The 131,962-nt window shown below is 42.5% G+C and overlaps 4 protein-coding genes across 6 annotated transcripts in view; 3 read left to right on the top strand and 1 right to left on the bottom strand.

Annotated features, from left to right (window-relative positions):
- Window positions 1-27,165: 27,165 nt before the first annotated feature.
- LOC120320180 (gamma-aminobutyric acid receptor subunit beta-1-like) lies at window positions 27,166-52,804 on the bottom strand. The gene is made up of 4 exons (XM_039369697.1): window positions 52,651-52,804; window positions 52,406-52,558; window positions 38,836-39,077; window positions 27,166-27,513 (listed from the first exon to the last, which is right to left on the bottom strand). Exons 1-4 carry the CDS (start codon window positions 52,802-52,804, stop codon window positions 27,166-27,168), a joined length of 897 nt encoding a protein of 298 aa, XP_039225631.1.
- A 17,898-nt stretch (window positions 52,805-70,702) lies between these two features.
- On the top strand, window positions 70,703-90,120 carry TOP1MT (DNA topoisomerase I mitochondrial). Of its 3 annotated transcripts, none has more exons than XM_039369698.1 (14): window positions 70,703-70,840; window positions 71,006-71,124; window positions 71,297-71,414; window positions 73,580-73,702; window positions 75,002-75,213; window positions 76,454-76,598; window positions 78,529-78,672; window positions 80,615-80,800; window positions 81,816-81,884; window positions 83,643-83,757; window positions 85,265-85,392; window positions 86,529-86,623; window positions 88,090-88,239; window positions 89,143-90,120. In XM_039369698.1, the coding sequence occupies exons 2-14, from the start codon at window positions 71,042-71,044 to the stop codon at window positions 89,243-89,245; spliced, it is 1,671 nt and encodes a 556-aa protein (XP_039225632.1). In that variant the 5' UTR covers window positions 70,703-70,840; window positions 71,006-71,041; the 3' UTR covers window positions 89,246-90,120. The 3 variants fall into 3 exon arrangements, with proteins under 3 accessions (XP_039225632.1, XP_039225633.1, XP_039225634.1); XM_039369699.1 differs by having other exon boundaries at window positions 70,704-70,840; window positions 75,002-75,189; XM_039369700.1 differs by lacking the exon at window positions 70,703-70,840 and having other exon boundaries at window positions 71,007-71,124; window positions 71,293-71,414; window positions 75,002-75,189.
- A 6,151-nt stretch (window positions 90,121-96,271) lies between these two features.
- LOC120320178 (lymphocyte antigen 6E-like) lies at window positions 96,272-105,195 on the top strand. Its single transcript, XM_039369695.1, has 3 exons — window positions 96,272-96,479; window positions 100,135-100,254; window positions 104,497-105,195. The coding sequence occupies exons 1-3, from the start codon at window positions 96,428-96,430 to the stop codon at window positions 104,652-104,654; spliced, it is 330 nt and encodes a 109-aa protein (XP_039225629.1). The 5' UTR covers window positions 96,272-96,427; the 3' UTR covers window positions 104,655-105,195.
- A 10,702-nt stretch (window positions 105,196-115,897) lies between these two features.
- The window catches only part of LOC120320177 (lymphocyte antigen 6E-like), a 19,524-nt gene continuing 3,459 nt past the window's right edge, over window positions 115,898-131,962 (top strand). Inside the window, exon 1 of the mRNA XM_039369694.1 lies at window positions 115,898-116,082. Within this exon, the coding sequence (XP_039225628.1) occupies window positions 116,031-116,082 (52 nt within the window). The 5' untranslated portion in view covers window positions 115,898-116,030. The remainder of the gene's footprint in view (window positions 116,083-131,962) is intronic.

Raw genomic sequence — 131,962 nt, 5'->3', positions numbered from 1 at the left:
CCCCCTTAAAAATAAGAGAGATTCACCTGAAAGAAAACAAAACAGGTATAAAAGTTAGTCAGGCTTGTTAGGATACTCTGTGTGAAACTTCTTCAATAGCTTCGGGGCTCTGACATGACGTTTATGGACCCACTCGTTTTGGGAGGGAGGGAGGTGTTTCCAGGCAACTAGGTACTGAGTTGCTCCATGATATCTCCTAGAGTCAAGGATTTCCTTTATTTCGAAGTGTTGTTCACCCTCCACCATGATTGGAGGTGGTGGTGGGGGGATTTTTGGCCGTAGATGTGACTGATGCTCTCTTTTCAGCAAGCTGCAATGAAAAATTGGGTGTATTTGCCTGAGGTTTTTGGGTAATTCTACTTCTACTGTTACTGGATTTATGATTCTTTTAATTGGAAAAGGTCCTATACATTTTGGTCCAAGTTTTTTACAGGGTTGTAGGGACTTTAGGTATTTTGTAGATAAGTACACCATTTCTCCTATAATGAATGGTGTAGGCTCAACCCTTTTTTTATTGGCTTGTGCTTTGTATGCCTGCATAGCTTCATCTAGTGCTTTTCTAACTATTGGCCAGGTGTTTTGTAGTTTTTCCATCCATTCTTTCAGTGAAGGGATCGTTGGTTCATTTGGGGTTAACTCTGGCATGGGGTTGAAACTTTGACTTTTAGTAAGTTAGTGAGGGGCAAGGCTATCTGGGCAAATGAGGGGATGAATTGGCGGTAAAAGTTTGCAAAGCCCAGGAAACTTTGTAGTTGCTTTCTTGTGCGGGGTGGTGCCCAATCTAATACTGCTTTGACCTTCTCTGGGTCCATTTCAATGCCCTGGGGGATATGCAATAACCTAGGTAGTCTATCCTTTCCTGGTGGAATTCGCATTTTGAGAGTTTGGCATATAGGTGGGCGGCTCGCAGCTTCTTTAACACCGCTCTGACAAGGTTGACGTGTTCCTCTTTTGTTTCAGTAAAGATAAGAATGTCGTCCAAGTAAACAAGGACCCCCTTAAACAGGTGCTCCCTTAGAACGTCATTGATTAATTGCATAAAGACTGCAGGGCCCCATTGTAATCCAAATGGCAAGACTTTGAATTGATAGCACCCCATGGGGCAGTTAAATGCAGTCTTCCATTCATCCCCTTTCTTAATTCTCACGCGATAGAAAGCTTCCCTTAGGTCTAGTTTAGAAAATTTGTTCCCTTTCGATAGGTGTGATAGCATATCTTTCATGAGGGGTAGAGGGTATAGGTTGCTTTCACTGATTGTATTCAGGGCCCTATAATCCACGCATAAACGTAAAGAGCCATCCTTCTTCTCTCTAAAAAGGACCGGGGCAGCCACTTTAGGCTTGGCTGGCTCAATGAAACCTCTCTCTAGGTTTTTTTTATGAATCTTTCCATTTCCTCCTTCTCCTTTGGGCTCATGGAGTATAATCTGGGCTTCGGGAGTTTTCCCCAGGCTTGAATTCAATGGTACAGTCTGTGGGTTGGTGGGGGGGGGAGAGCTCATTTGCCCTGTCCTCACTGAAAACATAGCACCCCCCTCCTATGGATCCATCTAACTGGCCAAATGAGATTGGTTGTTTCAGTCTCCTCGATGGGATGCCCAGATTCCCCACTAGTGTTGGGCTAATGAGGCAGCGGGTGCAGCCAGAGTCTATTAAGGCTTCCACCTTCACAGCTTCGGGCATGGGGGGATTAATATAGTCACTGTCTTGAGGATGGGTATGTTGTGTCCACTTACCAGGGGTTCGCCCTCCGAGCTGTCATCTGAGGCATCCACTGGCCCTGTGGTGTAGGCTGGAGTTCTTTCCCCTTGGTGAGCAGAAGTGGGGGGTTCTTCAATTTTCATCATTCTCATGGCAGTTTCTTTTGGCTTAGCTGAAGACTTTCCGGATTTGTTGATTGGGGATCTGTCTGGGTTGTGCTGGGGGGTTTTGGAGCAGCATTCTACAGCTCGATGCCCTTCTCTTCCGCACTTGAAACACCCCATTTGCTTCTTGGTTGTAGCCAATGATTTCACCGGTTCGTGTGTCAGCTCAGTCAGGGGGCGGCTCCATTGTTTTCCTCGGCGGTGTCTCTTCAATATGTTGATCTCTGCTTCCTCTGCCAAGACGTACCATTCCTCAAGTTGGTGTGGGTCCCCTCGGGGCAGGCAAGCATCATATAGGTCATAATTTAGTCCGTCTTTGAAATGGCTAAGGAAGATGTCTTCTGGCCAATTCAGTTTGTTGGCAATGGCCTGGAATTCTTGTGTATATTCAGCCACCGGGCGTTTGCCTTGCCTCATCATTTTTATCCTTTCACGGGCTTTGCAATCAGCCAGGGGGTCTTCAAATCGTCTTCTCAAAGAGGACATGAAATGGTTGAAGTTACTGAGTTCTGGGGCATTGGAGTCATCCAAGTTCACCACCCAATCTGCAGCCGGTCCATCCAGGGCAGATTGCACGATCCGGATGCGGGCTTTGTTGCTGGGAATGTCCTGCCCGTATTCCTCCATGTCGCTGAAGACTTGGGTTAGGAAAAACCCCAAGCGTGTTGGCTCCCCTTTGAATTTCACCTCCAACGGTGGACGTCTTGGAATGGATCGGTGCCTCCGTTGTTGGTGGTAGTGTCTTCTGTCCAGATTGCCATCTGTGGTCCAGTAGGGGGTGGGGACTACTGGATCAGTAGATGTCCCCGGGGTTGCAGGTTCCACGTCCCCCTCAGTGTGTCTCCCTTTGCGGCTGCAGGAGCTGGGGCGGCTTTAGGGCTCAGGATTCTCCTCTCTTAGGGAGCTGAGAGTTCTTTTCATCAGGTCAATAGCTTTCTCTAGGATCCAGTCTGAGTACGGTGCCCAGCTTTCTCCCTCTTCACTTGCGTGCAGGGATTTCTCCATCTCCTGCTTCCATTTTGGTTGCTTGGGCCCCCGTCTCAGGGTCACCTTTCTTGATTCCTTTCCCCACTCACTTTTCTTTCCAACGCCCATTGACCAGAGTTGGTCCCGTGTCTCCACCACTTCTTCTCCTGAGGAATCTGACCTCTCGGATTCCAACATCTGGCAAGGTTCCAATTTGGTCAGCGGCTCTCTTTCCAGGGAGTTTTCCCCCTTTCTTGCTCCATTGTCTGACATGGTAATTTTTTGCAAAATCCCCCGGCAAGGGTCTCCCTTCCAGGTGGATTAATTTTGCAAGTCCTGTCTAATGTAAGGAACCACCCCACTTTGCATCTTAAGAAGACAGAACTCTTGGAATAATTCTTCCAACAGGAATCCTTTATTAAGAGAAAATGGTTGCAGGCGTTCTAGACAGGACTTGGGGTTCAAGCTCTCCCATTCGAGGTTTTCAGGGGTTCCCCAGTAGTCCCACCCAATCACCCCCTTCTTCCAGTGACAGTTTCAGGCATCACAATCCCACCCCTTTTTTCCTTTCTTCCAGCTGGATGGAGACTTCAGATAAACTACATGAAAGGTAAATAACCTCCTTTGTTATGATAAGGCCTTTTGGTGCTAACCACATTCAAACTCTTTGAAGTTGTACTGAAGGAAGTGAGGGCCATAAAGCCCCTTTGTTCACCCCCCCCTCTCTTTCTTTATGACAGAATCCAGAGAGGGCAGAAATGGGGTTTTTTATAATTGATAACTGGAGATGAAGTATAATTGGATTCTGACAAAATGTCTAGATACATGAACCTGGTGACATCCAACTGGAGAGGGGGGCCTTCTAATGCAGCTCTCTTGGCTTCTTTGTCTGCCTTCCTTTTGCCCTGGTTAATAAGGCTTGAGTCTTTTTGATGTCCAGGACAATGGATTATTGCAACTTTGGATGGCAATTGAGCTGCCTTAATAAGTCTTTTAATCAAAGTTGCATATTGGATAATCTTGCCTGTGGAGTCCAAATATCCTCTCTCTTTGTAGATTGCTGCATGTGTGTGAATTGTCAAAAATGCATATTTACTTTCTGTATATACTTTTAAAATCATTCCTGCAGCTATGTCTAATGCTCGGGGTAAGGCATATAATTCTGCAAATTGTGCACTTGCTTGGCTAGGCAACTGTGCTGACTCTATAGTTGCAGTTTGAGAAACAATTGCATAACCAGAGTATCTAATTCCTTGATCCATAAAGCTGGATCCATCAGTAAACCACTGAAAGTCTGGATTATGCAATGGTTGGTCCATAAGGTCAGGTCTGCAAGAATATTGTAGTTCTGTTGTTTGCATGCAGTTATGCACAGGCATAGTTGAATCTGGTATTGGCATGAGAGTGGCTGGATTGAGAATTGAGCACTGTTGTAGTGTAACTTGTGGATTTTCTAATAAAAAGGCCTGTATCTTATGCATCCTTTGATTGCTGATCCATAAATGTCCCTTACTGTCAATAATTGTCTGCAGGGCATGACTAGTACAAACAGCCACTGGTGCTGAAAAGGTTAACTTATTTGCCTCCTGTAGTAACAGTACAACTGCTGCTAGAATTTTTAAACATTTTGGCCAATCCTGTGAGACCATATCCAGTTGTTTTGACAGATAAGCGACTGGGTGGTTCCAATTTTCCTGCTTCTGGGTAAGGACTCCTAAAGCCACATTCTGTCTCACATCGACATAAAGTGAGAACGGCCTAGATATATCAGGTAGTCCTAAAGCTGGTGCTGTAGTAAGTACCTGTTGAAGTTGCTCCATTGCTAGGGTCTGTTCTTGTTGCCACAAAAGAGGTTCCTTTTCTGGTCCCCTTAAAACTTGGTATAATAGTTTAGCTGTGAGAGCGAAGTTAGGAATCCAAATTCTACAGAAGCCTGTAATTCCCAAAAAGGCTCTAACTTCTTGTTTTGTTTGGGGTATGGGAATCTGTAACACAGCTTGCTTTCTCTGGGGGCCCAAAGTTCTTTGTCCTTGTGAAAGTTCATAGCCTAAATACATTACAGTCATTTGAACTAATTGTGCTTTCTTTCTGGATGCTCTGTAGCCACAGTCTTGTAACATTTGAAGCAGTCTGGATGTGTTTTCAAAGCAATCCTCTCTGCTTTGTCCAGTTATCAGAAGGCAACAATCCTCTTGTCTGACTAACTTCAAATATGCAAGATCTTGGGCTAAAGCTTGACCAAAACACATAGGTGAATTTTTAAAGCCTTGTGGTAGTCTAGTCCAGGTATATTGAGTCTTAACTTGTGTCTTTGGATTAGCCCATTCAAATGCAAAGATTGGCTGACAATTCTCAGCTAAAGGTATGGTGAAAAATGCATCCTTTAAGTCCACAACTGAAAACCATTTAGCAGATGCAGGTATTGTACTCAAAAGAATATATGGATTAGGAACAGTTGCTGTAAGGACCCACCCCACTTTGCATCTTAAGAAGACAGAACTCTTGGAATAATTCTTCCAACAGGAATCCTTTATTAAGAAGAAGTGGTTGCAGGCATGCTAGACAGGACTTGGGGTCCAAACTCTCCCATTCAAGGTTTAAGGGGTTCCCCAGCAGTCCCACCCAATCACCCCCCCTTCCAGTGATAGTTTCAGGCATCACAATTCCACCCCCTTGCTCCTTTCTTTCGTCTGTATGGAGACTTCAGATAAACTACATGAAAGGTAAATAGCTCTCTTTTGTCATGGTAAGGTTCTTTGATGCTAGTTACATTCAAAGTCTTTCTTTGATGTCGCAATAAACACATTCAATTCTTTAGAAGTATACTGAAGGAAGTGAGGGCCATAAAGCCCCTTTGTTCTCCCCCTTCTCTCCCTCTTATGGCAGAATCCAGAGAAGGCAGAATTGGGGTTTTCTATATTTGATGATTAAAGATGAAATATAATTGGATTCTGACAGTTGCGTTAGGGTTAGGGTCAGCTTATTAACAGGGCAGAGATCTTGTGTCGGTCTCTACTGTCCATCAGGCTTATGAACAGGTAGAATTGCAGTATTCCAGGGTGACTGAATTTTTCTAATGATTTTTGCTATCAAGTATTTTTGAATTAATTCTTGAATGGCAATTGCAGCCTCTGAAGTACAATATCGTTGGGGTATTCTAACAGGATATGCCCGGGGTTTTAGTTCCACCGTAACGGGTGTGGCATATTTCGCAAATCCAGGGGGATTATCCTCCGCCCACAGGAGAGGGACATTAAACTGCTGCCACGTATTACCTTCTACTTTCTCTTTTTCTGTCACTATCATTAAATGCCATATTTCTTCCACTGGGTGGTGCACTTGCATTAATTGCTTTCCCATGGTCTGGTTTGATTGCTTGCCAATAGATTTATTTAGGACAACTAACATTGGGACAATCTGTCCTCCCACCTGTATTTTAATAATGGGTTCCAGGGATGGGACCATAGAACCCTGTCCTCTTCAGTCTCCCCATTCCATGTCAGCTAAGCTGATCATGTTTTCTTCTCTTTCTTCTGTCTGACTGGGATAGGCTGGATGCCCTCTTCCCCTGAAGCTTCCCCTGTAACTTCTCTGGAAAGTCCCTCTAAATCCTCTTCCTCATCCTCTTCCATGCTGGCAAGATTGTCCCCTAGGTTGGCCATTCCTCTGGGGGCACTTCATTTGCCAGTGTCCTTCCTGTTTACAGATGGCACATTGGTTGGGTCCAATATGCATTCCCCCCAATGCCACTGCTAACATTTCAACTTTCTTTTTCTCTTTCTGATCTGATTTATGCTCCTCTTCTTTTTCACAGTTACAGAACACCTTCTGTGCTATTTCCATAATCTCTGCTACATTCTTGCCTAATGCCCCTTCTGTGTGCTGTAACTTTTTTCTTATGTCTGGGGCACTTTGGGTGATATATCTTTCAATTAGGAGGGGGCGATTTTGAGCCATTTCCATATCAAGACCTGTGTTTATTTTATAAGCCTCTATCAGTCTGCTGAGAAAAGCGGTTGGTGACTCATGTTTTTGTTGCCAAATACTAGCTACTGCAGCATAATTAACTGGACGGATTGCTGCTTTTCTCAGGACTTCTAAACACAAAAGCCAATAATTGTGTCACAAAGTTTGGTGCTGTGCATCGTTAGCATTCCAGTTTGGTCTTTCTTCTACTGCTTCGGCATTTCTGCTTGCCTGAGAATTCGCTTCTCCCTCGGGGTGTTGGCAGGCAAGTACTTTTAATTTCCCTAATCTATATTTTTCTCTTCCTTCCATATCCAATAAAGTAGAAATAAGTTGTTGCATATCATCCCAGGTGGGATTATGCGTCTGAATAATGGTGGAGAATAGGTCTATTATTTCTTGAGATTTTTCTGAAAATGGTCCAAATTGCTGACGCCAATTAAATAGATCAGTGGTTGTAAAGAGAACATACTGAAGCATTGGAATACTGGTATTGTTTGGTCCAGGGACCAAAGCTTCTCTTAGAGGGGCTATCATTTCTTCTGTTTTGACCCCTGTTTTACTTCTAGTTCAACTAGAAACTGATGTTTTGCTTTCATCACTATCCAAGTCCTGTTCTTTTTTCTGAACGGTTTTATCTTCTTTTATCTTTCTTTCCACACCGGCTTCTGGTTGAAGATGGACTTTATTTCTTTCAACTAAAGGGGGTGGAATTTGCTGATGTATTCTCCCTTCTTCTCTTCTAGGAACATAGGGAGGGGGTCTGGCAATTTCCTCCCTGTCTTCCTGGCTGAAAATCTTAGCTTTTGTCTGAGGCTTGGCTTTTTGGTTTGCCAAATATATTTTAGCACATTCTATCTGACACTTTGCTAACCATCGAGGCTTTTCTGCAATATTAACCTGCCATTGGTCTATATAAGGATATTGATCCCAATGACCACTTCCAGTCACAATTTGATGAACCTGTGCCATGAGTTCGGGATTTGCCGATCCCTCTTTGGGCCACCCTACACCAAAGGTGGTCCATTCAGGTTCACATAATCTTTTTAACATGGCTGGATTTGGTCTTGGGTCCCCATAATCCCTAGAAAAACCCTTTTTAAAATTTCCTAACATGCACTGGAGTGGCGTCTGACCAACGCCCTTCTTTGTCTGGTTCCCCCCCTTTTCTCTCTAACACACTACCACCGACCTGAAGTGTGGGACGTTCCAACAGTCACTCTGCAGGAAATGCGATGGTTTAACCACCCACACCTTTTGAAGACTTAAGGACGCCGCCTTGTCTTCTGGGGGGTGATCAGTCCCCTCTTCTAATCCAAAAGGGATCAGGTTTCCCCTTTTACAATACTTGTCTGCAGGTGTTCCAGACCCTTCCCAGGATTAAAGACCCGTCTGCTACCCTTGGTGGATCCTTGACTGAAATGCTTCGCTGGTGGGTGAGTTCCCCTCCCTTCCCGTCAAGGTCTCCCCGTAGACAAAGGCCACGGAGCTGGCTTGGAGGAGTCATCGTTAGGAGAGGGGCTCTCCACCAGGGCAGTCCGTCTGGAACGTTAATGGCCTCTTCCTAAAAGTCCCATCTGGAGTCCCAGAATTCTTGTAGAAGAACGTAAGAGACTTTTACGAATTCCAGAGGGTTTAGCAGAGAGATTTATTGCGCAAGGTTCAGAAGCAGTAACAACAAGCAATTCTGAACACTGAGGGCAGGTTTAAACTACAGTTTTATACTTTCCCTTTCTCAGGAACAAAGGAGCACACATAGAAATCTACATTGTAATACATCAGATTCATTTCTCATGTATTAGATTCATTTCTCATGGGCATACAATGGAGAATCTGCTACATACATTGTTTCCAAGTGCAATGCACATTTGGTTAGTCACAGATTGCTAACACAGCTTTATTCCAGTAATTATGCAGACACATCATACCTATCGAGTCCTTACCCAGGACCTGGGATAGGCAGATGTGGATGTTTGATGGTATTACAGGTATCGTCGCAGGATGGAAGCAGTTCTTAGCAAGGGCGCCTTTTGCAATTGACTAATAGTGAATTTGTCAATGCCAATTGTGTTCAAATGGTGCTCCAGTTGTTTTGGGATTGCACCCAAGGAGCCTATCACTATTGGTACTACCCTTGCTTGCTTTTGCCACAGTCTTTCTATTTCTATTTGTAGGTCTTTGTATTTTGTTATCTTCTCCAGTTCTTTCTCGTCTATTCTTCTGTCTCCAGGCACTGCCCCATCCACTATCCAGACTTTTTTGTCTTTCTTATCGACAATTGTTAAGTCTGGGGTGTTATGTTGCAGGTGCTTGTCTGTTTGAATTCTGAAGTCCCAGAGCAGTTTAATTTTATCATTTTCTATGACTTTCTCTATTTTATGATCCCACCAGTTTTTGCTTACAGGCAAATGATATTTTTTGCAGATCTTCCAATGCACCATTGTTGCTAGTTTTTCATGCCGCTGCTTGTAGTCAGTCTGTGCAATCTTCTTGCAGCAGCTTACCAGGTGGTCCACTGTTTCTTCAGCTTCTTTGCACAGGCGGCACTTACTGTCTGTTGCTGTCTTCTCAATTTTGACTTTATATGCATTTGTCCTTAAGGCTTGGTCTTGTGCAGCCAGAATTAGTCCCTCGGTCTCTTTCTTCAATTTTCCTGCTCTTAGCCATTGCCAGATCTTGTTATTATTTGCTTTCCCAGCTATTTTTTAATGTATTGGCCATGTAGTGCTTTGTCTTCCCATGCCTCTATTCTGTTCTTCATTTGGTCTTTCTTGTAGGCCAGTTTGGTCTCTCCAGTAGTCAGTAAGCCTTCCTGATATACTAATTTCAATTCATCTTCATCATTGTTCTTCAGATATTCTTCCAAAGCCATTTTTTCTTCTTCAACCATCTGATGTACTTGTAGCATTCCACGCCCACCTATTTGCCTTGGTAGATAAAGTCTGTCAATGTCACTGCGTGGATGAAGGGCATGATTCATTGTCATTATTTTTCTGGTCTTCCTATCCATTGCTTTTAGTTCTGCTTGAGTCCAGTCCACTATTCCAGCTGTGTACCTAATGACTGGGATTGCCCAGGTGTTGATTGCCTTTATGGTATTTCCTCCATTGAGTTTGGACTTTAAGATCTTCTTCACTCTCTTGATGTATTCACCTCTAATCTTTTTCTTGACTTCAGTGTGCTTGATGTTGTCAGCTTGAAGGATACCCAAGTATTTGTAGTACTCTTCCTCATCCAGACTCTTAATGTTATTTTCGTGGGGCATCTTGATTCCTTCAGTTTTCACTATTTTTCCTTGTTTGATAGTAAGTGTGGCACATTTGTCCAAGCCAAACTCCATTACAATATCTTGGCTATATATACGGACAGTGTTGAGCAGCGATTCTATTTCAGATGATGTTTTTCCATACAGCTTCAGATCATCCATATAAAGGAGGTGGGATAGTCTGGCAGATGTTTTTGATGTTTGACAGCCATGTCCTGAGTTATTCAGTATTGTTGACAGAGGAAACAGTGCAATAACAAATAGTAATGGTGATAATGAATCTCCTTGAAATATTCCTCTCTTGATATTAACCTCTCCCAGTCTCTCACCATTGATCTGCAACTGTGTCTTCCATTGTGCCATCGATCTTTGCACAAATTTTCTGATGTTTCTACTGACTCCTGTTATTTCTAGGCACTTGATTATCCAGTCATGTGGCAGAGAGTCAAATGCCTTTTTGTAGTCAATCCATGCCACATTCAGGTTGGTCTTCCTTCTCTTGCAGTTTTCCAAGATCATTTTGTCTATTAGAGTTGATCTTTTGTTCCTCTGCTATTGGGGCGGTTTCCTTTCTGCTCAGGTGGAAAGAGATTGTTTTCAACTAGATGCTGTTGCACTGCATCAGCTACTACACCAGTTAGTAATTTGAAAGTTGTTGGTAAGCAGGTAATTGGCCTGTAGTTACCTGGTGTTGCCCCTTTTGCTGGATTTTTCATTATTAGGTAGGTTTTCCCAGTTGTTAGCCACTTTTCAATTTCTCCTCCTTGTAGTATATTGTTGAACTGCTTGGCAATGAGTGGGTGTATAACAGTTAGATGTTTCAACCAAAACCCATGCAGTTCATCTTCACCTGGTGCTGACCAATTTTTGATTTTCTTTGCTCTTTTTTCTACCATTTTTGTTGTTATTACTAGTTCTTTCATTTCAACTTCTGTTTTATTTGCATCCACCTCTTTTAACCAAGCTGCATCCTTGTTGTATTTCTTTGGGTTATCCCATATCTGCTTCCAGAACTGCACTGTTTCTTCCTTGTCAGGTACTGACTGATTCCTTGCAGTTTCTCCATTGATGGATTGGTAGAAACGTTTCTGATTGGATTGAAATTGGAGGTTCTGCCTATAGTTTGCAATTCGAGCTTCATATCTACTGATTTTCCTGGCTATAGCTGTTATTTGTTGCTTTATTATTTCCAGTGCTTCCTTGATCTTCCTTGTTTCTAAGTGGTATTTCTTGATTAGGTATTCTTTGGTCTTCTTGTTCTTCAGCTTCTTTTCTTTCATCTGTTCTAGCTTGCTTGCATGTGATCTTAACTTGCTGATCTTATTTTCTAGTCTAACCTTCCATTTTTCTGGTGCACTGTTTGTTTGTTTTTCTTCTTTGTTGATTTTGCATCCCAGGTATTCTGTTATAACTGCAGCTGTGCTGTACATTAGTTGGTTTGTTTCTTGCAGTGAATTGGTGCTTATACTTGCTATTGCAGTATTTGCATCTTTTAATGCTTGTGCTAGCTGTTTCTTTGAAACAAGCTTCAATGCAGGCAGCCTTATTCTGTTGTTTTTGTGCTGTTCTAGATGCTCAGTTATTCTTTGTTTCAATTCTTTTATTTCTTTAGTTAGAGGGTTTTGTTCTTCCTGAGGAAGAGGTCTTTCTTCTTCTTCTCTTCTTCTTCTTCTTCTTCTTCTTCTTCTTCTTCTTCTTCTTCTTCTTCTTCTTCTTCTTCTTATTCTTCTTCTTCTTCTTCTTCTTCTTCTTCTTCTTCTTCTTCTTCTTCTTCTTCTTCTTCTTCTTCTTCTTCTTCTTCTTCTTCTTCTTCTTCTTCTTCCTATTATTATTATTATTATTATTATTATTATTATTATTATTATTATTATTATTATTATTATTATTTCACATTATTCTATATTATTCTACCTTAACACCAATTGGCATACATCAAAATGAAATTTCATTACATACAGCTCTCAAACGATCACCACCTCCGATATACACTCCTTGTTTGTGGCCAGCTTAAGTTTCAAATCTTCCATTTTAGTCTCTAGGGAGCGAACGATGGCAAACAGGACAGATGGAAATGGAGCTCCATGTGGATTATCCCTCAAATTAGCTTGTATTCCTGCATGACAACCTTGCCTCCTTTTCTTTTTCTGATCTTGTCTCTTCCACCTTTTCCTTAAAGAGGCCTCACTCCTTTTCGCCCCTGGAGAATGCTGCCGCTGCCACCAACTCCTCTAAAAGCCTCTCTCCCATCTTTTGGGCCTGCCGACAGCCTCATTCAGTTCCTTCGCTCCATAAGCCCCGGGACCTCTCCTCCTCTGCCTCCTTTGGAAACAGCCCTTATTTGCAATAGAATCCGTCACTGGGCCAGCAGTCAGATCTTGCTGCTGGCAGAACAATTTCAAACAGCACCAACGACTTTTAACAGTCTCACCAACAGTTCCGAAACAGCTAGAAACTCGCCATGCCAGCAAAGATTGTCAGTCGTATGTTGTATGTTACCTTAGCTCCACCACATTGCTCAAACAATGGCTTATTTGCTAATGGCTACATTGCATCAACTAAACTGAGGTTTTCTATCTTTTTTAATAAAAGATTTATTAAAAACATATTATATTTAGACATCCATCATTTTTAGGAGGATCATCCCAATGAACAAATGCTCTGGGAGACAAGTAATAGAACACAATAGTCATATTCATTGCTTATTTTATTTCTTAAGGACAATTTGTTTGGACTTTTCACCCATTCCCATAAATATTACACAGTAGAAAATCCTGTTGTATTCTGAATGACATTATAGCCTCAGTTAAACAAAAGCTGGCAACTGTTGACTATGATCACATCTTTTAATAGGTAGATGACAGCCCTAGTAGAACAATACTGCCCACCCACAATTTGCAAATGTAAAATTGCTTTTTTGTATTAAGTGATAACTCTGCTGAGATTCCCAAAGCTTTATTAGTGTTCTATATGCTCAATGCATATATGTTGTGTTGTGTGTGTACTGTCATCCGTGATCATTGTCATTCTTGAGGTACAGAACCTCGACATGTGAATGTTGTATGAGCAATAACAATGGCTGGTTTTATATTCAGTGACAAATGCATCAGATTCTAGCTAGGATAACATTTGTGGATTTATCATAAAGTGGGAAAGAAATAGAATAACATAGAATAAAGAAGAATAAAGTAAAATAATAATAATAATAATGAAAAAATCACTAAAAGCAAAAATCATGTGTCTGCATAATCTCTGAAAGAGAGCTGTGTTAGCCAAAAGCTGTATTAACAGTACGTGAATGACCTAATGCATATTTAGAAACATTGTATAAAAATAAAAACTTCCTTCATTGTATTCCCATGAGAAATGGAGCTAACGTGTGAGAAACTATCTGAATGTTACACAAAGTAGATTCCATATACAATGTAAGATTCCATCTATGCTTCCTTTGTTCCTGAGAAAAAGAAACCTATAAAGTTTTAGTTTAGACCCTCCCCCTTGTTCAGAAATTTGTTGATTGTTAAATCACTTCTGAACCTTTTGCGCAAAAATAAAAAACTCTCTTTCACCCTCGGAATTTCGTAAAAGTTCTTTATTTTTTTAAGGCTTTATTTTTCCACAAGATTTATGGCAACTCTGCAGGGATATTTTTAAGGGCTTTTAAGAAAAAGGATTTAACCTTCCAAGACGGATTGCCCTGGTGGGGCCCCCTCTCCTAAATGACGACAGCTCCAAAGCCGGCTCCGTAGCTCTTGACTACAGGGAGAACTCGACGGGAGGAAAGGGAATTAACCCATCAGCGAAGCATTCCTGTCTAAGGATCCATGAGGGTGACAGACAGGTCTTAAATCAACAAAGGAGTCTGAAAAACGCCTGCAGGCAAGTATTGTAAAACAAGGAAAAAACCTGATCCCTTTTGGATTGGGAGAAGGGATTAATCACCCCTTAGAAGGCAAAGGTGTCGTCCTTAAGCCTTCAATAGCAGGATTGTGTGGGAGGTTAAACAATTGTAGCTCATGCTTGAGTGATCGATGGTAGTGTATTAGAGAGATGGGTGGAAAAAAAGTCAAAGGAGAGCGTTGACCAGACGCCATTCCAGTGCATGTTAAAGAATTTCAAAAAGGGTTTTTCTAGGGATTATGGAGATCCAAAACCAAATCCAGCCATGTTAAAAAGATTCTGTGAATCTGAGTGGACTGCCCTGGGCGTAGGGTAGCCCAAAATGGGATCGGCGAATCCCGAACTCGTTGCACGGGTTCATCAAATTGTGACTGGAAATGGTTATTGGGACCAGTACCCCTACATTGACCAATGCAAAATCAACATTGCAGAAAGACCGAGATGGTTAACAAAATGTCAGATAGAATGTGCAAAGATATATTTGGCAAGCCAAAAAGCCAAGCCTCAAACAAAAGCTAAGATTTTCAGCCAGGAAGATAGGGAGGAAATTGCCAGACCACCCCCCTACGTTCCTAGAAGAGAAGAAGGGAGAATAAATCAGGAAATTCCACCCCCTCTGCCTGAAAGAGAAGCCCAATTTCAGCCAGAAGCCGGTGAGGAAGGAAAATTAGCAACAGCTGGATCCCTTCAAGAAACAGATAAAAGCTTGAATAACTTTGAAGAAAACAAAACTGTTTCTAGCCGAACCAGAAGCAAGTTAGAAATGAAAACAGAAGAAAATATAGCCCCTCTAAGAGAAGTGTTGGTTCCTGGACCAGATAACACTAATATTTCAATGCTACAATATGTTCCGTAACTGTGACAGGGAGGAGAAACACAAATCAGATCAAAAAGAAAGAAAAAAAGAAAGTTGAAATGTTAGCCGTGGCATTGGGAGGAACATGCCTAGGACCCAATCAGTGTGCCATCTGTAAACAAGGACGACACTGGCAAAGGGAGTGCCCCCCAGAGGAATGGCCAACCCAGGGGACAATCTCACCAGTATGGAAAAGGGAGAGGAAGAGGATTTAGAGGGACTTTCCAGAGAGGTTTCAGAAAGAGCTTTAAAGAAAGAGGGCATCCAGTTTATCCCAATCAGACAGAGGAAAGAAAAGAAAACATGATTGGCTTAGCTGACATGGAATGAGAAGACTGAAGAGGACAGGGTTCTATCGCCCCACCCCCAGAGCCCATTGTTAAAATACAGGTGGGAGGACAGGTTGTCCCGATGCTAGTTGACACGGGAGCCACCAGATCTGTCCTAAATAAATCTATTGGCAAGCAATCAAAGCAGACTATTCAAATTCAGGGAGTATCTGGAGAAACTCAAATAAGACTCAAAGCCTTGTGGTAGCCGTATATTTAAAAATTCGCCAACTTGCTTTAGTCAAGCCCTAGCCCAAGATCTTGCTTATCTGAAGTTAGTCAGACAAGAGGATTGTTGCCTTCAATATGTCGATGATGTTTTAGTAATTGGCCAAAGCAGGGAGGATTGCTTTGAAAACACATCCAGACTGCTCCAATTGTTACAAGACTGTGGTTATAGAGCATCCAAAAAGAAAGCAAAATTAGTTCAAGAGACTGTAATGTATTTAGGTTATGAACTTTCACAAGGACAAAGAACTTTGGGCCCCCAGAGAAAGCAAGCTGTGTTACAGATTCCCATCCCACAAACAAAACAGGAAGTTAGAGCCTTTTGGGGAATTACAGGCTTCTGTAGAATTTGGATTCCTAACTTCGCTCTCACAGCTAAACCATTGTACCAAGCTTTAAGGGGACCAGAAAAAGAACCTCTTTTGTGGCAAGAGGAACAAACCCAAGCAATGAGACAATTGCAACAGGCTCTCACCACAGCCCCCGCCCTAGGACTACCTGATATATCTAAGCCATTTTCACTTTATGTGGATGTAAGACAAAATGTAGCTTTAGGGGTCCTTACCCAAAAACAGGGAAGTTGGAACCACCCTGTCGCTTATCTGTCAAAACACCTGGACATTTCTTCACAAGGCTGGCCCCAATGTTTAAAAATTCTAGCAGCAGTTATGCTATTACTGCAGGAGGCAAACAAGTTAACCTTTTCAGCTCCAGTGACTGTTTATACTAGTCATGCCTTGCAGACAATCATTGACAATAAAGGACATTTATGGATAAGTAATCAACGAATGCATAAAATACAGGCCTTTTTATTAGAAAATCCACAAGTTACACTGCAACAATGCTCAACTTTAAACCCAGCAACTCTAATGCCAATTCCTGATTCAACCAAACCTGTTCATAACTGCATGCAAACAATAGAACTACAATATTCTTGCAGACCTGACCTTACAGACCAACCCTTGCATAATCCAGACTATCAATGGTTTACTGATGGTTCTAGCTTTATGGATAAAGGATGTAGATACTCTGGTTACGCAATAGTTTCTCAAACTTCTACTGTTGAGTCAGCACAGTTACCTAGTTAAGCCAGGAGATAGAGTGTGGGTAAAGAACTGGAAATCAGATCCCTTGAGACCAAGATGGAAAGGACTGTATACTGTTGTCATGTGTTCTCCTTTGGCAGTGAAAACCTTGGAAGGAAAGTCTTGGATCCATTGGAGTAGAGTGAAAGCAGCAGCACCTGCAGATTCGGTGACCTACAAGATGGACAAGACTGACAAGCCTTTGGTGTTGAAATTTACAAGAAATACACAAACGGGTTCCCAAGACACGGTGTGATCAACAACCTTGCTGAGACACCCCAGGAAGCTGTCTCTCTACGCATGGTGGAAGATATGAGGATTCATTTGTTAATTATTTAATATACACACATTCCTACACAAATCAGTACAATGGCTACACAAGAGGTCATAATGCAGAAACCCTCTAATAAAGAATTATTGAGTAGCACACACCAAGAAAGAGCAGAAACACAGGGAAACCAAGGTTGTCAAAACTACAAAACAAGGAAACTAGATAACCAAGACTTTGATTTACCATACAGTTAAACCAGAAGGGTGCCAAGATAGTTCTCCTGACTCTTGTACACACAATAGAACTACATATAAATTTTCTAGAAAAGGTGTCCAATATCAGTGTTATAACCCGAAGTCTGATCCTGATCGTTGGGCCTTACAAATCAAAACACATAGAACAAGAACTAGCTATAAGGACCAGGCACTCTTAGGGATCTCCCAATGGAAATCCAATCCACACTCCAGTTTTAGCGTCACCTTTGATGTTTGCAAAGCAGCTAATTATTGGACTCCAACATATGGTTGTGGAGGGATCAGTAATATTCACAACTTTATCCCAAAACATAAGTACTTGTGCCCACCAGATGGATGTGCGGTCAAATGTAAGTGGTGGTCATGTATTAAGTGGCATACCCAAGACCAAAAAGAGATAGACCACATTTTGTTTGAAAAGAATGAAACAAAAGCAAATTCCTGTGGAACAGATAACTGTAATTTGGTGACTCTCACAGTCAAGAATGGCAGTTGGTTCCTAGAACAGAATAGGTGGGAAAGTAAGAAATGGATGTTTGGGATAGGAATAGATACAAATGGCTATGACCCAATGTCAGAAATAGAAGTCAAAATTATAACTGCAACCAAAAGACCAGAACAAAAATCATTATTTTGGTCATATTATGAGGAAATGGAGAACCTATATATTCCTGAAGTACCTAGACATGTAACCAATACCTTTGTTAAGTTAGCAGAAGACATTGCCCATACTTTAGGCGTGTCTAACTGTTTTGTGTGTGGTGGAACAAACATGGGAGAAAAGTGGCCGTGGGAAGCATAAGAGTTAAATTATACCAAGGTACTAGAAATGTCTAAAAATAATAATTTAACCTATACAAGTGGGAAAGATGGTGATTGGGGTCCCACTTCCAACTTGGTAGGACATGTATGTTACTCAAGAAACAAAACAGAATCTTGTGTAGCAGTAGGTGACCTCCTATGCAAAAGGACATGGGAAAATGGTAAATGGTGGTCTAGAACCAATGAGACCACTGCTATGGATCCTGGAATTAACAATGCTGCTATAACTATGAAGGTTTGTAGGCCTGAAAGTCTTGTTAATTCTAGGATGTATTTTAATTCCTTGCTTGCTCCCATGTCTTATAGCCATGATTCGGAGGATCTCAGAAAGTACAGCCCAATTAACAGCAAAACATGAAACAATGTTAGTGTAAGGACCCACCCCACTTTGCATCTTAAGAAGACAGAACTCTTGGAATAATTCTTCCAACAGGAATCCTTTATTAAGAAGAAGTGGTTGCAGGCGTGCTAGACAGGACTTGGGGTCCAAGCCCTCCCATTCAAGGTTTTAAGGGGTTCCCCAGTAGTCCCACCCAATCAACCCCCCCTTCCAGTGATAGTTTCAGGCATCACAATTCCACCCCCTTTTTTCTTTCTTCCGTCTGGATGGAGACTTCAGATAAACTACATGAAAGGCAAATAACCTTCTTTGTTATGGTAAGGTTCTTTGGTGCTAACGCTTTGAGGTTACAATAAACACACATTCAGCATTCAGCTCCTTAGAAGTATACTGAAGGAAGTGAGGGCCATAAAGCCCCTTTGTTCTCCCCCTTCTCTCCCTCTTATGGCAGAATCCAGAGAAGGCAGAATTGTGAGTTTCTATATTTGATAATTAAAGATGAAATATATTGGATTCTGACATCCGGCCCCTCTTAAAAATAAGAGAGATCCACCTGAAAGAAAACAAAAGTATATAAATTTAGTCAGGCTTGTTAGGATACTCTGTGTGAAACTTCTTCAATAGCTTCGGGGCTCTGACATGACGTTTATGGACCCACTCGTTTTGTGAGGGAGGGAGGTGTTTCCAGGCAACTAGGTACTGAGTTGCTCCATGATATCTCCTAGAATCAAGGATTTCCTTTATTTCGAAGTGTTGTTCGCCCTCTACCATGATTGGAGTGGTGGTGGGGGGATTTTTGGCCGTAGAGGTGACTGATGCTCTCTTTTCAGCAAGCTGCAATGAAAAATTGGGTGTATTTGCCTGAGATTTTTGGGTAATTCTAATTCTACTGTTACTGGATTTATGATTCTTTTAATTGGAAAAGGTCCTATATATTTTGGTCCAAGTTTTTTACAGGGCTGTAGGGACTTTAGGTATTTTGTAGATAAGTACACCATTTCTCCTATAATGAATGGTGTAGGCTCAACCCTTTTTTTATTGGCTTGTGCTTTGTATGCCTGCCTAGCTTCATCTAGTGCTTTTCTAACTATTGGCCAAGTGTTTTGTAATTTTTTCATCCATTCTTTCAGTGAAGGGATCGCTGGTTCGTTTGGGGTTAACTCTGGCATGGGGTTGAAACTTTGACCGGTGGCTACTTGAAAAGGAGTGTAACCTGTGCTGGAGTGGACTGCATTATTGTAGGCAACTTCTGCAAAAGGGAGTAAGTCTGCCCACTCGGTTTGCTGGAAACTAAGAAAACATCTTAAATATTGCTTAAGTACGGAGTTCATTTTTTCAGTGGCCCCATTTCCTTGTGGGTGGTGGCTAGATGTCAGTCCCTGAGTGGTTCCTAAGAGGGACAAAAATTCCTTCCAAAATGCAGACGTAAATTGCACCCCCCTGTCAGAGATGATGTGTTGGGGTGCCCCATGCAATCTGTAAATGTGCTGGATGAAAAGTTTTGCTAAGGCTTTTGCAGTGGGAATCATTTGGCAAGGGATAAAGTGCACCTGTTTGGAAAACAAGTCCGTGACCGTCCAGACCACAGTATTCCCATTGCTTTCTGGCAATTCCACTATAAAATCCATGGCTATTTCTCTCCAGGGGGCTGAGGGACTTGCCACTGTTTGCAATAGTCCTGGCAATTTCCCTTGCAACCTCTTTGCCGTGGCACATTTTGGACAACTGGCTACATAACTTTCTATGTCCTTTTTCATGGATGGCCACCAAAATTGTCGTTTAATTAAATGTAAAGTTTTTAATGGGAATATAAAATGGTACCTTCAGGAGATCCAGAATCAGAGGTAGAATAATGGAAGTTTAAGCTGGAAAACTTCCAAAAGGGGGGAGTAAAGTGGGAAAGAAATAGAATAACATAGAATAAAGAAGAATAAAGTAAAATAATAATAATAATAATAATGAAAAAATCACTAAAAGCAAAAATCATGTGTCTGCATAATCTCTGAAAGAGAGCTGTGTTAGCCAAAAGCTGTATTAACAGTACGTGAATGACCTAATGCATATTTAGAAACATTGTATAAAAATAAAAACTTCCTTCATTGTATTCCCATGAGAAATGGAGCTAACGTGTGAGAAACTATCTGAATGTTACACAAAAGTAGATTCCATATACAATGTAAGATTCCATCTATGCTTCCTTTGTTCCTGAGAAAAAGAAACCTATAAAGCTTTAGTTTAGACCCTCCCCCTTGTTCAGAAATTTGTTGATTGTTAAATCACTTCTGAACCTTTTTGCGCAAAAATAATAATCTCTCTTTCACCCATGGAATTTCGTAAAAGCCCTTTATTTTTTTAAGGCTTTATTTTTCCACAAGAATCATGGAATATGTGATACTAAACTCATACTCAAATAGGAGTAAGTTTTAAAAGCCTAAACATACAATATTGAAACACACATAACAGCAGGAGAAATGGCAAGCTATTTGGCTGTTGCTGTATCATTTTTTTGAGCTTAGACCATTGAGGGATGTTTCTGTATAATTGCCAGTTAAATTATAAACTTTATTTTATCAATACATGCCCCTTTCTAGCTAAATTATTTTAATAGCCAACAGAAGTCTGGCTTCCTTTGAAAAAGATACCACTCATGGTATACCACTTCATTGATAAGAGAATTTTGAGCTAACATTTAATAGTATGATTATTTCCTTTTCATATTGCTTGTTTTCTGAACAAGGAAAACAGAGCTTATACACACACACATGCACACCATATATTTAGGATGAGCACCACGCCATGCTGTTTAAAGTATATTAAAAAATGTTAGGAAAGAGATAAAAGGTCTCCTATACTAATATGCTCTCTACTGTAATTGCTTCTCTCTTTATCTTTTAACTCTACATATTTTTTCATTGCTTGATTTAATATTACCAGTGTCTCTGTGTTATTCATACCTTCTAGAGCAGTGGTTCTCAACCTGTGGGTCGGGACCCCATTTGGGGTCAAACGACCATTTCACAGGGGTCGCCAAACAACACAGTCCGCCATTTTTTCCCCTTTTCCTTAGCTGTGCTACTCCCTTTTATTTTATTGGCTTTTGAAAGCCAATAGAATAGACTTTCTTGAATAGAGTCTAATTCTATTGGCTTTCAAAAGCCAATAGGAATTGTCCAGGCTGTCTCTGCCCTGCTGAGCCTGCCAAAAGTCCCATTCTGCAAACGGTGCTGCGCCAGTTGAGTAGTCCTCGACTTACGACCGGTTGAGTAGTCCTCGACTTATGACTGGTTGGGGGTCGTTGCATTAAAAAGGCTGAGAACCACTGTTCTAGAGCAATGTTAGTCTCAACAACTGTAAGGTATGTGACCTTCAGTTCTCAGAATTCCCCAGCCAGAATGCTTTAAATATATCTGCTCTATCTCCTAGTCTGATGCTTTAAATGAAGACTGAGTAGCAAATTTAACAGGGTTTGAATATTACTTAGTGCAAAATATCTTGGCAAGGAGTTGCAGCATAAAATTAGCTTGGGATGAAACTTTTATTTCACATGAACTTTCTTGATATTTCAGTCAACAATTTCACTTTAGCACACTTAGTAATAGGGTGATCTATATGAGAATCAGCAATCCAATTACTCCTTTTCTGGACTGATAATTGTTTATTGGGAGCCATTATAAGAAATAATGGGAGCAAGTTTGACATAGTCAGTAGGGCATAGCAATAGCACTTAGACGTATATATTGCTTCATAGTGCTTTACAGCCCTCTCTAAGTGGTTTACAGAGTCAGCATATCGTCCCCAATAATCTGGGTTCTCATTTTACCAACCTCGGAAGGATGGAAGGCTGAGTCAACCTTGAGTCAGTCAGGATTGAGCTCCTGGCAATGAGCAGTGAATTAGCCTGCAATACTACATTCTAACCATTGTGTCACCATGGCTCTTGAGGATAAAAATTGAAAGATTGTGAATTCTAGATCTGCCTTGGGCACAAATACAACTGAGCGACCTAGGCCAGTCACTCCTTTCCTCTGTCCTAGGAAGCAGACAATGGAAAAACATTTCTAAAATATTGCCAAGAAAACATAAGGGACTAACCCAGGCAGTTATCATGAATTAACAATGATTTAAAGACAACAAACAAATAAATGAAAACCCATGAGTTCAACTGTGTCATATCAAGTTTTGCAACAGATGCTTTGAAGGTAATTTTCAGCAAATAATTATATGCTAAAGTTTCTATTTTCAGTTATGTAAATACTATAGATTTACAGATTAAATCAAAGCACTGTATTGTTCTGTATCCTGAGTTTTCAGTGATATGATAAACGCAAGCTTTCACACTAAGAGCACTTTGGGATAATAAACTCACTGTATGTAACTGAATTGGTAGGTGACATTATCAAAAGTGTGAACTGAATCTTTTTTTTTTTTTTTATTAAAAGTTTTATGAATTTTACAAAAAAGAAAAAAGAATACAAAACAAGAGACAACATATACAAAAAAATAAAACTAAACAATACATATATAAGAAACCCCCCCCATCCCCCACCCCTCCCCCCCCCAAAAAAAAACCCTCCCTTCCCCCCCCTGAGCTTCCCAGAGCAGAATATAGGCTTAAGAAATAAAAATAAAAATTAAATTAAGAACTTTATATTAATATATATAAAAAGCTTATCTATAATATATATGAAAATAAAACTTATGAAAAAACTATATAATATTTTTGTATACCCAATCTAAATTGTATAAATTTTATCCATTTATCCCAAACAGCAAAAAACTTCTCTTGCGTTTGTTGCTTTAAGAAAGCCGAAATCTTTGCCATTTCCGCCAAATGAGCTACTTTAAGAAACCATTCCTGCAATGTAGGCAAAGATTCCTTCTTCCAATATTGTCCTACTAACAGCCTGGCGGCTGTAATCAAATTTAACATCAATACAACCTCCTTTGTATCACAATCTATAACAATACCTAACAAAAATAATTGCGGAGTAAATTTTACCCTCCTTCTAAAAATTCTCTGGATATTCCACCATATTTTGATCCAAAATGCTTTTATCTCTCTGCATGACCACCAAATATGATAATAGGAAGCCTCCTTATAACCACATCTCCAACATTTGGGTTGCACGTCAGGGTACATATAAGACATTTTTTGTGGATCAAGGTGCCATCTATAAAACATTTTATAAAAATTCTCCCTTAAGTTCTGTGCTTGTGTAAATTTGACATTTCTCACCCAAATATTTTCCCAGGTGTCGAATGAGACTGGCTCACCAAAATTCTGCGCCCATCTAATCATACAGTCTTTAATTAGTTCCGTTTCTGAATCCAATTCAACTAAAACCGCATAAATTCTCTTAATGTGGGTTTGTCTTGAATCCTTCACTTGCTTAATAAGATTTTCATCTTCTCTAAGAAAACCCACCTTACAATCCATCTTCCATCTGTCTAGTAATTGCCTATATTGGAACCAAGAATAAATAAAGTTTTCTTGTGCTAACTCTTCCCGTGATTTTAATTGCCAGTTTTGTCCATCCCATTTAAGTAACTGTCTGTAAGACACCATATCCATTTTAACCCCTCTTTTTATTGCTTCTATCGCATGCCAAGGTATAGCCCATAATGGTACTTTGAAATCACTTTTATAATATTTTCTCCAAATCCTAAGTAAAGAAATTCTTAAGATATGAGATTTAAAAGCCCAATCCATTTTTTTATTGAATGTTAAATAGGCATGCCACCCATAAAGTAAATCCCATCGTGTGAACTGAATCTTGAGGAGATGGTACACACCTCCATTACACCCACCCTCTCACATTTGATTAGTTATGATCATCCCTCACTGCACAGAAAAAGTTAGATCTATTCATGCATCCCTCCTTAAAAATGAAAGCCTGGGATTTGAGCTATGAAGAAGTTTGCTACCAAACTATTTAATAAAGAAACCAGATTGTTTCTACAGCTTCTAGGAAATCAATTATACTTCACTAATAATATATACATTTGGATTGTTTCATGTTATATCAAGCTTATATATGTATGTACTCACACATATATACATATATGTGAATACATGCTTTGGATCTCACTGAGTACAGCATCTCTCTGCTATTCTTGAAAGCAGTTATTGTCAATGATTGGACTCTTAAAGTTGCCCCTCTTTTTACAGTGTTGTGTAATAATCTAAAAAAGTGGCATTGCTTTCATTAATAGCAAAGGGAGGAAGTGTGTGTTTACATTTGGTCCAAGGATATTCCAAATTATTTTCAAAGGATGCACTGACAAGGGAGAAAGACACAGAAAAAGAGAAAATCTGATGGTATATAATGAATATGACTTAAGGCTTTTTGTCTGTGGCCACACATCAGTGTAACTAAATTAAAAAGGGTTGTTATCCTCAGGAAAATTTTTTAAAACATGATCTCTAAGATACAGTCAATAAAATATTGTGCCATTCTAATGCTACTCTCAATGGGGGACACTCTAAGACAGAGGTCCCCACCCTTTTGGGCACCAGGGACTGGTTATGCGGAGAGAGATTTTTCTGTGGACCGGAGGTGGTTTTGTGTGCTGCCTGAATCCAGCGAATGGGCTTTGCTTGTTTGTGCAGACCGGTTGCTGGCATGCCATGGCCTAGTACCAGTCCACATACTGGGGGTTGGGAATCCCTGCTCTAAGATGATGTAATCGAAATATATCCCTATGAACTGGGTCATTCATCCAAATTGGGGTGGGAGGGAGGAGGTCCAAATTGTACTTGATCATGTTCTTCTCATAAAATAATTATTAATTGCTTTACTAATACATAAAATAAATAGCCTTCTACTCTATAAAATAATAAAATAAGAACACACCTTGAATTATTTATGACACCAGTAGATGGCAACAAAGAGATAATAATAATAATAGTAAAGTTGGAAGGGACCTTGGAGGTCATCTAGTCCAACCCCCTGCTCAGGCAGGAAACCCTATACCATTTCGGACAAATGGCTGTCCAGTCATTCTCTGCCATCCAGGAATTTTGCTGATGTTTGCAGGCCAGATCTGATGGTCCTATTCTGGAGTATGGCTATAAAAGGATTATAATTACCATACTATTTATTACTTAACTCTGGCATGCTTTCACCCCCCTAACTCAAAAACAGAGGCTGTTATCTGAAGGTGGAGTATCAAAGGGAGGCTTTTATTATTTACGTTCCATCTTGATTTCAGTTTGGATTATTTTTCTTATGTCTGCTATTTTCATTAAGAAGAAACCATTATGAATACTAAAATCAGCTTTCCTGAAAATAGTAGCTGTAGGATAGAATGCTATTTATTTGGATTGGAATTGCAAGAAGAAAAATATTAAAGATCCCCTTTTCTCACTCTATCTCCTACCATAGTAGTGAGCCAAATTTTGGTGGCCAAGATATGCTGCCAATATTTAAAATTTTGTAATGAAGTCTGAAGACCATGAAATGATATTGCCCAAATCATACCTATATAGTAGCCAGGTTTGGAGGAATTTGGAAGCCCTCCCCAATTTTTTTTAAAGGGGGAGCCCATTTTAAGGCTTATTGTCAGATTTTAACTTTTTCCACCTCAAAATAAAAGAAAATCTGTGCCACTGATTTTTGTTTTTTAGCAATAATAGTCAGAGAGGGGCTTTGAAGGTTGAATGATCTTGGGCTGGTGACCTTAAGGTTGTTCCCTGCTAAAGAAAAAACATAAAAGAACCAATAATGTGACTAGAGATACATTCACCTTGACATTTAAAATAAGTTTATGCCATAGCCATAGCTTTCCCCGTGGAATGTAAATTTCTATTATCTGGCAAAAATAACCCATACAGAATTCTTAATGTCTTTCCCTCTTCTCCCAACAATAATTCCCAGGATTCCTGGGATAGAGGGATGATAGTTAACGTTTAAACCTGATACAGGTTTAAAGTAGCCTTTAATGGAAGTGAAGGGAGTTATTTCTTATTCCAGCAAAACGTAATGTATTATGTTACATCAATATGCTACAGTAAAGGTTTGCAACTATTGTAGACTTCTACTGGCATATATATTTTCTAGCACTGTCACTTCATAAAGGTATCCTTATTGACTGAATGTATGAATTGTAGTCAAATATTAATGAAAGCTGCATAAATGTATATATGAATAAAGGAATAATTCTGAAGAAAATAATTATTTTTGTTTAAAGAAATTCCATTAATTCATCACAGCAGTACTACTTTTCAAGAGATGAACTTTTATTGTGTGAGAGAAAAACCATGTTCTTTCTAAGCTATTTCTTACTATCTCCAATATTAAAAGATCTGTATTAAAAGCATTAATCGTTTGAAAAATATATGTGCCTGTTTCAGCAGGAGCATATTTTAATTTACAAAAATGTTTGAAAATTACAAATTAATAAATTATTTAACAATGCAGCTCTATCTCCCATCAATATTTGTAGACCTCTGTCTATCTGTATACTTTTTCACACTGTAAAATTATATATTGTTCTGGTAGCTTATTCATAATAAAAGACATGCACAGAAAACCAATGTGTAATTTGTCAGGAGTTGTGCAGCTGGGTCTCCTTCTCAGTAAATGTACATATGACTGAAGCTATCATCGGTCTTGTTTTGCAAACAGATGTTTTAACTTTGTTTGGCAAACACTGTTGTGATGCCATTAGACACTGATTTTTGGAGGGGGTGGGATTAGACATAATTTAATTTCACATTTTAAATGTTAAGAAAAAAAGGAAAGATTACCAGAAATAGTATTAAACAAAACAGGAGAAAAGCATTTGTGTCTTCAACATAACTGCTCTTTGAAAGCAAATCTAAAAAAACGATAAGATATTAAAAGAGATGCTTTTGTTTTTGGGAGTATACAAGGTTTAAACTGGGGGATATGAGTAAAAGGACACTCTAGCCCACCGAATAGCTGGACTCTGTACTGTGAATCTTCATTAAGGTTGACAGAAAGTGAACAAAGGAAGAAATGGTGTCTGGGATGACTTGATGGAGGGATCACAGCATAATTCAGTGCACATAATAAAGCCAATAGACAACATTAAAAAGAATAAAAGTGATAGGAAAGACCATTCTGGACCACTTGTCTATGGAATTAACATCAGTCAAATCTGGAATTTTGACTTTGAGCTGTGATGCTCTTCTCCATAGTCGTCCCTTTTGGTGGGTGGTACGTTTCTCCAAGGTGCTTCTGCTGTTGAGGTCTTTCATAGTAGGTGGTCTCCGGTAATGGATGCTGGCACTGTTATAAGAGTACATTGTGGCTCTTGGATCATTCAAACTCTCAAGCACATCGGAGCTGCTGACTTCATTTCTCATTTCCAAGGTAGTAAGAAGGATATTCCCACAAGTGTCAATCTAAAGGAGGGGTACACTTTAGAGAGAGTCTCTAAATCACTATTGCTCTTTACATTTCTGCAGGTTACCTGAAACAATGGACCACTCGAGATTCAATGACACCCCCTCTAAAAAGAATAGGAAAGTCCATTCTTTTAAAAGACATTTTAAAAACTATGTTATTTATTTGTGAATAGTCTTTTGCTTTCAGTGAAGTTCAGATTAATCAAAACTAGCTTCAGCACAATATATCTGAAGTTCTATACTGTAAGAAGCACCAAGTCTGGATTTTTTCTAGATTGTGTCAGCTTGTTCAGGGAACATTGCGAGAATTTGCCGAAATAGAATCTTGGTCTGTTTTCCTAAACATGTTGTCATTTTATTTCAGTTTATTCTTTCATTTCTGGTATTGGCAACATTCTTTATTGTCTATTTTACACTAATTTTGCAGCATTAAGAGATGTACACCATAAAGTTAAGCTTATTTAATAACCACAGTTGTGACTGGAATCTTAGTAGTTAAGCGAAACAGTCACTAAGAAAAACTGCAGTGCTTACAATTCATTTCAGCCTTCTTTTGCTTTACCAATCTATAAAGGTTGTGAATGTGAGGACTGATGTAAAGTTACTTTTCATCATCATTGTGAATGATTGCTCAATGAGGCAGTCACTAAATGAGTATTCCCTTAAAATCTAAGAAACTAACATAGCACTTTTTACCCTGATAATTTCTAGAATAGAAGCTATTATTTGAGCAAAATCAAGAAGAGAAACAGGGACAGTCTGTGATATGTTTTACTAGGGGTAGTTTCCCGCAAGACATTGTCACTGAGGAATAAGTGCTCTCTGTTGAAATGGGGCAATGATGCCATCCAGTAAGGTTGGGACATACTTAGTGGCATCTACAAGGTGGCTGGGATGGGGACGTGGACTAGCAAATGACAAGAGAGTGCCACCCTGATACCATGTAAGGTTCCCTTCTTTTGTTCATGCTTTATGTCAGACCACTGGGACAAAGCTCGTGTTATGCCGTGCTATGTCAATTTGACAAATGCAATGGTTCCCACACCTGCCTCTGGCAGTGACCCACAAGACCAGACTTTATGTCCTGAAATGTTTCATCAAATGTTTTTCAGTAAACAGATGAAAATCTGATTAAGAAAGTTTATAAATTCCTGCTAAACTGGAAGATGGAAGAAGAAAAAGGGAAAGAAACAATGATAGTGTGGGCAAAGAATTTGGTTATTCTATAGATTTAGAAGATTGGCAAAAACTATGGGACCGAAATATTAAATTTACTAAAGCAGCTGCATATAAGGAAAACTTATATAAAATGTTTGATAGATGGCACATGACACCAGTTAGATTAGAGAAAATGTTTAAAAATGTATCAAATATGTGTTGGAAATGTAAACAACAACCAGGCACTTATTACCATCTCTGGTGGATATGTCCTAATGTTAAAAAAAATTGGTTTAAGATCTATATGTGGCTAGAAGAGATGATTAAAATACAGATAGAATTTAAACCAAAACTCTGTTTGTTAGGAATATTAGGTTTGAATTATGGAAAAGAGAATGAGTATTTAATATTGCATGTGCTGACAACTGCAAGAATAATATTTTGCCCAATTTTGGAAAAATGAAAATTTACCATCTGACCAGGCTATAATAACAAAAATACTCGAATGTGCAGAAATGGATAGACTGACTTTAGAAATGAAAGAGAAAGAAGACACAATTTACTTTAAAACATGGGGAAAATTTTATTATTGGTTAGAAACATGCTAGAGTGAGAAAAGGTTATGAAATTTAAAGAGATAATTGATAATTTGTATTTATATTCCATGATTATTTGTATGAACTTGTTCTTATTTCTTCTTCTTCTTCTTCTTCTTCTTCCTCTTTGTATATTTGTGATCTTAAATAATATGGTAAACTATAATTAATATGTAGTATATTATTATTTTAAAGTGATTATAATTAATTAATATTAAACATTATTAAGTAGTGAAATGAATGAGATTTATTGACTAATTTGTTATTTACGGGATTATATGGAAAGTTGTTTAATAATAGAGTAATTATTAAGATTTAATCTGTAAACCCAGACTGGTAGACTTGCTGAAGCAATGTTATTTTGTGGGATTAATCCCACTTTTGTGTTATCCCTTTTCCCTGGTCTAACCTTTTTGTATGTTTCCCATTGTCTTACCCTTTTTGACCCTATCCCCTTATTATCTTTATAAAACTCAATAAAAATATTTATAAAAAAATGTTTTTCAGTAAACCTATGGCAGAGAAATCAGTTAAGTAGGAATTTCCTGAATGGAGAAATAGACAGAAGTCCACAGTCACAAAACAGAGACAAATAATCTCAAACTTTTAAAAATTGTGAGGTGGGTTAACAAATGTTAGGCTGTTTATGAGAACTAAATGGAATTTCCATATCCAGTGGCAATGAATATTGCAAGGAAGGGATGCTTTTACCTAAAATAAATATCAATGTTTCATGAGGCTAGAATGCATATGCTGTTTTAGATATTTGAGTGATATCTAGAACAGTATCTCTCTTTCTGCCTACCCTATAAGATCTAACAGATCATCTTCCTGAAGATTCAGATCTTGAAAGCCTTTAAACATTTTTTTAAAAAACTTAGCTTTTTCACCAAGCTCTGGGATAGCTTAGCAGTGTGTCTATTTGATTATACTGTTGGTTTTGGTGGTATTATATATTTCTCTCTATTATATGAGGCTCTTTCTGGATTTCTATTGTTTTCTATATATTACATTAATTAAGATCATATATTGTTCAGAACTGGCCTGAAGCAGCCTTAAAATTAGAATTGTAAACAAACAAATCAACAAAGTATTAATTACCAAGCATTCAAAGAAATTAAATACTTCCAAATGTTGTTATACAGTCACTTGCATTGACAACATAAAGATCATTAATATTGTTTCTTTTCTCTGTTGTAAAGGCAAATAACCATGAGCACTAATGGCTTAAATTGGTGATTCATAGGGCCCCTTCACTTAAAGGACTTGTATGCCCCACAGCTTATTACAAGGCAAGAACGGATGAATTACTGCTTTAAATTAAAGCATTACAAACAAGAGTACTCCATTTTCAAATGTGTTTTTAAATCATTTCAAACCACCTGATTGTGTAAATCATTGGGCTATTCAGAGCTTGTAGTGATCACCTACAAATGAACTCATTTCTTCTAACAGAAGGAGAGAGTGATCATTTGTGTCTTGGCTTACTTTAGTCCTTGTCCTAGTCTACACTTCCTCAATTCCATGTCAATAAGAGTTAATTGACAAGGCAATCTGGGCTTCTGCATTACCAATCAACAATGCAAAATGTCCTAAAATGAGGACATATTTGCTAAATAAAAAGCTTAATTACTAAATAATAATTATTCTAGTGACCCGAATGACCCCAAAGGATAGCTTCTGTTCTTTGAAGAGCAATCACCTTCCTATTTAGGCCAATCAGTCAAGACATATCATGTGAAAATAAAATCTAAGAAGTTCTATTCTATGGAAGATTTGGGTCAGTTATTGCTTCTGTCCTTGGAACCCACAGAGCCAACCTCAGAGCTATTTTCCCTACTCAAATAGCAGGTACTTTAAATTAATTAGGAAAGAAAAAAGAAGGATAAAGAGAGACAAAAGCAGGTAAGGATTATTGAAAGGTATCTATGCATAACTGAAAAGTGCTTCCAAGATCACATTCCTATCACCTACACATTTCATTTGTATTAAAATTTATGTGGATGCACATAGAACACAGAACACATAAAACTGGTTTGGAAGGGATCTTGAAGGTCTTCTAGTAGGTCTTCAAAAACAGTAACTGTGAGAGGGACCTTGGAGTCCTAGTGGATGATCGCTTGAATATGAGCCAGCAATGTGCAGCCAAAAAAGCTAATACAGTCCTGGGTTGCATAAACAGAGGCATAGAATCAAGATCATGTGAAGTATTAGTACCACTTTATAAAACCCTAGTGAGACCACACCTGGAATACTGCAACCTATTTTGGTCACCATACTACAAAAAAGATGTTGAGACCTTGGAAAAAATTCAGAGAAAAGCAACTAAACTGACCAAAGACCTGGAAACTAAAACATATGAAGAATAGCTGCAGGACTTGGGTTTGGTTAGTCTAAAGAAAAGAAGAAATAGGGGTGACATGATAGCAGTATTCCAGTATTTGAGAGGCTGCCACAAAGAAGAGAGGGTCAAATTATTCTCCAAAGCACCAGAGGGCAGGACAAGAAACAATAGTTGGAAACTGATCAAAGAGAGAAGCAACTTGGAATTAAGTTCCTATCAGTGAGGACAAGTAACCAGTGGAACAGCTTGCCTCCAGATATCATGGGTGTTGTGTCCTGAGCCTGCAAAAGCAGGCTCGGGACATTGCAATGGTCCCGGGCTGTTGCAAGCTGCCCGGGATCAGACTGAGTGGTGCCAGCCTGCGCGCATGCGCAAGGCGCGGAAGCGTGCCAGTTTGTTACCTTTTTCCCCGGGGGTTCTATTAAAGGAGGCAGAGAGGCCTGCTCTCCTCTCTCGGAGTTCAGCTCCGAGAGAGCTGAAGAGAATAAAAGCTGTTAGAACCATCAGAATGTGTGCTCTTTTTTCGCCGTTGACTCAAGGACTCAACACTGGCGACGAAGGTGGGATAGCTTACAAGATAAAGAAAGAAGACTTGTAAGGCTTACCCAAGAGTCCTGGAGAGAGGAAGACAGCATTAAACTCAGCATCTGGCCTGCCAATACAGCGTCGCTGGAGGTAAGCTGGCTGATAGAAGCAAGGATGGCGAAGATAGGGAGATTGTCTGAATTCGATGTTACTCACCCAGAAAGATGGGAGTCTTATGTCACTAGAGTAGAAAATTACTTTAGAGTGAATCAAGCTTGAAGGCTGCTACTTTGCTGTGTGTCTGTGGTCAAGATGCATTTGAAATTGCAGAAAATTTGGCAGCCCCTGCTCCTCTTGAGTCTGTCACTTATAAAGACTTAAAGAAGTTATTGAAGGAACATTTCCAGCCCAAGTTGTCTGTTATTGCATGGAGACACACGTTTGAACAGAGGGATCAAAGAGCTGGTGAATCAGCCAAAGAATACATTGCAGCCTTGAGAAGAGCAGCTAAGCCCTGTGACTTTAAAGATTTAGAAGAAAGGCTGAGAGACCGTTTTGTATGCGGGCTAAGGAACAGAGACTTGCAACAGAGGCTCTTTGCAAAAGAAGATATTTCCTTCCAAGATGCCTTGAGAGAGGTCACTGCAGAGGAGGCAGCAGGTGGGGCGGTCAAGAATATGAGGCCTATCAGGAACAACCCAGAAGCAGTTTCCGTGCACCATGAGGGAGTCCAAGAGAGCTCAGAGGAAGATCCTGAAGATGAGGTGGATCATCTCTACCCATCCAAAGAAAGGAAGCAGAAGGAAGGCAAAGAAAAGGCTCCAGCTGTGTCCAAGTGCTTCGGGTGTGGAGGTCACCACAAGAGGGCTGACTGCAGGTTCCGTTCTGCAATCTGTAGAGCATGTGGCAGGCAAGGCCACATAGCATCTGTTTGTCTGGGCTGTCAGAAGGCACAACCTCGAGAAGAATTGCGCCTGAAAGGTACCAGGGTCCCCAGCCAAAACAGGGTGGGTTTCTGTGCATCACGCAGAAGTATTTATAGAACAGGCACACACAAGCCACTTAAAAAGAAACTGTCACTTAAGGTGAGGTTGCAAGGAGTTCCATTGGTTATGGAGCTGGACACTGGATATGCTCTTTCAATCATTTCTATCCACACTTTCAGGAAGATTTGCAATAGCAGCAGGTTCCAGGCCAAACTTAGGCCATCCAATATAATCTTAACAGATTTTCAAAATTTCAAGGTGTGTGTAAAGGGGGAGGCCACCCTTACAGTACAGTACAAGGAGTTTGAAGGTCCATTAGATGTATTGGTAGTTGGGGGTGAACGAATGAGTCTTATTGGACTCGATTGGTTTGAGGCCTTGGGAATCCAAGTTACAGGGCTACACAATTTGCAAACGTTAGGCCTAGCAGAGGTCTGCAAAGAGTTTGCAGATGTCTTCAGTCCACAGCTTGGATCTTACAAAGGCCCCCCAGTTTCTTTGAAACTGACCCCACTGTCACTCCCATTAGGGTGAAAGCAAGGAGAGTACCCTTTGCTCTTAAAGGGAAAATTGATGCTGAACTGGATAAATTGATCCAGCAAGGTATTTTAGAACCTGTTGATTCAAGTCTATGGGAAACCCCCATAGTTACGCCTCTCAAGGCTAATGGGGACATTCGTATTTGTGCAGACTACAAATGCACATTAAACAAGGCATTGCAACAGCATGCATATCCTGTACCTGTAGTCAGCCATATTTTGGCTTCCCTCAAAGGGGGGCGTGTTTTTGCAAAGTTAGATCTGGCACAGGCTTATCAACAGTTACCTGTTGATGAAGCTGCTGCTGAAGCACAGACTATTGTAACCCATAGGGGGGCATTCAAAGTCAAGAGACTACAATTTGGAGTAAATGTAGCTCCTGGAATTTTCCAAAGTGTTATGGAAAACACCCTGAGAGGTATCCCAGGGGTTTGCCCCTATTTTGATGATGTCCTTATTGCTGGAGAATGCACTCAGAATTTAGCTGAGAGGTTAAGGGCTGTTTTGCTTCACTTCAGAAAAACAGGCCTAAAACTTAAAAAAGACAAATGCAAGATAGGAGTTTCTTCTACAGATTCCCTGGGATTCAGAATAGATGCCAGGGGTATTCACCTTGCTGAATCTAAATTAAAAGCCATACAGCAGGCTCCTAGGCCTATGTCTAAAGCTGAGTTACAAGCATTCCTAGGCCTCTTGAATTTTTACAGTGCTTTCATACCTAACAAGGCTAATGTAGCAGAACCACTTCATAGGCTTTTAGACAAGCAGGCAGTGTGGCAGTGGTCCCAAGTACGTGAAAAAAGTTTCAATGAGGTCAAGGCCTTACTTACATCAAATGATATGCTTGGACATTTTAATGAAACCCTTCCTGTCTGCATTGCTTGTGATGCTTTCCCTTATGGGGTGGGGGCTGTACTTAGCCATTTAAGAACTGATAGAACTCAGGTTCCTGTTGCATATTACTCCAGAACTTTGTCCTCTGCTGAGCGAAACTATGCTCAGATAGATAGAGAAGCCTTGGCCATTGTCGCTGGAATTAAAAAATTCCATGATTTTCTATATGGCAGACATTTCACAGTCTATACTGACCATAAGCCTCTGTTGGGGTTATTTACCACCAACAAACAAACTCCCCATATCATCTCTCCTAGAATGCTGAGATGGTCTATCTTTTTGTCAGCCTATGATTTTTCATTGATTCAAAAATCTGGCAAGGACATGGGCCACGCTGATGGCCTAAGTAGATTACCTCTGCAAATGGTAGAGGCTGACCCTGCCCCTGCCATCAATATTCTCTCCATTCGGGCGCTGCCTGAGTCTCCCCTAATTGCCAGGGATGTGGCTGCTGAATTAGCTACAGATCTCACACTTACTCGTGTGCTGTCATGGGTTTTGTCTGGCTGGCCTGAGAGTTGTCCAGGTACTGAGTTCCAGAGCTTCTGGCTCAAGAAGCATGAGTTATCCACTTCTCAGGGTTGCCTGTTGTGGGGCAGCAGAGTAGTTATTCCTACCTCATTAAGACCTAGAGTCTTAGCTTCCCTCCATGAGGCTCATCCTGGCATTGTCAGGATGAAAGCGCTTGCGCGCAGCCATTTATGGTGGCCGGGATTAGACAGGGAAATAGAGGCCCAAGTGCATGGATGCCATTTGTGCCAGCGTTCACGCCCTGAAATGCCTCAGGCTACTGTGCATAGATGGGAGGAGACACAGTCACCTTGGTCTAGGGTGCATGTGGATTATGCTGGGCCCTTTCAGGGACAATTCTTCTGGTCCTTGTTGACAGCCATTCAAAGTGGCTTGAGGTTGTTCCTGTCTCTTCCACTACTGCTGCCAAGACCATTCAAGTACTGAGAGGGATTTTTGCTGCACATGGCCTTCCAGATGTTCTGGTTTCTGACAACGGTCCTCAATTCATTTCTTCCGAGTTTCAAGCTTTCTTGCAGGCCAACATGATTTGTCATGCAACTTCGGCACCATTCCACCCTTCCATTAATGGTATGGCTAAACGGATGGTTCGCATCACCAAGGATGCTCTCAAGAAACTGACCTACAGGGACTGGCACCACAGGTTGGCAGATTTTCTTCTTGCTTACCGCACCACACCTTCTACTTCCACTGGGAAGAGCCCGGCAGAACTTCACTGGGGGCGCAGACTGATCACCAAACTTGACAGGCTGCATCTGGACAGGGTGGCTCCTCGAGTTGCCCAACCAAGGGCACCAAGGTGTCTGCAAGTAGGCGCCCCGGTATGGACCCGGAACTATGGGCCCAGTCACCTGTGAGTTCTGGCGGTAGTATGCAAGGTCACTGGTCCATTGTCCTATGGGGTTTCCCTGAACAACAGTCGTGTCCTTCAGCGGCATATTGATCAGCTGTGTACGAGACTGGAGTCTCCCTCTGCAACTCCTGGGTTTTCTCCGGGGGGGAGGGGGACCACTGTGGGCAAAGGGAAGGGTGTTGGCAAGAATCAGGGCCAAACGGAGAGTTGGAGGAAGGCCCTTCCCAAGGTTCCGCAAGTGTCCCTAACAGGAATTCAGGGGAACAAGGAACAATACAGGCACCAGTACTTACTCCAGCCAGGGAGTCACCCAGGGGGCATACTCATTATTCACAAGCCCAATACAGCACTCCAAGCTGGGAGAATAACCAGGAGCATCCAAACAACCCAAATAACATAAGAGAACTGGCATACAAACAAATAAGCTGGCCCAATGCTGCTACTGCTTCCAAAAGGAAGTCTACACACAGGGAGGTAGTCAGAGAGGCAAATCCTGATTCTGGTACCTCTGGCATAGAATGGGGGGCAACTGAGTACTGGGGCACTGCAGAAACCCCAGACAACCCAGTTACGGGGCTTGGGAGTGAAGGGATGCATTCCCTTGATAGGTCCATTGTGGACTTGGAGAGTATCACAAAAACGCCAAATACTGGCGAGAACATAGTGAGGCCCGAGAGCCTACAGTTAGGCAGATCAACCATGTACAGTAGGGAGCAAAGTCCTGGTCTGTCGAGCCCGGTGGGCAAGCAAGCAGACCAGGTAACAGAACCCAGGTCACGGGGACCATCAGGGCTTAAAAGAGGGGGCAACTCCACTACAATCTCTGCACAGGATGATCAAGGGAGCTCTCAAAATCTGAGGAGGTCACAGAGGGTTAAAAGATCTCACAAATACTTGGAAGATTTTGTGACATTGCTGTCAAAACAAGGGAGGTGAAGAGGGTGCCTGCTGTTGGGGAACTTGGAAGTGCGAGTCTTGGGCATTTAATTCCAAAACAATAGCATGGTACCATGTTATAGTGTGGCTAGTAAGTAGCTGCAACAGATGTGCGGTTCCATAGGGATAGCACACCATGCTCGTGTTGAGGTCACGTATATCTATCAATATAGTTTAATTAAGTTTCATCTGGGGGGGAAAGGGTTGTGTCCCGAGCCTGCAAAAGCAGGCTTGGGACATTGCAATGGTCCCGGGCTGTTGCAAGCTGCCCGGGACCATACTGAGTGGTGCCAGCCTGCACGCATGCGCAAGGCGCGGAAGTGCGCCAGTTTGTTATCTTTTTGCCCAGGGATTCTATTAAAGGAGGCAGAGAGGCCTGTGAGCCTCCAAGTTGTGTCGGAGAGAGCTGAAGAGAATAAAAGCTGTTAGAACCATCAGAATGTGTGCTCTTTTTTCACCGTTGACTCAAGGACTCAACAATGGGTGCTCCATCACTGGAGATTTTTAAGAAGAGACTGGACAATCACTTGACTGAGATGGTACAGGTTCTCCTGCTTGAGCAGGGGGTGGACTAGAAGACCTCCAAGGTCCCTTCCAGCTCTATTCTATTCTATTCTATTCTATTCTATTCTATTCTATTCTATTCTATTCTATTCTATTCTATTCTATTCTACTCTACTCTACTCTACTCTACTCTATTCCATCCCATCCCATCCCATCCCATCCCATCCCATCCTATCCAATGCTCTGCTCAAGGAGACACTATACTATTTGAGACAAATGGCTGTCCAACCTCTCCTTGAAAACATCCAGTAAAGGGGCACCCACAGCTTATGGAGGTAAGCCGTTCCATTGATAAATTGCTCTCTTTAGTTTTGCTTGGATCTCTTTTTAATGATCTTCTGCTTCTACTTCCTGTCCTGTCCTCAGGTGCTTTGGAAAATAGGTGGACTGCCTCTTCTCTGTGACAGTCCTTCAAGTATTATAAGGCTGCTATCATGTCATCCCCTAGTCGTTCTCTTCATTAGACATACCTGGTTCATGTAATCATTCATCTAACAATTTAGTTTCCAGAACTCTTATCGTCTATGTTGCTTTTCTCTGCACTTTTTCTAGAATCTTTTTCTGGATGCTTTTTTTTTTAGCATTTTTTGTATTATGGTGACCAGAATTGGATACAATATTTCAAATGTGGCCTCACTATCACAGTATAGAGCGGTATTATTACTTCTTGTGATCTTGATGTTATCCCTATTGCTGCAGCCCAGGACCACATTGGTTTTTTGGGCAGCTGTAGCACAGTGCTGGCTAATACTTAAGCTATTGTCCACTAGAACCCCCTACATCGCTCTCACAGTTACTATTGTTGAGCCAGGTACTGTCTATTTTATACCTGTGCATTTGATTTTTCCTGTCTATGTGCAGTACCTTACTTTTTTCACCATTGAAGTGCATGCATCTTCTTGGATTCTTTATTTACTTTACTTTGATATTTCTTGTATCTCTCAAAAAGTAAAGTTTCATAGCAAGGTCCATAATACAATAAAAACAGATAATCAGTATAAGTTGATCAATAGATTTTCCACACTAATTTTAAAGTTTTTGCTTTATACATATATTTATGGATGTATGGAATGCACAGATATATTTGTAGGCTAATTTTGAGAGAAATATTTAAACAATAAATACTGGTATTAAAATCACTGACTATCGAATATCATATACTAATTAATGACATGATGAACTATTGAATATTCTGAATCCTTTCATATTATCTAAATCAAAAATTGTTTTTCCAAAAATTATTTTCCAACCAAGAGGATTAGGCCACTTTATAAAGCATATTTACATTTGTAATATGTATTCACTAACAAATTATCTTGTTAGGAGTGTTATGATCTTCTGCTTCAACCATGCTTGTCCAGGAAATTATATCAACTTTCAGAAAATTGGTTACCTGAACTTTATTCATCTCCATTTTCTTCCTCTCATTCGTGGCTTTTTCTGCTGCTTTCTTCTGATGTTGAGGGCCTTTACCAAAGAATGTGTAGTTGACAAATGCATATTCCAGTAAAGCAAGGAACACAAAGACAAAGCAGCCCATAAGGTAGATGTCAATTGCCTTCACATATGGGATTTTGGGAAGGGTTTCCCTGAGGTGAGTGCTAATGGTGGTCATTGTCAGCACAGTGGTTATTCCTACAGAGAAGGAAAGAGTTACCTTTCTAAAGACATACTTCATTTCTGAAGATATCACTTCATAAAGAATTCCTAGCATCCACCTTGCTGTCTGAGTCATTTCTATATTGCTCTAGTTTTCTATGCATTGTATCAATGTATCAATCAGATTACAACTCTCAAGTCTTGCCACAGTGAGTAACTGAGACCTTTAAGACTTTGGGACAATGGGAAAGAATATGAATTTGTTTCTCTCTAAGGGCAGACAAAGCTTAAGTACCATGTTCTGAATAATATATATATATAATGTTGTATATTTTATTGCCTCATAAATTGAAGAATATGTGCCAATTCTTAAGTTACAGGAAAATCTCAACAACTACATTTCACCAAGTTAAAATAGTTGACTTGGATGTTTGATCTAGGAGCACATGTTCCTAGGAAAGTCTTACATGCATAAGTCAAAGATTTTGTATAGATGTTTTTGAGTTAAATATATATAATTCTGACAGATATACATTATTGTTGAAAAATCTCTAGCATTTTAGGATAAATTTGCTTCACCATGTTTTCTTCCCACCTGCAGGATTTGATTACTTGATTATGTGCCATCAAATTGCTTTTCATTCTTAGTGACTACATTGACAGATTTTCTTCAGGATGATCTGTCCCCAACCAGGCCCTTTGAGTGTTCTAATGGTATACCATTTGCCATATAATCAAGCCTATCCATCTGGCTATTGGACATCCTCTTTTCTTTCCTTCTTTGTTTTTCACATAATATTTTCAAAATTTGATAATTTGAGCCTAGGTGTTTATGCCTCGAGTGAGAATTTTGGATTGATTTTATGATCCACTTCTTTGCTTTTTTGGCTGTCTATGGTATTCTCATGAGTCTTTTTCAACACCAAACTAAAGTTCAAAAGCATCAATAGTCTTCCTATCCTGCTTCTTCAACTTTTGCTTCCATAGAATGTCATAAGGAAAACCACTGCCTGCATAGCCTGGTTGCTATATATAGAAAATATCTTTTATGGTATATTGGATGTGACACTTTTCTATACAGAATTTCATCTTTGTGTGATCTTCTTTGAATTAGTTTGGCTACACAAACTACTACTAGACTTCATTCATTTTGTCATCAGCCTCTCAGTAATGTCTGACCCATGACCACTCTTTGGATCAGCACTTTCCAAGCCCCTCTGTCTCGCACCATCTCTTTCAGATACACTATGGTCATACTGGTGTCATCCTTATAGTGTTCACCAATGAGTACTAGGATCACTTGTCAGGGCAATGTCAGGGCCCACTTCAAAACTGCATCCTAAGAAAGCAGGACTCTTGGAACAGTTTCTTTCCAAAAGGAACTTTTATTAAGAGAAGCTGATAGCAGGCATAATAGGCAGGATATGAGGGTTTCCCACTCAGATCAATAGGTTAAAAGAGTCCCAAGAAAACCCCACCCCAATAGTTAATCTGGTCAGTTTGAATGGTGTTAAGTGGGAAAGGAACTGATAACAGGGTCCGTTCCCATGCCTGTGATGATGTTGTTGGGTCTTCACACCTTCCCTTCTGCAGCAAAAGATAGGCCAGATGGCTGGAGGCACATTCCTTTCTCCCCCCAAGATAACATCAAGGGAGAGACAGTTCAAAGACTAAGTTTGCGGAATTAGTGGAAAGGGTACATTGTAGCAAAGCAGAGAAATATACCACAGAGCCTTCCCCCCTCCCCCTCAGGAGAATGGCAGAACCCTCTGTAAGCTAGAATAAAGAGATGAAATAGATTTCCCCCTCCCAGGAAAAAGAATGGATTCTGACATCCTGCCCCCCTTAAAAGAAAGAGAGATCCACCTGTAGAAAACAAAACAGAAAAAAGGGAGACAAGGATTAATCCTGTTTATCCGGGTACACAGTATGACATTTCTAAGGAGTTGGTAGGTCCTAATATGATGTTTCTGGACCCACTTGTTCTGGGAAGGTGGCAGGTGTTTCCACACTACCACATATTGGATGGAACCATGATGTTTTCTGGAGTCTAGGATTTCTTTAATTTCAAAATGTTGTTCACCTTCTACCATAATTGAAGGAGGGGTAGGAGCTGCAGCTGTCCTTAAGGGCAACTGCAGTTCACATTTTAAAAGACTGCAGTGGAAAATTGGGTGAACCTGTCTGAGTGTCTTTGGGAGGTCTAATTCCACTGTGACAGGATTAATGTTCTTTTAATGGGAAAAGATCCCAAAAATTTTGGTCTTAGCTTTTTTTGAGGGTTGTAGGGATTTTAGGTATTTTGTTAACAGATAAACTTTCTCCCCTACTGTAAATGGTTTGGATTCACTGTTTTTTATCTGCTTGGATTTTATATGCTTCCCTAGCTTTGTCTAATGCCCTCCTCACAACTGGCCAGGTATTTTGCAATTGTGCTGGAATGTAGTCCATGCTGGAATGTACTGCATTTTTATAAGTGACTTCTGCGAACGGGAGCAGGTTGATCCAGCTGTCTTGTTGGTAATTAATGAAACATCTTAAGTACTGCTCCAGTACTGAGTTCAACCGTTCAGTCTCACCATATGTCTGCAGATGATGACTAGACGACAACTCCTGGGTTGTCCCCAACAGTCCTAAGAATGTTCTCAAAAACTCTGATGTGGACTGTACTCCTCTATCTGATATGATTTGTTGTGGGGCTCCATGAAGTCAATAGATATGTTGGACGAATAGCTTTGCAAGTGTCTTTGCACTGGGGATTTTTTGGCATGGGATAAAATGTACTTGTGTAGAGAACAAGTCCGTTACCCCCAAATGACTGTGTTCACCCAAATGACTGAGTTCCAGTAACTCCACAATAAAATCCATAGAAATTTACCTTCAAGGCACTGATGGGGTTTCTACTGGTTGCAATAAGCCTGGGGGTCTTTTCTTATTATCTTAGTGGCAGCATAGATTGGACAACTTGCCACGTAACTTTCAATGTCCTTTTTTATTGATGGCCACCAAAATTATCTTTTCACCAGGTATAAAGTTTTTACGAATCTGAAATGACCAGCTGATTTAGAGTCATGGCATAGTCGCATGAATGTCAGTCTCTGGTTTTTTGGGATGTATAGCTTCCCTCCCACCCATGGTAAGCTATCAATCATTGTGCATAGGTTCTTGTGGCTTAGAAACCATTCGTCGGTTTCTAGTGGTTTTTTTAATTCAATCCCTGCTTGGCTCGCTAGAGGCTTCTGGAGTTTGGCTTGTGCTCGGTTGGTGACTTGAGCTGCTAATTGCTTTGATGGCATAAGTGGGTCTGTTATCTCTATTCTGTTGCTATTGTATTGGGCAGTCTGGACAATGCATCCACTAACAAATTCTTTCCTCCTGGCAAATGTTTTAAAGTGAAGTTAAACTGGTGGAAATGCTGCAACCATCTCGCTTGTTTATAGGGTTAGTTTCCTGGGTGTTTTTAATCCTTCCAGGTTCTTGTGGTCAGTCCACACCTGGAAAGGAATTTTGCTCCCCTCCAGGAAATGCCTCCAGGTAAGAAGAGCCCATCGCACCACATATGCTTCCTTCTCCCAAACTGCCCTTCTTTGCTTTGTTTCCATGAGTTTCCTTGATGTATATGTTCAAAGCTGCAAATTCCCTTCATCATTTTCCTGTAATAGTACTGCCCTCACAGCCACATTGCTAGCATTGGCCTGGATCATGAAAGGTTTCTCAGTGTCAGGGTGCCTTAAAACTGGTTCTGAGGAAAATAGTTTTTTAAACCTTTCAAATGTGGTTTGACATTCTACCGTCCATTTCAATGTCTGGCTTGATTTCAGCTTTTCCTCCCCCTTGGTCTTAAGCAAGTTAGTAATTGGCAGCACGATCTGTGCAAAGGAGGGGATGAATTGCCGGTAAAAATTAGCAAATCCAAGGAAGCTTTGCAATTGCAGGGCGGAGCTCATTCTAGTACCGCTTGGACTTTCCCAGGGTCCATTTCTACGCCATTTGGCAAGATACAATACCCCATATAGTCAATTTTTTCCTTGGGGAACTCACATTTAGATAGTTTGGCATACAAGTGAGCTGCCTGGAGTTTTTTCAGTACAGCTCTGACTAACTTCACATGTTCTTCCATTGTTTCAGTGAATGTCAGGATATCGCCCAGGTAAACAAGCACCCCTTTAAACAGGTGTTCCCGGAGCACATCATTTATTAATTGCATGAATACTGTGGGTGCCCCTTGAAGGCTGAAAGACAAAACCCTGAATTGGTAACATCCTAAGGGGCAATTGAAAGCTGTCTTCCATTTGTCTCCCTCTTTAATCCTAATCCTGTAATATGCCTCCCTTAAGTCCAGTTTCAAAAAGATTTTTCCTTTCGACAGGTGGGCTAGCATTCTTTCATGAGAGGGAGGGGATATAGGTTGCTCTCACTCATTGGGTTCAGAGATCTATATCCACGCAGAGGTGAAGAGGCCCGTCCTTCTTTTCTCGAAATAATAAGGGGGCTGCAGTCTTTGGCTTTGCCAATTGGATAAAACTCCTTTCCAGGTTTTTGTCTATGAATTTCTGCATTTCCTCTAGCTCCTGTGAGCTCATAGAATACAGTTGCAGCTTGGGTAACTTCGCCACTGGGAGGCTTTTGATAGAGCTGTCTGTGGGCCACTGGGGGGGCAGTTCATCAGATTTCTCCTCACAATACTTCAGCTAAGTCCATGTATTCCTCTGGGATGTCTTGTAACTCCTTTTCTCCCCACACCACTGCTCTTTTGGAGGGGCTTCTTCTGTTTCGGGGCTAAGTCGGGGTTCTTGCTGCATTTGTGTCTGGGAATCTGAGCTTTCCTGTCCTCCAGTCCACCTGCGGGTTCCACTTGGTTAGTCATGCCATGCCCAGAATAAGGGGGCACTCCATGCCAGGGGTCACTACAAACGTTATAGTCTCTACGTGATCCCCTATAGTGAGCTGGATGGGCAGTGTGGCAATTGTGGCTGGCATCCCCTCTGCAATGGACCCATCTAATTGACCGAATGAGATCAGTTTCTCCAGCCTCCTCACTGGAATTCCTAAATTCCTCACTAACATTGGGCTTATGAGGCAGTGGGTGCAGCCAGAGTCTATTAATGCTCTGAGTGCCACCCTCTCAGGCATTCTGGGACTAAACAGTTCTATAGTCCTTGTAAGAGGCGCAATGGGTCCACTTACCAGGGGTTCATCCTCCAAGTCATCATCTGATGAGTTGGGTGGCTCTCCTGGTGGTGTTGGAGTTTACTTCCCTTGTTTTGACGGAGTGGGGAACTCAATGACCTCCACGCTTTTCAGCTTCATTGGGGTCTTCCCCAATTTCCCAAATGGGACTTGTTCAGGCTTACGGGTGTGTGTGTGTGAGGGGCACTCAGCAGCATGGTGTCTTCTTTTCTGCATTTGAAGCATCCTGTCATTCTTGGTGTGGTTGGTGCTTGCTTCATTGATTCATGGGAAGGCTCCGCTGGTGACTTCTCCCAAGATCTCCATCCATGTCATTTCCTTCTGGCCCAATTGATCTCCATTTCCTCGGCCAGGATGTATCAGTCTTGGATTCGGTCTGGGTCCCCTCGAGGGATCCAGGCATTGTATAGGTCATAGTTCAGGCCATCTTTGAAATTTCTGATCAAGATATCTTCTGGCCAGTTCAGCTTACTGGCCAGGGTTTGGAATTCTTGGGTATATTCTACCATGAGTTGCTGGCCTTGCTTGATGGTTTTGATACATTCCCATGCTTTCCGATCAGCCAAGGGCTCTTCAAATCTGCATCTGAGGGCTGCCATGAATTGGTTGAAATTCTGCAGTTCTGGGACATCGGCATCATAGAGATCCACCACCCAGTCTGCTGCAGTGTCATCTAGGGCTGCTTGTGCAATCTATTCAGCCACGATCACTTGGTATGTCACAGCTGTAGTCCTTCATGTAGTTCAACACCTGGGTTAGGAAAAACCCCAGTGCGGCTCCCCGAGGTACTTTACTCCTAGTCGTGGGAACTTTTGGATGGACCGATGTCCCTTCTTCCATCTGTGTTGGTGGCCATCTCCATCAGCTGGTGCAGCTCACCCAGGGATGGCAGTGGCAGTAGTGATGGCTGCTGCTTTTGCGGCACTGGTAGAAGGGCCTGGGACTGCTGGTTCACTTCCCCCTTCGTCCATTCCTTCATCTGAGCCCGGATTGGCAGTTCCCTGGCACAGATCGACTTTCTCTTCCTTCATGGAATCAAAAGTGATTCTCAGCATGTCAATGGCTTGCCCCAGGGTAGTTGTCCTCATCTTCATTAAGATGAAGTGACCTCTCCATCTTGACTTTCCAACCTGGCTGGTGACTGCTGCATCTGAGCATCACTTTCCTGGATTTCTTCTCTCAGACCTCCTTCTCCCTGACACCCATCAACCACCTGGGCTTGTGACAGTGTTCCATGACCACTACTTTGACCGATGAGCTTGAGGATTGAGAACTGAATCGGTTGGGGTCTGCTAGGTAGGAGATCTCCTCTCCAATGGCAGGTTCTTCCCTTTCTGTTCTGGTATCTGACATCATTTGCTTAGCCCCTGGCAAGGGTCTTCCTTCCAGGCTGACTGTTACTTCATATACTGCCTAATATCAGGGCTCACTTCAAAACCGCATCCTAAGAAAGCAGGACTGTTGAAACAATTCTTTCCAAAAGGAACTTTTATTAGGAGAAGCTGATAGCAGGCATAATAGGCAGGATATGTGGATTTCCCACTCAGATCAATAGGTTAAAGAGTCCCAAGTAAACCCCATCCCAATAGTTCATCTGGTCAGTTTGAAGGGCCAATCCTCAGGTATTAAGTGGGAAAGGAGCTGATAACAGGGTCCATTCCCATGCCTGTGATGATGTTGTTGGGTCTTTGCAGCTTCCCTTCCACAGCAAGAGATAAGCCAGATGGCTGGAGGCACATTCCTTTCTTCCCCCAAGGTAACAGCAAGGGAGAGACAGTTCAAAGAGTAAGTTTGTGACTTCCAGTTCTGGATCGCGGCGCTCCTAGTCATACAAAGAGACTTGTCTCCTCATCAGCTAGTTTCCCTCTGCCAGTAGACCCTTATGCAGGTTGAAAGTCGCCCTGAAGGGTGAGACTTCCGTCAAAGAGGTTTCGCTTGGCTGTGGAGGAGCGGTGGCTCCTCCAGCTGTCCAGGCCAACTTTGAGGGCCGATGGAGAAGAAGACCGGTCAGTAAAATGGCTGATCACCTAGCCGCTAGAAACCGCAAGTCAAAGAACATCTAAGCTTGAAAACCCACCGTGGTGAATCTGGGTGAGACTTTTTTCTTTGCTCCTCTTTTTATTCTACTTTGCTTTTTTTTGCCTGTAAGAGCCCTGTGAGAATTATTTCCTTGGCTTGGAAAAGCAGCTTCTACATATTTGGGGAGAAAGGCGTTGAACAAAAGAATAGGACAAAATCTTAAAGACTACATTTTTTATACATTTTTAGGGTACTGAAAAAAAATTCTTAAGAAATGTACTATCAGTTTATGCTGTTGTTCTTTTTTTGTTGAGCGGTATTATTATCTTATATTGGAAGAGTATTTCTTTTTCCACTTTTTCCTTAAAAAATAGAAAGAAATGACTCTTGAAAAAGATTTTTAGCTTATTGAGGACATCTACTAGTCAAAAGCTAATATTGTAATTATTGACTATTTGGAGATGAGATGGTTTTGGCCTGCAAACTGTTTTTTTAAGAGAAAGATAACCAGATGCAGCTGAACAACTTTTAAAATGGAGCCGCATCCACACTTAAATTGTAAACTTATTTTGGAAAAGATCTATGAGGCTAAAGAAGAAATATGTGCTACAATGAAAGAGTTTACTACAGAATTAAGAGCCAGAATCTCTCCTTTAAACTTCAAAATTGACTCTCAGACTACTTCTGACTATTCTATAAAACAGACTACACAAGAAGAGGACTTAATTGAAAATAAAGAGAAATTGACTTTGCCTGATAAGCACTTCACTTATGGTTTTGAGGACCAGGAAAAGCAAAGTCTGAGATTTGAAATGTCAAAGCAACAAAACTTTATGGTTAAGAGAAACAGAGGGCCAATGCAGAGGCCAAGATGGTTTTCATGGATCCATGAAAAAGCAATAAAGAGAGACTTATTAACTGGAAGGGAAGCTCTATTATGGAAACCTACCTGGCAGAAGAAGAAGACCAGAATAAGACTGAAAAGAAATGAAATTTAAAATTTTATGTAATGAACTAAAGGCAATTTAGAATTATAGATTGATTTAAGGACTAAGATTATGAGCTAGATATAAGAGAAACAGGCGATTAATGGAAGATATATATTAAATTGACTAAGAATATACTTTTTGGATTGATGGGTTTATCGATATGAAAATTATTATTTTTAATAAGATGATTTGTTTGTTTGATGTCCAATGGATTGAAATGATTTAAGGTTTGATATTATTTTGTCATCTTAAAGAGATTGACTAATGGATTAGATATGTATATGATAGAAAAATATCTTAGTTTAAAAATGAGATATTTTTAGGTAATGGATTAAAGGTAATCTAGAATTATGGATTGATTTAAGATCTAAGATTGTGACAGAAGTAAGAGAAAAAGGGGTGATTAATGGAATATATATATTAAATTGATTAAGAATGTGGTTTTTTTTTAGAATGATAGATTTATTTGTAAGAAAATTATTATGTAATGTTGAGTTAATCTAATAAGATGATTTGTTTCTTTGATAACATGGATGTTATTAGTTATGAAAATTAACTGGATGAAATTTGAATATTATCGAATGGATTGAAATGACTTAAAGTCGGATTTTATTCTGTCAGCTTAAAGAGATTGATTGATAGATAGATTAGATACGTATAGGATAGATTAATATTTTATTTTAAATAAGGGATATTAGTGGAAGAAGAAATAAATAAGATTTATGATAAAATTAAGGAACTAGAACATATTTGGAAGGGATACCCAAACTGATAATGTTTGTACTTAAAGTTATTTTGATTATGGTAGTGTAAATTTATAAAGCTTTAAAAACAGGTTTAGGTTGAATAAATTTAAGCTAGAATTGGACTATTTTAAATAAAATATGTTACTTAAGGGAAAAAGAGAGGGAATAGTTGATGTATTGATTGACTTATGTATATATGTTTTGTTTTTCAATGTTTGACTACCCTAACACCACGGTGTGTCTTGAGTACTTTGTTTTAAAAATCAAAAAACCAATAAAACTTGTTTAAAAAAAAGAGTAAGTTTGCAGAATTAGCGGAAAGGATAAATTGTAGCAAAGTAGAGAAATATACCATAGAGCCTCCCCCTTCCCCTTCAAGAGAATGGCAGAACCCTCTGTAAGATAGAATAAAGAGATGAAATAGATTTCCCCCTCCCAGGAAAAAGAATGGGTTATGACACTTCTTCTTTTTCCACTGATTTCTCCAGAATAACTGTCTTACAAGTGAGTCAGCTCACATGATATGGCCCAAAAATGACAGTTTCTGTTTGGTAATCTTGACTTCAAATGACTTTTTGGGTAAGGTTTGATTTAAGACTTCTTTGTTATTTTTGCAGTCCATGGGTTGCATAATAATCACCTGCAGACCCAGAGTACAAAGGCATCTGCCCTTCTCCTATCTGCTTTTCAAAGTCCAAGTTTCGTAGTCATAAGTAGCAATTGGAAAAATTGTGTTAAATAATCTTCATTTGGTTGTGAGACTAATGTCATTACTTTTTCAGATCTTGTTCATGGCAGACATGCAGTTCTTCCAAGTGCTATGCCCCTTCTGATCTCAGGACTGCAATCACCACTTTGGTTGATTTTAGATCCGAGGAAGATGAATTCCTTTACAGGTAATCTGCAAGTTATGAGCATTCACTTAATGCTCAAAGTTATGTGATGAGCACCCCCTAGTGCTTACAAGTAAGTCCCAAAGTTACAAATATTGCAGCACCACGGTAGTTGTTCACCCTTACAAATGACCGCAGTGGCTCTGCAACATTCACCCTGGTTATTCCCTCCCTCCCCACCCCCGCCTGGGTCTCCCTAGGCACCAGGCCTTCAATACTCACCCTGTGAAAATCAAGATCCTTCACTTTATTGGCTGCTCCAGGCCTTTGGTGCATTTGCAGAGAATGGAGGCCTAAAGTAACACAAGATCATGTGAGATCAGTGGGGCAAGATCTCACTCTACTGATCTCATGTGATCTCATGGTACTTTAGGCCTCTGTTTTTGCAACAGAGAACAGAACCGAAGCTGGGGGACGCTTCTATGTGTCTCCAGAAGCTAGATCTGGGCTCTGGAGGTCTTTTCCAGGCTTCTGCAGCCCAGATCTAAGGCCTGGGGAAGCTTTTATGCTCCCTCGTGGCCCAATCTGGGCTCCGGAGGCCTTTTCCAGACCTGATCTGGCCCCGGGGGGGGGGTGCAGAAGCGTTCACCAGCCTCAGATCCGGGCCACATCACCCTGGAAAAGGCCTCCGGAGCCTGGATCGGGCTGCGCGGGATGTGCTGAAGTGTTCCCCAGCCTCATATCCAGGTGGCAGTAGGAACCGTTGCAGAGAGGAGGTGGATCTTTTCCAGGTGAGTCCGGTGCGACAGGAAGGAAGGGGGCAGCATGCGGTACCATAGTGGGTTGGGGAGACCTTGGGGGCCTGTTCCAGCACTAGGCCCTCCATGGCCTTACCCACCCTGAGATACCTGTATTGTTTCAATAGTTCCATTGTCAATCTGCACTGACCTTTGTTTTCTGCAGTTGTCATTATCTTTGGGTTTTTTGATGTTAAGGTGCAGTCTAAATTTTTCACTTCCATCTTTAACTCAGGATTAGCCATTCTAAATCCTCTTGCTTCCACAAACAATGCTGTATCATCTGCACATTGGAGGTTGTTGATATTCCTACCACCTATTTTACCTCATTGGTAGATTCCTCCAAATGTGCATTTCTCATAACTATTTCTGTGTACATGTTGAATAGTATAGGTGACAGGATGCAACCTTGTTGAGTGCCTTTTCCAATTCTGAACCATTTTGTGTCTCTATATATCATACTTACAGTGGCTGCCTGATCAGAGTACAATGACTGAATGAGCTGGATGTGGTGTGCTGATATTCCAGTTATGTGAGGCAGTTCCAGAGTTTGTCATGGTCCACATAGTGAAAGCTTGTTGTGTAGTCAATGAAGCACATGTGGAGGTCTTTTTAGTATTCCTTTGCTTTTTCTATCATGCAACATAAATTGGCAATATGATCATATGTTCTTCTTCCTTTCTGAAATCCTGCTTATACATCAGGCAGTTCTCTGTTGGCAGTTGGATTCAAATGTTGCTGGATTATTTTCAAGAGAATTTTACTCACATGTGGTATCAAGGCTATGGTTCAGTGTTTGGAACAGTTTTTCATATCACCTTTCCTTGTGATAAATATTGAACTTTTCCATTCTTTTGGCCTCTTACCAGACTTCCATACACTTTGACAAAGTGTTGTCAGTGCTTCTGTTGGCAGCAACTCTGCAGGAATTCTATCAGCTCTTCGGGCTTTGTAGTTAGGAAACTCATTGAGTGCCCACACTATTTCCTTCTTCAGGATATCTGGTTCTATTTCTGGTACATCAGCTTCTCCTCTTACGGCTTGGCCTTGTTTTTCATTTGGGTAAAATTGTTCTTCATATTTCTGCCATCTTTTTCTGATTGTTTGTTGGTCATGCAATTCCTTCACATCATGCCTCTGATCATAGCCTTTCTTGTCATAAAGGGGTTTCTGGCCTTTTTCACATAAGTGTAACACTCTCTTGTATGACCTCTCATGACTGCTTCCTCCAGTTTCTTACATTGCTCAGCCAGTACTTTTCTTTATCTTTTCTTGCCTCTTTCTGGAACTTTGTATTTAATTTTTACATTTCTTCTTTGTCACTAATGTTTTTGCTTCCCTTCTGTCTTCTGCAGTTTCTATTGTAGCTTCTGATATCCATATGGCCAATTTCTTTGGTTTCTTGTATGTAATATGTTCTTGGGCTACTTTAGTGACAATAGTTTTTATTTACTCCCATAGCTCATCTGGTTGTCTTTCTGTGACCTTGAGCAGTGCAAATCTGTTCTTAACTTCAACTGCTAGGGGAATCTTCTTGATGTCAAATTTCTGAATCATGTGTGGTCATTTGACACTGCAGCACCTGAACTTTACTTTGGCAGTTAACACATTACATGAGAATAAAAGTGGATATATCAGAACTGCAGAAACAAATCAGTCTAGACCCAATAGGAAATAGCCATATGTTAAACCAGGGGTCTTCAGACTTGGCCTTTTCATGACTTGTGGACTTCAACTCCCAGAATTCCTCAGACAGGCAGGCTGGCTGAGGAATTATGGGAGTTGGAAGTCCACAAGTCATAAAAGGGCCAAGTTTGAAGACCCCTGTGTTAAACTATACTATATGAAGGACATACAAGAAAAAAAATGAGTAAATTTTTTATACTGGCAAAGAGATGATATGGTGGTAAATGCCACATTTATCAAACCATTTTTCTGGGACTATTTCCTCGGGTAGAGAGAAGGATTGGGTATCAGAGCATGAAATAATGCATAATCTGATCAATCACAATATAAAAATTAGTGCACGGAGCTAATGAGAGAGAGGGATGATAGATACATCATCCCACCCATCAAGTTGTTTCCTTTATGCAGCATAAAGGACAGATCACCTGATGCTTTACTTTCCTTCTCTATGCTGCTGCTGTTATATACATAAATGGGTTAAAGCTGGAACAAGCAAAGAGCCTCTCTTTGGGATTATCCTTGCTAATCATCTCCAGTATTGCTTCAGAGACACTAGAAACCTGTGTGCCTTTTGATAAACATAGATAATGTAGATTGTTGATTTTTCTTTTTGGTGCCTTCAAATTGGTGTTGGCTTCTAGAGATTTGTTGAATTGTCGCTGCAGTTTTCTTGGCAAGATTTTGGAAATAGTTTGCTCTTGCCTTCTTCCTAGGGCAGAGAATAACTGGCCCAAAGCCACCCAACTGGTTTTGTACCCAAGGTGGGACTAGAACTCACAGTCTCTGGTTTGTAAACTGGTGTCTGAACCACTACAGCAAACAGGTTCTCTTAAATTGTTGCTATTAACTCTTGCCTATTTTTCTCTTGCCTATTGTCCTTGCTTTTGCCTACTTTTTGTCCCATGTTAACAAATGAAATGTTTTTTTATCTTTGATGATAATTAATAAATAAGCATCAAGCTATATTTTTTGGGCTAGCTGAACTGTGTAACATGGTCTCTGCTTTGTGCTCTAATCTGGATACATGAATTGGCTGGAAGGCTGCTGGGTGCAAACTAAATCCAATAATTTTCCAACAGTAGCATTGTCCAAGAAATAATTTACCTAGTGCAACTCTTGCAGCAGATGCATCATAGTTGATCCAGAAGGATACCCAAGACAGAATTGTAATTAGAGTAGAAGGCATGTAGGTTTGCAGAATGAAATAGCCGATATTTCTTTTCAGTCGAAAACTCAGGGACAGACGGGGGTAAGCCCCTATTTAAAAAAAAATGAAATGAAGTCATGTTTCAAATGTATTTGTTTTCTGCTAATGTTCCAGTATATCTTTGCAGCTGCTTGGTGCTTACCTGTTGCAAACACTACTCTTTTTGAGATCATTTTGTAATCAATAATCGAGAACTGAGGGAGCTCGATTTTATTAACTCCGCTAACAGCAGATTCCCCTCCATTCCAGTAGAATTCAATATCATCAGTTGTGTATCCATCTGCAGTTGGAGACATATAAGTAAGTATGTTAATTTGTCAGCTAAATGTTTTACAGTTAAAATTTCTTTCTAAATAAAATTGTAAAGAAGACATAAGATTAGGAGACGTAATTTAAATTATAACATTGTAAATATTTCACAGCTGTGTAGCAATAAATCCAGCCTACATCATATCTTTTTTGAACAAGCTACTTTTGTTCCATTTAATACTGCATATTAAATTGATATCCCTTTTTATGATACTTATTAAATTCTTGTTTTAAAAAGCAGAGAGTCAAAGTTAAAAGATTTTAGAGAAATTTGTCCATTTTTCTATCAAATGCATCATAGAACTGCCAAATATTATAAAATTTAATGATGAATAGAATAGAATAGAATAGAATAGAATAGAATAGAATAGAATAGAATAGAATAGAATAGAGCTGGAAGGGACCTTGGAGGTCTTCTAGTCCAGCCTCCTGCTCAAGCAGGAGAACCTATATCATCTCAGACAAGTAATTGTCTAGCCTCTTTTTAAAAATCTCCAGTGATGGAGCGCCCACGATTTCTGGAGGCAAGGTATTCCACTGGTTGATTGTCCTCACTATCAGGAAGTTTCTCCTTAATTCCAGGTTGCTTTTCTCTTTGATCAGTTTCCAACCATTGTTTCTTTTTCCCTCCCTCTGGTGCTCTGGTGAACAAGGTGGCCCCCTCTTCCTTGTGGCAGCCCCTCAGATACTGGAATACTGCTATCATGTCTCCCCTATTTCTTCTTTTCTTTAGACTAGCTAAACCCAAGTCCCACAGCCATTCTTTGTATATTTTAGTCTCCAGGCCTTTGATGATCTTAGTTGCTCTTCTCTGAATTTTTTCCAAACTCTCATGATCTTTTTGTGATATGGTGACCAAAGTTAGCTGCAGTATTCCAGGTGTAGTCTTACTAGGGTTTTATAAGTGGTGATAATACCTTGTGTGATCTGGGTCTGTTTTTTTTTCCTTTCTTGAAGATGGGGACCACATCAGTCTTTTTCCAATCCTCAGATACTTCCCCTGTGCTCCAGGATTTTTGAAAGTTGTGGTGTTTTGGTTCTGAGATAACATCTGCCAGCTTCTTCAGAACTCTGGGATGTAATCTGTCGGGTCCCGGTGATTTATATTTGTCAAGATTGGTGTTCTCTTACCATTTTCTTGCTTATTTTAATTTTTGTTTCTAATTTGTCTTTTGCAGTGGTTTTTTTGGTGTGCTAGGCTATGGTTTCTTTTTGTGTGAAGACTGATATAAAGTATGAGTTAAGTAGCTCTGCTTTCTCCCTCTTGCCTGCTATTTCCTTACCATCTTCTCTCTTTGGTGGGCCTATAGTTTCTTTGACTTTTTTCTTGTTAATATGTTGGAAGAAACACTTTTTATTGTGCATGATTTCTGTTGCAAGTCTCTGTTCTTTCTGAGTCTTTGCTTTCTTGACTTCATCTTTGCATGTTCTGGCTGGCTGCTGATAATCAGCCTTAATTATATGCCACTCTTTTCATTTTTTGTATTTGTCCTTTTTGTCTTTCAGTTTGTCAGAGAGACTTTTTTTAAGGACCCTCTTCAAAACCTCTTCCCAGGAAAGCAGAACTCTTGGAACAGATTCATCCCAAAAGGAACTTTTATTAGGAGAAGTTGACAGCAGGCATAGAAAGCAGGATCTGAGGGTTTCCCACTCAAATCAATAAGTTAAAGGAGCAAAAAGCAAACCCTATCCCAACAGTTCATCCAGTCAGTTCAAACGGGCCAATCCCCAGGTGTTAGATCTGCTGTGGGAATGAGGCTGATAAGACTCCATTCCCAAGGTTGTGAAAATGTTGTTGGGTCTTTGCACCTTCCCTTCCACAGTGAGAGATAAGCCAGATGTCTGGAAGTACGTTCCTTTCTCACCCCAGGTTGGCATCAAGGGGCGAATAGTTCAAAGAGCAAGCAGATAGAGGAAGCAAAGAGGATACATTGTAGTAGCTAAGCGAAAGGCCAATAGACATACAATTCCCCAAAAGCCTCCCCCTCCCCCAGGAGTATTGCGGATTCCATAGAACGGAAAAGAGAAGGAAATGAATAAAAAGCCCCCCACCAAAGAAATGGGTTCTGACATGCCGTCCCTCTTAAAAGAAAGAGAGATCCACCTGTAAAAGACAAAAAAGGAGATAAAAAGAGGGATTAGTCTGGTTTGTCAGGGTACATAGCATGGAATTTACTAAGTAGTGTAGGGGCTCTAATATGGCATTTAAGGACCCATTCATTCTGGGATGGAGACAAATGCTTCCAAACAACTAAATATTGAGTGGATCCATGATGTTTCCTAGAGTCTAAAATGTCTTTAATTTTAAAATGCTGCTCCCCTTCTACCATGATTGGAGGGGAAGGAGGGGCTGTAGCTAGCCTTAAAGATGAGTTCAGTTCATGCTTTAAAAGGCTGATGTGAAATACTGGGTGAACCTGTCCGAATGTCTTAGGGAGCTCTAGTTCAACTGTTACTGGATTAATTATTCTTTTAATGGGAAAATGTCCTACAAAGTTTAGTCCTAGTTTCTTAGAGGGTTGTAGGGACCTCAAATATTTTGTAGACAAGTATACGTTATCTCTTACTTGAAATGGTTTGGGCTCAATTAGTTTTTTCTCTGCTTGGAATTTATATGCCTCCCTAGCCTCATCTAAAGCTTTCTTCCCAACTGGCCAGGTATTTTGGAGTTGTGCAATCCACTCTTTCAAAGAGGGGATAGTTGGTTTGGTGGAGGGTAGTTCAGGCATCAGATTAAAACTCTGCCCTGTCGCTACTTGGAACAAAGTGTAGCCTGTGCTGGAATGTATTGCATTGTTATAGTGACTTCTATGAATGGAAGCAGGTTGGTCCAGTTCTCTTGTTGGTAGTTTATAAAGTATCTTATGTACTGCTCCAATACTGAGTTCAAACATTCTGTCCCACCATTCATCTGAGGATGATGACTACATGACAGCCCCTAGGTGGTACCCAAAAGTTCTAGAAACGCGTTCCAAAACTCAGAGGTAAATTGCAGCCCTCTATCTGATATAATCCATTGTGGGGCTCCATGTAGTCAATAGATAGGTTGTACAAATAATTTTGCTAAAGTTTTTGCAGTGGGGATTTTCTGGCATGGAATAAAATGCACCTGCTTGAAAAATAAGTCTGTTACAACCCAAATCACTATATTTCTCCCGCTTTCTGGTAACTCCACAATAAAGTCCATAGAAATCTCCCTCCAGGGAGCTGATGGTATAGCTACAGTTCATAATAGTCCTGGGATTTTCTCCTGTCTCCTTTTGGCTGCTGCATATATTGAGCAACTAGCTACATAGCTTTCAATATCCTTTTTTATCGATGGCCACCAAAATTGCCATTTCACTAGATGGAGCATTTTCACAAACCCCAAATGTCCTGTGGACTTGGAATCATGGCAAAGCTGCATAAATATTAGTCTTTGGCTCTTTGAAATGTAGAGTTTCCCTCCCACCCATGGAAGTCCATCATTCATGGTGCACAACTTTTTGTGGCTTAGAAACCATTCATCTTTCTCTAGCACTTACCTGAATTCTACCCCAGCTTGGCTTAATAGGGTTTTTGGTGTTTTTGCTTGTGCTCGAGTGGTGACTGGTGCTGCTAATTGCTTTGATGGCATGAATGGATCTGTTATCTCTGATTTGTTGCTGTTGTAGTGTGGTAATTGTGACAGTGCGTCTGCTAGGACATTTTTCCTCCCGGTAGATGTTTTATGGTGTAATTGAACTGGTGGAAATGCTGGGACGATCTTGCCTGTTTGGGAGACAACTTTCTGGGTGTTTTTAGGGCTTCCAGGTTCTTGTAGTCAGTCCATACTTGGAAAGGGATTTTATTCCCTTCCAAGAAATGTTGCCAGGTTAAAAGAGCCCACTGGACGGCATAAGTTTCCTTTTCCCAAACCGCCCAGCTTTGTTCTGTTTCTGTGAGTTTTCTTGATATGTAAGCACAAGATTGTAATTTTTCTTCATTATTCTCCTGAAGCACAGCTGCTCCCACTGCTACGTCATTAGCATGCGCTTGAATTACAAAAGGTTTCTCAGTGTCTGGGTGTTTTAATACTGGTTTGGCTGAGAACCTTTTTAATTTCTCAAAAGCAGATTGGCATTCTACAGTCCATCTCAATGGTTGACTGGGCTTCAGTTTTCCCTCCCCTTTTGTCATTAACAAGTTTGTGATGGGCAACACAATTTGTGCAAAAGAGGGGATGAATTGATGGTAAAAGTTTGCAAATCTGAGGAAACTTTGCAATGGCCTCCTAGTGTGGGGTGGAGCACATTCTAGCACAGCCTGGACTTTTCCAGGGTCCATCTCTATGCCGTTTGATGAGATGCAATATCCAAGGTAATTGATTCTGTCTGTGCGGAACTCACAACACCCCCTTATAGAGGTATTCCTGGAGCAGCTCATTTATCAATTGCATAAATACTGCAGGTGGTCCCTAAAGTCCAAATGGCAGAACTCTGAATTGGAAACAACCTAAGGGGCAATTGAATGCTGTTTTCCATTCATCCCCTTTTTTGATTCTGATTCTGTAATATGCCTCTCTCAAGTCCACCTTTGAAAAAAAATCTTCCCTTTAGACCCGTGGTTCTTAACCTGGGCGATATCGCCCTCCAGGGGGCGATTTCATTTTTTAGGGGGGCGATGGAACAAAAAGGAGCGACGTGGGGGTGAAGGATCAAAAAGGGGGCGATATGGGGGTGATGGAGCGAGAAGTTTTGGGGACACTTTTGATACTTTTTCATACAGTGAATTGCTGTATATCTGTTGTAAAAAAACATCAGATCGCTCGCAATTAGTGGATTGAATTGTGTTTTCAAATGTTCCTCCAGCTAGCTTCAGTACAAAACGCCTTACATATGTAAATACGCATTGCTTATCTTCATGCACGTTGTGCAGCAGCCTCTACCCTTTTTATATTTCTTTTTGCGTCTTAAATTTCACTTGTAATTCAATCATTAAATGTTACTGTTTTTCTTTTCAGGCATTTCACTTTCTTATAATTAAATTTTGTTTTCAGTGGTCATTACATTTAAGTGTCTTGAATAAATAAGATAATAATGAAATATACATGTACCGACTTCTGGTGGTGTAGCACTGGCGATGGCGGCTACTTTGTAGCCGTCCTCCTGAGAAAGTGTTAAAACCGCTGAGAACAGCAGGCATCAGCTGTTCAGCGGTTTAAAACCTCCCTCCTGGGCAAAAGGGGGAGGGGAGTATCTCCCTGAATAGTGGTAGAGCCTCTGAAATCCCCCAAAGAATTTTTTTGGGGGGTGAAAGGAGTGTTCCCATGGAGTTCAGGGTGTCTCCGCTTCTCAGCTGTCTTTGTCTCTCTCTGCTTGGGACAAAGCAAGACGCTGCTCCCACCTCCACGATTAAAGAGAACTGGTGAGTTATTTAAAAAGCGGACAGAGCCGATCAGAGGTTTTTTACTTTTTGATTTTTTGGGGGACTTTAATTTTAAGAATTACTTTTACTTTCTTTTTTCCCTTTGTTGAGAGGGAAAGTAAAATGGCGATTTGAGGATTTTTTTTTTTTTTTAGGGAGATGGAATGGCTTTGGTTATTTAATTATTTTTTCTTTTTTTCTTACTATAATGATTTTTTGAAGGTGAATTTGAGTTTTAGGAGGAACTTTTTCCCTCTCTTTTGTTTATTTTTTTTATTTTCTGTATGGGATTTTTTTTTTTTTTTGCACTTTTTAAGAAGGAGGAAAGAAGAAAAAAAAGATGGCTTCAAAGCGCCAAGCAACTTCTACAGTACCAAAGGTGGCTTCTTCTCCGGCGATATTACCAGCACAACAACCTAAACCTACACCACCATCTTCTCCTCCTGTACAAACACTAATGGTAAAAGACTTGCAAAATGTAGTGGGAAATGTTATATCTCAAATTAGAAGAGAAATGAAAGAGATCTTAGGAGAGAATAATAATATTTTGAGGCAAGATATATTTATGGCTTTAAAAGGACTTGCTTCTGTTGTTGAAAAATTGGATTCTCGTGTTGAAGAAGTTGAAGATAAAGTGGAGGTGTTGGAGGAAAAATTTGAAGTTATGGGAAAAAAGATGGAAAACTCACAAGATGAGATTGTTATGTCTCAATATAGAGAGATGGAGTATGCTTTAAGAATTAGGGGTCTGAAAGAGGATATGCAACAAGATTTGAGAGAGATGGTAGCAAATGATCTTGCTGTGATTCTGGACAGAGAAAAAGAGGAAATACTTAGAGAAATTGAAAAAATATTTAGAGTCAATTCCTGGGTTGCAAAGCAAAGAAATCTGCCAAGAGATGTGGTAATTTACTTTGGGAAAAGATCTCTGCATAATGAAATTATACAAGCCTTTTATAATAAGAGGTTTCAGATTGCTGCACAAGATGTTATAATTCTAAAGGAGATCCCATCTAAAATTTTAAGAAGAAGAAAAGAGTTTGCTTTTTTAGCAGATGAACTTAAAAAGAGGCAGATGCCATTCAGATGGGATATTCCGACTGGAATTGTGGTGAGCTGTGCGGGGACACGTTATAGACTAAACACTGTTTTTAAAGCAAAGGAGTTTTATACTTCGATCCTGGGAACACGCTCATCACTACCTATAATGTTCAAAGTTTTGGATGAAAAGGAGGTAGAACAGCAGTCTGAAGAAGTTGTATTGATAAAAGCTGGGAAACCACAGGCTGAGTGGTTTCAACAACCTGAGATGAAAGAGCAGAGAATGACTCGAGCTGCACATAGACGTAAGGAAAAGGAACAACAAAAGAAAGAGATTAAAGAAGCTTCACAAGAGTTTGTTTCCGAGCCTGTGGGAGGAGCAAGACCTAAGAGATCTTCGGTGCAATCTTCAATGGTAGATCTTCAAGCAGTCTTCTCTAGGCTATTGGAAGATGGAGATGGTAAAGCTTCTGACATGGAATGTGAACGGCCTTAATTCCCCTCAGAAGAGAAAGAAAATATTTCACTATTTGAAGCAACACAATAATGATATTATTTGTTTGCAGGAAATGCATATTAATGCTAAGGATCAAAAATATTTAGTTAATGCTCGATTGGGATCTCATTTTGTATCTTTTGCTCTTGGGAAAAAAGGGGTGTAGTTATTTATGTTAAGCAAAATTTATCAGTTTGTTTAATAGATTCTGATCCTCAAGGGAGATATGTAATGATTGAAGTGGATTTGTATGGCAAGAAAATACTTATAGTAGGTTTGTATGCACCAAATCAACAACAGGAACAATTTTATAGGTTGTTACATCAAAAATTGACTTTATTGGATTATAGATCTGTTATATTAATGGGAGATTGGAATGGAGTTTTAGACACTTACAGAGACAAAAAAGGATTTTCTACTTCTTTCAAACAAGCTAAATTACCTAAGGCCTTTTTTGACTTGAAAGAGGACTGGGAGTTGCGAGATTACTGGCGAGGACATAATATGGAAGAGAGAGACTTCACCTTTTTCTCGGATAGACATCAATCTTTTTCAAGAATTGACTTTTTTTTATTACAATGGACTTATATTTTAGGGTAAAGAATGCAAAGATATTTCCAAGGACATTGACAGATCACAGCCCAGTGTGGATGGAATTGGCTACTGAAAAAGAGGAGAGGAGATCTTGGAGGTTGAATGAAAATTTATTTAGACAAGAAATGAATGTTCAGAAACTTAAAGAGTATTTAAAGGAATATTTTATTTTAAATATGCATAAGGGAACTTCAGTGGCAATGGTATGGGATGCAAGTAAAGCTTATATGTGGGGGGTCTTGATACAAATGAATAAGGCTTATAGACAGAAACAGGTGCAAAAACGTAAGGAGTTGGAAGATGAGATTAAATTAAAAGAAAAAGTTTTAATTTTGAATCCTATAGATGAGAAGGTTAAAGACTCTACAAAATTGCTTAAATCGCAATTTAATTTGTTAATGGCGGATCAGACTGCAACCAATTTACTTTATATGAAACATAATACATTTTGTAACGCTAACAAGCCAGGGAGATGGCTGGCTTATCAATTGCGAAAGAAACAGAAGCAGAGAACTATAGATAAAATAAATTATAACGGTAAACTGGTATATCAGAAGGAATTGATTAAGAAATCTTTTTTAGATTATTATACAAAATTATATATGGGTAGGAAAGTACAGGTTTCAGATATAGATAAATATTTGCAAGATGCTCATTTTCCTAAGTTAACAGAAGATCAGAAACAAGAAATTAATGGATTGATTACTATAGAGGAAATTGCGACAGCAATTAAAGAATTAAAAGTAGGTAAAGCACCGGGTACTGATGGATTGACATCAATTTATTATAAGACTTTGATAGATGAGTTGTCAAAACCTTTAAGGGAACTTTTTAATAATATATTACAGGGTTTAGAGACCCCCTTGTCTTGGGGTAGAGCTTTCATATCCTTGATCCCAAAAGAAGACCAAGATCTTACTCTACCAAAAAATTATAGACCTATATCTCTTTTGAATGTAGATTATAAGATCTTTTCGAAAATTTTAGCTAATAGACTTATGATTGTGTTGAATCAACTAATACACATGGATCTAACTGGCTTTATAACTGGAAAGTACATGAAAAATAATGTTAGACAAATTATTAACTTAATAGAATATTTGGATAAGAACAACCAAATCTCTGCAGGATTGATATTTTTAGATGCTGAAAAAGCTTTTGATCAGTTGAATTGGCAATTTATGTTAAGATTGGTCGAGGAAATGAACTTTGGAGATAAAATTTTACAGGCTCTTCGGGCCATTTATCAAAAACAAATGGCACAACTAATAGTTAATGGAGGTTTATCAGAGGTATTTCCAATTGAAAAGGGGACCAGACAGAGTTGTCCATTGTCGCCATTGCTGTTTGTTTTAACCTTGGAAATTTTGCTGATCAAAATTCGGGAATCATCGAAAATAAAAGGAATAGAAATTAATAAAAAAGAATATAAATTAAGGGCTTTTGCAGATGATCTGGTTGTTACTTTATCTCAACCAATTCACTCTGTAATGGAGTTATTACAATTGATAAATCAGTATGGACAAGTTTCAAGTTTCAAAATTAATAACAATAAGACTAAAATATTGCCTAAAAACATGACCAACTTGGATAAGGAGACCTTGGTTAGATTGACAGGTTTTGAGGTTGTTAATAAGGTAAAATATTTGGGGGTTATTTTATCTGCTTCCAATGCAAAACTGTATAAAAATAACTATGAAAGGCTGTGGGTTAAAATACAAAAGGACTTGGACAATTGGAAAAAGCTGCAATTGTCCCTATTGGGGAGAATAGCAGCTATTAAAATGAATGTGTTGCCAAAGTTTCTTTTTTTATTTCAAATGATACCTATTCTAAAGAAAGAAGCAAATTTAGATGAATGGCAGAAAGGTATCAATAAATTTATCTGGGCAGGGAAAAAACCAAGAGTAAAACTTAAAATTATACAAGATATACGAGAGAGAGGTGGACTCAAGGTACCGAATCTGAAATTGTATTATGATGCTGTGGTTTTAACATTAATTAGTGATTGGGTTAACTTAACAAATGTAGATATACTCCTTTTGGAGGGGTGGGATTTACTTTTTGGATGGCATGCCTATTTAATTTATAATAAAAAGGTTGATAGGGTTTTTAAGTCTCATATCTTAAGAACTTCTTTACTTCGGGTTGGAAGAAATATTATAGAATTGATTCAAGAATTCCATTATGGGCTATTCCATGGCATGCAATAGAAGGAATAAGGAGAGGAGTTAAGATGGATAGTATTTCTTATACACAATTACTTAAGTGGGATGGTAAAAATTGGCAATTAAAATCTGTGGATGAACTAGTACAAGAAAATATTATTTATTCATGGTTTCAGTATAGACAATTATTGGAAAGGTGGAAGATAGATTATAATGTGGGCTTGCTTACAGAAGATGAGAATTTGTTAAAACAAATTAGAGATCAAAGCCAAACCCATATTAAAAGAATTTATGGTGTGTTAGTGGAATTGGATTCAGAAGCAGAATTAGTTAAAGATTGTATGGTGAAATGGGCTCAAAATTTTGATGAACCGATTTCATTAGATATATGGGAGTCTATTTGGGTGAGGAATGTTAAATTTACACAAGCCCAAAATTTACGGGAAAATTTCTATAAAATGTTTTATAGATGGCACCTTGATCAACAAAAAATGTCTCGTATGTATTCAAACTTGCAGCCTAAATGTTGGAGATGTGGTTGCTTGGATGCCACTTATTATCATATTTGGTGGTCATGTAAAAGCATAAAAGCTTTTTGGATTATGATATGGTGGAATATACAAAGAATCTTCAAAAGAAGGATAAAATTTACTCCACAATTGTTTTTGTTGGGTATTGTTTCTGATTGTGACAACAAAGAAATTATTTTAATATTAAACTTAATTACAGCGGCAAGGTTGTTAATAGGACAGTATTGGAAGAAGGAATTTTTGCCTACTTTGCAGGAATGGTTTTTTAAAATTTCTTACTTATCTGAAATGGCAAAAATTTCAGCTTTTTTGAAAGATCAATCGCAAGAGAAGTATATCTTGGTGTGGAAAAGATGGATAAATTTTATACAATATAGGTATGATATCAGAAAATATTATTTAGCTTTTGAATAATTTATATTTAAAGTTTAAATATTATTTAGAAGTGTAGAATAGTTTAGTTTTTTTCTTTTTTTCCCTTTTATTATTTTTTATTTTCTTTCTTTTCTTCTTTTTCTCTTTCTGTTTTTTTTTATATATATATAATGGAGTTAATGTATTTAATAATTTGTTCATTGAATGTAATCATATTTGTTTGTGGTTTATTTGAGTTTACAAGCTTTTTCTTCTAAGTTCTAGTTAACTCTGTATCTAGTCCTTGGCAACACACACGACGCCGCGGGTTTGGTGGGAGGGTTTGGCTCACTCCTCGGGATTGGCAAAGGGCGCTTAAAATATAAATATATCACACACCCACTATCATACTATATAATATATATAGATACTAATATGTAGGTCTTTGGTTGTTCGGGTTTTCTCCCACGTTAAAATTAGGAAGTGTACATTTGGCGACGTTTGACGCAAGCAGACAGCATACGTCACAACACACTAAAGAAATGAAAACAGCATATATAATCCTACCAGCAGACAAGGGCAATGCCACGGTGGTTATGAACACATCTGACTACCAAACCAAATTAACCAACCTACTCCAAGACTCCACATACAAACCCCTAAATACAGATCCCACCACCTACCTGGAAAAAACCAACAGATCCAAAATAAAAGCCTCCCCCATTAGCGAAGAGATCCAGCAAAGAATCATTCCCAGAGAGAAATCATCCAGATGCCCCAAACTCTATGGTCTCCCCAAGATACACAAGGAAGGAACCCCACTCAGACCTATAGTCAGCTCCATAGGCTCACCTCTACAAAACCTAGCCAAATTTCTCGCCAAACAACTCCAGCCCTATGCAGAATCCATCACCTCACACGTAAAAAACTCATTCCAGTTTATAGAGATCATAAAGAAACAAAGCTTACAGCCCAGCGACCTACTAGTGAGCTTCGATGTCATATCCCTCTTCACCCAAGTGCCTATCAAAGAAGCCTTGACAGCTATTCAAAACAAATATAACCCCCCCAAACACATCTTAGATCTGACCAACCACTGCCTATCCAACAGATACTTCATCTATAACGGACAAAAATACAAACAAACAGAAGGAGCACCCATGGGATCACCCCTCTCACCTGTCATTGCCAACCTCTACATGGAACACTTTGAAACCCAAGACACTCTAAGAAAAATTGATCCAAACCCAAAACCTCGGGCTCAGACGTAGACGACACCTTCTAATCTGGCCAATGGGAAAGGAAAAACTGGACAACTTCCTCACACACCTCAACAGCCCTACACACATATGTTACAGTCAACTCATGGAAACCCACGACCAACTAACAACCAACTTCCCTTCCTGGATGTCTTAGTCTACAAGAAATCCAATGGCTCCCTAGGACACACCATCTACCAGAAGAAAACACACACAAACCGCTATCTGCACGATCTCTCACACCACCACCCAGCACAGATCAACTCTGTAGCCAAGACACTCATCTCCAGAACAAAACGCTTAGCTGACGAACAACACCTAAAACCCGAACTACACACTCTCACCAATGTACTAAAATCCAATGGATTCCATAGAAATAAGATTACAAACCTAATCCAAAAAGAAACCCCCACTAAAATCCAAGACAAAGAACAAGAAAACAGCAAAGCCCTCCTCCCATACATACAAGGCACCACAGACAGAATCAGTAAGATCCTCCATAAACACAACATCAAAACAGCTTCTGCACAAACAGAAAAATATCCCACCATCCTAGAAACCCAAAGATAAAATTGAATTAGAAATCAAGGAGTATATCGAAATCCCATCGCAACACTTGTCCCACCCATACAGCGGACAAACCAACAGAAGGAATAAGTGCACGCATTGAAGAACATAAGAACTCAGTCAAAAAAGAGGAACCAACATCTTCCCTGGTCCAACACCTTAAAGCCACAGGACATGAAATTGACTTTAAAAATACCAGAACCATTGCCAAACGTGAACATTTTAATAACAGAATAATCAGAGAAGCCATCGAGATAGAAAAACGCCAACACAGCATGAACAAGTGAGATGATACCTCCCGCCTACCAGCCATTTGGAAACCCGCCCTTATTGACAAACGACTCCCTAACACAAAAAATGATACCAGACCCACACTCACAAAAACCACACAGGAGGTCACCACCAAACATCCACGCACAAAACAAACCCAAAGCCACACTGACTATGAGGCACGACCACAAACCAGAAGCCAGACCACAGCTGCATCATTAGCCACTTTAAACACCCCCAATCCATACATGAAGCAAACTGACACCCTCCATGAAGAGGAAGCACGACCACGAACGCGAAGCCAAGGAATGGCAGGGCAGCCCAAAATCTTGAATCCCTCTGCAACTCAGACTAAACTGAGCACAACCAAACAGAACACTCCCCCAGCCAATCAGAGCACAGCCAACCCCCCAGCCAATCAGAGCACAGCCAACCCCCCAGCCAATCAGAGCACAGCCACGCCCCTAACAAATCAGAACACACCTCCACCCAATCAGAACACAGCCAAGCTCCCACCCAATCAGTTCATACCTCCACTGGCAGTTAAAAGGAAGAAACAGCCAAGACCACACACTGCTGCTTGAGGCACGAAGCTGAAAGCACCAGCCTGAAGATGACGAATGGGACTTCGTCGAAACGTCGCCAAGAGACTTCCAATTTTACGTGGGAGAAAACCCGAACAACCAAAGACCTACATACAAATACCCGCGAAAACCTCAGAAAACATATATATATATATATATATATATATATATATAGATTATATCTATGTGTGTGTGTGTGTGTGTGTGTGTGTGTGTGTGATGTGTGTGGTGTGTGTGTGTGTGTGTGTGTGTGTGTGTGTGTAGGTCTTTGTTTATTCGGGTTTTCTCCCGCGTAAAATTGGAAGTGTCTTGGCAACGTTTCGACGAAGTCCCATTCGTCATCTTCAGGCTGGTGTTTTCAGCTTCATGCTTCGAGGAGCAATGTGTGGTCTTAGCTGTTTCTTCCTTTTAACTGCCAGTGGGGGTATGAACTGATTGGTTGGGAGCTTGGCTGTGTTCTGATTGGGTGGAGGTGTGTTCTGATTGGTTAGGGGCGTGGCTGTGCTCTGATTGGCTGGTGGGTTGGCTGTGCTCTGATTGGCTGGTGGGTTGGCTGTGCTCTGATTGGCTGGGGGAGTGTTCTGTTTGGTTGTGCTCAGGTTAGTCTGAGTTGCAGGGGGGTTTAAGATTTTGGGCTGCCTTGCTATTTTTTGGCTTCGTGGTCGTGCCTCATCTTCATGGAGGGTGTCAGTTTGCTTCTTGTATGGATTGGAGGGGTTTAAAGTGGCTAATGATGCAGCTGTGGTCTGGCTTCTGGTTTGTGGTCGTGCCTCATCATCGGTTTGGCTTTGGGTTTGCTTTTTGTGTGGATGTGTGGTGGTGACATCCTGTGTGGTTTTTGTGAGTGTGGGTCTGGTATCATTTTTTGTGTTAGGGAGTCGTTTGTCAATAAGGGCGGGTTTCCAAATGGCTGGAAGGCGGGAGGTATCATCTCGCTTGTTCATGCTGTGTGGCGTTTTTCTATCTCGATGGCTTCTCTGATTATTCTGTTATTAAAATGTTCACTTTTGGCAATGGTTCTGGTATTTTTAAATTCAATTTCGTGTCCTGTGGCTTTAAGGTGTTGGACCAGGGAAGATGTTGGTTCCTCTTTTTTGACTGAGTTCTTATGTTCTTCAATGCGTGCTCAACCTATAGGCGCTCCATAGGCTCACCTCTACAAAACCAGCCAAATTTCTTCACCAAACACTACAGCCTATGCAGAATCCATCACCTCACACGTAAAAAACTCATTCCCATTTTATAGAGATCATAAAGAAAACAAAACTTGCAGCCCAGCGCCCTACTAGTGAGCTTTGATGTCATATCCCTCTTCACCCAAGTGCCTATCAAAGAATCCTTGACAGCTATCCAAAACAAATATAACCCCCAAAAAAAAAAAAAAAAAAAAAAAAAAAAAAAAACCCCAAACACATCTTAGATCTGACCACCACTCGCCTTGTCCAACGCATACTTCATCTATAATGACAAAAACTGACAAACAAACAGAAGGATCACCCATGGGACTCACCCCTCTCTCACCTGTCCCATTGCCACCTCTACATGGAACACTTTTGAAACCCAAGCTCTATAAAATCGGATCAAAAACCCAACTCTGGCTCAGAATACGTAGACGACCGCCCTTCATAATCTGGCCACATGGGAAAGAAAAATTGGACAACTTCCTCACACACCTCAACATCCTACACCCCAAAATACAGTTCACCATGGAAACAGAAGCTAACAACCAACTTCCCTTCCTGGATGTCTTAGTCTACAAGAAATCCAATGGCTCCCTAGGACACACCATCTACCAGAAGAAAACACACACAAACCGCTATCTGCACGCTCTCTCACACCACCACCCAGCACCGATCAACTCTGTAGCCCAGACACTCATCTCCAGAACAAAACGCTTAGCTGACGAACAACACCTAAAAACCGAACTACACACTCTCACCAATGTACTAACATCCAATGGATTCCAAAGAAATAAGATTACAAACCTAATCCAAAAAGAAACCCCCACTAAATCCAAGACAAAGAACAAGAAAACGGCAAGCCCTCCTCCCATACATAAAAGGCACCACAGACAGAATCAGTAAGATCCTCCACAAACACAACATCAAAACAGCATTCTGCACAAACAGAAAAATATCCACCATCCTTAGAAACCCCAAAGATAAAATTGAATTAGAAAATCAAGGAATATACAAATCCCATGCACCACGTGGCCCACCACATACATCGGACAAACCAACCGAAGAATAAGTGCACGCATTGAAGAACATAAGAACTCAGTCAAAAAAGAGGAACCAACATCTTCCCTGGTCCAACACCTTAAAGCCACAGGACATGAAATTGACTTTAAAAATACCAGAACCATTGCCCAAAGTGAACATTTTAATAACAGAATAATCAGAGAAGCCATCGAGATAGAAAAACGCCCACACAGCATGAACAAGCGAGATGATACCTCCCGCCTACCAGCCATTTGGAAACCCTCCCTCATTGACAAACGACTCCCTAACACAAAAAATGATACCAGACCCACACTCACAAAAACCACACAGGATGTCACCACCAAACATCCACGCAAAAAACAAACCCAAAGCCACACTGACTATGAGGCACGACCACAAACCAGAAGCCAGACCACAGCTGCATCATTAGCCACTTTAAACCCCCCAATCCATACATGAAGCAAACTGACACCCTCCATGAAGAGGAAGCACGACCACGAACGCGAAGCCAAGGAATGGCAGGGCAGCCCAAAATCGTGAATCCCTCTGCAACTCAGACTAACCTGAGCACAACCAAACAGAACACTCCCCCAGCCAATCAGAGCACAGCCAACCCCCCAGCCAATCAGAGCACAGCCAAACCCCCAGCCAATCAGAGCACAGCCACGCCCCTAACCAATCAGAACACACCTCCACCCAATCAGAACACAGCCAAGCTCCCACCCAATCAGTTCATACCCCCACTGGCAGTTAAAAGGAAGAAACAGCTAAGACCACACATTGCTCCTCGAAGCACGAAGCTGAAATCACCAGCCTGAAGATGACGAATGGGACTTCGTCGAAACGTCGCCAAGACACTTCCAATTTTACGCGGGAGAAAACCCGAACAACAAAGACCTACATACAAATACCCGCGAAAACCTCAGAAAACATATATATATATATATATATATATATATATATATATATATATATATATATATATATATATATATATATATATAGTTTTCTGAGGTTTTCGCAGGTGTTTGTATGTAGGTCTTTGTTGTTTGGGTTTTCTCCCGCGTAAAATTGGAAGTGTCTTGGCGACGTTTCGACGAAGTCCCATTCGTCATCTTCAGGCTGGTGTTTTCAGCTTCGTGCTTCGAGGAGCAATGTGTGGTCTTAGCTGTTTCTTCCTTTTAACTGCCAGTGGGGGTATGAACTGATTGGGTGGGAGCTTGGCTGTGTTTTGATTGGATGGAGGTGTGTTCTGATTGGTTAGGGGCTTGGCTGTGCTCTGATTGGCTGGGGGGTTGGCTGTGCTCTGATTGGCTGGTTCGTGGTCGTGCCTCATCTTCATGGAGGGTGTCAGTCTGCTTCATGTATGGATTGGAGGGGTTTAAAGTGGCTAATGATGCAGCTGTGGTCTGTCTTCTGGTTTGTGGTCGTGCCTCATCATCGGTGTGGCTTTGGGTTTGCTTTTTGCGTGGATGTGTGGTGGTGACATCCTGTGTGGTTTTTGTGAGTGTGGGTCTGGTATCATTTTTTGTGTTAGGGAGTCGTTTGTCGATAAGGGCGGGTTTCCAAATGGCTGGTAGGTGGGAGGTATCATGATGCAGACCACAGCTTCATCGTTAGCCACTTTAAACCCCTCCAATCCATACATGAAGCAGACTGACACCCTCCATGAAGATGAGGCACGACCACGAACGCGAAGCCAAAAAATAGCAAGGCAGCCCAAAATCTTAAACCCCCCTGCAACTCAGACTAACCTGAGCACAACCAAACAGAACACTCCCCCAGCCAATCAGAGCACAGCCAACCCCCCAGCCAATCAGAGCACAGCCAAGCCCCTAACCAATCAGAACACACCTCCATCCAATCAGAACACAGCCAAGCTCCCACCCTATCAGTTCATACCCCCACTAGCAGTTAAAAGGAAGAAACAGCTAAGACCACACATTGCTCCTCAAAGCACGAAGCTGAAAACACCAGCCTGAAGATGACGAATGGGACTTCGTCAAAACGTCGCCAAGACACTTCCAATTTTACGCGGGAGAAAACCCGAACAACCAAACACACACACACACACACACACACACACACACACATATTCATATTCATATTTCTTTTTGCTGACAAAATTTGTGATGTATCGCAGTAGCGACTTGAGCCTGCTTAATGCCCCTCGTTGGGGGGCTGCAAAGCAAAAGGGATTATAAAAAGTAGAGCTTCAGTATAGCAGTCAAAATGCTAAAGATGCAATCATGAAATACTTTCTGTGTATACACACACACACACACACACACACACACACATACATACATATATACACACAGACATACACACATTAGAACTATGGACATTTTTGTGTCAGAAAAGAATAAAATTATGACATACGAGTTGGAAGAGGACCTTGGAGGTCATCTAGTCCAACCCCCTATACCAGGAGTGTCCAACCTTGGGAACTTGAAAACCTGTGGACTTCAACACCCAGAATCCCTCAGCCAGCCGTGTGAACTGGGGATTAAAGGCATACATATCAGCCTACCACCCCCTGGTGGCTCCCAGGTATATATGTGTGAATCCCACCTCTCCCAGAATGCCCTGGAAGGCTGGGAGTTGCGGTCCCCACATGTCTGGGAGATGCCAAGGGTACGGTTGGAGAAGATTGCCATTCAGAGATTAAAAACCATCTCGGAGGACGTTAACCCTTGCTAAACTTCCGCCCGCCAGGTGGGAGGAAGAGAAACGAGACGACAACGGCGTCAAATGGCACCAGTTGCACCACAGGGGACCCTATTTGGCACCACCTTACCAGCCTCTGCCCAGCTCCGTCAAGTTCTACTACAACGGTAGGTGGTCCTCTCTGGATGGAGGTGGAGGAGAAGCGGCGTGTGGTGGCATCTCCTGAGCTTCGTAGAAGGCTGTAGGGAAGGGTTGGCTCTTAGTGTGATGGAGGGGCAATCATGTCCCCCCCCCAGCCCCCACGATCACCGGATGGCCACCCTCCTCTGTTGCAGGCAGGCCTGTGAAGCTAAGCCGGGCCGCCGAGGAAGTGGCGACGTTTTTCGCCAAGATGCTGGACCACGACTACGCACGCAAGAAGATTTTCCGGGATAACTTTTTCTGTGACTGGACGCAGGTATCCATTGGTGTTTGTGTGTGTGTGTGTGTGTATGTGTGTGTGTATTTGGGAGGCTGGCCTTTTTAATTCGGCAACTGCATAGGGCAGTGGTTCTCAACCTTTTTAATGCCACGACCCCCAACCGGTCGTACGTCGAGGACTACTCAACTGGTGCAGCACCGTTTGCAGACTGGGGCTTTTGGCGGGCTCAGCAGGGCAGAGACAGCCTGGACAATTCCCATTGGCTTTGGAAAGCCAATAGAATAAAAGGGAGTAGCACAGCTAAGGAAAAGGGGGGGAAAAATGGCGGACTGCGTTGTTTGGCGACCCCCGTGAAATGGTCGTTCGACCCCAAATGGAGTCCCGACCCACAGGTGGAGAACCGCTGGCATAGGGCAATGAGGGTGAACCTTTTAGACACCGAGTGCCTAAACTGCAACCCCAAAACCACTTCATGCTCTTTGAAGTGTCACATTAGTCGGAACAATGACACTTTACTTATCGCCGGGTGCCAGGTGGGCGCGGCCCACTGGGTGTGCGCGGCTGTGGTGGTCATGGCAGACTGGGTGGGTGTGGCCAAGGTGGACGTGGTCACCTCGATGTTGCGCGTGGGGAGGGACGCCTGTGGGGGCCAGGCAGGGTTGGGGGAGATCCAGGGGGTCTCTGGCAGGTGGGGCAATGGGCAGGAGGCTCGTCCTGCGGGGTGAGGCGAGGAAGGGCAGGGGTGCCATTGTTGAAGGGCAAGGCGAGGCAGGGGCCGGGGGGCTGCTGCCTGAACCCATCGGCCCCCGCACACAGAGCACATGGGGGCTGGCAGTGTCCGTCAGCAGCCACAGCCTGACGGCCCCTCGACCAGCGTACTCTGGTGCTCCGCAGCCCATCGCCAGCAGTTCAGAGAAGCCGCCTCTGGGCTGGACGGATGGCCGACAGCTGAGGAGGTGATGCAGTGGGCCGTGCCCGGGAAAAGGAGAGCACGCAAGGCCAGGAGGGATGGGATGGGGGGACGGAAACCAGCTGTGCTGGGATGCATCCGGCCACGTGGGACCTCGACGAGTTAGTGGGCGGTTGGTTGAAGAGGGACTGTTGCCATCTCCGGAGTATGGCACGCGTGCCCACAGAGAGGGCGCTGAGTGCCACCTCTGGCATGTGTGCCATAGGTTCGCCACCACTGGCGTAGGGGAAATGCCCCCCCATCCCATCCTGCCCCCAAAAGCAGAACAATGGAAAGGTGCAACTGACAGGTAAGGAATTTGAGATTGTTTATCCTGGAGTGTCCAAACTTGGCAACTTTTAAGACTTGAGGACTTCAACACCCAGAATTCTCCAGCCAGCATAGATCTCTGTCTTTTATTCTTTCTTCTTAAAGTGGTGACACTGGCTAGGGGATTCTGGGAGTCAAAGTCCAGACTTCTTAAAGTTACCATGTTGACTGGGGGATTCTGGGAGTCGAAGTCCATACTTCCTAAAGTTACCATGTTGACTGGAGGATTCTGGGAGTCGTAGTCCAAACTTCCTCAAGTTACCATGTTGTCTGGGGGATTCTGGGAGTCGCAGTCCAGACTTCTTAAAGTTACCATGTTGACTGGAGGATTCTGGGAGAAAGTCCAGACTTCTTAAAGTTACTATGCTGACTGGGGAATTCTGGGAGTCGTAGTCCAGACTTCTTAAAGTTACCATGTTGACTGGAGGATTCTGGGAGTCGTAGTCCAGACTTCTTAAAGTTACCATGTTGACTGGAGGATTCTGGGAGAAAGTCCAGACTTCTTAAAGTTACTATGCTGACTGGGGAATTCTGGGAGTCGTAGTCCAGACTTCTTAAAGTTACCATGTTGACTGGAGGATTCTGGGAGTCGTAGTCCAGACTTCTTAAAGTTACCATGTTGACTGGGGAATTCTGGGAGTCGTAGTCCAGACTTCTTAAAGTTACCATGTTGACTGGGGAATTCTGGGAGTCGTAGTCCAGACTTCTTAAAGTTACTATGCTGACTGGGGAATTCTGGGAGTCGTAGTCCAGACTTCTTAAAATTACCATGTTGACTGGAGGATTCTGGGAGTCGAAGTCCAGACTTCTTAAAGGTGCCAAGGTTGAGAAAGACTGATTTAGACGGCATCTTATTGTGGATAACTTGTTTTCTAGTTTGTGTACAGTTTTAGCCCTTAGATGCCCTCCTTTTCCCATGTAGGTGATGACTCCGCAGGAAAGGAAGAAAATCAAAGACCTTAAGAAATGTGATTTCAGCGACATCCACGATTACTTCCTGGAAAAGCAAGAAGCCCAGAAGGCGCTCTCTAAGGAGGAGAAACAGGTGAGACAATAAGTGACGTTGATCAAATTGGGATCTTTCCCACTCTTTCAAGCGGGAATCTCCAGCCTTGAAACTTTAATAATAATAATAATATAATAATAATAATAATAGTAGTGCCTGGGGACAGCAGAACAGACGAGAAAGAACTGGAGAAGATCACAAAATACAAAGACTTACAAATGGAAATAGAAAGACTGTGGCAAAAGCAAGCAAGGGTAGTACCAATAGTCATACGCGCCTTGGGTGCAATCCCAAAACAACTGGAGCACCACTTGAACACCATCATCGGCATTGACAAATTCGCTATTAGTCAATTGCAAAAGGCGGCCTTATTAGGAACTGCTTCCATCCTGCGACAATACCTGTAATACCATCAAACATCCACATCTGCCTATCCCAGGTCCTGGGTAAGGACTCGATAGGTAGACAAAAATGCCAAATCCAGTCTGAACATCTGGCTGACTATGCGATGATCCATAATAATAATAATGATGATGATGATGATGATGATGGAAGAGACCCCACAGTCCCTCCTCCCTTCTAGCACTGATGATGTATCCTAGTTGGGTCATGAAACATATGCAAGAAAACCACCCAGCTCAGAGAGCACCAAGGACCCCACAGTCTTCTTCTTCTTCCTCCTCCTCCTCCTCTCCACAATCCCCCCTCCCTTCTAGCACTGATGATGTTTCCTAGTTGGGTCATGAAACATCTGCAAGAAAACATCCAAGCTCAGAGAGTGGCAGGGACCCCCCAGTTCAACCCTGTGGCTACCGTCCCTTCCCTTCCCTTCCCTTCCCATATTTTGCACCATCCAATGCTTACTCTCCCTCCTCCTTTATCTAGGCCAGGGGTATCTTTTCCTTGGAAATAACTGCTTATTATGGTGTATCTGTCAAGGTTCCGACTAATGAAACACTTCAAAGAACTTCCAGGCTTTTTATCCTAAAAAGTCTTTTTATTCATGTGACAAAATGTCGGCAAGGCAGGATGAAAGGATGCTAAGATCTGAAATCTCCATCCCACCCCAGCAGTTATTTTTGCTAGCATTTCCCCTTCCTTATTTTGCTGTCATGATTTACGTTCTCCAATTAGTTTGAAGGGCAAAGGTTCTCTTCCTTTCCCCGGGCTTTTCTCTCCTCCCTCCCTCACCTGAATTAACTCTAAAAGTACCAGACAGTTCTGCCTGTTTTGTCAAAGCAAGAATATTCAATATTAGCAGTGTTGACAGTATCTTTTTAACAGAGGTTGAAAGAGGAATATTCAATATTAGCAGTGTTGACAGTATCTTTTTAACAGAGGTTGAAAGAGGAGGCCGACAGGATCCAAGAGGAATACGGCTACTGCGTCATCGATGGCCATCGGGAGAAGATCGGCAACTTCAAGACCGAGCCGCCAGGCCTATTCCGGGGCCGAGGGGATCACCCCAAACTGGGGATGCTGAAGAAGAGGATCATGCCGGAAGACATCGTCATCAATTGTAGCCAGTGGGTCTCGAATTGCGTAACGAGGTCTTAATCTATGACCGTGTTTCTCAATCTTGGCAATTTTTAGGGTGGGTGGACTTCAACTCCCAGAATTCTCCAGCTAGCAGGCTTTAAGATGGACAGGGAGGAGACTTGAATGTTCTCACCTCCTCTTTCCTCTTCATTGAAAAGTTCTGTTCGGGCTTTGTTTTGCTAATTGAAAGAGAGCCAGTTGGGTGTAGTGGTTAAGGCGCCAGGCTAGACACTAGGAGATGGTGAGTTCTAGTCCCGCCTTAGGCCTGAAAGCTGACTGGGTGACTTTGGGCCAATCGCCAGGAGATGGTAAGTTCTAATCCCGCCTTAGGCATGAAAGCCGGCTGGGTGACTTTGGCCCAATCACCAGGAGACTGTGAGTTCTAGTCCTGCCTTAGGCCTGAAAGCTGACTGGGTGACTTTGGCCCAATCACCAGGAGACTGTGAGTTCTAGTCCTGCCTTAGGCCTGAAAGCTGACTGGTGACTTTGGGCCAATCGCCAGGAAACTGTGAGTTCTAGTCCTGCCTTAGGCATGAAAGTCGGCTGGGTGACTTTAGGCCAATCGCCAGGAAACTGGGAGTTCTAGTCCCGCCTTAGGCCTGAAAGCTGACTGGGTGACTTTAAGCCAATTGCCAGGAAACTGGGAGTTCTAGTCCTGCCTTAGGCCTGAAAACCAGCTGGGTGACTTTGGGCCAATCGCCAGGAGACTGGGAGTTCTAGTCCCGCCTTAGGCCTGAAAGCCGGCTGGGTGACTTTGGGCCAATCACCAGGAGACTGGGAGTTCTAGTCCCGCCTTAGGCCTGAAAGCCGGCTGGGTGACTTTGGGCCAATCACCAGGAGACTGTGAGTTCTAGTCCCGCCTTAGGCCTGAAAGCTGACTGGGTGACTTTGGGCCAATCGCCAGGAGACTGTGAGTTCTAGTCCCGCCTTAGGCCTGAAAACTGACTGGGTGACTTTGGGCCAATCGCCAGGAGACTGGGAGTTCTAGTCCCACTTTAGGCATGAAAGCCAACTGGGTGACTTTGGGCCAATCGCCAGGAGACTGGGAGTTCTAGTCCCGCCTTAGGCCTGAAAGCCGGCTGGGTGATCCAATTACCAACAAAGGGTGAAGAGATTTTATGGAAGAGAATCTCCACCATGCTTGAGCAATTCTCTTGCTGTCCTACTTTAAAAGTTTTAAACTTTTAAAACTCCCTCCTGTCCGTCCGTCCCCCCCCCTTTTTTTTTTCTTTTTTTCTTCCTTCCTCCCAGAGATTCAAAGGTGCCCCGGCCTCCGCGAGGTCACAAGTGGAAAGAAGTCAGGTGCGACAAGACAGTCACCTGGTTGGCCTCGTGGACGGAGAACATCCAGGGCTCCATCAAGTACATCATGCTGAACCCGAGTTCCAGGCTGAAGGTGAAGTTCCTCACTCCTCTCATCCCTTAGAGAGCCAAGAAATCTCATTTTAATGTCTTCTGATTAGTGTGCGTTTAAAGTGACAATGAAGTTGTTCTGTTCTGTTCTCCATTCTATTCCATTCCATATTTTCAACTCTATTCTATTTTCTCTCTCTGTTCCCCCCCTCCTACTTTCTATTTCTCTCTTTTTTCTGTGTCTATTTCTCTCTCTCCCAGGCTCTCTCTCTCTCTCTCTCTCTCTCTCTCTCTCTCTCTCTCTCTCTCTCTCTCTCTCTCTCTCCTAGTCTCTCTCTTTTTCTCTTTCTTTCTCTTTTTCTGTGACTATTTCTCTCTCCTAGTCTCTCTCTTTTTCTCTTTTTCTGTGACTATTTCTCTCTCTTAGTCTCTCTCTTTTTCTCTTTCTTTCTCTCTCTGTGACTATTTCTCTCCTAGTCTCTCTCTTTTTCTCTTTTTTCTCTCTCTTTTTCTGTGACTATTTCTCTTAGTCTCTCTCTTTTTCTCTTTTTTCTCTCTCTTTTTCTGTGACTATTTCTCTCTCTTAGTCTCTCTCTTTTTCTCTTTCTTTCTCTCTCTTTTTCTGTGACTATTTCTCTTAGTCTCTCTCTTTTTCTCTTTTTTCTCTCTCTTTTTCTGTGACTATTTCTCTCTCTTAGTCTCTCTCTTTTTCTCTTTCTTTCTCTTTTTCTGTGACTATTTCTCTCTCCTAGTCTCTCTCTTTTTCTCTTTTTCTGTGACTATTTCTCTCTCTTAGTCTCTCTCTTTTTCTCTTTCTTTCTCTCTCTGTGACTATTTCTCTCCTAGTCTCTCTCTTTTTCTCTTTTTTCTCTCTCTTTTTCTGTGACTATTTCTCTCTCTTAGTCTCTCTCTTTTTCTCTTTCTTTCTCTCTTTCTGTGACTATTTCTCTCTCCTAGTCTCTCTCTTTTTCTCTTTTTTCTCTCTTTTTCTGTGACTATTTCTCTCTCTTAGTCTCTCTCTTTTTCTCTTTCTTTCTCTTTTTCTGTGACTATTTCTCTCTCTTAGTCTCTCTCTTTTTCTCTTTCTTTCTCTCTCTTTTTCTGTGACTATTTCTCTCTCCTAGTCTCTCTTTCTCTTTTTCTTTCTCTCCCCCTTTCTTTCTCTTTCTTTTTCTGTGACTATTTCTCCTAGTCTCTCTCTTTCTCCTTTTCTCTTTCTCTCTCTCCCCCTTTTAGTCTCTCTCTTTTTCTCTTTCTTTCTCTTTTTTTGTGACTATTTCTCTCTCTTAGTCTCTCTCTTTTTCTCTTTCTTTCTCTTTTTCTGTGACTATTTCTCTCTCTTAGTCTCTCTCTTTTTCTCTTTCTTTCTCTTTTTCTGTGACTATTTCTCTCTCTTAGTCTCTCTTTCTCTTTTTCTTTCTCTCCCCCTTTCTTTCTCTTTCTTTTTCTGTGACTATTTCTCCTAGTCTCTCTCTTTCTCCTTTTCTCTTTCTCTCTCTCCCCCTTTTAATCTCTCTCTTTTTCTGTGTCTATTTCTCTCTCTCATAGTCTCTCTCTTTCTCTTTCTCTCCCCCTTTCTCTCTCTTTCTTTTTCTGTATTTATTTCTCTCTCTCCCAGTCTCTTTCTCTCTCTCTTTCCCCCTCTTTCTTTCTATCACTCCCTTTCATTTTCTGTGTTTATTTCTGTCTCTCCCAGTCTCTTTCTCTCTCTCTCTTTCCTCTTTCTTTCTATCTCTCTTTCTTTTTCTGTGTCTATTTCTGTCTTTCCCAGTCTCTCTTTCTCTTTCTCTCTCTCCCAGTCTCTCTTGCTCTCTCTCTTTCCCCCTCTTTCCATCTCTCTGTCTCTGTCTCTCTGTCTCTGTCTCTCTCTCACACAGACAGACAGACAGACAGACAGACAGACAGACAGACAGACAGACAGACAGAGGACTTTGCAAAACTGCTAATCTTGCAACAGTCCCCTTTTCTTCCAGGGCGAGAAAGACTGGCAGAAATACGAGGTGGCTCGTTGCTTGAAGAAGGTGGTCCACCGGATCCGCTGCCAGTACCGGGCAGACTGGAAGTGCAAGGAGCCGAAGAAGCGACAAATCTCCGTCGCGCTCTATTTCATCGATAAGGTGAGAAGGGGTTTATCGCCGTCCAAATGGCTGGGCTCCTTCCCTGCATCTCTTCCCAAGGATCCCGCAGAGATTGGGTTGACTTTAAACCAATAGAAGAGAATCTTTGTAGTTCAGGTTTGAACTGTGGGGCCTTTGGTCATGTCTGAGCTGGGTGGTTTTCTTGCAGACGTTTCATGACCCAGCTAGGTAACATCATCAGTGCTAGAAGGGAGGAGGAGGAGGAGGAGGAGGAAGAGGACTGTGGGGTCCTTGGTGCTCTCTGAGCTTGGCTGTTTTCTTCCAGACATTTCATTACCAAGCTAGGTAACACCATCAGTACTAGAAGGGAGGAGGAGGAGGAGGAGGACTGTGGGATCCTGGGTACTCTCTGAGCTGGGTGGTTTTCTTGCAGACGTTTCACGACCCGACTAGGTAACATCATCAGTGCTAGAAGGGATTGGGGTTTGCGAGGAGGAGGAGGAGGAGGACGAGGAGGAGGACGATTGTGGGGTCCTTGGTGCTCTCTGAGCTGGGTGGTTTTCTTGCAGACGTTTCACGACCCGACTAGGTAACATCATCAGTGCTAGAAGGGAGTGGGGTTTGCAGTGTGGAAGAGGAGGAGAAAGAGAAAGACTGAGCTGCTTGGTGCTCTCTGAGCTGAATGCTTTTCTTGCAGACATTTTATTACCAAACTGGGTAAGATCATCAGCTCTAGAAGGGAGTGGGGTTTGTGAAATGGAGGAGGAGGAAGAGGATTGTGGGATCATTCGTGCTAGGATGTTGGGTAATGAAATATCTGCAAGAAAACATCCAAGCTCAGAGAGCACCAAGGACTGTGTCCTCCTCCTCCTCCTTCTCCTCCCTCCCCCTCCCCTCCTCCCTTCTTGTTTCCTACACATCTTTTGAAAAAATGAGTTTTATATATGTACACACACACACACAGACACACACACACTTACACACACTTACACACATAAGAAGAGACTGGACAGCCATTTGTCTGAAATGGTATAGAGCAGTGGTTCTCAACCTTTTTATACGGCGACCCTGGTCATAAGGACGCGGCGCGCATGCGCGGCGCTGCCCCCTGAGGGAAAAAAATGGCGGATCGTGTTGTTTGGCGACCCCCGTAAAATGGTCGTTTGACCCCAAATGGGGTCGCGACCCAAAGGTTGAGAACCGCTGGTATAGAGTTTCCTGCCTGAGCAGGGGGTTGGACTAGATGACCTCCAAGGTCCCTCCCTACTACTACTACTACTACTACTACTACTACTACTACTACTACTACTTCTTCTTCTTCTTCTTCTTCTTCTTCTTCTTCTTCTTCTTCTTCTTCTTCTTCTTCTTCTTCTTCTTCTTCTTCTTCTTCTTCTTCTTCTTCTTCTTCTTCTTCCTATTATTGTTATTGATCATCGCACAGTCAGTCAGATGTTCAGACTGGATTTGGCATTTTTGTCTACCTATCGAGTCCTCCCCAAGGACCTGGGATAGGCAGATGTGGATGTTTGATGTTGTTGTTATTATTATTATTCATACATCCATATGTATATATTTATATATGTATATGTATATATGTATGTATGTATGTATGTATATATAAACCGTATTTTCCAGCATATAAGACGACTTTATAAACCATGCAAATCTTCTCCGAAGTTGGGGGTCGTCTTATACGCCGAGCCGTCTTATACGCCGGAAAATACAGTAATATATATATTATTCAAAATAAAGTTAAAATACAGAGTACAGAGCTCTAATAAAATAAAATAAAATAAAATAAGCCATCCAAGAGGACAAAAAGGAAAAAAAATAATCACAAAACACAAAACGATTGAAGCGTTAGAAAAGGCGCATCAAAAATAAAATAAAAATAAAATAAAAGACATCAGGCATCTATGTGAAAAACTTCTGACGAGTCCCTTTTCTCTGTGGCTGCACATCCTTCTTTCTCCCCTTGCAGCTGGCCCTGAGGGCGGGGAACGAGAAGGAGGAAGGGGAGACGGCCGACACGGTGGGCTGCTGCTCTTTGCGAGTGGAGCACGTCGCGCTGCACCTGCGGCAGGGCGGCAAGGAGAACGTGGTGGAGTTTGACTTCCTGGGCAAGGACTGCATCCGCTACTACAACAAGGTGCCCGTGGAGAAGCAGGTGAGCCAGGAGGTGGCCCTATCCAACCGGGCGCTTCACCCTGAGAGTTTAGGCTGGCTGGCCTTTCCCAGTCTGGGATCTGGTGATAATGGAAGTTGTAGTTCTGAAACACCTGGAAGAAACCCGTTGGATAAATCTCCCAGAAAATCTCCAGCAGGAGATCAGCCAATTAGTGCAGTGGTTCTCAACCTTTTTAATGCCGTGACCCCCAACCGGTCGTAAGTCGAGGACTACTCAACCGGTCCTAAGTCAAGGACTACTCAACTGGTGCAGCACCGTTTGCAGAATGGGACTTTTGGCGGGCTCAGCAGGGCAGAGACAGCCTGGACAATTCCTATTGGCTTTTGAAAGCCAATAGAATTAGACTCTATTCAAGGGAGTCTATTCTATTGGAGGTTTTCAAGAAGAGACTGGACAGCCACTTGTCTGAAATGGTATAGGGTCTCCTGCTTGAGCAGGGGGCTGGACTAGAAGACCTCCCAAGGTCCCTTCCGACCCGATGGCTCTATGTTGTATAAGCCCTTGAAAGGGTTTGTAAGACAGATACTGCTCCTAAGATGAGTTAACTCTCCCATTAGGGACGATATGATAGCAATTGTCCAACTATTTGAGGGGCTGCCACAAAGAAGAGTGGGGAGGGTCAACTTATTCTTCAAAGCTCCTGAAGGCAGGACAAGAAGCAACAGTTGGAAACTAATCAAGGAGAGAAGCAACCTAGAACTAAGGAGAAATTTCCTGACAGTGGGAACAATTAACCAGTGGAATAGCTTGCCACCAGAAGTTGTGGGTGCTCCGTCACTGGAGATTTTTAAGAGATTGGACAGCCATTTATCCGAGTTGGTATAGGGCAGGGGTAGGCAACCTTGATGCTCCAACAATTGATGATCTTGGATTTTCTCTCTTAGCCCAGGTCTCTCTTTCAGATCTTTCTAGGTCTGATGTTGCATCCACCGCGGTGTTTTAGACGCGGTCAAATTCTTTGAGGGTCTTACTGTGAGATCTGTTTTTGTTGCAGGTGTTCAAGAACTTGGAGTTGTTCATGGAGGATAAAGAACCTGGAGACAAGCTGTTTGATAAGCTCTCTGTAAGTGCACGGTGACCTTGAATTTTGTACCCCTTTTTCAAATTCCGTGTTTTCTTACTGAGAGTATAGCCCAGTGATGGCGAAGCTTTTAGAGACCGAGTGCCCAAACTGCAGCCCAAAACTCACTTACGCATCGTAGGGTGCTGGGTGGGTGTGGCCCATTGGGTGGGTGTGGCCCATTGGCTGGGCGTGGCCCATTGGGTGGGTGTGGCCGCGGTGGTAACGGCAGACTGGGTGGGACTAAAAAGTTCCATCAATCAATTCCAACTTTGCGAGATCTTTTTTTCCCCGCGAGAAGTTGAAATTGACTGATTGAACCTTTTTTTTTTTTTTGCACACGGCGGCAGAGGCCTAAAGCGAAAAGGTTTTATAAAACCCAGCGGAAGGCCTAGGACTGGAGCGATGGCGCGTGTGCCCACAGAGAGGGCTCTGAGTGCCGCCTCTGGCACCCGTGCCGTAGGTTCGCCACCACTGGTATAGTGGTATTCTCCTCTCTCTTTCATTAGGTTTGAGGCAGAGAGGAAGGTGGGGATGGAGGTCCACCACTAATCCAAATTACGTAATGACTCAGTTTGCTTAAGCAAGTCTGGATCTAATTCAGAGTCCCATAAGGGTGCTGTTTTTTTTCAAGAAGCAACTGGACTTCGTCTTTTCTTTGAAGACGTTTTGCTCTCCATCCAAGAGGCTTCTTCAGCTCTGACTGGATGGTGGGGACTGGAGATTATTGGGGATCTAGTGCATATAATTTGAGGTTCTCCGGTGGAAGAAGATAAAGATTCAATATAATTATGTAGGGCAGTGGTTCTTAACCTTTTTGAACGAATCGCCCCCTTGAGCCAATGAGGAAGTTGTCATCGCCCCCCTCCCCCAACATAACCTCTCAATCGTAGGAAATCATTCTTCAATTTATGCAAACCCTTTTTTTGTTTTCTTTAAAATTGTCATCAGGACATATCGCTGCAAATAATTTATTTCCAGTCTTTTCCCCATATCTCCCATATTCTGGCCAATGGCGCGACACTGTATGGGTAGAGGTTGCTGCGCAACGCGCATGAAGATAAGCAATGCGTCTTCACATATATACGGCGTTCTGTATTGAAGCTAGCTGGAGGAACTTTTGAAAACACAATTCAATCCACTAATAGCGAGCAATCTGATGTTTTTGTATGACAGATATACAGCCATTCACTGTACGAAAAAGTCTCAAAAGGGTCCCCAAAACTTCTCGTTCCATCGCCCCCATATCGCCCCCTTTTCGTTCCTTCACCCCCCTGAAAAATGAAATCGCCCCCTGGGGGGCAATATCGCCCAGGTTAAGAACCACTGATATAGGGTAGGGTATTTTTTGGATATCTTCCATTTGCATTTCAATTCAGGTCTCCTGGTCCAGTGGTCTCCAGACTTGGCAACTTTAAGACTTGTGGACTTTAACTCCCAGAATTCCTCAGCCAGCCATTCCAAGTCTTAAAAGTTGCCAAATTTGGAGAACTCTATCCTAGAAGTAGCTTTCGTTACCATCACAAAACTCTTAGCTTGCTTTCTCCTGGACTAAAGATGATGGGAAGTGGATTAGTCCCAAACCTACGGAGAAAGGAGTTACTTTTGAGTTGTATCAACTCAAAAGTAACATCGGGGTGTTCCTGAGTTAAGTTCCTACCTGTGTCTTCCCAAAATTGAGGGTCAACTCCAAGGTCTTACCTGGGGGTGCTATTCTTCCTGCTTCTCTCCTCTAACTTTACTCCCCACTTGGCTTTCCAGACAGCAACGCTGAACAAACATCTCCAGGACCTGATGGTTGGGTTGACGGCGAAGGTCTTCCGGACTTACAACGCATCCATCACGCTGCAGGAGCAGCTCGAAGCCCTGACCCATGGTAAACCAAATTGGGCACACCGTTTTCCAAGCTCTTCTGCTTTGGGGCCTTTGTTAAGCCCAGCAGAATTTTTCAGCACCTCTGGAGAATTTTTGAAGGGACATATTTGGGGGTTGGAGCAGATAAATGGATTCGCATTCCGAGCGGTAACAAGACACAGTGGCTTAATGAAGCTGGAAACGGTTTTTGCTCCGGCGGTTTGAGTCCTAGCACTGCGTGGCAGGGTGAGCTCCCGTCAATCGCTTCAGCTTCTGCCCACCTAGCTGTTTGAGAGCATGTTCTATGCGAGTAGATAAACAGGTACCACTTCGGTGAGGAGACGCGTTGGTGCTCTGTGCAGGCAGTCGGATTCTTGTCGGCTTTGAACCTTCCCAGTTGCGACGCCCATTTGTGAAGTGACTCTGATGGAGGGAGGTGGCCTAGGAAAGGGGTCCCCAAACCCCGGTCTGTGGGCTGATACCGGGCCGCAGCATGCCAGCAACTGGGCTGCACAAACAAGCAAAACCCCATCCGCGGGATGCAGGCAGCACACAAAACCATGCCCCCTCGGGTCTGCGGAAAAACTTTCTCGGAACCGGCCTAGGATGACGTTATGGGAAGAGCTACTTGTTTTTCTGGTGTGAGGAGGGAGGAGGAGGAAAACTGGGAGGTCCTTGACGCTCTCTGAGCTTGGCTGTTTTCTTGCAGACATTTCATGGTCCAACTAGATAACATCATCAGTGTTACAAGGGAATGGGATTTGTAGAGGAGAAGGAGGAGGAGGAGGAGGAGGAGGAGGAGGAGGAGGAGGAGGAGGAAAACTGTGGTGCACTTGACATTCTCCAAGCTTGATGGTTTTCTTGCAGATGTTTCATTACCAAACTAGATAACAACATCAGGAGAACTGTTGACCCCACAGTTCAACCTGAGCTACAAATGTTCTTTTCTATCAGTAACTGTAGAGATTATGAGTTTTAGTTTCCACTCGGCCACAAAAGCTCCCTGTGGACTTCTCAGCCTGAGAGCCAAGGGAAGGATATCTAGTTGTGATGGTGAAGGTCTGGAAGTAGCGAAGACCTAGTTACCAACTCTGCTTAGCCATCGAATTCCCATAGGGCAATTCTCAGCCCATCCTAACTCGTTGGGTGATTGTGAGAATTTGAAGGTAGCATCAGAAAATCCCGGGGCAATTACAGACCTGTAGAAATCACAGCTACATCCTAGTCAGTTCATTAGCACTTGGCCTCCCACTACTACTAGGAGGAGGGCAATTGAGAGAGGCATTTTGTGAAAATTTCTCTTGTGGAGGACACCTGTCAGTTTGATGACACCGATTGGTCAGTGGGACTCTTGCATCCAGAAGTTGTGGGTGCTCCATCACTGGAGATTTTGAAGAAAATGCACATCCACTTGTCCAGGATGATATACTATAGGGTTTCCTGCTTGAGGAGAAGGTTGGACTAGAAGACCTCCAAGGTCCCTTCTGCTCTAGTCCTGGAGCTAATTTTCACACACATCACACCCACAGAGAAGGACACCCTGGCGGCTAAGCTCCTCTCCTACAACCGAGCCAACCGAGCTGTGGCCCTCCTGTGCAACCATCAGCGGGCAACTCCCAAGACCTACGAGAAGTCCATGAAGAACCTCCAGGCCAAGGTGAGAGAGTAAAGGGGGGGGGAGGAGGAGGAGGATACACACATGCATTTGGCGGGAGACTTCTGGGTGGTCAGATTGTGGCAGGTGTTAAGAAAGGAAAGATTCCTTGAGGGTCTCTTTGCTGCCTTATTATCGCTGGCAACCTGCGTCGTTGGTTTCATGGCCTTCTAGCAAAGAGTGCTGGAGCTGATCAAGTGTTGGACCGCAGGAATGAGGAGAAGACAAGAGCTAGGTGGCAGGCAGGAAGGGCCACCTGGATTTCCTGCCTAGAATTTTCTTGAATCTGAAGGTTAGAAGGAGCCGTGGAGATCTTCTCATCCAACCTCCTGCCTGGGAAGGAATCTGTCAGAATCCAATTATATTTCATCTTTAAGTATCAAATATAGAAAACCCCATTTCTGCCTTCTCTGGATTCTGCCATAAGAGGGAGAGAAGGGGGAGAACAAAGGGGCTTTATGGCCCTCACTTCCTTCAGTATACTTCTAAGGAACTGAATGTGTTTATTGCCTCAAAGAGTTTGAATGTGGTTAGCACCAAAGAACCTGATCATAACAAAGGAGGCTATTTACCTTTCATGTAGTTTATCTAAAGTCTCCATCCAGACGGAAGAAAGGAAGAAAGGGGTGGGATTGTGATGCCTGAAACTATCACTGGAAGGGGAGGGGGTGATTGGGTGGGACTACTAGGGAACCTCTTAAAACCTTGAATGGGAGAGGTTGAACCCCAAGTCCTGTCTAGCACGCCTGCAACCACTTTTCTTAATAAAGGATTCCTGTTGGAAGAATTATTCCAAGAGTTCTGTCTTCTTAAGATGCAAAGTGGGGTGGGTCCTTACAGAATCTTCACCATCCTAGACAAGTGGTCCTCCAGCTTTTGCTTGAAAAGAACAGATGGGCAAATTCGGGTCCCATTTGTGGTGATAAGTCAAGGCCTACTTGTATGAGGAATGGAGACCTCACATCTCCAGCAGGCCGGCCGATTCAATGATTTATAGCTGTTGAGGTCAGGAAATTCCTTACTTTGAGTTCAAAACTCCTTCTTGAGATAGGTATACTCGCTGGTTCTTCTCCTGTCCTTGGGCATTAGGAGAAGAGTGGGGGTCCTCAGTTTTGACCTACTTCTCTTGGTATTTCCAGATAAATGCCAAAAAGGATCAGCTGGCTGATGCAAAAGCCGGCCTGCGAAAGGCCAGGGTGGAACACAAGTGTAAGAAGGTGGCAAAGTCAAAAGCGTGAGTAAAAATCTTGGTTCTTTTTAGGCCTTGGATATATAATCTTAGCAATGGCCATCCCTCATTATTCTCATTGAAAGATATGTAGATGTACATCCATCTGAGCTGGTTGGGTGAAAGCTGGCTGGGTGATTTTTTACCAATCACCAGGAGACTGGGAATTCTAGTCCTGCCTTAGGCATGAAAGTCGACTGGGTGACTTTGGCCCAATTTCCAGGAGACTGTGAGTTATAGTCCCGCCTTAGGCATGAAAGTCGGCTGGGTGACTTTGGGCCAATCACCAGGAGACTGGGAGTTCTAGTCCTGCCTTAGGTCTGAAAGCTGACTGGGTGACTTTAGGCCAATCGCCAGAAAACGGAGTTCTAGTCCCACTTTAGGCATGAAAGCCAACTGGGTGACTTTGAGCCAATCGCCAGGAGACTGGGAGTTCTAGTCCCGCCTTAGACCTGAAAGCCGGCTGGGTGATCCAATTACCAACAAAGGGTGAAGAGATTTTATGGAAGAGAATCTCCACCATGCTTGGGACGAAAGCCAGTTGGGCCAATCACTGGGAGACAATGAGTTTTAGTCCTGCCTTAGGCACGAAAGCTGCATGTAGCTGGGTCACTGGGCCAATTAGCAGGAGACTGTGAGTTCTAGCCTCAGGCATGAAAACCAGCCAGACTGGACAAATCACCAGGAGACTGTGAATTCTAGCTTAGTGTCACCTTAGGATGAAAGTTGGCTGGGTGACTTTAGACCAATCACCAGGAGTTCTAGTCTAGTTCTAGTCTAGTCTCACCTTTAGGATGAAAGCCAGCTGGGTGACTATGGATCAATCACCAGGAGGCTATGAGTTCTAGTCCTGCCTTAACCATGCAAACTGGCTAGGTGACTTTGAGCCAGTCACTCTCTCTCAGCTCACGCAGTCCAACTCGGGCAATAAGCCAGTCAGTCCCTTTTTTGTCACAACCAGTGGATCAACACTCATGTAATTGTGGGGATGCTTCCTTTGAGCCCCAAAGCATTAAAATATAATTGTCACAAGTTCCGACTAATGAAGCACTTCAAAGAACTTTCAGGCATGTTTCCTAAAGTCTTTATTTGCAGAGCTACAAATTATGCCGGTCACCATTGGACTAATTGATGCCAGAATCTGAACTTCCGGTCGCTGGCATCAAGCTTTCCTTGCTCAACCCCTCCCTTCTCATGCAGTCACAGGTCACATTATCCAATTAGTGAGAAGGTCAAACGTTTACTTCCTCTTTCTTTCCCGGGCTTTTTCCCCCGCCCAAGTATTAACCCAATAAATGCCAAACAGTTTTGCATATTGTCAAAGCAAGAATATACAGTATTTGCAGCATTGACAATAATTATAAAATCATTCTCCATGTTGGGTGGGTAATTCCAAAGCTTGAAGCCTGTCTGTTTTGAAGTGAGGAAGGTTGAGAAACACTTCTATAGGTGAGCTCTCTGTTTTGCAACAGTGCCGTGGAGAAGAAAAAAAAACTGGTGCAGAAGATCGAAGAGCAGCTGGCGAAGCTGAAGTTTCAGGCCACCGACAAAGAGGAAAACAAGCAGATCGCCCTGGGCACCTCTAAGTTGAATTACCTGGACCCCCGCATCACCGTGGCCTGGTGGGTAAAGGGCAGCTAGAAGGGAGTTTAGGTGGAGGATGAAGGACAGGAACTTGTAGGAGAAGGAACGGCAGAAACTGGAGGGCAGAGTCAAGATAGGCCTCAGCCTAGAATCCCTACATAGTCACAAACAAAGTCCAATCTCCCTTGAATTCCATTATACCAGGCTAGGTAACCTCATCAAAGCAGTAGATTTAGTTTCGGTCTCCTGCAGTGATGACGTTAACAAACCTGCTAACAAAACATCTGAACAAAAACAACCAAGTTCGGAGAACATTAAGAATCGAGAAATTCAACCGCCTCCACACACCCAGACAGGCAAATATATACACCAGTGTATAAACTGACAGCAAAGAACACTCCTTACTAGCACTGATGATGTTACCTTGTTGGGTCATGAACCATCTGCAAGAAAACAACACAGCTCAGAGAGTACCAAGAACCCCCACAGTCCTCCTCCACCACCTCCTCCTCCTCCTCCTCCTCCTCTCCACAAACTCCACTCCCTTCTAGCACTGATGATGTTACCTAGTTGGACAAATGAAAAGTCTACAAGAAAACCACCAAGCTCAGAGAGCAGCAAAGACCCCACAGTTGCTGTTGTTGTCCTCCTCCTCCTTCTCCTCCTCCTCCTCTTCCTCCTCCTCCTCCTCCCTGCAAACCCCCCTCCCTTCTAGCACTGATGATGTTCCCTGGTTGGGTCATGAAACGTCTGCAAGAAAACAACCCAGCTCTGAGAGCACCAAGGACCCCACTATTCACCCCTAAGCTACAAAGATTCTCCTTCACTAGTAAAATAGAAGTGCCTATCTTACCATCCACCCTGCTATAATCCTTTAATTGCCTCTCGTTCTGCTTTGACGCCCTTGTGTTGTCTCTTCCCACTGCATTCCTTGACTCTAGGTGCAAACGATTTGACGTGCCCATCGAGAAGATTTACAACAAAACTCAGCGGGCGAAGTTTGCGTGGGCCATCGCGATGGCCGACGAAGATTTTGTATTCTAAAAGGACCTCGGCGATTCCCAGCTAGTTGCGGGTCGCTCGTCGGCATGCGTTGTTTGTCCCTTTGCTAGCCCAGAGGGCCTTTTTGCACACAAAATACATCTACAGGAGAATGGGGGGAGCCCGTTGTGTCTTCTTTTGTATGAAAGGGGAGGCCTCCCCGTTGTATTTATTGATGAGTGGTGTTGGTCCTCCAGCTTGGTCTGTGAGGACGGTGGAGGGCTCACAAAAACAGTTCTGGAACAGGATCGGGCAGCCTTCTCCTGGCCTTCTAGATTTCTCGGGGATGCTCGTGGTATGAGGAACCCCAATTGTCTTGAATTGAACCCTTCAACTGTCTTGAATTGAACCCTTCAGCTTCTTTCCCAAAGACTCTTAGGAAAACGTTGTGTTGTAAAACTCAATTTCTTGAGTTCTTGTTCACTACTGTTCAGTGAAGCCCAGTTCTTTTTCTTGACGTCCTTGAGATGTGGTGGATCACCAACGCAAGAGACCGTAGCTAAAGATCCTCAGAACAATTCCTTATATCTAAAGGACCTCTAATTCAGGGAAAGATGTACCCCCATCAACGTTCCCTTGGCCCTTTCAGTGTTGTCCTCTAATACTTTGAGGAGATACATGGAACCCGGGAAGAAAAGAGACCCTTCGTGTGCCATTTAGTGCATTTCCTAACCAACTGGGACATCCTCCTTTGTGTGGTGCTCCTGGCCACCTTAATTCCTCATCCTTTAGTGGGGAATCTCAAATATTAGCTAGAACAGTGGTTTTCAACCTTTTTAATGCCGCGACCCCCAACCGGTCGTAGGTCGAGGACTACTCAACCGATCGTAAGTCGAGGACTACTCAACTGGTGCAGCACCGTTTGCAGAATGGGGCTTTTGGCGGGCTCAGTAGGGCAGAGACAGCCTGGACAATTCCTATTGGCTTTTGAAAGCCAATAGAATTAGATTCTATTCAAGAGAGTCTATTCTACTGGCTTTCAAAAACCAACAGAATAAAAGGGAGTAGCACAGCTAAGGAAAAAGGGGGAAAAATGGCAGACTGCGTTGTTTGGCGACCCCCGTGAAATGGTCGTTCGACCCCAAATGGGGTCCCCACCCACAGGTTGAGAACCACTGAGCTAGAACCAGCCTTTGGGAGAAAACAGACAGAGGGAGATCCCTTCATCCTTTATTGGATTGTGGTCAAGAACTTCATCAGAAGTGCCTTCAAAAATCCGGATCAGAAGAATTGGGTAACTCAGACTGTTCCTACACACGGTTTTGGCACCTGCACTAACCAGAAGTTAAATTTGTCAACGGAATATTTGTAGGAGATAACTTGTGTCAAGTTATCCCAGTCGGGAAAGACTTGTAGACGTTCCTGCAAAGATTTTCTTTGCAGGAACATCTACGATTTGAAGATGGTTTGGTTTAGTAAACAGTGTAGCACAGTGTTTCCCAAACTTGACAATTTTAAGGCATGTGGACTTCAACTCCCAGAATTCCACAGCCAGCGTTGCTGGCTGTGGAATTCTGGGAGTTGAAGTCCTCATGCCTTAAAATTGTCAAGTTTGGGAAACACTGGTGTAGCAAATGCTAGACCTGAAAAGCAAGCAGGGACACAGGGTCTACACCAGGGTGAGGCAACTAGGATCCTTTCCCCCCCCCCCAGCTCAGGAATTCTGGGAGTTGAAGTCCACAGATCGTAAAGGGGGCATAGTTGCTCACTCCTGGTCTAGACTGCCAACATCTGGAATGAAAAACTCCCAAGTGTATTTTGGGGGCCATTAGTAGGCAGAAGAACGTAAATTCCTTGCAGGATTAATATTCTGGATCACCTGGTGAGTGCAGGTTGCTACTCGGCCCACAAAAATGGTGATGGTGATATTTCTAGGGTTAAAATGTTTGTTTCAATGCAACAGACTAAACATTCATCGGTTTTACTTGTGAGCACATCTGTGCCCTATTTCAATTCTGTTTCCTTAAACAATTCAGCCCTGGAGGTTGGTGATTAAAAGTATTCTTAGATCTAATCATTTTTAGAGTCAAGTTCAGCTTCATTTGGGTGCTTTTCTGAGGTCAAGGTAATTAGCATTCATTAAAAATAATATTTGGTTTAGAAGAGTTTCTGATTATGGGCTAATATTAAGAGCGGGCAACTAAATTTCATTTTTTGATGTATGCCGTTGTGCCCACGGTAAAAAAAATGACAATAAAAGTTATTAAAAAGGGAAAGAATTCCCTCCAGAATCAGTTTGCTTACCTGGTAAAGCATAACAATAAATAAATAATCATTCAACTTTTTCAAGCCATCACACGAACAACAATAATAATAACAGTTGGAAGGGACCTTGGAGGTCATCTAGTCCAACCCCCTGAATGCTGTTAATTGGGGATGATGGGCACTTGTATCCAAGACAGAAAGGGGTGTCACTTTGGGAATAGCATATTTAACAGTTTTTAAGTGCCAGCCTTGTTTGGGGTTTTGGTTGAATGCACCCGAGTCCAGTAAAGGAATTTGCTTATTAAAAGTAAGAAAATTTGCACCGTTTAGTATTTGAATATCTTATTTCCATCACTAGTGTAAAGCAAGCAGCGTGAAAACTTTCAGAGCATGGAATTTGCACCTTAACCCATAGAATTAATATGCCAGAATGTTTTTGTATGAAAATTGCAACAACAGTAATTTATTTCATCCTGTACACTGATTGCTGTTCTTCTACAGGCCCCCGTGATACAACGGGGAAATAACTTAAGAAGAGAAGATTGATTTCTGTTCTAATATACGTCATGCATTTTTGCAGGTGACAGAAGTGTATTGCAATAATACTCTTTTTCTGCTGCTATTTTCCCAGAAAATCTGTTCAGCTTTTACTCAATCCCAATTCTAGGGCCTTTTTTGTGTGTGTGTTTTTTTTTTTTTTTTAAAGTGCACACTGTCCCTGGGAAGGTTTTTTTTAAGGCTGTGTCTTTCTTGTGGCTTGTTCAACAGAGGATCTATCTTTAGATGTATTTTCTAAGGTCATTGGACTGCCCTGTTTTTCTAATATTTTGCAACCAATTAAAATGATGTTTCAAAAGATTCGGATGGGTCCTTAGTTTCTCCTTGATGTGATGCAGCCTCTCGCCACACGAGGGCGCGCGTCTTTGTACCGCCTGAGGTTGTTCGGTCGAATTCGCGGAGAAAGACGCAAATGGGCCAAACGTGAAAGTCTGTGGTTGCGTTATCTGAGACTGCGAGGGGCTTCGTGGTCTGCCTGTCCCCCACCTGGTTGTATGCACCTGCCCTATTTGTCCGCCAGAATGCAAGAAAAGGGGGGAGTTTAAGTGGAAGGGAGGGAGGGAGGAAGAAAGGAAGGAAGGGTGAGAGGGAGGTCTGGAACAAGAGGAAGGAGAGAAAAGAAGAGAAGGAAAGGAAAGGGAAGGAAGGAAAGAAGGAAGAGGGAGGGAGAAAGGAAGGAAGGATGAGGGAGGTCGAATTTAAGAGGAAGGAGAGGAAAGAAGGGAAGGAAGGAAAAGGAAAAAGGAGAAAGGAAGGAAGGATGAGGGAGGTCAGGAATTTAAGAGGAAGGAGAGGAAAGAAGGGAAGGAAGGAAAGGGAAAAAGGGAGAAAGGAAGGAAGGATGAGAGAGGTCTGGCATTTAAGAGGAAGGAGAGGAAAGAAGGGAAGGAAAGGGAAAAAGGAGGGAGAAAGGAAGGATGGATGAGGGAGGTATGGCATTTAAGAGGAAGGAGAGGAAAGAAGGGAAGGAAGGAAAAGGAGAAAGGAGAAAAGAAGGATGAGGGAGGTCTGGAATTTAAGAGGAAGAGGAAAGAAGGGAAGGAAGGAAAAGGAGAAAGGAAGGAAGGATGAGGGAGGTCTGGAATTTAAGAGGAAGGAGAAGAAAGAAGGGAAGGAAGGAAAGGAAAAAAGGAGAAAGGAGAAAAGAAGGATGAGGGAGGTCTGGAATTTAAGAGGGAGAGGAAAGAAGGGAAGGAAGGAAAAGGAAAAAGGAGAAAGGAAGGAAGGATGAGGGAGGTCTGGAATTTAAGAGCAAGGAAGGGAGAGTAAAGATAAGGAAAGGGAAGGAAGGAACGAAGGAATAAGGGAGGGAGAAAGGAAGGAAGGAAGAGTGAGGGAGGTCTGGAATTTAAGAGGGAGAGGAAAGAAGATAAAGGGAAGGAAGCAGAGGGAATGAAGGAGGGAGGGAAAAGGTGAGGGAGGTTGAATTTAAGAGAAAGCGAGGAAAGAAGGAAAGGAAGGAAAGAGGGAAGGAAGGGAGGTCAGGAGTTTGAGAGGAAGTAAGGGAGGGAGGGAAGGAAGGGAGAGGAAGGAAAGCAAAAGGAAAAGAGGGAAGGAAGGAAGGAAGGAAAAGAAAAGAAAAAAAACCTAGACAAAGAAACAACTCAGCAGAGAGTATACAATGTCGTGGAAAGTACTAACTTTGGATTTGGTGACTGAAGTTACAACCTTCCTCGCCCTTAACGACCATCCCAGTATCCCCCACAGTCACCCCATCAGCCTTCAAGGGGTTTGGGCAACCGGCATGCCATTTTGGTAAGAGTAATTTTGGTGGCGGCGGTGATAGGCAGTTCCCAGGATTTCACGTCCTTGGAAGAAGCCTGCCCCCAAAAACGTCGGGAGGACAGCTTAAACTCCGCTTGCGATGCTGGCCCAGAACTAGGCCGTAATGCTTAATTGTAGGGTGGATGAACCGTCTCAGAAATAATCCGTGCCACTCAATGTGCAACAATTTAGGGGGGGGGGAAGGCGTTGCACATCCTCCCAGGGTGTGAACTGCTCCATCTCTGCGGGGGAATGTGGTTCTACCAGGCTCGGTACAATCTGAACCTTTCCTGACCCTCCTTAGATTCCCTCCCCTCCCCCCCCAATCTCCAAATCTCCAAAGGGATTTTGCTAAATGGCCATCCAGGTCCTGGTTGTCCCAAAGGTGCTTTTTTTCACGAGGCAACTGGACTTTCTTTGCTTTCCTTTGAAGACGTTTCGCTTCTCATCCACAGAAGCTTCTTCAGCTCTGACTGGATGGTGGGAGAAGGAAGGATTTACAGGTATATTCCTTGCAGACTTTCTTTCTTTCTTTCTTTCTTTCTTTCTTTCTTTCTTTCTTTCTTTCTTTCTCTCTCTTTCTTTCTTTCTTTCTTTCTTTCTCTCTTTCTCTCTCTTTCTTTCTTTCTTCCTTCCTTTCTTTCTGTCTGTCTCCTTCCTTCCTTCCTTCCTTCCTTCCTTCCTTCCTTCCTTCCTTCCTTCCTTCCTTCCTTCCTTCCTTCCTCTTTCTTTCTTTCTTTCTTTCTTTCTTTCTTTCTTTCTTTCTTTCTTTCTTTCTTTCTTCTTTCTCTGTCTCTCTCCCCTATCCTCCTCCTTTTCCTCCCATCTTCCTCCTCCTCTTCCTCTTTCCCTTTCCTCCTTCTCCCAAAGGTGCTTTTTCCAGGAGGCAACTGACTTTCTTTGTTTTTCTCTGATGACGTTTTGCTTCTCATCCCAGAAGCTTCTTCAGCTCTGACTGGATGGTGGGGGATGGAAGGATTTCTACTCCTTCCAGACTCTCTTTCTTTCTTTCTTTCTTTCTTTCTTTCTTTCTTTCTTTCTTTCTTTCTTTCTTTCCTTCCTTCCTTCCTTCCTTCCTTCCTTCCTTTTTTCTTTCTTTTTCTTCCTCTTTTTCTTCCTTCTTTTCTTTCTCTTTCTCTGTCTCTCTCCTATCCTTCTTCTTTTCCTCCCATCTTCCTTCTCCTCTTCCTCTTTCCCTTTCATCCTTCTCCCAAAGGTGCTTTTTCAAGAGGCCACTGGACTTGCTTTGTTTTTCTTTGAAGACTTTTCACTTCTCCAAGAAGCTTCTTCAGCTTTGATGGGATGGTGGGGAATAGAAGGATGCAAAGGACCGGCTGTCTGCAAGGAATATAAATCCTTCCGTCCCCACCATCCAATCAGAGCCGAAGAAGCTTCTTGGATGAGAAGCGAAACATCTTCAAAGAAAAACAAGAAAGTTCAGTTGCTTCGTGAAAAAAGCATCTTAAGAGATTCCTCCCCAAAGTTCTAGGCTGCATTAACAGAGGGATAGAATCAAGATCACATGAAGTGTTAATACCACTTTACAAAGTCTTGGTAAGGCCACACTTGGAATACGGCACCCAGTTTTGATCACCAAGATGTAAAAAAGATGTTGAGACTCTAGAAAGAGTGCAGAGAAGAGCAACAAAGATGATTAGGGGACTGGAGGCTAAAACATATGAAGAACAGAAGGTGACTCCCATAACTAAAATTTGGGCAGGAACACACTGAACAGAAAGGTCCTGAAGCAACGCAACCGACTTAGAGGACCTCGACCGTCAAGGGTGCTTCTGTTGCTACCACTATGTTTCTACCTTCATATTTCCATAGATTTTTCTAAGCTTCCAGTTAATCTATTTTAAGGAGCAGAGTTCAGGCTAATTGTGGAGAAGTGCAAGAAAGAAGACGTGCAGTTGGTACAGAGAAAAGTTATAACAATTTGGGAAGAGATTTTGTCCTGTTGACTCTAGAGCCGAGTGGGGAATGATGGCCTTCAACTCCCAGAATTCCTGCTGGCAGTGGCTTAGTGCCGTTGTAACTTTGCATGGCGGTAAGTGGAGAACTACCCATACTCATGGTTCTCTGGATCCATCCAGGTAATCCTTCTTAGTTGCTTCAAAAGATCCTTGATGAACAGGAGATAATGCGAAGGGCTAGATACCTACAATCATTTTCCCAGGATCCTCAATACTTACACAATACTTACGCAGATTCCATACATTTGGACCAGACATTCTATCTAGATAAACAGTTTAGTAGATCCCGCATCATAAGAAGCTTTCACGTTGGCAGGAACGTGAGCTCCGATCCAAGTGTCTTGCAAATCAGCCACAGCCATTTGTTGATCTTCAGGTGATCTTCATCCAGCCAGTCATCTTCCCCAGCTAGAGAAATGGCAGGGCAAAGAGGAGGAGGAGGAGCTTTTGATGGTGGAGAAAGTGTTAGCAAGAGTTAGAAACATTTGACCAAACCTGTTTTCTGGAGGCAACTATCGATCTTCTCAGTTGTACCTCCCAAAGGGGAAGGCAAGGCGAGTCACTCACATGCGTGTATATCATTGTTCACAAGCGTTCCAGTTCCTTTGGAGAAGGTAAGTCCACTGCTTCATCAGGTCCTGCAAGGTTCACTTGAAGGTCTCAAGAAGGAGAACCTGGGACCATGAAGGCCTACCTTGTCGTCCTTGGTCTACTGCTTTTGCTTAAAAATGAAGGTAAGCCCGCACTGCTAGACCAACACAGATGGATTGCCAAAGTTAGCTTCAGGCACTGATAGAGTTACCCAACTCTAGTTTGACTTATTCATTGACCTATATTCTGTTTGGAAGCATTATGTGTTGGGAGAGGTAGAACATTTTAAGGTTCTACCAGTTGTTCAGTTGCTAAGTCATGTCCAACTCTTGCCAACCTCATGGACCATAGCATACTAGGTCCTCTTGTCCCCACTGTCTCCTGGAGTTTGCCAAACTCGTGTTCATTGGGTTGAGGACACCGTCTAACCATCTCCTCCTCTGCCGTCCCCTTCTCCTTTTGCCTTCCATCTTTCCCAACCTCAGGGTCTTCTCCAAGGATTCCCCTCTTCTCAGTTGGTGGCCAAAGTAGCTTCACTATCTGTCCTTCCAAGGATCAGTCAGAGTTGATTTATTTTAGGGTTGATTGATAGGTTGGCTTGGTCGCTCAAGAGAGAGACACTGGTGAAGCGGGCACAGCAGCGCTTGCATTTTCTGCATCTCACGAGGAAAGTACATCTTCCTTCCCCTGTCCTGAACACTTTCTACAAGGAGACAATTGAGAGCATCCTGTCATACAGCATCACAGTCTGGTTTGGAAGCATCCCTGCTTCAGACAGGAAGGTGGTGCAGAGAGTGGTGAGGACGGCAGAAAAGATTATTTGCAGTTCCCTCCTATCCAGGACATAGCACATAAGCACTGCTTGAGCAGGGTCCACAAGATTGTCTGGGACACTACACATCCTCTTCACGACCTGTTTTCCTTGTTACCTTCTGGGAGGGGGCTCCGTGGTATCCGAAGCAGAAGATCCAGATTCAGTCACAGTTTTGTTCCATGCCGTATTAACCTTGTGAACTCTAAAGCTTCCTCTTTCTGCTAGGTATTCAAGATAGACAATGATTTAATGTATTTATATGTAAGGGTGTAGCTATACACATATATGTATATTGCATGTTTATATGTGTGTTATGTATGTATACACTTTTGAGAGTAGGCAACAGAATTTCATTTTTAATGTGTGCCAGTAAAAAATGGCAATAAAGGTTATCTAATCCATCTAATTAAATCTCCGTGCAGTCCAAGTTGAAGAATCTTCTCAAATGCTAAACCATATACCGTATTTTCCGGCGTATAGGACGACTTGGCGTATAAGACGACCTCTGACTTCGGCGCCGATTTCCATGCTTTAGAAAGTTGTCTTATACGCTGGAAAATACGGTAATTGGGGGAAGCCATTTAGGAAAGCAAGTTCAGCCTCTTTCTTCATGTAAAAATCTAAAATTCTTCAACTCAAAAACTTTGACCTAGATAAAAAAACTTTATTAACTATTACAATTAAAAATATGAAAGCGGATGCAAAGTAAAATAAAAAGTAAAAGTAGTACAGAAAAGAAAAAAGAATAGAAAGAAAAATAAGAAAAATAACAGTATTGTTATTTATATAAAACAATAATTTCCTTGTTTGTCAGAAAAATGACTTTTATATTCTTAGAGGCTACATTACCACTGTGAGCTTAGCTGGAATCTGTTGTATCCCAGCTGTTTGGCTCACCAATTGACCGCAAAAACCTTGGTTTTTACAGTCTACTTTTAAGGAACAGCTGTCTGGAGTACATATGGGCAATCCCATGATATCTCCTTTCTCTGGAGAGATTTCAGCAGCCAGGATCCACTTTTTGGCTGCTGATCTCTGGCAGGGACATGCAGCTCACCATGTGCCTCACCAGAAGTCACAAACTGTGACGTAGACACAAAAGAACAACAGCATTTTACCAAATATCCTGATTATAAGGTCCCTATACTCTGTGGTCTGGAGAAATGGAAGATTAAAGGTACAGGTTTAATAGAAACAAGGAAGATGAAGCACAGGTAAGCTGAAAATATGGACCAAGAGAGAAGAGAAAGAAAAACAAGAGACAAAATGGTAAGGCTAACATCTGAGGCTGGCTGTGGGACTAAGATCGGGACATGTAATAGGATATAAGTAAATAGCAGAAGTCAGTGGCAAAAGGCAGCTTTGTTTGGAACAGCTTCCATCCTGTGATGATATTTTTAAGCTTATCAAACAACAGATGGAAACTAATCAAGGAGAGAAGCAACCTAGAACTAAGGAGAAATTTCCTGACACTTAGAACAATTAACCAGTGGAACAACCTGCTCCAACACTGGAACTTTTTAAGAAGAGACTGGACAGCCATTTGTCTGAAATGATATAGGGTTTCCTGCCTGAGTGGAGGATTGGACTAGATGATGTCCAAGGTCCCTTCCAACTTTATTACTACTACTACTACTACTACTACTACTACTACTACTACTACTACTACATTATGGATCATCGCACAGTTGGCCAGATGTTCAGACTGGATTTGGCATTTTGTCTACCTATCGAGTCCTTACCCAGGACCTGGGATAGGCAGATGTGGATGTTTGATGGTATTACAGATATCGTCGCAGGATGGAAGCAGTTCCTAATAAGGCTGCCTTTTGCAATTGACTAATAGCGAAGTTGTCAATGCCAATGGTGTTCAAGTGGTGCTCCAGTTGTTTTGGAATTGCACCCAAGGAGCCTATGACTATTGGTACTACCCTTGCTTGCTTTTGCCACAGTCTTTCTATTTCTATTTGTAGGTCTTTGTATTTTGTTATCTTCTCCAGTTCTTTCTCATCTATTCTGCTGATTATTATTATTATTATTATTATTATTATTATTATTATTATTATTATTATCCAGACCTGCCTATTCCAGGTCCTTGGGAAGGACTCAATCTCAATATGTGGACAAAAATGCCAAATTCAGTCTGAACGTCTGACTGACTGTGCACCAAATCAATAATTTAATAATAATAATAAATAACAACAACAACAACAATAATAAACAAGCAAAAGGAGTTTTTCAAATCTAACTATAACCAGCAGAAGAAAAGAAGTATCTTTTTAAGGCAGGAGCCCCCAACCCCGGTCCATGGACTAATACCGGGCTGTGGCATGCCAGCAACTGGTCCACACAAGCAAGCAAAGCCTCATCCGCAAGATGCAGGCAGCATACAAAACCACGTACCTTCCACTCCATGAAAAAACCTCTTTCCACGGAACCGGTCTCTGGTGCCCAAAAGGTTGGGGATCTCTGTTTTAAAGGGCAAAAGGTAAAATTTCCCCTGTCCAGTCATTCCCTCCCTCTAGGGGGCAGTGTCGTGCAGAGACAATTTCTGTGGTCATGTGACCAGCGTGGCTATACGCCAAAGGCGCACAGAACGCTGTTACCTTCCCACCAAAGTGGTGCCTATTTATCTACTCGCAGTTGCATGCTTTCAAACTGCTAAGTGGGCAGGAGCTGAGGCAAGGAACGGGAGCTCACCCCGTCGTGCGGCGCTCGGGTCTCGAACTGTCAGCTCTCCGGCTGACAAGCTCAGCATTGTTAACTGCGGATCCATCGCGCCTCCTTTAAAGTACCATAACGACCAAAGTGATTGATTTTGATCCTAGACCAGCAAGCAGAACCTGAAAAGGTTTAAGATACGGCTGTTATACTCCGTTGGGGATTCAGAGGCCAAACCACATCTAGAAACTTTGGACAAGATGTTAATTTCAAGTCTGAAATGCTCTTCGCTTTTTCCCCTCCTTCCTTCTCGCCTTCTGCAGTTTTCCCGCTGACGTGCTTCGTATGCGACAACCAGCGCACCAACCTGTGGTGTCTCCGTTTCAGGGAGTGTGGCAAGGAAGAAGTGTTCTGCGTGACTGCTGTGGCCTCGTATAAAATTGGTACACTACAGGCAGCTGCTTGCTTACTGGGTGGGGTGAAAATAACTTGGGCATCAGAAGGATTGTCACACTCCAAAAGTCCCTTGCAACAAAAGAGAGAGAGAGAGAGAGAGAGAGAGAGAGAGAGAGAGAGAGAGAGAGAGAGAGAGAGAGAGAGAGAGAGAGAGACAGAGAGAGACAGACACACACACACAGAGAGACACGCAGAGAGAGACAGAGACAGAGAGAGATAGAGAGAGATAGAGAGAGACAGAGACAAAGAAAGACAGAGAGAGAAGAAGAGAGACAGAAAGAAACACACGGAAAGAAACACAGAGAGAAGGGGGTGAGAGAGAGAGAAACACACGGAAAGAAACAGAGAGAGAGGGGGAGAAAGACAAACACAGAGAGAGACAGAAACAGAGAGATAGAGAGAGACAGAGACAAAGAAAGACAGAGAGAGAAGGAGAGAGACAGAGAGAAACACGGAAAGAAACACACGAGAAACACATGGAAAGAAACAGAGAGAGGGGGAGAGAGACAAACACAGAGAGAGACAGAGAGAAAGCAACAGACAGAGAGGGAGAGAGACAGAAACACAGGGTAAGAAACATACACACAAACAGAGGGAGAGAGACAGAGAAACACAGGAAAAGAAAGAGAGAGGGAGAGAAAGATAGAAACACAGGGAAAGAAACACATATAGAGAGAGAGAGGGAGAGAAAGAGACAGAGAAACAGGGAAAGAAATAGAGGGAGAGTGACAGAGAGAAACAGGGAAAGAAACACACACACACACAGAGGGAGAGAGACAGAGAAAAACACACACACACAGAGGGAGACAGAGAGAAACACGGAAACACACAGAGACAGAGAGAGACAGAGAGAAACACAGGGAAAGAAACACACACACACACAGGGAGAGAGATAGAGAAACACACACACACACACACACACACACACACACAGAGGGAGAGAGACAGAGAGAAACACAGGGAAACACACAGAGAGATAGACAGAGAGAAAGCAACAGAGAGAGAAAGGGAGGGAGACAGAAACAGGGAAAGAAACACACACGTGCATGCGCGCACAAACGCAGACAGAGAGAGAGAAAAAGAGAGAGCGAGAGAGAGCAAGAAAGAGTGAGAGACAGAGACAGAGAGACAGAGACAGACAGAAAGACCCAGGTTATATTGGATCAAAGGCTTTTCAGATAGAAGAAGCCCCCCAAGACAGAGCAGAAGACCTTCCAGCTCCAAGTTCTATTTTGAGCACCAGCAGAATAAGAATTGGAAGGCCTACTGGAAAACTGCTATCCTGTCAGCCCTGGTCCTTCTCTTCATAAAATTAGACATATCCAATTTCTGCCACCATTCTTCCTCCGTTTTACCCTCCGGTTGTCTAATCATCTCCGTTGCTCTTCTTCTCTGCACTGGACCCCACAGTTCAGCCCTGACTTACAAATCTTCTCTTCCGTTGTTAAGAGGGACTTTGCTCTTTTCCATCTCACATCCCCAAGCAGCCAGGGAAATAAATCTTTCAGGAGGTTTATGGAAGGGGGCACGGTGTTCTCAGCGAGTTAGAGAGGGTGCGTATCAAACTCCTCTGTAAGAACCAGGTGTTTTTCCTTAGGCCTCGGTCAGGCTTAAGAAATCGTAGCTGATACCTTGTGTAACTTTACCTGACCCACTAATGGGCAGAGATTATGCTCCAGGCTAATGTTCTTATAGCTTATATCCATGTTGGTGCAACCAATTTGGATCATGCGGCCTTTGGGTTCAAGGAATGTGGCCCGCCTCCGGTCGGACAACCTCAGTTGTGACCTGGTGACGCGTCTTTTCACAATGTTGACAGCTGTGGTCCAAAGATCCAGAGAGTGGGAAGGGGCCATGTTGATTTTCTGCCCCACCCAAGTGAAGGAACTCAGGCCACATTGGACAAATGGATATTCAACCTGCGCAGGAGGTCCTTGGCTTACGACCACAGCTGAGCCCCGAATTCCCGTGAAAACGTTAAGTGAATTTCGTCCCGTTTTATGACCTTTTTTGCCACAGTTGTTAAGTGACCACAATCAAGTTAGTAACTGGGTTGTGAAATGAATCTGGCTTCCTTGTTGACCTTTTCTTGTCAGGTCACAAAAGGGGATCACGTGATCCCGGGACGCTGCAACCGTCATAAATATGAGTCGGTTGACAAGTGTCCGAATTTCGATCACGTGATCATGGGAATGTTGCAAAGGCCGTAAGTGTGAAAAACAGCTGTAAGTCATTTTTTTATAATGCTCTTGTAACTTCAAACGGGTCATTCAAGCAAACCGTTGTAAGTAGAGGACTATTGATACATAAAATTCTCCAGGGATAGGAGACAGGCTGTTCCACTTCTGAATTGCTTTTGTGGGCAGGAAATTCCTCCTTATTTTGAGCTTAGATCTCTTTCTGTAAGGATTCCACATGTTGCTTCTTGTTCTGGTTCTGCAGAGTCCTACAAGGACTCTAGAGAATAAATGTATACCCTTGTTCCCTGGGTCTGTTCCCGTGTTGAAAGACTTATGTCTTCTCTTCTTTAAACGGATGGAAACTAATCAAGGAGAGAAGCAACCTAGAACTAAGGAGAAACTTCCTGACAGTGAGAACAATTAACCAGTGGAACCACCTGCCTCCAGAAGCTGTGAATGCTCCAACACTGGACGTTTTTAAGAAGAGACTGGATGGCCATTTGTCTGAAATGGTATAGGGTTTCCTGCCTGAGCAGGGGGTTGGACTAGATGACCTCCAAGATCCCTTCCAACTTTATTATTATTATTATTATGGATCATTGCACAGTCGGCCAGATGTTCAGACTGGATTTGGCATTTTGTCTACCTATCGAGTCCTTACCCAGGACCTGGGATAGGCAGATGTAGATGTTTGATGGTATTACAGATATCGTCGCAGGATGGAAGCAGTTCCTAGTAAGGCCGCCTTTTGCAATTGGCTAATAGCGAATTTGTCAATGCCAATGGTGTTCAAGTGGTGCTCCAGTTGTTTTGGGATTGCACCCAAGGCGCCTATCACTATTGGTACTACCATTGCTTGCTTTTGCCACAGTCTTTCTATTTCTATTTGTAGATCTTTGTATTTTGTTATCTTCTCCAGTTCTTTCTCGTCTATTCTGCTGTCTCCAGGCACTGCCACGTCCACTATCCAGACTTTTTTGTCTTTCTTATTGACAATTGTTAAGTCTGGGGTGTTATTATTATTATTATTATTACTATTATTATTAAACTAAACACCCTCATTTATTTTCACCATTCTTCATAGAACGGTGGGATTCTCCAAACCCATCACCAAGTAGTCCTCCCCGAACCCCTCTTCTTTGTGGCAGCCCCTCAAATATTGGAAGATTGCTATCATGTCACTCCTGGTCCTATGAAAAGAAGGACTAGGGAGTAACATGATAGCAGTCTTCCAATATTTCAGGGGCTTCCACAAAGAAGATGGGGTCAATCTATTCTCCAAAGCACCAGAAGGCAGGACAAGAAGCAACGGATGGAAACTAATCAAAGAGAGAAGCAACCGAGAACTAAGGATAAATTTCCTGACAGTGGGAACAATTAACCAGTGGAATGGCTGACCTCCAGAAGCTGTGGGTGCTCCAGCACTGGAGGTTGTTAAGAAGAGACTGGATAGCCACTTGTCTGAAATAGTATAGGGTCTTCTGCTTGAGCAGATGATTAGGGGACTGGAGGCTAAAACATATAAGGAATGGTTGCTGGAATTGGGGATGTCTAGTCTAGTGAAAAGAAGGACAAGGGACAGGATAGCAGCCTCCCAATATCTCAGGGGCTGCCCCAAAGAAGAGGGAGTCAAACTATTCTCCAAAGCGCCTGAAGGCAGGACAAGAAGCAACGGATGGAAACTAATCAAGGAGAGAAGCAACCTAGAACTAAGGAGAAATTTCCTGACAGTGGGAACAATTAACCAGTGGAATGGCTGGCCTCCAGAACTTGTGGATGCTCCATCACTGTAGGCTTTTAAGAAAAGATTTTCTGAAATAGTACAAGGTCTCCTGCTTGAGCAGAGGGTCAGAGTAGAAGACCTCCAAGATCCCTTCTAACACGGTTATTGTGTTATTGCCTACAAACTGGGTGGTGGCAAAATGGTTGGCATTGCTGTCAATGAACTCAGTCCTCAATCCTTGTAGTCATGTTGTCCAACACTCAAGCATTTGTACCCGCCAATGTTTCCACTCACCACACTTTCAGTTTCTTCCTTGTGTCCTTCAGGCGTGATAACCTTCAAAAAGAGAATCACCAAGAGATGCTCAGCCTATTGCCCAGATATTCAGATGGAGTTGGGCTTTGCTTCGTTTGGGACCTCCTGTTGCCAACAATCCTGGTGTAATATTTGGGGATCTCTAGGGGAGAAGAATGCCACTCAGTGATGGGAATCGCCAATCATTGTCCTGACCAGATCTTCTGATGACAGAACTTGAGGAAGAGTAAGATGTTACCAAAGAAAGGAAAGAAGCTTCTTGGCTTTCATCTCTTGGCATAGGTCCCAGGAGAGGGATGCAGGATGAAGAGATGGAACTAAATCTTCTCCATTTATCTAGAATGTCTCTAGAACAAGTCCCATCTCCTCATTCTGCAATTTGTGTTTTTATAAACAGGCAAATGTTGTGAGATTTACTGAGTAGCAAAATCCTTTCACTTGCCACTCCTGTTTTCCATCTCTGGTACTTTGTGATGTGTCCAACATAGTCCACCATAGCTTTCCCACACAGAGAAGATCTGAAATTTAGGACCTCACATCAAAGACAGTCTACCATAACTTTCCCAGCTCAAAGAAGTTCTAACATTTGGGGTCTCACATCAGAAATGAGTTGAAGTCCACAAGTCATAAAAGAGCCAAGGTTACCTAACCCTGACCTAAGTCCTCCTGTTCTAAGCGGTGAGCCTCCTACATCAGGGGTAGGCAACCTGGACTCTTTTATGACTCATAGACTTCAACTCCCAGAATTCCTGAGCCAGCCATGTTGAGGGGAAAGGGAGAAGTTTCTAAGCTGAGCCATGTGGCTCAGGAATTCTGGGAGTTGAAGTCCACAGGTAATGAGAGGGGCATAGTTCCCCCATGCTGGCTTAGGAATTCTGGGAGCTGAAGTCCACGAGTCATGAAAGAACTAAGGTGGCCTACACCTGGTCTAGGTTTTCATAATGCACGGATCCAGCAATGGTGTGGATGGAATTTGCATTACACCACACGTTAGCCTACAAACGACTGGCTAGTTTGCCAGCTGGGGCAATGCCGTGAACAAGAAACTTTGGGTCTGAATTAATTCCACCTCCAAGCTGTGGAGTTAAACAGTGTTTCTCAACCTTGACAACTTTAAGAGGTCTGGACTTCAACTCCCAGAATTCCCCAGCCAGGTTGAGAAATACTTCTTTAAGAAGTTTAAATACTCCTTTGAGGAACTTCCCACCAAGCTGAGGTTTCAAACAGTGGCCTCTTTCAGATACACCGAGAGCTTACACACAGAGACAAATGCCTTGTGTGTCCAGTCAACACTTGGCCAATAAAGAATTCTGTTCTATAAGCAGCCACTAGGTGGGGCTTTGGAATAAGGAACAGAAGTCATGGAACATCAGAGTTGAAAACGACACCTAGTCCAGAGGTCCCCAACCTTTTTTGGCACCAGGCACCGGTTTCATGGAAGACAATTTTTCCATGGACCAGGGGGTGGGATGGGATGGAGGGGTTGGTGTGGGGATTCAGGATGATTTAAGTGCATTCCATTTAGTGAAAAATTTCTAATTAAACAAACAAAAAAATAAATAATGCACTTATTACTATTATTATTATTACTTTGTATTAGATTAGATCAGTGATTTTCTGCTTCTAAGAAAGTGGGAAGGGATAGTCCTAAATTCAGCCTTCCAGCAAAACCCAGCATGTTGAGGAAGTGCTGAGAACACACACACACACACACACACACACACACACACACACACACACAGAGAGAGAGAGAGAGAGAGAGAGAGAGAGAGAGAGAGAGAGAAGAACAGAGAAAGAATAGAATAGAATTGAAAACATGGAATGGAATAGAATAGGAGAGAGAGAGAAGAAAGAGAGAGAAGAATAGAGAAAGAATAGAATAGAATTGAAAATATGGAATGGAACAGAATAGGAGAGAGAGAGAGAGAGAGAGAGAGAGAGAGAGAGAGAGAGAGAAGAACAGAGAAAGAATAGAATAGAATTGAAAATATGGAATGGAATAGACTAGAAGAGAAGAGAGAGAGAGAGAGAGAGAGAGAGAGAGAAGAACAGAGAAAGAGAATAGAATAGAATTGAAAATATGGAATGGAACAGAATAGGAGAGAGAGAGAGAGAGAGAGAGAGAGAGAGAGAGAGAGAGAGAGAGAGACTGCGCTAGCTCAACAGTCTTGGAAAAGGTGCAAATGAGAGAGGGATTCTCTTGGAGACACAGTGCTTAAGGGGAAATGTAGCAAGGGGAAATGTAGCTTCTCCCCCCCCCCCTTGCAAGCCAGGTAGGAGCGCGCTTGGCTTGCAAACTTGGAGAGCTACAGAAGAAAGGAAGAACACACACACCTACACACCCCAAAATAAACCACAAAAAGCAGGCAGGATGTTGCCAAAACACGGGGCACCTGGAGCATCAAAACAGAAGCAAAAAAACTCCGGTTGAAGTGCAACGGAGCCCAGCGGTCTTAGAAAAGGTGCAGGCGAGAGAGGGGATCCCCTTGGAGACCCAGGGCTTAAGGTGAAAGGTAGCTTCTCCCTGCCCCTATTTGCATCCTGACAAAAATACATCCTCACACACACACACACATACCTTGGGAGGGTTCCCCTCCAATGAGGCTGTGGGGAAGCTCCGGGTTTGAAGCTGAGCTGGCCTAGCGCTGGTCTTGCAAACTTGAAGAGCTGCGTGAAGGGCGTGCAAGATCAGCTGGGCTGCCGGGAGGGGGAGAGGAGGAAAGTGAGGAAGAAGAAGAGGAGGAGGAGGATGAAGAAGAAGCAGCAGGAGGAGGATTAGCCAGTTGCAAGTGCAGCTGCTGGAGGACCTTTGCACTGAGCAAAACTGTTGCTGCCCAGCCCCTCTCTCATACCTGCCCAGACCCCTCCAGTCTCGCCTCATGCCCAGAGGTGGAAGACATATCTTCAGCACACCTCCAGCTACACGGCCCGGTTCCTAACTGGCCAGGGCCCAGTACCGGTCTGCGGATCAGGGATTGGGGACCCCTGCTGAGGCTGGAAACCCTATCCCATTTCAGACAAATGGCTGTCCAGTCTCTTCTTAAAAACTTTCAGTGTTGGAGCATCCACAACTTCTGGAGGCAGGTTGTTCCACTGGTTAATTGTTATAACTATCAGGAAGTTTCTCCTTAGTTCTAGGTTGGTTATTTCCTTTATTAGTTTCCATTTGTTGCTTCTTGTCCTGCCTTCAGGTGCTTTGGAGACTAGCTTGACTCCCTCTTCTTTGGGGCAGCCCCTGATATATTGGAACACTGCTATCCTGTCCCCCCTCGTCCTTCTCTTCGTTAAACCAGACATACCCAGTTCCAGCAACCGTTCTTTGGGTGTTTTAGCCTCCAGTCCCCTGGTCATCTTTGTGGACTTTGATAAACCTCCAGGTGGCCTCAACGACCCTCTAAAAGGAGGCAAATGACCAGCTGTCTGCAAGGAGTATAAATCCTTCCATTCCCCACCCTCCATTCAGAGCTGAAGAAGCTTCTTGGAGGAGAAACGAAACATCTTCAAAAGAAAAACAAGAAGGTCCAGTTGCATCTTGAAAAAGCAGCTTTGGGACAACCCGGATCTGGATGACTGAAAACCTTCACAGACATCCTTCTGGGGTTGTATAATCCTATTTTTTAGTGCAACCGCTCATACCTATAAGATTCACCTTTCTTACATTCCAAGGACTGGACAGCCCAAAAGGATTTGACACAGTTTTCACGCCCAGGCTCTGCAAATGAATTCATGCGATTTTTTTTTTAAAGTGGCCTGTTTAAGTGTGTTGTATAAACTGGAAAGTGTGAAGTTAAACAAGGACACTTTGAAGCAACTGTGATTCATCTTCTCCTCCACCCAAGTGTTCAGGATGGTGGGTGTAGACGTAACAATGGCATTAGGATGATGGGTGTAGACGGAACAACGTCGTTGGATTTCAAAACTGTCAATTTGGAGGTCAGCCGTATGATTCTTTTCTTCCTCTTTTGTGGATTTCATAGAACCACGATAAAAGTCTAGGGTGGGGACCATGGGAGGTCTTCTAGCCCACCCCCCCTTGCCAAAAGCAGGAATTCTTAGACAATCCTAAACAAAGGGCTTTCTAATCCTTCCTTGAGGATCTCCAACAATGAAGCCACCACAAGTCCAGGGGACAGAAACATATTGATAGAAGAAAATTGTTGTTGTTTTGTGTGCTCTCTGACCCTGGTGGGTTTTCTTGCAGAAGTTTCATTACCAAGCTAGATAACATCATTCTTCTAGAAGGAAGTGGGGTTTGCAGAGAGGAGGAGGAGGAAGAGGAGGAGGAGGAGGAGGAGGAGAAGGAGGAGGAGAAGGAGGAGAAAGAGGAGGACAACTGTGGGGTCATTGGTGTGGTCTCTGAGCTTGGTTCTTTGTTTGCAGACATTTCATGACGCAACTGAAGAACATCATTGGTGTTAGAAGGAAGTGGAGGGGAGGAGGAGGAGGAGGAGGAGGAGAAGGAGGAAGAGGAGGATGAGGATGAGGAGGAGGAGGAGGAGGAGGAAAGGACTGTGGGGTCTTTGGTTCTCTCTCTGCTTGGTTGTTTTCTTCCAGATGTTTTATGACCCAAACTAGGTAACATCATCAGACCTAGAAGGGAGAGGTGACTAGGGAATAGTTACTACTCAGTAACTAGTAGGGAACCCTAACCCACCAACAATGACAGGACAAGTAACTAGAAAATAAACTGAGAGGAAATCCCAGTCCTAGCACTGATGACGTTACCTAGTTGGGTCATGAAACTTCTAAAAGAAAAACATCAAGCTCAAAGAGCAGCAAGGACCCTACAGTTGTCCTCCTCCTTCTCCTTCTCCTCCTCCTCCTCCTCCTCCTCCTCCTCCTCCTCCTCCTCCTCCTCCTCCTCCTCCTCCTCCTCCTCCTCCTCCTCCTCCTCCTCCTCCTCCTAACATCCTGATGGTGTTACCTATTTGGGTAATGAAACCTCTGCAAGAAAACCACCAAATTCAGAGAGCACCAAGGACCCCGCAGTTGTTGTTGTTGTTGTTGTTGTTGTTGTTGTTGTTGTTGTTGTTGTTCTTCTTCTTCTTCTTCTTCTTCTTCTTCTTCTTCTTCTTCTTCTTCTTCTTCTTCTTCTTCTTCTTCTTCTTCTTCTTCTCCTTCTCCTCCTCCTCCTCCTCCTCCTCCTCCTCCTCCTCCTCCTCCTCCTCCTCCTCTAAAAACCCCTTCTAGCACTGATGCAATTACCTAGTTGGGTTATGACACCTCTGAAGAAAACCACCAGGCTCATAGAACATCAAGGACCACTCATAGCATCATATGTGAATCGAACTGCTTAAGGAATATTTTACCTACTACAACTTAGCACTGTATCAGCTGATCAGACTTTTAAATGTTGCTTGCTTGCCTGCTTCTGCCTGGCTAAGAGGATTTGAACAAATATTTCTAGAAAAACTTGAACGCTGACTTCTCAACCTGTTTCCGAGATGCCCGAGTTCCCCAGATCATTAACACTGGTTTCCTGTACCGCAGGAATGTGAGAATCCAGCTTCCAACTCCACGGAAACCTGAGCGTTGAAACCCCACTGCTCGTGGCACAAAAGCCAATTATGAAAGAAAAGAGCTAAAGTCTGAACTTTCTACTACTTGGCAAAAGAAGTAAAGGCACTTTCCCCCCCTTATTAAAAATAAGGAAGATTCCTTCTTACGTTCTGCCAAGATTTCTTTATAGTAATTATCAGCTTAACATTTTTTCAGCCCTCTCAAACGAAGCGTTCTAAATCAGGCCAAAGATTCATGTCGTGCAGCACAGGTAGTCCTTGATTTACGACTACAACTGAGCACAGATTTGGGATTGCTAAGGGAGGAAATTTGTTTAGTGAGTTTTGCCCCATTTTACAACCTTTTTCGCCTCAGTTGTTAAGTGAATCACTGCAGTTAGCAACCCGGTTATTAAGTGAATCTGGCTTCCCTATTGAGTTTGCTTGTCAGGAGATCACAAAAGGGATAACAACAACAACAACAACAATATAACAACAACAACAACAACAACAATAATAAAATAGAGAATCATAAAATAGAGGAAGTCATAGAAAATGATAAAATTAAACTGCTCTGGGACTTCAGAATTCAAACAGACAAGCACCTGCAACATAACACCCCGGACTTAACAATTGTCGATAAGAAAGACAAAAAAGTCTGGATAGTGGACGTGGCAGTGCCTGGAGATAGCAGAACAGACAAGAAAGAACTGGAGAAGATAACAAAATACAAAGACCTACAAATAGAAATGAAAAGACTGTGGCAAAAGCAAGCAAGGGTAGTACCAATAGTCATAGGCGCCTTGGATGCAATCCCAAAACAACTGGAGCATCAATTGAACACCATCATTGGCATTGACAAATTTGCTATTAGTCAATTGCAAAAGGCAGCCTTACTAGGAACTGCTTCCATCCTGCAATGAGATCTGTAATACCATCAAACATCCACATCTGCCTATCCCAGGTCCTTGGTAAGGACTCGATAGGTAGACAAAAATGCCAAATCCAGTCTGAACATCTGGCTGACTGCGATGATTCATAATAATAATAATGTTGGAAGGGACCTTGGAGGTCATCTAGTCCAACCCCCTGCTCAGGCAGGAAACCCTATATCATTTCAGACAAGTGGTTGTCCAGTCTCTTCTTAAAAACGTCCAGTGTTGGAGCATTCACAACTTCTGGAGGCAGGTTGTTCCACTGGTTAATCATTTTCATTGTCAGGAAATCACATGATCCTGGGACGCTACGACCATCATAAATACGAACCAGTTGCCAAGCATCTAAATTTTGATCACATGATCCTGGAGATGCTGCAAAGGTCGTAACTGTGAAAACCGGTCATAGGTCACTTTTTCCCGTGCCCTTGTAACTTTGAATGGTCACTAAATGAACTGTTTTAAGTCGAGGACCACTTGGACTCACCTGCCTGATTATTATTATTTTTTCCCACCCTGAAAGTCAAGTCTGTGGCAGGTTGAGCATCGTTTTTGCTGATGACCAAAAGACTTCCATAGACGTTTTCCTGGCAGTATTTTAAATCTGGTTTGGTACTGCTGCTTTTGCGGACTTTTCGGGACTTTCTGATCTGGTCTAAAGTCTGGGGGTTTTCTGGTCATCTGAATCCTGTCCAGAGAGAAATCGTGAAGACACAGGTAAATTCGCCTTTCTTCGTGCAGATAAACCCTCAAGTGGCCTCAAGTGCTCTCAGGAAGAGTGCGAATGACCAGATGACTGCGAAGAATATAAATCCTTCCATTCCCCACCATTTGGTCAGAACCGAGGAAGCTTCTTGGCTGAGAAGTGAAACTTTTTCAAAGAAAAAAAAGACACACCCAAGGAAGTCCTGTTGCCTTTCAAAAAACACCTTTGGGATGAGCAGTCCATGCAAATCACTGATCTCTGATTCAAATGTGGGGCGACAGATAATTCTCTGAATGAATAATGGTTAATTAATGGTTAATGATGGTTAATTAATTCTGTAATTGCTTAGTACCTAGAATCAACCCTGTTAACTCTCAAGTCTCTTTTTTCCACTATGTATTCTAAATGGACTGTGATTAATTTATATATATATAAAGCCGGTCTATCAGAACACCCGGTCTACAAAGCAATCTACTTATTGCTTTTAGCACCAATCTGATAGAAGTGAGGAGAGCCTGTGGCCTAGAGATTAATATAGCTGCCTATATAGCAAGCAGCTCAGGTTCAAATATCAGAAGGGTATGAGAGCTAAATAGCTCCCTTTAATTCTTTGTCAGCAAAATCTAAATTTAACACAAAATATGTGTGTGTATGTGTATTCAGATTTCTTTTTTGCTGGCAAAAAAAAGAAATCTGAATTTGTAATGTATCGCAGTAGCGACTTGAGCCTGCTTAACGCCCCTAGTCGGGGGGCTGCAAGGCAAAAGAGATTATAAAGAAGTAGAACTGCAGTATAGCAATCAAAATGCCAAGGTGCAATCAAGCTGGAGCAATGTGTGGTATGAATACCCCCACTTGCAGTTAAAAGGAAGAAATAGCTAAGACCACACATTGCTCCTCGAAGCACGAAGCTGAAAACACCAGCCTGAAGATGATGAATGGGACTTCGTCGAAACGTCGCCAAGACACTTCCAATTTTACGCGGGAGAAAACCCGAATAACCAGAGACCTACATACAAACACCCGCGAAAACCTCAGAAAACATATATATATATATGGGATTCGAACCTGCCTGGTATGTAAACTGCCCAGGTTCGAATCCCATAAAGGGTGTGGCTAACTGATGAGAGCAGAATGAGCTTGAAATGGCCATATTAATCTCCCAACTTAATTCTTTAACTCTTTGTCAAGAAAAAAAGAAATCTGGATATGAAATTTGTGTGTGTGTGTGTGTGTGTGTGTGTGTGTGTGAATATATAGGGTGGCTGAGGAATTCTGGGAGCTGAAGTCCACAAGTCTTAAATTGCCAAGTTTGAAGAGCCCTGCTCCAGAGTAGCGTTTCTCAACCTTGCCAACTTTAAGATATGTGGATTTGCTGGCTAGGAAATTCCGGGAGTCGAAGTCCACATATCTCAAAATTGTAAGGTTGAGAAAGACTGCTCTAGAGGCAACATGTGTCTTTAAGATCAAGAGCCCTTGATAGATGAGTTCTGAATGAATGAATCCCGCAATGGGATTCAGGCAATGATAATTAGACTATCAAAAGAGTACGCTCAAGAACAAAGGTCCAAGTACATTTCACAACAGGCCTCTCCAACACAAAGTCCCAAAGAAGGTATAAAAACCCACCCACTCTCCATTGCATTTTGTCAGCGGTCACAGAACTGCATGCTGTGGCTGGTTCTACTCATCAGTCAACAAGAATCTTCTTTCCTAAGCAGCCTCCATTTTATTTCCAGTGTCTTACTCCCAGCTTAGAACTGGACCTGATTTTTCTTTCACCGTGACCTGGATGGTTGAGTATCTCCATAGAGACTTGACTTTTTCTCTTTTGCCAGGTGACGGATGCCATAATGATGGGCCAGAACCAGGTTTTGACACAGACACACCCTTTTTAGACACCCCTCTTGGTTGTGCCCTCTATTTTTAGTTTCGTTTTCACAGCCACTTAAATATATTTTCACAACTAGAGTCAAACAACTGATGCCAAGCATAGCTTCCCTGGGAGTTTCCAGCGTGGAACACGGTTTCAGGTTCTTTGTATGACACAACACTCAGGAAGAGATGCGTTCTCCATGTGCTTCTCTTGCACAACGTTTTCAGCCATGAAGTGATGGCCTGGCCTATTAATCTGCTAGCAATCTACAGTATCAAGGAGTTTTTGCAAGTGACCCATGGATTAATTTCAAGCAGAACTGGTTTATCAGTAATACAGAGTAGTGTAGAGAAGAAAAAATAATATTATTAGGGGACTGGAAGCAAAACCATACGACGAACAGTTATGGGAAGTAGGTATATCTAGTCCAGCAGTTCTCAACCTATGGGTCGTGACCCCATTTCACGGGGGTCGCCAAGTAAGGCTGTCCGCCATTTTTTCCCCTTTTCCGGCGGGTGCCTTACCTCCCTTGGGCTGGGCCAGCTGGTGGTCGGCCTGCTCTGTCTCTGCCGCTTGCCAGCTACGCCTCGGCCAGCGCAGGGGGCGGCACCACGCATGCGTGGCGCTCCCGGGCAGGGAAAGTCCTTGACTTACGACCGGTTGGGTAGTCCTGGACTTACTACCGGTTTAGTCCTTGACGCACTACCGGTTTAGTCCTCGACTTACGACCGGTTTAGTCCTTGACTTACAACCGGTTGGGGTCGCGGCATTAAAAAGGTTGAGAACCACTGGTCTAGTCTTATGAAGAGAAGGACCAGGGGTGACATGATAACAATCTTCCCATACATGTGGGGGTCCCTCAGAGAAGAGGGGGAGGGTCAACCTATTCTCCAAAGCACCTGAGGGCAGGACAAGAAGTAACAGATGGAGGGATCCCACCTAGAATTCGGAGACATTTCCTGATAGAACAATTAATCGGCAGCGTGGCTTCTCTCCAGAAGTTGGGGATGCTTCATCACTGGAGGATTTAAGAAGAGACTGGACAGCCATTTGTCCAGAATGGTATAAGGTCTTCTGTTCAAGCAGAGGGTTGCAGGCACAGGCGGTGTTTGCAGATGACCCCAGGAACATGATGGCCAGCGTTGGAGGTAAGTTTTGAGTGTCTACGTCAGTGGTTCTCAACCTTTCTAATGCCGCAACCCCATAATACAGTTCCCCATGTTGTGGTGACCCCCAACCACTTATACATCACCGGGTGCCAGGGGTGTGGCCATAGAAAAGGGGGGAAAATGGCGGACAGCCTTGTTTGGCGACCCCCGTGAAATGGTCGTTCGACCCCAAATGGGGTCCCGACCCACAGGTTGAGAACCACTGGTCTACGTGTAGCCTTAAAATCAACAGTCAAATTCTTCATGTAAAGAAATGGCCAGTCACAACTCCTCAACAAGCAGGAACTTTTAGATAAGGCAACGATACTACCCGTGGTTTGCACATCGTAAATGCCTGAGTTGTACATTAGAACACCCTTGATGTTCTGGGTCACAGAGTTTCAGTGAAAAGGATTAAAAATCTACTGAGAATAATGGATGAAGAAGTCAAAATTAGTTGGATCTTACAGGAGTAAGTCTGGATTTCAGCTCTGGATGTTGATTTGGGTCAAACTGCAAATGGAGAAGGGTGGGATAAACTGAAAATATGATCAGCTGGCCACAAAGACAAGCTAATTACTAATTCAACTTCATTCCATTATAAACTGGTATTCTAGTCCAACTCCCAACAGGAAACCCCATATCAGAGGGTATCCAACCTTCCCGGGCTCGTGGCTGGGAGGGAAGGAGGGCATTTCCGAATTGGCGTGCGCGTGCACATACATGCAACAAGACCATGCGCACCGGTGCGGCTCTAGCAGCCCCGTTTGCGCATGTGCAAATGGGCCATACACACCTGCCCTGTGCTAGCGGCACGTGCAAATGAGGCTGCGCAAGCCACGGGGCACCAGCGGCCCCGTTTGTGCCCATGCGCATGCACAAATGGGGACACAGGAACTAGCATGAGTGGGGGGAGTGTGTGCATCGGCCAGCCATTTCCGCATTTTTATGGCTCGCTGACCAAGAGACTGTAGTCTGATAGTGGGTCGTGACACATAGGTTGGGGACCCCTGCCCTATACCATTTTCAGGAAATATTAAGCCATCATCTCTCATCTCCTGGTCAAGCATTTCCTTTGGAGTGAAGAGAAGGAAGATCTGTTTGTTTCTCCATCCAACTCCGTGTTATTTCTCTGGACAATTATGCACTTGTAGGCAGAGCAAGGATTTAAATGCCTGGGACTTCTTGCTAGGAGATTAGGTGTTCCTCACTGGATTTTGGGATCCTCCCTCACTGATCTGCATTGTTCTGCCCGGCAGTCCATCGTGAATGGCAATTTAGGCAACCCACACAACAACATCATCAACAAAAGGACAACACCTGCAAGGTATAAATGGAACCTGCATTTAGCTGAAGCTGAAGCTCTGGAGAACTTTGCAATCATGAAAGCTCTGCTCGTTGCCTTCTTGCTGGCTATCCTTTACACGGAGAAAGGTACGGCAATTTTTATAATCCCTTTACCAAATGAACAGGATGTTATTAATTAAATTTTAACAGGTTTTATTAAGTAAAAAAAATGATGGGGCGGGTTCTTAAAGGCTTTTGGTCTGAAGATGTCCAGGGTGATCTAAAAGGAAAACAATAAGGGAGATGCTCAGAGTTATACATTTCAGGTGGGTGGCCGTATAATCAAATAAATAAATCAAAAATAAATAAATAACCATAAATAAGATGGTGATGTCAAAGGTCCTTCTATGTTTTCACTACAGTTCCATTCTGGGTCAGCCAACAAACTGGATAGCTCTTCTCTGGCTCCATAAACTCTCTTCTCAGGCTGTTTATCCTTCTCTATTTCATATGGCCTTGTGAGATAGACTTCACCTGAGACTGGAAGCTCCAGCGAGACAGTGAATTCTATCACACAACGATCCATGTCTGTGAGAAAGTGTACATTCTGTTGTCAATCTTGGATACAGTGATGTAGGATTTAAGGTAATTAATTCATGTATTTATTTAATACACTTTTAGGCCACCCAGCTCCAAATGACTCGGGGCAGCTTGCGTTAAAAAGAAAAGAACGATTAAAATAAATATGACAAATCAGATATGTCTGTTTATTTATTTGCTGTTCAATAGCCGGAAGGTGAATAAGTTTCAATGTCAAAGAACAAAAATACAAAAAGAAAAAAAATGTCTGGATAGTATCAGCAAAATAATAGTAACAAGAACAGCTTATTCTATGATGATACTTACACCATCAGACAGCATCTGCCTATCCCAGATCCTTGGGATGGACTTGATAGGTGAATATCCAGTCTAAACATCTGGCTGGTTGTGCAGCCAACAACAACAACAACAGCACGGACTTAACAATTGCCGATAGGAATGACAAAAAAGTCTGAATAGTGGACGTGGCAGTGCTTGGAGACAGCAGAATAGAAGAGAAAGAATGGGAAAAGATAACAAAATACAAAGACCTACAAACAGAAATAGAACGACTGTGGCAAAGGCAAGCAAGGGTGGTACCAATAGTAATAGGCGCCTTGGATGCAATCCCAAAACAGCTGGAGCACTAGAATAGAATAGAATAGAATAGAATAGAATAGAATAGAATAGAATAGAATAGAATAGAATAGAGCTGGAAGGTACCTTGGAGGTCTTCTAGACTAGCCCCCTGTTCAAGCAGGAGAACTATATCGTCTCAGACAGGTGAATGTCTAGTCTCCTTAAAAATCTCAGTTTCCAACCATTGTTTCTCGTCCTTCCCTCTGGTGCTCTGGTGAACAACCTGGCCCCCTCTTCCTTGTGGTAGCCCCTCAGATACTAGAACACTGCTATCATGTCTACCCTATTTCTTCTTTTCTTTAGACTAGCCAAACCCAAGTCCTGCAGCCATTATTCATATCTTTTAGCCTCCAGGCCTTTGATCATCTTAGTTGCTCTTCTCTGATTTTTTTCCAAACACTCAACATCTTTTTTGTGATATGGTGATCAAAATTGGCTGCAGTATTCCAGGTGTGGTCATACTAGGGCTTTGTAAAGCAATACTAGTACATCGTGTGATCTTGATTCTATGCCTCTGTTTATACAACCCAGGACTGTATTAGCTTTTTTGGCTGCTGCTACACACGGCTGGCTCATGTTTAAGGGATCGTCCACTAGGACTCCAAGGTCCCTCTCACAGTTGCTGTTTTTGAGCCAGATCTCGCCCAGTCTGTATTTGTGCCTTTGATTTTTCCTGCCTAAATGTAAGACTTTGCTTTTCTCCACACTGAAACTCATTTTGTTGGATATCACCATCAGTCAATTGCAAAAGGCAGCTTCCATCCTGCGACAATATACGTAACACCATCAAACATCGACATCTGCCTATCCCAGATCCTTGGTAAGGACTCGATAGGTAGACAAAAATGCCAAACACAGTCTGAACGTCTGGCTGACTGTGCGATGATCAACAACAACAACAGCAACAGCAGCAACAACAACAATAATACACCCACGCACCCACTTCACAGTCTATTTCTATTGCTCCTCTCTGGGAGGAGGTTTTAAAGTATTTATTTATTTTATTTTATTTTTAAAATTTATAAGCCGCCCCACTCCCGAAGGACTCTGGGTGGCTAACAATAAAAAACACATAAAACATAACAAAACAACAATACAAAAACAATCATCCAGGCCTGCCGGAAAAGCCAGGTCTTAAGCAGCTTACGGAAGACCAACAGGGTGGGAGCGGTCCTAATCTCCGGGGGGAGCTGGTTCCAAGACGTGGGCGCCATCACAGAGAAGGCCCTCCTCTGCGGCCCCGCCAAATGGCACTGCTTGGCCGATGGGGCCCGAAGGAGGCCCAGCCTGTGGGATCTAACCGGACGAAGGGAACTATGAGGTAGTAGGCGGTCTCGCAAATAGCCTGCCCTGAGCCATATAGGGCTTTAAAGGTAATGACCAACACCTTGAATTGGACCCAGAGACCAATAGGCAACCAGTGCAGCTCACGGAGGATAGGTGTAACCGAGGAGCACCCACTATCACTCACGCGGCTGCATTCTGCATTTACAGCAGAACTACTAGATTCTGTAACCACTTTTTTCCCTATGCCATCCGTCTTGTAAATTTTTTTTTCCGCTATGTATATCTACATATCTGAACTAGACTGTGTTGTTTCTCTGGGTCATATATGTGTGTGTATATGGGTGTATGCAAAATGTGTTTTACGATGGTTTTGCTGAAAACCGGCACTTCTGATTTTTGATAAAACCCCACACATAGTGAACAACAGCTTTGCACTTACGACCCCCATGTTTGCTTAATGGCCATTTGCAAAAAACCATCGTAATATTATGTCGGTCACATGACTGACCCATTTTACCACCATTATGAAGGTCCAGGATGATTGTAAACTGAGGACTCCTTGCCTCTAGTGCCGCTTCGATGAGAAGGGCGGCATATACATTTGGTAAATAAATACAGATCGTCTTTGACTTACAACAGTTCGTTTAGTGACTCTTGGAAATTGCAATAGCATCGGAAAACAAGTGACTTATGATCATTTTTCACACTTATGACCGTCACAGCATTCCCTAGGGTCAGGTGATTTACATTCGGAAGCTTGGCAACTGACTCACATTTATGACGGTCGCAGTGTCCCCGGAGTCACGTGATCCCCTTTTGCGAAGTTCCGACAAGCAAAATCAATGGGGAAGCCAGATTTGCTTAACGACAGTGTTATTGATTTGAGCAGCGCAGTGATTCACAAATGAAAGTGAATCTACGTGTCCTGGGATAATGTTGCAGGATCCAATGTGGGTTGGTCATTGGGACCAGTATTTCTGCCTACCAGAGCTTTCAGAACCGCAGTGATTCACTTAAGAACCATGGTGAGGCAAGTTGTAAAATGGGGCAATGCTCACTTAACAATTTCTCACTGAACCACATAAATGTCGGGCTCCGTTGTGATCGTAAATTCAGGTGTCATGGTTCCGACAGATGAAACTCTTCGAGGCATTGTTTACCTTAAAGAATCTTTTATTCGAGTAGCATAATATCGGCACTGCATAATTGAAGCCAAAAACTGAATTTCCCTCCCCTGGGCACCTGGTATCAAAACACAATTCCCTCCTCCAATTAGCAGTCATAAATCACATTCCCCAATTAGCTTGAAGCGCAGGTTTCTCTCTAGCTGTCCAGTCCGCCAATTCTTTATCAGCTCTGGGCTCAATAACCTTGATTCTCACGCTAAGTTTAGTGTTGTTATGTCTAGCTGGACTCTCGTTCACAGCTCCCCCCCTCCAAACATCATCTAACTCTACAAGCGAAAGGGGAAAAGATGGCTACATTTCCATCTGTTGTCAATGCAGAACATCCCATGATAGCAGCATTGACATCAGGACTGTGGGTGTGTCCTATGTTTTTCCTCTTTAAAAGATAGATCAAGTTCACCCATCTTAAAGTGGGCAATGCTGGTCTATAGAAATGTTTGTGGAGATGATCAGTTATCCAGACCCTGGTTGTCTCAAATCTCCATCACCCCCAGCATCCTGCCAGAACCGATGAAGCTACTTGGAGGAGAAGCAAAACGTCTTCCTCAAAGAAAAAAAAAAATGGTCCAGTTGCCTTTTGAGGAAAAAGAAAAAAAAGAAAAGCACCTTTGAGACGTAGAAAGTTGTTTTAGGCAATTCCTGAGGCTCCGTCACGGCTTCCCTGAAAGGCAGAGGTTTTTTTAAAACAACAACAACAACAACTCCCAGTCAGCTAATTTTTATCATTAGAGCTCTGCCTCTTGGTGGGGGGTGGGGGTGGGGTCCAGGTAATTTCTCATTTGTTTTTTTAAATGTAGTCAGCTCTTCCCCACTTGATATTTTCTTTCTTTCTTTCTTTCTTTCTCTTTCTTTCTTTCTTTCTTTCTTTCTTTCTTTCTTTCTTTCTTTTTTCTATCTCTCTCTCTCTTTCTCTCTCTCCCTCTCTCTCTCTCTCTCTCTCTCTCTTTCTTTCTCTTTCCATGATACTATTTATTTATTTAATTTAATGGGGTGCTGCCCATTCCGGAATACTTTATGTATATATGTATATATATATGTAGGTCTTTGGTTGTTCGGGTTTTCTCCCGCGTAAAATTGGAAGTGTCTTGGTGACGTTTCGACGAAGTCCCATTCGTCATCTTCAGGCTGGTGTTTTCAGCTTCGTGCTTCGAGGAGCAATGTGTGGTCTTAGCTGAGACCACACATTGCTCCTTGAAGCACGAAGCTGAAAACACCAGCCTGAAGATGACGAATGGGACTTCGTCGAAACATCGCCAAGACACTTCCAATTTTACGTGGGAGAAAGCCCGAATAACCAAAGACCTACATACAAACACCCGCGAAAACCTCAGAAAACATATATATATTTATGTAGGCATTTATGTGTATGTATGTATGTATGTATGTAAGTATGTATGTATGTATATATGTATATATGTATGTATTTCAATGGGATGCTGCCCATTCCAGAATGGATCGCAGTTCTCTATCATCTATCATCTCTCTTTCTCTCTTTCAACGGGAATGCTGCGGATTCCAGAATAGAGTCACAATACAACATTCATTCATTCATTCATTCATTCATTCATTCATTCAATTTCTATAGCAGCCCATCCCCATCTATGATTCTGGGTGGCTTACAATTGAAAAAAGTAGATAAACTACATTTAAAACAATAAAATATTGTTTTAAATGTTTTATTTTTAAATATTTTTTTTAATTTTATTTTTAAATAGTTTAAATATTTTGTTTTATTTATTTAATTATTTTATTTTTATTTCACCATTCATTCATTCAACGGATGTGCCGCACCTCTCCCCGGTAAGGATGAACTCTGGTTTTTATTTTAAAGCAGTAATAAAAACGAAGGAAATAAAGAATTTATCCAAAATAAAGTATGCATAGCAGCTGAGATACTTAGCCGGGAAGCAAAAAAGCCAGGGAACCAGTGCCTTTAGCATCTAGGTCAGCCATGGTGCCATTGAAGCTTCTCCTGTTATTTTTTGCATTTTGTGCATCAACAAGCAGGAGATGCTTTTTGTGGTCACCATCTTGAGTTGTTTTGGACCACACCCTACGTAGGCCTCTGTCAGCGGATCTGCTTTGTGCACTGCAACGTAGGCCTTTGTCATCGGATCTGCTTTGTGCACTGCACAATCCACCCACTCAGTCCATCTCTTTGTGTCATTGTAGTCCAGAAAGTCTCCTGGTTGAATTAACGTAGGTGTAGATGTTGAATCGCATGTAGGTGTCTCAGCTATGTAAGGAGGGTGGAACTAAAGTGTAATTGTATGTAGGACTGGCAATTACCACCTAATAATAAAAACACCTAAAAAGATAGATACAATAAGAGCTGGTCACAGTGAAGGAATCAGATTGGAAACGAGGAGAGTGGGAGTTTTAGTGCCACCTTGGACACAAAGCCAGCTGGGTGACCTTGGGCCAGTCGCTTCCTCTCAGCCCTAAGAAGGAGGCAATGGCAAACCACTTTGGAAAAACCTCACCAAGAAAATTGCAGGGACTTGTCCAGACAGTTTCTGAAAATGGAACAGGGTTGAGCAGAAGGAAAAAATAATGTATACGTAGGGGGAAAAAAAAGGTGATAAGGAGAGAATAAGGCTAAATTAGAAGAATTTCAAGTTAGTTCGATAAATCCATCATAAGGAGCTCCAACAAACAGGAAGACAGAATATCTATATCTATCTATCTATTTATCTATCTATCTATCTATCTATCTATCTATCTATCTATCTATCTATCTGTCTATCTATCTATGTAAAGTTATCTTCATTTTATGAAATGTCTCTGTCAACGCTGCTAACCTCGGATGTTTTGCTTTGACAAAATGCAACCATTTTCTTCTTATGTTTTACTTTTAGAGTTAGAGCTAGAGTTAGATGATGCTGGGGGGGGGGGAGGAATGTGCATGAGAGTTTAGCTAGACATAACAATACTGGACTTAGTGTGAGAATCAAGGTTATTGAAATAAGAGATGATAAGAATTGGCGGGCTGGAGAACTGGAGGGAAAGCCTGCATTTCAAACTAATTGGAGAATGTGATTTAGGACTGTTAATTGGAGAAAGGAATTGTGCTTTGTGATGCTATGTGCTCAGGGGAGGGGAATTCAATTTTTGGCTTCGATTGTGTTAGTGCCGATGCTATGCTACTCAAATAAAGATTCTTTAAGGTAAACTATGCCTCGAAGTTCTTTGAAGAGTTTCATCTGTCAGAACCATGACAGTCTCATCTCGTAAAACGTTTTATCTTCATGTTGCCTCTTATTCTTGGGTTGTAAAAGAGAACTTTCCTCAGGATTCCTCATCCGTTGTAAGTCTATTCAGAGTGAAGGCAACGCTCCTTTCTTTTAGTTTAGTGATGTCACCACAATCTCCTTCAAAGTTAGGATGCTGTAGTCCTCCAGTTGGAACAGTTCATTTGTTCGAAATTACAAGGGCACTGAAAAAAGTGACTCCTGACTGTTTTTCAGGCTTATGACCGTGGCAGCACCCCATGGTCACGTGATCAAAATTTGGACGCTTGGCAACTGACTTGTACTTATAACAGTTGCAGGGTCCATGGATTATGTGATCCCCTTTTGCAAACTTCTGACAAGCAAAGTCAATGGGGAAGCTGGATTCACTTAACATTCGTGTTACTAATTTAACAGCTGCAGGGATCCACTTAACCACTGTGGCGAGAAAGGTTGCCAAATGGGGCAAAATTCCCTTAACAACCATCTTGTTTAGCAACATAAATTTTGGGCTGATTGTGGTTGTAAGTCAAAGATTGCCTATAATTCTTCTGGTTTAAGCATGGCAATCAGTAAGAGTTACAGCCTTGAAGAGAAATGCAAATTTATTCTTGAGTGAGCTTGATAGGATCAACTGGGACATGCTTGACAATAAATATATTTCATTTAAATGTAATTTAAATATTGTAAGTTAGAACGGTGTGAGGTGGCTTCACTTGGTCACCATGTAAAAAAGATGTTGAGACGCTAGAAAGAGTGCAGAGAAGAGCAACAAAGATAATCAGGGGACTGGAGGCTAAAACATACAAGGAATGGTTGCTGGAACTGGGAATGTCTAGTTTAATGAAGAGAAGGACGACAGGGGACATGATAGAAGCATTCCAATATCTCAGGGTCTGCCCCAAAGAAGAGGGAGTCAAGCTCTTCTCCAAAGCCCCTGAAGGCAGGACAAGAAGCAACGGATGGAAACTAACCAAAGAGAGAAGCAACCTAGAATTAAGGAGAAACTTTCTGACAGTTAGAACAATTAACCAGTGTAACAGCCTGCCTCCAGAAGTTGTGAATGCTCCAACACTGGAAGTTTTTAAGAAGAGACTGGACAGCCATTTGTCTGAAATGGGATAGGGTTTCCTGCCTGAGCAGGGGGTTGGACTAGAAGACCTCCAAGCTCTATTCTGATTGATTGATATTTATGTTCTGATAGAAAAGAGTCTCTCCCAACCAGCCTCTTCTGTGTGTGAAGCTGAATTGCATTGTGGAAGGAAAAATCTTCATAAGAGTTCAGTCCAAGCCAGGAATGAACAACATGGCGACTGCTTTAGAAAGAAGGTTGCATTTTATTGAAGAGGAGAACCAGACAGGAAGATGGCTCTAGAAGAAAAAAGTGAGACCACACGTAGTAGGGAGTGGGTTTTATACCATCTTGGGCTTTTGTTTGGAGTTATTTCCTGTTCCTGTTTGAGGCTTTGTATTTCCTGTGTCATGTACTTTGACCTGAGTCTGAGTGTGTCTCTTTGGCATCTGTGGTTAATCCTATTATGTCCTGTCCTAGAGTTTGGGTGGGGTATGTAGATTTTAGGTGTCTTTGCCTTCCTAAGCTTCTAGCTGGAGGCCTCCAACCTTCCTGAATGGATTATCACATCTGCATTTCTACAGAGCTGGTTTCTGCTTGTGGGAGGGAGACTTGGGGCTATTAAGAAAAACTGGGCATGCTTTTCTGCCTCTTTAAGATCCTTTAAGATCCTATTCTGCCCTTTTAATATTTCCTTCTCTGGGGGGGGGCTGATTTTCCACAGCATATTTCATACTAAAGACATGTCAAATAATACTACGGAATAATGCTTATGATGTGAGCAAGGAATCAGTTCCTTGTAACCAAGAAGAGACACCGGCAAGGAAGGTTAAAAAAGAAAGTCAGGACGGGGGTCTGTGCTACGCAGTTGAAGTCCACACTTCTTAACTTTGCCGTGGGTAAAAAAAAAACAAACTGATAGGAGCCCGATCTGCCTTCTGTCATTGTGACCCATACAGCTTAATGTGACTATCCTGGATATCAATTTGTATTTCTACTTTTGTTTTCTTTAATTATTTTCCATCATTTCTTTTTTGCTTTGTTTTCATTGCTCCACATTTCAATCAATTTGTGGTGATCTACAAATATGGCTAAATGATGCCTTTGAAGACATTCCTTGCAAATTTCTCGCAAGGAGGCAAATGACTGGCTGTCTGCAAGGAGTATAAATCCTTCCATTCCCCATCATCCAGTCAGAGCTGAAGAAGCTTCTTGGATGAGAAGCGAAACGTCTTCAAAGGAAAACAAGAAAGCCCAGTTGCCTCATGAAAAAGCAACTTTGGGTCAAAGAAGTAATGCAAGATTGGAAGATGTGGAGAGACCTGGCCCTTAGACTTCCCAAGACTAGGTTACAAATGAATGGATAACTTCATGATGATGATCATCAAGAATCAAACCGGTCTAAACAAGAACCACCCTAGAAAAGAGATAAAAATATAAAATGTGGTGAGAAGTTAGATTATCTGGCAGGGTTGCTCTCAATTATGAAGCTCTATCTGTGTTTTTGCATGTTGTACATGCTGGCTGGGAAATTCTGGGAATTGAACACCCATCTTTTTGTTGTTGGTAGTTGCGAAGTTGTGTCCGACCCATCGCGACCCCATGGACAATGTTCCTCCAGGCCTTCCTGGCCTCTACCATCTTTGGGAGTCCCTTTAAGCTCACACCTACTGCTTCAGTAACTCCATCCAGCCACCCCATTCTCTGTCGTCCCCTTCTTCTATTGCCCTCCATCTTTCCCAGCATCAGGCTCTTCTCCACTGAGTCCTTCCTACTCATTAGGTGGCCAAAGTACTTGAGTTTCAACTTCAGGGTCTGGCCATCTTAAAGTTGCCAAAATTGAGGTCTTGATATCCAAGCAATCTTTCTCGTCTTTGGATGCTTGTCCAAGTAGAAGGACTGAAATGAAAATTTATTATGAAGGTCTCCATTCAGTTAAGTCCTCCAAGTTTAAGGAAGAGCTTCTCCATAGGGGTCCTTAAACACCCAACCTTTCCCCTTGCAAACAAATTTAGTCATAGTATAACTTTTTTTTTTCCTTCTGTTCTCTCGCTTCCGATTCTCGGAGGCAATGTTTTTGATGACATTTTTCAGAAGTGGGCTTGCCATTGCTTCTTTCCTAGGGCTGAGAGCAAGTGACTGGCTGGCCTGCAAGGTCACCCAGCCAAAGACAGGAATATACATATATATATTTTTCTGAGGTTTTCGCGGGTGTTTGTATGTAGGTCTTTGGTTATTCAGTTTTTCTCCCGCGTCAAATTGGAAGTGTCTTGGTGACGTTTCGATGAAGTCTCATTCGTCATCTTCAGGCTGGTGTTTTCGGCTTCGTGCTTCTAGGACACAGGTCGGCAACCTGCGGCTCTGGAGCCGCATGCGGCTCTTTGAGCCTTCCCTTGTGGCTCCCAGCCTCCTCTGCCTTTGCAGAGAGAGACAGAGACAGAGAGAGGCAATTGCGCTTCCCTGCTTCTGTGTGTGTGTGTGTGTGTGTGTGTGTGTGTGTTTTGTGTGTGTGTGTGTGTGTGTGTGTGTGTGTGTGTGTATGTGTAAAAGAGAGTGCACTCACATTGTTCTCCGAGGAGCTGAAAAGCTTTCTGGGCGGAGCTCCTCCCTTTCCTTTGCTGCGTCTCAGCAGGAAGCAGGAAGGGCCGGAGAAAGCTAGCTAGCCCAGCTAGGCTGACTCAGGAATTCTGGGAGTTGAAGTCCATGAGTCATAAAAGAGACGAGGTTGCTTACCCTGAAGCTTGTTGGACAACAGCTTGAAGCTTGCCAGGTGAGCAGCAGATAGGAGAGGGGGGGGGAGGGAGAGAGAGAGAGAGAGAGAGAGGGAGAGAGAGAGAGAGGAAAGAGAGAGAGAAAGAAAGAGAGTGGGGGAAGAGGAGTGGCAGACCAAGGGCAGAGAGGGAGGGAGGGAGAGAGAGAGAGAGAGACCCTTTTGACATCTAAAATGAAGATAACACTGCATATATCCTTTTTTTACCTGTGTGTGTATGTAATTTTATTCTCTTAAAGCATTCTCTCGGTGATCATTGTTTTAATAGTATGGATATTCCCAAGAGTCATATTTTTACTTTTATTTTTAATGTGTGTGTGTGTGTGTGTGTGTGTGTGTGTGTACACACACATACACAAACACTCTCTCTCTCTCTCTCTCTCACACACACACACACACACCTATAATAAAGATAAAAAAGGATATATGCAGTGTTATCTTCATTTTAGATATCAAAAGGGTTTTGTGGCTCCCGGTGTTTTGTTTTTGGTGGGAAACGGGTTCAAGTGGCTCTTTGAGTGTTTTGGGTTCCCTACTCCTGTTCTAGGAGCAATGAAGCCGAAAACACCAGCCTGAAGATGACGAATGAGACTTCGTCGAAACGTCGCCAAGACACTTCCAATTTGACGCGGGAGAAAACCTGAATAACCAAAGACCTACATACAAACACGCGCGAAAACCTCAGAAAAAAAAATATATATATTGTTTCTTTCATTCAATCATGTCTGATTCTTGGAAACTGGCTGGACAAGTTTGAGATGTCATGTTAATGACCTAATTTATTGCCCCGGGAAAAATCGTAAGTTTGACTTGAATGCCTGCAAATCTTTCTCGCCGTGTCTTTCACGCTTCCCAACTCTGGTGCTTGATGAAAACGATGTGATGCAAACAGGTCAGTTGCCAGGGCCTACTACCTTTGAATGAAACACCCCACGGAATTCTTCTTCTTTTAATTTATTTCTGGGTCATTCCTCTTCCATAAGGTGTGTGGCCACCCCACCCAGCTATTTGGGTCTTAATGAGTTCTTTCAACCTAGGCAGGGCAGGTAAACAAACAAGCGGATCTTACATGTCAAAATCTCCATTAGAATTTCAACAGGTTCTGCAGATCTAAGGATAAATGGACAACAGGTAATTAGATGTAGACTTCACGATTGCAACAAGAATAACTTGGATGGCTCTTGATACTCTGTGGCTGAATGTACCGTAGCAGAAGATCAACTTGGAAATGTTCAGTTTAACGAAGAGAAGGACAAGGGGTGACATGGTAACAGTCTTCCAATATTTGAGGGGCTGCCTCAAAGAAGAGGGGGTTAATTTATTCTCCGAAGCACCGGAAGGCAGGACAAGAAGCAACGGATGGAAACTCATCAAGGAGAGAAGCAACCTAGAACTAAGGAGAAATTTCATGAAAGGGAGAACAATTGATTAGTGGAATGGCTCCCTACAGAAGTTGCAGGTGCTCCATCACTGGGGGTTTTTAAGAAGAGACTGGACAACTATTTATCTGGAATGGTCTAGGGTCTCCTGCCTGAGCAAAGGGTTGGGCTAGAAGACCTCTAAGGTCCCTTCCAACCATATTATTCTATGTTGAAAAGTTTGTAGAACAGATACAGCTTCTGAGATGAGTTAACTCCCCATTAGGGATGATATGGTAGCAATTGTCCAAATATTTGAGGGGCTGCCACAAAGAAGAGGGGGGTCAACCTATTCTCCAAAGCACCTGAAGGCAGGACAAGGAGCAACGGATGGAAACTAACCAAGGAGAGAAGCAACCTGGAACTAAGGAGAAACTTCCTGACAGTGAGAACAATTAACCAGTGGAACCACCTGCCTCCAGAAGTGGTGAATGCTCCAACACTGGAAGTTTTTAAGAAGGGACTGGACAGCCATTTGTCTGGAATGGAATAGGGTCTCCTGCTTTGGGCAGGGGGGCTGGATTAGAAAACTAAGGTCCAAAGTCCCAACTCTATTATTCTGAAACTTGAGGATACAAGAAGAGGGCTGTTGAGGTGGACAGAGGACCACCCTCCCTATTGTGTTTTCCCCAAAAATAAAACCCAACCGGAAATGAACCCCTAGAATGATTTTTCAGGATGCTTGTAATATAAGCCGCACCCCAAAAATAAGCCCCAGTTAAGATTGTCAGCGAGACGGACACATTTAGTACCATATTTTCTCCAAAATAAGACCTAACAGGAAAATAAGCACTAATGCAGTGGTTCTCAACCTGTGGGTCGGGACCCCATTTGGGGCCGAACGACCATTTCACGGGGGTCGCCAAACAACGCAGTCCGCCATTTTTTCCCCCCTTTTCCTTAGCTGTGCTATTCCCTCTTATTCTATTGGCTTTTGAAAGCCAATAGAATAGACTCTCTTGAATAGAGTCTAATTCTATTGGCTTTCAAAAGCCAATAGGAATTGTCCAGGCTGTCTCTGCCCTGCTGAGCCCGCCAAAAGTCCCATTCTGCAAACGGTGCTGCACCAGTTGAGTAGTCCTCGACTTACGACCGGTTGAGTAGTCCTCGACTTACGACCGGTTGGGGGTCGCGGCATTAAAAAGGTTGAGAACCACTGCACTAATGCATCTTTGGGGGCAAAAATTAATATAAGACCCGGTCTTATTTTTGGAGAAACACGGTATATAGTGAGCTTTTAAAAGCAGGATTCCATGGCTATTGAAACCAGATCTTCTCAAGATGCCTAGAGAAAGACAGAGAAGGAAACCATTTGTAGATAGTCCTTGGCTTATGACCGTAATGGTCATTAAATCCTGATCGTCCTGAACTGGGTCACCCATGTGACTGACCTGATTTTATGACCTGTTTTGCACTGTGTTAAGTGAATGCTGTGGCTGTTGAACTAATGGTTCTCTATCTCTTTTAATTTTTTTGCTGAAAATTAAAACTAAGTGCCGATGTTGTAAACTGTTGCAAAATGCAGCCACGTGACTCTGGGACATTGCAAATAGCTGTAAATGCAGAGCAATTGCCAAATGTCTCACATGTGATTATGTGATGGTGGGGAGCCCAACTATCAGAACTCTGGAACTGGGTCGTAAGTACAAGAGATTAACTAAGGGAGGGGTCCCCAACCTGTGGGCTGCAGCCCGATAGCGGGCCATGGGCTTCTGGCCACTGGGCTGCGGGACAGGCATGCCAGCGCATGCACATGTGTGCATACCTCCCACAGGGCGTGAAAACAGGATGCCGTGGCACGTGGTGCAAAAATGGGCCACTGCGTGAAAACAAGATGCTGCTGCATCTTGGAGCGCAAAAACAGGACGCCATGCCACCATGCTGCACAAAAACAGGCCACGCCACATCTCAGGGTGCGAAAATGGGATGCCACTGCACCTCGGTGTGCAAAAATGGGCTGATGCCACGCCTTGGGACCTAGAAACAGGGTGCTATGCACAAGAACGGGGCAGGGCTAATGAGTATCACGCAAATGCTAACCCTGCCCTGTTTGCAGCACGCGCATGCTTGTGGCTGTGTGCGTGCGTGCACGCATAAAATTCTCCCCCCCCTTTCTCTCTGGTCCACCAACCAAGAAAGGTTGGTGACCTATGAACTAAGGAGTGAGTTGTAAGTCAAAGGCTACTTGTGTGCTACCAATAAAGCTGAGCATGATAATATTTGTATTAAATTGCTAGGGTTCTCACACATCTAGGCTTCCAATATTCAGATCACCACTAGATGGCATCAGAGATTCAGGGAAAAAAATTCTGTTCTGCTGCTGGTACCTGGTGGTCAACTGGATTATAGCAGAATCCGTATTGAAAATGGGATTTGCTTACTGTTTAAAAAAATACCCTTTAATTGAGCTTGGAAGCTTGCACGGAGATGAGTATCCTGGCATGAGAAAGGGATATTGTGCAATTTGGTCTTCTGCATGTCTACATAAAAGCAAGTTCAGGTAGTCCTTGACTTACAACAGTTCATTTAGGGACCGTTCAAAGTTACAACAGGACTGAAAAAAGTGACTTATGACCGTTTTTCACACTTATGACCTTTGCAGCATCCCCGTGGTCGCGGGATCAAAATTCAGACTCTTGGCAACCGGTTCATATTTATGACAGTTGCAGTGCCCCCTTTTGCGACCGTTTGACCACAAAGTCGATGGGGAAGCCAGATTCACTTAACAACCAGGTTACTAACTTAACAACTGCAGTGATATACTTAACAACTGTGACAAAAAAAGTTATAAAATGGGGCAAAGCTTACTTGACAACTGTCTCACTTAACAACAGAAAGTTTGGGCTCAATCGTGGTCATAAATTGAGGACTACCAGTGAATAGTATTTACATGAACATAATATATGGGACTATCGGTGTTCCCTGCTTAGTAACCACAACTGGGACCAGCAGCTCAGTTATTAAGCAAAGCGGTCACTAAGTGAAACCACATCGGTGCTTATGATCTAACTTCTTTTCTTTGCTTCACAGACCCGCAAATGTCGTAAACTGGTTGTAAAGCTATTCTTTCATTACAGTTGTAACTGCAAACAGTTGCTAAATGAAGCAGGTGCTAAATGAAGGTTACCTATACATTTACTATCAACCAGTGGTGGGATTCAGCCGGTTCGCACCAGTCTGGCAAAACCGGTAGCTAAATTTTGCAGAGTTCGGAGAAACGACTGAATGCACCCTACTTCCGGAAGTCCGTTCTAGGCCTCGGAGGCCTGGAGGAGGCCTCCCAGGCCTAGAACGGCCAACCGAAAGTGCATGGATACTACTTCCGGAAGTCCTTCTAGGCCTCCCAGGCCTAGAACAGCCGACCGAAAGTGCATGGATGCCACTTCCGGAAGTCCATTCTAGGCCTGGGAGGCCCAGGTCTGCATCCATGCAGAGAACCGGTTGTTCAGGTGTTTGAATCCCACCACTGCTATCAACCAACAACTGATGCTTTTGTAAATTCCTACGAGCTGGTTTTTATAAAACGTTTGCACTGCTATGTTCTGAATTTGGAATCCACCCAAAAGGGTTTTCGAGGTGTCCTTATTCCATCTAATAATTTAACAATTACTCTTCCTTGTAATTATAGTGAAGTGTGAAAGAAAAGGCTGCTGATATATTTTGGTTCAATCTGCACAGGGTCTCCTTGACTTACAACAATTGATTTACAACAGCACTGAAAAAAGTGACATATGACCGTTTTTCACACTTACGACCATTGTAGCATCCACACAGTCACATGATCAAAATTCAGCTGCTTGTCAACTGACTCATATTTATGACAGTTGCCATGCCCCGGGGACACC

This window comes from Crotalus tigris, unplaced genomic scaffold, assembly GCF_016545835.1.
Source record: "Crotalus tigris isolate CLP2741 ecotype Arizona unplaced genomic scaffold, ASM1654583v1 scf7180000021202.270236883:394553, whole genome shotgun sequence".
NCBI classification, from domain to species: domain Eukaryota; kingdom Metazoa; phylum Chordata; class Lepidosauria; order Squamata; family Viperidae; genus Crotalus; species Crotalus tigris.
The sequence above is the reverse complement of the archived record's forward strand: the minus strand, read 5'-3'. Positions and strand labels throughout refer to the sequence as shown.

Excerpts from the sequence above, each read along its gene's own strand:
- LOC120320180 (XM_039369697.1), bottom strand. The coding sequence starts at position 52,804 with ATGTCTCCAACTGCAGATGGATACACAACTGATGATATTGAATTCTAC. Across the intron at positions 39,078-52,405 it reads TGCTGCAAGAGTTGCACTAG|GAATAACCACTGTGCTGACA; the intron begins GTAAATTATTTC and ends CCTTCTCTGTAG. Across the intron at positions 27,514-38,835 it reads TGGAGATGAATAAAGTTCAG|ATTGACACTTGTGGGAATAT; the intron begins GTAACCAATTTT and ends CCCCTCCTTTAG.
- TOP1MT (XM_039369698.1), top strand. The coding sequence starts at position 71,042 with ATGGCACCAGTTGCACCACAGGGGACCCTATTTGGCACCACCTTACCA. Across the intron at positions 71,125-71,296 it reads CGTCAAGTTCTACTACAACG|GCCTGTGAAGCTAAGCCGGG; the intron begins GTAGGTGGTCCT and ends TGTTGCAGGCAG. Across the intron at positions 80,801-81,815 it reads AGGTGCCCGTGGAGAAGCAG|GTGTTCAAGAACTTGGAGTT; the intron begins GTGAGCCAGGAG and ends TTTTTGTTGCAG.
- LOC120320178 (XM_039369695.1), top strand. The coding sequence starts at position 96,428 with ATGAAGGCCTACCTTGTCGTCCTTGGTCTACTGCTTTTGCTTAAAAAT. Across the intron at positions 96,480-100,134 it reads GCTTTTGCTTAAAAATGAAG|TTTTCCCGCTGACGTGCTTC; the intron begins GTAAGCCCGCAC and ends CGCCTTCTGCAG. Across the intron at positions 100,255-104,496 it reads TGTGGCCTCGTATAAAATTG|GCGTGATAACCTTCAAAAAG; the intron begins GTACACTACAGG and ends TGTGTCCTTCAG.